This window comes from Colius striatus, chromosome 6 (assembly GCF_028858725.1).
Source record: "Colius striatus isolate bColStr4 chromosome 6, bColStr4.1.hap1, whole genome shotgun sequence".
Lineage (NCBI taxonomy): Eukaryota > Metazoa > Chordata > Aves > Coliiformes > Coliidae > Colius > Colius striatus.
In genome coordinates, this window is record NC_084764.1 from 30,553,840 (window position 1) to 30,697,266 (window position 143,427).

The window sequence follows — 143,427 nt, forward strand, 5'->3', positions numbered from 1 at the left end:
TCACACAGGTTTTGGAGCTCAGAGATAGAAAGTGGAAGCTTCATCATTTTGAGGGTAAATTGTACACAAAATGCTTCAGGCTTTGAAGAATGTGCCAAATAATAAGCAAAACCAGTAAAATTCCATGCCTTTTTTTCTAATTCGGCACTCCTCCAAAGTCCTTCCTGGTTTGTATCAGAATTAGTGTGATCAGCAGGATGAGGGAAAAAAAATACGTCTCTCTACTGGGCACTGGTGAGGCCACATTTCAAATACTGTGTTCGATCTTCGGCTCTTCACTACAAGAGGGACAATGAGGTGCTAGAGCATGTTCGAAGATAAGCAACAAAGCTGGTGAAAGGTCTGGAGAACAAGTCTTATGAGGAGCAGCAGAGGGAACTGAGGCTGTTTAGCCTGGAGAAAAAAAAAGTTGAGGGGAGACATGATCACTTTCTACAGCTACCTGAAAGGAGGTGGTGAGGTGGGTGTCTGTCTCATCTCCCAAGTAACAAGTGATAGGAGAAGAGAAAATTACCTCGAATTGCATGAGGGGAGGTTTAGCGTAGAAATTAGGAAGAAATTTTTCACCGAGAGGGTGGTTAGACACTGGCACAGGCTGCCCAGGGAGGTGGTAGAGTCACCATCCCTGGAGGTATTTAAAACAGGTGTAGATGAAGGGCTCAGGGACATGTTTTAGCAGTGGGCTTGGAGTGTTACATTAGTGGTTGGACTTTATCTTAAAAGGTCTTTTCCAACCAAAATGATTCTATGATTCAATTCACTGTTGAATGACAAGTAAAATGTTACTGAAGCTTATCTTCATGCCAAGTGAGACCCCATGCAAGCTTTACATTAGAAGCAACAACATACAACTATAAACCCACAGATCTAAACACCAGCACCTCATTGCATGCGTAAGAGCAGTCTCATGGCTTTTTATGTAGAACATTTGCAACAGTTTTAAAAGTCCTTGTCCCTCTGTTGTTTGTTAAATTTACCTCTTCAATTTGCAAAGCTGTTTCAAAATTAGTATAGAACTTGGCCCTTGGATTCATCTTAGGTCACAGTCATCACTACCTGCACAACATATCTAAGATAAACAAGGTAATGGAAATTGTAGCATGTAAATATATTTCAACAGCTAGACAAGTTTCCAGTGACTCTTTCCATCTTTAAGGAAGTCTAATTTAGTTATTTGCTCTGATTCAAAAGGTTTTAAAACATTAAGATCATTTGAGAATAAAAGTCACTCTTAAAAGTTTTTCTTTCTTCTTGAGAAGGAAGCACAAGCCAGAAGCCTGCTGCCCTACAAGCACTTCAGCTGACTAAGAAGTGATCTTTGAAACTATGAAGATATGAATGCTTGTTGATTATATAGAGCACTGTATGTTCCTCTCAGTCACACCCTATGAATACCACAAATTTTATACAGTACAGTAGTTTTTAACTAAACCTGCCTTTGCTCCTGGCCTACTGCCTTATTTCCAAGGAAACAAGTCATGTGCAAGAAGCTGGATGATAAATTTGTAAATCAGAATCTTCCCTCTCTCCTAAATCAGTCAGGATATATAAGATTAACATTTTGATGCTTTTAGTACAAGAACACAGAGAAATTTCTCAAGAAGAAACATTAGGAGAGAGAAGATAAAAGAAAAAGCAGCTATCTGCAACCTGGAAACTACTCTGGTTTTCCTCCTTCTGTGAAACAGAAGAAATTCTCTGCCAACAATACTGAGGTTATTGTTTTCATTTTGTCTTAAATCTGTTAAAGCCCAAATGTAAAATGTGAGCTGTGGCATATATCTTTTAAAAAAAGAAAAAAAGTTGAAAATAAAATGTGAATACACTGAGCTACTTCAGTCCTCTTTTCTGTGTAACTAAAACCTGTTTTCCCTAAGAGACATGTCAGGATACGCCTCAAATAGCTAAATCAGACAGGGGTTTCTATTAGCCCTGATCAGGCTCTATATGAGGCACCAGTCCTTTAAGACAGAATTATTTAACAAAGCAAGTAGCATCCCACTGAAAAAGTCAAAACCAAATAATGAACAACAGCCTCTTCCAGAGCAGTGGTTTTGTCTCAACCCCTTCAGGCAAAAGGCAAGCTTGGCTCAGCACAATTAATGATCCAAAACCTTCCAACTCTCTTAACCTTTCCGTATTGTCTTTCCACCTTTGCTTACAGAGACTAAGAGGTCAGGCATATCTTATAGCTAATGACCGGGTTTTTCTTACACAATCCTGTAATACAGATGTAGAAAAACCTTGTGTAAGAAGATCTGGTTTCTGTAGAAGGGACATGTAAACCAGATTAGACAGGGATTTATTGCTGAGGCTGCCAGCTCTGCTTTTTAATGTTCCCCTTCTTAGATGAAGGCACTAACAGGGTCTCGATGCAATTCACAGTGTGAGCTTGGGAGAGATTTTCTTTCATACTATTTTTCAGTTTCATGTTTCCACACTTGATTCTTTTCTACACATTTTGTTAGCATTAACAGACTCCTGGAAATATTTCTAGCCCACTTTTTAAAGAGAATCACAGAACTTGGAACATGAAAATAAGCCTCCATGGCATCAGATCCAAATAAAGGTACTGCATATATTTCAGGGCATTTAAACTGTATAAACATTTTCTTTCCAAAACAGATAAGCAATGGAGAATATTGACTGTATTTAAACATTTGCTGACAAAACTGAATTAGAGCTGGGAAACACACTACATAACCCATTAGGATGTCCTGGGCAACTCATTTTCTTAGGGAAACAACTGGTGGTTGAACTGATTTTAATTCTAATCAAAACTAGCAACACAGGAGTGTTTGTAACCTGCTTCCTTCTGCTCCCCACTAGAACCGGTTCAAGAGCAAAGAACCCTACCTTCTCATTGGTGAAGGTTTAAGATAGCAGAGCTATTGTTGAATACTAACAATCTCATTTTCTTAAATCAAGCTCACCTTGCTTTATATGTAAGAGATGAGAAGTGTTAGAAGATGCAAAGGATTAGTTTAATTTATCATCTGGTGAACAAGTTGGTCCACTCGGCCTTTTACCACAGCAGCAGCACCACGGGCATCCTCAGAATAAAATGTAATGAATGGTTTCCACTTTTGGAAACATTCATACTACAGTCCTATAACAATAGAATAATGATCATAAAGAATAGCTTACATGTATTGATAGCCCTCAGCAGCACAATACAGACTAAATCAGCCGAGAAGCATCTTATCAGAGCAGCAGGCAGCCAGAACGCCTGCTCAGTACAACACAGTAAAACAAACACTGGGAATAGGGCTAGGTAGTAATTTGGAGCCGGCAGCTCCATCCAACCAACCTGGATCTGCAGAAGCCCTGAAGGCAACAATGCTCACTTGCCTTATTCTAACCTAAAGTCAAGACCAGGCAGCTTTGCTTCTTTCTTCACCAAAGATGGTAAGGGCAGTTCCCCCACCCTTATTCTTGGCTGCCTTTCTCAGCAACTTCAGGCAGCCTTCCCAAGCCCTGTTATGAGCAGTATTACCTCTTCAGTCTCCATTTCTTTGCAGAGTAATAAAGGAAGAACAGGCAGCAATGTCCACAGTTTTTCCCCCATCATTCCCCTCGCCTCCAGTGACAAGCTGCTCCTCGTGGGAGGGGAAAAAGTCCCCCTTTCCCTAGAAGAACCCTTTGCATCCTCCCAACCAGGGACTCCTCATGGATATTCCCAGCTGCCACCAGTCCCCCAGCATTAGCTCAGCAGATCCACTGATTGTCACCTTAGATTCACACTATTATCAGCTGCTTTCTCTCATTACCAAAGAGCATGAGAAAGGCAGGTATAAACTGAAGCATGACTTTCACACACACAAAAAAATCAGCTCATTTGCAGCAACATCCCTTTTGGATTAGATGCACATGTTCCCTTTTGTCTTCAGTTTGTGTGACAGCAAAAGCTGATGAGCAGAGTGCAGAATACTGCCCACCTAAAATGATCAACCCAACCAAGAACTAGTTTCCCTGGGGAAAATACTCTCAGTCAATTCCCAAAACAAGCCTCTTCATGAGCAGCTGAAGTTTTCCAACTTGACAGGGATTTTATTTTTATTGCAGTTGGATTAACATGAGCATTTACATAGTTGTAATACAAAACACCTGCTTATATACAGAGCCTGAAAAGATATGGCCTTCATTCCCATGGAGGCACAAAGTCACATTTTACTTTCCTCCTCTTGTGGCTTTGTTACAGATATATTATGGTATTGTTGCTTTTATTTGCTCAATCACAACACATTCCACTCAGTCATAATGAACAATACTAAACATGTTCTGCACAATTTTAACCAAATCATTAAAAACTAAAAAGTCTAAAGGAAAGGAGTAGAAAAAGTAGAAAAACTTTCAGTTGGAGCAAAAGCAAGAACTCGTGGTGGGCGAAAAAAATTCCTGCTTAGAGGAGCAGATCTGACAACACTGAAGTTACCTTTATGTTTGTCTACTAGCAGATAGTACTGAAAAATATTCCTCTTTCACAGAAAAATAAGGAACAGCACTCTATGAAACAGCAGATCTAGGGGGTTGGTTTTTAATCATTTATTAGCCAGACTAAGAGTTAACTATTGAAGCAGAAAACAATTTAATTTGTTAACTTATTGTTTCCTGTGTAGATCCATTTCAATAGGTCTTTTGACATCAATAACCAAAGACTTTTGAAATTCACTTATTTTTCTAAACATCGTTATACAGTCAGAATGGCAACAATTACTCATGAGAGATTAGCCATAAGAAAGTTTATTTGACTTCAGAAAGAGGCAACGCTGAAACACTCAGAACTAACCTTCATCTATACCTAAAGCTTTGCATTTCATGAGTGTGACATGGTACACAAAAAAAGAGAAATCTTGACTCCTCTGTCCATGCCTAACAGTCAAAAGTGACTGCCTCTGGATGTAACTTATACTCAGTGTTCAGTCACCTCTACTGGTACCGGGCAGCTGTCACAAACAAGTCAATACACAGAGCACACACACACTGTATTTAATTCCAGTGACACTGCTGTACAACTACACAGTAAGCTTACTGTAACCAGTCTGGCAAATTGTGTCGAATGTACCAGTATAGTTTCTCTACTGGGCAGCTTGCTCAAGAGGACAGGAAAGATTTAGAACTGGAACTTGCATCAAATCTCTCATCTAGATGTTCCAGTCCTGACTTCCACTGACCACATTTTCAATCCTATGCAGTGGAAACCATTTTAGGTTTCAAAACAAGTGTCATCAGACATTTAAAAGAAAGACAAACTATCGTAGACAATCAAGATAAAATACAGTTTATTTCCAATCATTTGCCTAATTCACCTGCACACTGGTTTATATTAAGAAAAGTAAACTACACGTAGAAACAGCTTGGTTAGCTCTTAGCACATTGGTTAAGCTCTGGCAGGGGGGTTGGACTAGATGATCTTTCAAGGTCCCTTCCAACCCTTGAGATTCCGTGATCCTGTGATTTGCTTTCACTTAGGGAAACACGGTTAGATAAGTCTTAAAGACTTCAGAGACATTCCACAACAGAAGCATTTGTCTATTCAGTAGCTTTGCTGATGACCTCAGCTACATAAAACATTTCATCTGTTAACACCGTGTCTGAAGACCATACTCTTTGGAGCACAACAGTCAGAAGAAAATACTTGGAAATACAACAAACATAAAAAGATAACTTGGTAGCTAGTAAATAATACAGGATTATATAGGAACTGTATTCTCCCACACTACTTCAAGATAGAATACTTCAAGATAGAGCCTTAAACAGTTCCCATGTTTTAGCACTGACACAGAACTGCAATACACAAAGTATTTAAACAGGAGGAAAAGCTGCATTGCAAGAGGTAGAAAAGGTTTTATACAATCTTTAGGCACAATTCTTAGCAACCTTTTAAACACCATCAGAAAAAGTTACAAAGTAATAATGACCATTATACATGTATTTGTGCAAGTCTGTTCATTTTTACCCTTTGGAATAAATGTATTTTTCATGCACTCATATTATCTTTTCTCCTATATTGTCTGAAGACTGCTTTTCTCATTAAGTCTTATCACCAGGAGTTATTCGGCAAAACTGAGGTGCTATCACTTGACACTTTTTCAAGAGGAGCAAAGGAATGCAAACACTGTTTGGTAGGTTCACATAACAAAGAACAGAGAAATGCACACTCAAACTCCATAAAAATACAATTAGTTCATTTGGTTTACTCCCACCTCAACCAAGAAAAGAATGCTTTTAAAGTGAAATTTTTCTTTTTTTAAACGTAATTTTGACAAATGTATGCTTTACAGTGCAGTTGTACAGTGCAATGCAGAGTTATACTCAAAGTTTTACAAATCCATAGATCAAAACATCAAGAATACTCCATTTCCCATGGGCTAACAGATATTCACAGATAAATCTTAGCATCAGTTCAAAAAGAGGTCTTCTTTGAGCTAAACATAAGGCTTTACTGGTAACAAGTTTTAATCGAAGATTTGCTTTACTCCTGTCACAGCACCTTTTGCTCATTTTGGTTTTGTCTTGCTCTTTTTCTGCATCCAGAAGTTCTGAGCAGAATCCCAGCTTCTTCAGTTCTTCTACCAGATCTTCATTCTAATGCATCTGGAGGAGTATATCACAGCCACCAACGAATTCACCATCGAGGTATACCTGTGGGATGGTAGGCCAGTTGGAGCAATATTTTATTCCTGCATAAGGGAAAAAAAAAAAGTATTAAGGTTTTCCCTCTTCTTCAAATAGGATGGTATTTTAATAAGAATATATTGCTTCCACCTGAAAGTATTGCTGAATTTCTTTCTCATTGAGGCAAAAAATGATCTATATAACATGAGCGCTATCAGAAAAACAAGGTTAAAGTTAAGTTTGGCTCTTATTTCAATGCAAAGATGTTGTTTAAAGATATGGATTTAACTCCTACACTGGCCTCAAACAGGAGCTAGGAAAATGTAGTGTCTCTTTTCCATCTCAGAAAACAAGCAAATACAATTTTTCAATCAATTAAAGAAATGAGAAGTACAGAAAAATATTGAGAACTGTGTACATTCAGTTATCCTTTATGTTTCCCAATGAGACTTTAAAACATTTTATGTTCTTACAGAATTCATACAGTTACATTGACTACTGCAACTTCAACTGCAACATTCACTCCTCTAGGAGCCTTATGGATTTCAAACTGCTTTATCTTTCACTGCCAGACCTTACAGCTCATGGGAGGGGCAAAAAGGCTTAAGTCTCTTTAAAATTACTCATCAAACAAAACTCAGCTCAAGTCACAATAATGAAGTACAGAATTCAAGTTTAAAACTATACTTCACAGAAGATAAATATAAGACCATTCATGTTAACTGATCAGATGGTATAAATTGAATCCCAACTTGCACTTGAAGACATCACACAAAAAATGATACAGAAGAATCACTCTAATTTGCTACTTTTTAAATGACTTCACATAAAACCATTATTTCTGTGGCAGAGGAAGTATTTACATTCTACATGCTCAGTCTGACAGCACTTGCTTAGTTTTGAACTCAACATTTTTGTACATTTTCAGTGCACAGTGCTGGGAATTTTTCTACTTTAGGCATGAGAGCCCATGCAGCACATTTAAGCCTACAGACAGAGGTGCCTTTTAGATCATCAGAGCCCATTCACCTCAGAAGTCAACCTTCTAAACCAGCATGTGCCAGCTTTAGCATAGGCTGCCAAAGTACTAACAACAAATATTAGACTTGTACAGAGGAAAACCCAAGGGAATTTGCTTTCCCCTTAGAAAACATTTTAACCTCTAAAAACTGTAAATGTAAACCAAGATATTTGAGGTAAAAAACATTTTGAGGTAAAAAAGTAAGCAAATCATGCTTACTTTATTAGGAATTAAAGGCTTTCTTTTTAAATAAATATGCATAAGTGCATAATCCCATTGCATATTTATTATTTTAATGCATAAAAGAGGAAATAGAGCTAATTATTCCCCTTGGCCAAATACCAGAGTGCTTTTAAAAATCCACTGAAATAATACTAATCTAGAAAAACATTTTGTTGTGACAAAGTGTGACGTGATCAGGAAGTATTACATCAGCTAGGATATTTTTACTTCAGAATTTGTGCATGGATAACCAATGCTTCCAAAATTTAAAAAAGTTCAGTATATAAATCAAGGCCAGTGGGAACCCATAAGAATCTCACTTCATCTCCTGCATCACCATCTGTATCATCTTCCACAGCTTTTCATTAAGCCTCTCAATCATTTGGACAGTTTGCAGAAATCAGTAGTTTTGATGTAACCTTGTGTTTGACAGTACTTTTCTTAAACACCCCTTGGCCTTTGAGCACTCAAGAGTGGTCTGTCTTAAAATATTTAGCTCACAATAATTGCAATAAAAAAACTGAGTCTCAACACTAAGGCACACTCCAGAATAAGCCTACTTAAAGGATCCACTGAAGGTATGAAATATGGTTTGGTTTTCTTATGATATTGTAATGCTAAACTAAACATGAACTGAGAACCAAGGGCTCTGCATAATAAACCTACTGCCAATAAGCATTCACAGAATCACACAATCTCAAGGGCTGGAAAGGACCTCGAAAGTCCAACCTCCCTGCCAGAGCAGGACTATCTAGAGTAGGTCAAACAGGAACTTGTCCAGGTGGGCTTTGAATGTCTCCAGAGAACATTTACACCAATTGTTCTCTTATTGAAATATTTTCTTCAAGGACCCAATTACACCACTCTACAAGCACTGACAGTAGTTTCAAGGATCTAACCAACTTCAGATAAAAATATGAATACAATCAAACTCAGCTGCTCTCCATGCTGCACTTCATGTCTTGAGCAAACTGCTTTAACTGCCTGCATGCACAAGGCTCAAGCACATTATGAACTGGACATCTTCTGCAGCACCTAACTAACTCCTAGCTTGGTAGAGCAGTTACTGATAGTATTTCAGTAGTGTTAAGGTGAGTTAGCCTGGTCTGTGCTCACTGCACTCGGAATGCGCTTTTGTGCTGAATCTTTTGGCAGCACAGACACCTCAAGGGATCTCCTTCCCCTCCCTGCAAGTGAATGTCTCCCACTGCACCTCCAAAGCTGCAGGTTCTGCTCTGAATCACTGTTTGCTTTTTAAAAAAACACACTCCACAGATTAGGTTTAGCGTTTGACAGCTGAGCTGGCACATTTTAAGGCAACCGGGAAATCAGAATGGGTACGAAGTGCTATGGAAAGAGGTACCTATTGCACAGCCACCTCACTGCCCCAACTCCACTTCCCAATTCTCAGCCTCTCTCTTGTCAGCATTAGCACTAACCAATGATGGGCCATATCAAAGAACTGACTTGAGCAACCACTCTCACTCCTACCACACATTGTCCAGAAGAGCAACATGTTTTCACGGAGATCCTTAGTACTGATGCAAGCATGAATTGGGGAATACTAGCCCAAGGGCAGGAGAAAAGATCAAGACTATATCCTCTTAGCTGCACCCCACATAAAGCAACGCTGCAAATAATCTGAGGGTGAACTACCACAATAGTTCAAAACAGTTTAAACCAGCTACCAATACCTATTCAGTTTCACAGATCTGAGTGTGCTTTTAGGCAAAGAGGTACATAGGGGAGTTTGGTTTTCTTTTACATATTGCAGTATTTTAGCACAGGGCAAGTTTCAGCAATGTGAAAATAAGGTACTTCAATAGATACTGGAAAGAAACCAATCAGCACTTCAAACATGCCTCAGCCAGCATCTCTGCAAAGAGCCAACTCTTACTGCAAATGGTCTAAATGTACATATTTGCAAACATTGAAGTTACATTCAGCTGAAAACAAAGCTAGTGACCAGCTCACATAATCTCCTTGCAGATCAATCTTTAGTTGAACAGATGTATTTTAGATATTGTCACAGCTAAAGGCTCAGCATCCCCTCGCTAACCCCACATGCATGCAGTGCAGATTGTGTTCACAGAGAGGGCTTAGGGAAATGTCACATGCTGCGTATCTAGCTTTTCAGCACCTGAGGCCAGATCCCAGAGGAGACTATGAGGGCTTTCAGGCAGACACTGCTGAATCACACTTGGCAGCTTACAGATCTACAGCTTCCAGCAGTCCTGCCCTGCCCTCCCCTCTGTCAAAGGTTGCTATTCACAGACACAGCCATATACTGGCTTTTTTGGGTGCAGTAGGTACTACAGTTGAAGCAATATGACAGCCAGATGGCCATGTCAGCTCTTCAAGGCTCCATCACTGGTGCTGGCTCTGGCATTCACCTCACAGTACAACAAGCCAGTTCACCTGGCATGCCCAGTGATCCAGTTAATAAATTGAGCTGCTCTCTGTGCAGCTGGACCAGTGCCAAAGCAGATGCATGGACAGTAACAGAACAACTTATTTAAGCACCTGAGAACCATCAGGCTATTGTGCAAGCATACGCTCTGTTACTGCATTCAGCACAGCTTAGCTGAACAGTCTGGATCAAACTGCTAATTTCAGTTTAAAGCTCAGGTAGCCAGGAGAGCAGTAACCTATTCAGACAACTACCACAAGCCAGAGTTCATGTGGAACAAACATTTCCTGTGCTCAAAAGGGAGATGGTCCTGTAACATAAAGGAAAATATACTATAAATTCATAGGGTAACATCCCCAGAGATTATAACAGACAAACACATCACTCAGTCAGGGGCTCACAAAAGCCCTGTCAACCAAAAGCGAAATACTCATGGCCTCATGTCAACATTTTATTCCCTCCTTTTAAGTTTTTAAGTGTAAGATTAATAAACTTAGATATTTAAATAGTTTAGAAAACTACCATGATTTGCTCAGCTACCAAAGGCGGTAGATTTATCTGCACAAAACCAACTCTCACTAATAAAAAACCTCATCACACACAAATTCCAGTATATAAAGTTTTTATACCATACCAACTCTTACACCTGTGAAATGAAAAGCAATTGAGGATTTGGAAAATCAACCTTTCAGCTAATAGCTAATGAAAAACTAAATTAGTCAGGTAACAACACAGAAGGATACATGAGCACGATCACATGATTCATGCCAGCACATGGCACATTTTAGTGTATTCTGGACAAGAACTATTAATGTCATACACCTGCAAGGCTAATTACTACATACTTTTGTCCTTTAAAAAAAAAACTTTCTCAGTCACATAAAACCTCGTCAGCTATGTACATCACAGAGAGAAAGCAGGATGCAAAGCATTATGAGAACAAGAGTACCAGCTTTCTACTATTGGCAAAATCCCTTATATAAAAGGGCTCCTACCACTTGAGCAATAATAGTGAAAGTATTACTAAATACTTCTCGTGCAAGTGATTAGCAGAGTTTCATACTTTATCAAAAGAACCAATGCAGTGGTATGTGTCCAAGCTATTCACGATGTCCCACCATTCTGTACACAAGGACTCAAAAAAATATGTCTAACTAATTATGTACTTCAGGGGTCTTTTAATGTAACTTTGTATCTATTAACAGATAGGCAAGGCAGTATGGGAGAAAAAACCCGATCTCCGAGAGTTAGCCCATATGCATAACTGTTTTCTTCAGATAACCAGGACACTCTTGTACACGGTAAGTTACAGAAACCAAACGGGGACATGCAGGTGAAGTGACCTCAACTGAGAATCTCAGTGACGCGCTCCAAATCCCACAGTACACCAAACCGCGCGACTTTGGCCTGTTTTATAAACAAGGAAAACTCGAACAAAACGAGTAAAGGCAAGTTACGCCTGCGAGAGGCGAGCCTGGGCTGTCACACGGCGCTCGGCGCGGTGCTCCGACAGCTCCTGGGCGGGCGGGGCCGGGACAGCCACACGCCCGAGCCTCCCGTGGACCGTCCCGTCAGGGACACCGGCACTCACAGCTCCCGGCGCTGCCTCGCAGCACCAGCGTTCCACAAAGGGAAGCCCGACACAGGCTCGGACTGTGAGCAAGCCCCGACGGCGGAGGCGCCCGAAGGTGACCCCCGGCCCCACTCCCGGTCTGGCCCGCCGCTGACCTTGGCGAAGGTACGGGTCCCGCAGGCCGTCGTGGGCGCGGTAGCCCTCCACGCTCTGCAGGCGCAGGATCTGCAGGACGGCGTTGCTGAAGCCGCAGAGGGGCTGCGCCGGGCTGCTCTTCATGAACATCGCCACCGGATGCGCTCGTACCAGCCGCTCCACCACCTCCTGTGAGCCCGACCCGCCGCCCTCAGCGCCCCCGGCGACCGCATGGCTCGGCACCCACCCGGCCCGGCTGCGCACGCGACGCCACTCTGATGCTGCCCCTCATACTGTCGCTCCGCAGCCGCTGCCGCCCTGCTGCCGGCCGGCCAACGGCAGGAAAGGTGGCGGGGAGCCTCTCCCTCCTATAGGCGAGGCAGCCCGCCAATCAGCGCCTACAGCCAGTAGATGAAGAGACAGCCAAGCACGCGCTCAGCAACGCTGAGGCCTCCTCGCGTTCCTATTGGCGAAAGGCGCTGCGCTGCTGCAGCCTCATTGGGAGGCGCATCTGTCAATCAACGCAACTGGGTTGATCGCCACCAATTCTGCGGACGCGATTGGTCAGGCTTTCTTCTAGCGTTGCTTGGCTTGGGAACGCCCGGGGGCGCATGTGACTAGTGTACACTTCTTTCCGCTTCCGTCGGCGGCCGGGCGTGTGGCGAGGCTTGGCGTGTCTCGGGCGTTTGGTGTCTGGCCGGCCGCGGGGGGAGGACTCTGCCTCTCGTGCTCGCCGTCCCAACCGCCGGCTCTGTGAGGTGGCTGGGGCGCAGGCCAAGCGGCGTGGTGCAGAGGGGAGGCTCAGCGGGTGACCGCCGCCGTGCTGAGCCGCTCCCTTCGGGCCTGGCGTGCGGGCAGGGCCCGGCAGCCGCGCGGAGCACGGGAGGGCGGTGCGCTACGGGTCTGCCATGGAGGCGAGGAAAATGCGGACGCTGCCTGCCCCTGGGTGGGGATTGGGATGGATCCCGCCGGGCCCTCTGTGGTGCGGGCTGCGGCAGAGCTCCGTGGGGCTGGAGGGTGAGCCAGGGGTTTCTTTTCATGTTTAAAGACGAAATGAAGCGGAGCTGAGGAGGAGTGGACGGCTCTGGTGCATCGGCTGCCGGTGCTGAGTGAAACTGTGATGGGGAAACGTGTTGGGATGTGCGAGCTGCAGCAGTGCAAGCTGTACTCCACACCGTGCCCCTGTCGTCCCACTGGACCGGCGGAGGCGGTGTGTGGGCAGCGGACAAAGTGCTGTGTGGATCTCTCTCCTCCGTAGCTTTGGCTGTGACTAGTGACCTGTTTGATTGCATTGACTTGCTCGGTTTGGGTTGATTTTTAATGGGATGAAGCAGACGGTTTGTGTCACAAAGGAGCTAGCAGTTCTTTTCATGCTTGCTTAGTGCTAGGAGAAGAGAGCCACATAGTCTGTAGCTTTGCACAGCTTGTTAGTGGATTAGCTGGTGGGGGTGGCAACAAGATAGAGAATGGGAGGCAAGATTGGACTCGCTAGCCGAGTATGCCAAAGGGTTGTTTCACTTGGTGCTGGAAGATGGCAGAACTGCCCAGCATCAGGCAGTGAAGCAGTGTTTGGAACTTGTCTTGCATATGGCTGTGTGTGCAGCCAACTTTGTGTGAACTCCTGGGCAGATGCTGGATTCTTTCTGAGAACTTGGAGCAGAGCATGGAGGTCTACAGCAGCCAGGTCCATCCTGTAAGTAGAAGAAATTGTTGGAAAGTTTTCCTCTGTACTAAACCACAGTCTCCCACAAATAAGGAATCACGGTATATTAATTTACGTTGCCCCTCTAGCATCAGGACTATGGATATGTTAGTGGCCATTTTTGTATTACTTACATTTTTTTCCCTGTCAAGCCCTGCTGATGTGAGACCTTTATAAACAAGACCAACCAGTCTTCAGCATTCAGAAGACTGTTAGCTAGTTCTTGACTTATGTAGAATCCAGCTGATGCATGTGTGACAATTCATTACTTCATTTTCTATGAAGCCACCTTCAGGCATCACTTCTTTTACCTAAATGTAATTAGAACACTTTCCAAAGTGAATGTGGCAAACTGCATGCAGCTTGTCATCCCACATGAATAGCTTATGAATAAAGTGTTGCTTCAATATTTAAAGGTACATATATTTATGAAAAAATACTTTCTATTATGGAATCTAAAGGCAAAGTTCACATACTGTGTTGTTGATGAACATTGTGCATTTTGTGTGTCAGTATGTTTTGTTTTCAGCAGAACATCGAAACCCTGGCACAGTCACGTTGATCAGGACACAGAAAAGTTAAGGATTTCTGTGGTTTCTGTGTTCTGAACAAGGTGAAAGGTTGTGGAATATGGAAAAAAAATAGCATTCGGTTCATGCTAGATAAAATTTCAGTAAATTCTGCAAGACAAAAATAGCTTTTCCTATTTGTTGAACTGATATGATTGTAGAGAGAGAGACAACAAGTGTGTGTAATAGCTCAAGTGGTCTAGTTTGTCCTTTTAATCTATCAGAAACAGTCCTGCCACTTTAAGATTCAGACGGCAACTAAATGAAAACTGAGTAAAAAGAAAGATCTTTCTTTTCTTCAGAGCATCTACTTTTAAGGAAATGTTGGGCTGTTAACAGATCTTTCTTAGTATTTTCCTTCCTGATTTGCAGTCTGGCTATTTCCACAAGGAGGTGGTTCCTTAGAAATTAGAAGTGAAATGAGGACATCCAACTGAAATGTGATAAGCCCTTGTGAGGATGTGCTGCTTTTAGAATAAGATAACCACCGTTGTAGTTTAGCCTCTGTAGTCGAAGAGTTGCCCTTGGTTATTAGTACTGTGGGCATGCCAGGCTTGCAGAGAGAGCAGCTGTGGGAGGAAGCTGAGGCGTGCCTGTAAGAGTCAGCAGCAACATGCACAATATTCCTCTAACAGTTATCGTCTGTTGCCATGGAGATAATGATTTATCCTATGTCATGATTAATCTATCAGCAGTAAGAGCAATTTTGCAGTCTGATATTGTTTAGCAAGTACAGTAACACCTGCTGAGCACTGAAAAACGGCTGTAAATGTTTGAAAGCTTCTTTAAAGTCGGTATACTGGGTTAAATAAAAGTACATGAATTTGTAGCCACTCTCTGTAGTTTTGTGGGATTAACCCATGAGATAACATTCATCTTAACAGAGTGCTTTTAAATAAACTATTTAGCATGGTCAGGCAATTTTGAATTATGCAGCATTCTATTAGTGGGTAAAGACTTTTCCTTACTTAGAAAAATTAGCCCATGTATGTTCTAGAAACAAAGACATAATTATTTGTTACCTAGTCCAGTCTTGTATCAGTCTAAGTTAAACTTCTTTTATTTTCCAGAGGATGATTTAAATCATCTGTTCAGAAGAAATATTAATGGAATTCCCATAAAACTCCTGACATTTTGCTGATGTTCCTGTTGGAAGACCTATCACCTTATTTTAAAAACAGTAATAAAAGCACCATTATTCAAACTGCAGGGCTTAAATGCTCACAGGCACAAATTAGGTTACTTTAAGGTATTCTGCTGTTGATCAGAATTAGTGGTTTGGAGATCTTACACAGTGCACAAGAAGGTAGACAAATAAGAATGATGTGGTCAGAAAAAAAGCTTTTAGCAGAGGGTTAAGTTAGCTGGTGAGAAAGATCAGAAGAAAAGTCTTATTTCAGCTTAACAGAACAGGACACCTCTTTGTGTCCAAGTCAGATATTTCTATGTCTTTCTGACTTGTGATAGCACCTGTAAATGAAGTCCCTTATTGTGCCTTAACAGTTGCACTCTATTTACTGGTTTTATTGTCTCTTGAAGCTTTTCAGTGGGATGGCTTAAGCTTTAGCAGGTCTTCATGCCAGGTAAATAGTTTCAGCATACCATCAAAGACAACATCTGGCAGCACTAACATATTCTCAGTTTTGAGAGCATTAAGGATGCTTGAAATGTACCTGTAGTTCTGGACTGCAATGTTTAAATTTGTGTGGGATGCCTATGGCAAATTGACATTTTGGAGTCTGAACTGTATCTAACTTCCCGGTTTGGATCTAGCTTGGAGACCTATAAGCAAGTTTTTTCTCATCTAGGTGGGTAATTAAATATTATTTATGGATTCATAGTGTATTCCCAATACAGTGTTGGCATTATCTTTAAAATAGAGCAGTCCATTTCATAAATGACAGAGATAAGAACACGTGCTAAGTGACCTAAGTCAGTTTAACTGATGGATAGTCTACATGATCTAAGGCGGCTTTTTGACTTAGGTCATGTAAAGATGCCTTTGACAGAAGAGAGGTCATGCTGATAATCAAAGGAAAAATGTCTGAGCCCCACATTGAACAAGTATAATTGAAGATCGTGTTCAAGTTGGAATGTGGACCTCTAAACAAGACACTTTAGACTTCAAGCTTGGTTGTGAATGACACTGATCTCTTTGTAGTAACATTCTACTTTGTGAATTGGGAAGCTGTCTTGGAGCAAGGGCATGTAATATGATCTTTGTTATAGAAAAGTAGAATTATTCATTGGGATGAGCAAATTTCTTGCAACTATTCTGCCTGTTAGACGCTTGCTCCTTATATGCAGGTGGTAGTGGTGCTTGAGTCTTTCAGTATTACAGAGGAAGCATGTTTTTATATACATCTAACGAGCAGAGCTGAGAAATGTTACCTCTAATGGAAACACCTCTTGCTTCTTCTCGTCTAGGAGTTACAAATGCCAAAATCTTCCATAGGCCTGAAAAAAGACAAGGCAAACTCAAAACAGATCTGCTAAATACCAAAATGGTGTTACTGGGCCAAGTTTTGAGCCATAAAAGTCTAGGGACTGGGGTTATAACAATATACTCGGCTTGTTCTTTGCTTCCTGGGCATTCACTTTTGACCAGTGTTGCAGAAACAGGGCCTGGGCACTTGAGTTTCTGATTGAACTGGGTATGGTAATTTGTACAAACTGTAATTTACTTGAAATTCTGGAAATGTCTTATGGCCTTTCACAACTGCATGAAAACCCCAGGGCAGTTCCTGCCCATCCAAGATTCTCATGCCGTGGTTCAGTTCTGCTGACATACTCTAGGTATAGTGACAGTGACAGGAGTCCTTTTGTTGGCTTAGCTTTTTTTTAAGAATGTGTATGGCAGTGAGGCAGGAATAGCTCTAGCTAGCCTGGATTTCATATCCAGGAGGGCCTCTGGCAGCTCTGGTCTGGTGGCTGGTAATCCCAGGGTTACCCACCTCACTAAAATGGCAGGCTATAGTACCTGAATGCTAGTTGCCTCTGAGAGCAATTACATCTGTCCTTGTTCAGCACTTTTGCATCCCCTTATCTTTTCTATACAAAGTTTAAAAAAAAAAAAAAAAAAGGACAGGTATTTTTCTGTGTCATTTTGACAAATATCTCACATTACAAAAACTTGCTTCACCTTTAACAAACAGCACTGTCCAATTGATCTCCTCTGTGGCAGAAGATAGAGGGTACCAAGCATGTGTCATCACGTGTAAGTTTCAACTGTATATTTCTCTTAAGTACAAACTCAACAGTTTTGTATACATCAGTGTATTTGTAAAGTAGGTGGAATTGTTACAGAGACCCTTAATCATATTTTTTAAAAAACAGTGTTTTTGAAGTTGGCACTATTTCAATAAATATTTTCTTTTGTTCACCACTCAACCTTTAGTCTTTCACTTTTTTCTAGGAATGTGTGTATGTGTTTTTTGGCTGGACTAGAGTTCCTTTTCAATGCTGTGACCCTAAATCACATAAATTGTTGTTGCTTAATCTCTGCTTGACAAATCTCTAAGTGATTGTGTGGAGCCTGAAAGCTTTTTGTTAAAATGTTAGCCTTCAGTTTCTAGTGTTAACAATGTAGTTTTACATTAAATGTAATATAAAATGCCTATCATGACTAAAAATGTTGAGGATAATTCTTGGCTATATACTGCATGCTTGCAGAACTGGTATTTTAAAACATGGATGAAGAAAAGCTTAATTGAGTAGCTAAACTAAAGTTAGTCATTGCAATCAATTATATTTATTGTAAAAAGATGTTCCTAGTCCCACTATTATATAAAGTGTTGTGCAAAATAAACTTGCCCTCATCTCACTTGCTTACATCTTTTTGTGTGGTTTGAAGCTTTAAACTTTTTATGCTAATTGGAGTTGTTTTGACAAAAATGTCCCACGGGAGTTGCGCAATGGTGTGCTCTGCTAAAGAGAACTTGAATTTGGCTGAGGCAGATGTAAAGTGATGCCTCTCAGAAGACTGGTGTGGAGGGCTTGAAACTTTACTGAGAACTTTGACAAGAATGAGTATGGAAATTTGCCCATGTTTGGTTGTGGGTGTGAGGTTCTACAAAGGCTTATTTGTATATAGGCAGACTAAATTGAGCTAAAACTCTGTTGCATTTTTTTCCCCCCCACTGTGTTTGATACTGTCCCTGTGTTTCTGATTTTTTTGTGGGCTGAGATAGAGTCTTGTTTCCAGTAACGAAATTAAGGAATATAAGTATTATACTTTGAGTCGGGCAAAGGGAAAACTGTAGTTCTCACCTGATGCGGATAAGTAGACTGGTTGCTCCTAGAGATGAATGGGATGATATCTTCTTTCTAAGCCTATTCCAGTCACTGTCTCAGTCCCTTCAGAGCAGGGAGATTCTCAGACCAGATGTGTAACCTGACAGGGGACATTGAGACAGGGAGTATGAACGGGAAAGGGAATCAGACTGACTAGGAATGTAGGTAGGGCTGTAGCAACTAGGTCTGGTAGCACAGAGAGCAGAAACTGCTCGAGCAGCTCTGCATAAAATTAGGAATAGAAGAGTTTGGGGTTTAAAAAAAAAAGTTCTTTGCCACAAAAGAAGGTGGCTCCTACAGTTGCAAAGTAGGACCCTCAAGAAAAAGATAGATTTAGGCTGAACAACTTTCAAAAACTCGCATAGGAGATCAAACCAAAGTTTTCATTATAACATGACATCTTTTTCCCCAAAAGCCCTACATGTTTGATATATAGGCACTGATTTTCTTGATGTGTCCTGAGGTTCAGACAAAGGAAGGCTGCTTGCAGGAGGACAGTATTGAAGCCTTTGATATGCTCTCCTTAGATGGACGTTGTTTCATCCTCTACTACGGAAGGAAACCTGGAAAAGGTTTCCTCAGGAGTGCTCACTGCTGGTGTTTCTGTTTGCATGTTCATGCTGATGAAGTTTGAAGGGTGGCTTGGAAAAGTTCTCAGCTCTTTTAATTAGAATCAAAGAAGCCAAGAGTATGTGAAGCTGGAAAACTAAGGACTGCAAAAACTTATGGAAGTTAGGTGTCTTAAACTTGGTTTCTGAAATCAATGGGTGCTTTGAACTCATGGTGTTTTAAATCCCTGCCTGCTAACCGCAGATACTTACATTGAAGGTAAATTGTGAGTTCCTATATGTTAAGCTGTCTGAAAAAAGGAAAATTTTAGATCTATCTAATGTGAAGAAAATTAGACCCAAAGCACCAACAAAAACTAAGTCAGAGAGGGGATTATGTGTTGGCATATTTGTAATATATGGACTAAAAGCTCAAGAACAGACTCAAAAGTATCTTATGGGAGGTAAACAAAAATTTGTAAAGGGGAAGATGGAAAGGTCTCTAAGTTTTGCTTATTAAAAAAAACCCAAAACCAAAACAAAAGAAACAAACAAAAAAAAACCTACAAAGGAAAACTCAACACACTCCACTCCCCCCAAACAAACAACACCCAAAACATACCCAGAAATACAAATATAAAGTTGAGGGAAATTTGTGAGGTTTAAATTTCAAGTCTGCCTATTAGTTAGAACTCAGGTAAATGCTGAACTATGGGGGCATATTCAGGCTAGGGGTTTTAGAACTGATATTGTAGCACAAAGTTCTACTTCCTGTGGAGAGAGTCAGTCTGCAACCAGGATGTGGAGCTGAATTAGACAAAAGTTGAATTCTGAAATGTGCAGCAGGGAGAAGGTGAAATGTCAGGTTAAGTCCAGATGATCTCTGTGTGAACACAGGGCAGGAAGTTAGCCTGGTTTACTGGTGTGATCCTTGGCCTAGTGCTCCTGCTGATAAGCTGTTCTGACATTAGTATTTAGGGTTTATAGCTCTTCATTCCTCACCAACTGAGGAGAGATGTCCTCTGTAGCAACTTTTAGCACTGCCCACAGAAGCCTTCTGTCAAGCAATGTGCTACTTCTTGTACCTATAAAACAAAACAACCTCCCCCCTGAGAAGCCTGTTGTTGAAGCCAGTGTTGAAACCTGTCATGCCAAAGACATATGTCACTGGTATGCTGCACACAAATGTTACTCTGCCAACAAATGCTGTTCCTCCCACCCAAAGACTGCTGTGTGACTCATTGTTTAAATAACAATTTTACATTGCTATACCCAAGCAAACATAAAGGGAAACATCTTAATATCTTGTAATACTTGTTTATCATCAGTTATGAGTGTGAATAAATGGGTGTGTTATGCTAATAAGAGAGAGCAGCTGCCCTGCAACATTATCAGTGCTTCCCAGTGTCCCTGAAGATGTGCGGATCCTGTTGTGGATTAAACCGTGCCAAAAACATTGTTACTTTTGTGGTATTTGATGTTTTCCACTCAGTCTCTTGGGTGTTCTGCTCATCACAGGAAATGTCTGAAAATATTGTATATTCACTGACAGATACTTGTGGTTTCGTTTAGAGGCTGGCCAACTGCTTCTAAAAATATGTTCCTTTCTTCCAAGGAAAGAGAGCCAGAGCTGCTGCTTTTTCCTCTTCAGAAGCTCCTCCACCCTTCCACACTGCTTGCAGTCATTCTAACCTCTCCTTTGTTGTTTAGGTGTGGTGTGTGGGCAGCTTTATATTGTTTGGGTAATGCACTGAATGCTCATTTACTTAATACCTGCTATTTGCTTGTGTATATTGGTTTTTCTAACTCAGCATGTACAAAGCTGGTTGAGGTAGTAAAATCAGAGCCACGAAAGCCTCTTCATAAGGAAATGCAGAAGAGGAACTTAATGTAAGCAATTTTTTAGATACAGTAATGCACTGACCAACCCTTGCAAGCTTTCTGGATACAAGGGGCTGTTTCTTTCAGACTTAAAAGGTCTAGGTCTACAAAGTAATTTCCTAGGGGGTGGTTTCATAAGGAATTAATCGCTGCCAGTGAGAGTTGCTCATATGCTTACATTGATGTCTGAGACAGTTTTCACAAAGCAAATTCATAGATAAGATTTTTCTATTCTCTATCATCTACCTATTCTAGACAAATTATTTTGGAGTCCTTTTGGTTTTTATGCAGTCCCTCACAGTATCCCAAAGGTCATTAAGAGATAATAATCAGCTCTGAATTACTATGGGGCAAGAGCAGATGCATAGGCATAGACTCAGGTTTTACATACTGGTGTACTCCAAGTAAATAATCTGTCAAATACATGCTAGTGCATATATTCAGTTTTCCAAGTTAGATGATAGGGTTGTTCACAAACAGAGGGAGATTGCAGCATTTGGTTTCCCGCTCAGGGAGAACTTAAAAGGTCATAGTCACTCCAAACTGTGCCATTGCAGGGCCTGCTGTGGGCATCAGTTTCAAGGTCAGAACCAGCTATAAGAACTAAGTCCTCACAAAATTTCCATTTGCCTTTTCCATTGCTGGTGATGGATGGTGGGTGATTCCTGATGGTTTGGAGCAGTTAAATATGGAGCTACCCCAATTAAGGTTGTGTTGGCACAGGGAGGGCAGATCACCTTGAATACCAGGTGGTGGGCACAAGTGGGCCAGATAACACCACTGATGTGGGCCAGACTACCCCATCCAGCATAAGACAGCACAGAGCTGTCATCCCTTGCCTCTCTCAGACTTCTCGAGCTCACGCTTTCTTTATCACTGAATTGTGTATCTCGAGGCTCTTGGCTGCAGAACTGTTCCGTGTGCCCAGAGTTTCATCACAAATAGCCTGCTTTTCTGCTCGGGAGGCGGCTGAACCGCAGGTGCTCCCAGCAGCAGAGGGCAGCAATATAACCTCTGCCAAAGAGGATGGGATTGTGCCGTATGAAATACAAACTACTTCAGTGCTCATTCAGTTTGTTTATGTTACTGTTCAAATATGAAGAAGCTGTTCATTCTTTCCTCCTTCCCTCCCAGTGCTCAACGCGCTGCCTTTCATGTGATTATAACTTTCTGATGCTGTAGATGGAGCACAGAATCTTGACAACTCGGGCTTCTCTTGCTGGGCTATAGAATCACGCTGTGGCTGGCAACACACCACCACTGTTGCTCCTTTTGTTTCTAACTGATTTTTCAATATTAATCCAAGCATATACTGTAGACTTTTTGCTTGGAGAGGTTACAGAAGAAAGAATTGCCTGCATCAGACCACAGTTCTTGGTTGTTCAGTACTTTTTTTCCCAAAGCAAAGTATCGGGTACAATACTCCATGCATCCATGTGAATTCCTATTCATACGAACTACCATGAGCAGTGTGTGGTTGTTTCATTTATATATAACTGCTGAACTACAGGCCATCTTCCTGCTTTCTAAACATTCAAAAGAAGTGTTAAGAAACGTGCCCACAAGTTGGCGTGGATCGCTGAGGCAACCAGCAGGTGTAAACATGGGCCGTGGTTTGTTCCCCCATCTCCGGGTGTTTGGTGCCTCTCACAGCTCCAATCCCCCAGAATAAAAAAAAAAAATCCGCTTTTTCCTCTTCTAGCGCGTTTTACGCTGCTGGAAATAGCAGCGTGCCAGCGTTCGCCTGGTGTCAGCGGCCACGGCCAGCCGCCTGCAGCGCACCGGGCCGAGCCGCCCCGCCGGCCAGGACAGTCCCTGGGCAGGGCCGGGCCGGGCCGTCTCCCGCCGGCCATACGCGGCTTCCCTCAACGGTGGCTCCTGGCGGGGCGGGACAGAGGCGCCGGCTGCGGCCCGCGTTACATAACGCCAAGCGCCGGGCCTCCGCGCTGCACCCGAGTGCCGGGGCCGGGCGGCCCCGCTGCGGACGAGTGAGCGGCGGCAGCGCGGGGAAGGAAGAAGCAGCGCGGCCCCTCAGGCTGCCTGCGGGAGAACCGGCAGCGGTGAGTGAGGCGCGGGTCAGCGGCACAGCTCGGGGCCTGCTGCCGGTGCTCCAAGAGCCGCGGCTGAGGCAGAGGGTGGGGGGAGGAGAATAACGGAGAGGCGGCGGCGCAGTCGGACTGCGCCCTCGGTCCCGTCGAGTTCCGTCCCGTCCCGCCGGCCGAGGCAGCGAGGGCGGCGCAGCTCGGGGGCGGCGCGGCTTGGCTCGGCTCGCTGACAGCCCGCTCGGCGCACAGACCCGCCTCCTCTTGCTCGGCGCGGCCCCCCAGCCTCGGCCCGCCGCCCCTACGACTCCGCGATCGGCGCCGCGGGTGAAAGGCCGCCAAGGCAGCGGGCGCCCGGTCCCCGCTCGGCCCCGGCGCCGCCCGCCCGGCAGCCGCCGCGCCTCGCCTCGCCTCGGCTCGCCGCGGCTCGGCTCGGCGCGTCCCCCGCTGCCGTCCCCCGCCGCTCAGGTTTGTGGTGCCGCCGCACGCTATAACGGTTGCAACGGGTCCAGCCGGAGCCGCGGAGCAGGAGCAGAGGCAGGGCTTACCCTGGCCAAGGTAGCTTCCTGGGTAGTACGAGAGCTCCCTTCGTGCTGCTAATAACCTAGCTGCGCTAACTGCAGCTTACTTTCCTAAATACATTATTTAGCTAAACGGGTAAAACCTTTTGTGTAACTTATTTTTTTAAGAATCGCATCTGTGAATGAGTACCAGGCTGGTGGAAGCATTCGGCTGCATTCTGCAGCTTTTCTTTCCCAGATGTCAGGCTCTTGCCAAAGCTGGTTGCTCAGAGTTGCTGTCAAATTGTTTAATCTCTTGGTCCTTGCTGACAGGACTTTACTGCAGTTTGGAAGCTCCTTGTTTCTGTTCTCCTTCCCCAGCCTCTCTCCTCTTCAAATGTATTAAGTATATCCCAGCTTGGCTGTGATTCTCCGTAAGCATGTCTGACCTTGTCTCTCTTTTTCTTTCTAAACAGTTAGAAGGTTTCCCAGTTTTTCTGTGATAAGAGCCGCTACTCATTAGATTCTGTACAACTTCCATATGTAAACACTCCCACCCCAATGTGTAGTAAGGCTTGGGTTTGACATGTGCCGGTTTCTGCCATCTCTTCTGTTCCCAAACCCTTATTGGTCTGACCTGAGTGAATTTCAGTCTTTGCCCAGGAAAACTTTATTCATAAAAATAGCCCTACTAAAATCGGTTAACATCCTGAAATCCATGGGAATGACAGATGTAGATGATGATTAATTGCGAAAAATTATGTTTGCAAGACACTGCTTTCTTCTGCAAGTTCATCAGAGCAGGATACCTGGCTTATCCATTGCCTCAAACCTAAGCCTAGCTATCTTAAAGACTATCCCTATGCTACTCTAACCAGCTCCTTGCTGCTACTTTTGGATGCTGCACTTAAGTCTTTGTCATGCCACGTGCCATTTGAAAGTCTTTGTGCACAGTGGTTGTTTTCTGGGGAAAGAATTTTAAAAATCAAAACCTTTTGAAAGCCGACTGGTTGCCTTGAAGCGTTTTCCTTCTTTTTCTGAGTGTCCCAAATCTGTGGGTTGCTGAAATGCACATCAGCTTTGCACAGCCTCCATTGTTGCCAAGTTTGTGAACCAGTCACATCTCGAAGAAATGTAACTCATTGCAGACAGTATCATGGCGATTTTTATTTCAACCAGAAGCAGACATCTTTTGGTGAGTCACGGAGCATTGTTTCTTACAAACTAGCTGTCAGGAAGTGGAGTCTGACAAAACTGATGGACTTTCTATAAGAACAGCTTTCCCCTACACCCAGTGCAGTTTTCATGTTCTTTGTGAATCATCAGATCCGGAATCCTCTCAATTACCAAGGCAGGTAGAATGAGCTACTATTCAGAGTGCGGTACTGTGGTGCTTGCCTCTGTCCTTGTGTTCCACTGATAGTTTTAGTTCTTTCCTTCAGCCATGTATTTCACTGCTCCTCCTTTCCCTTCCATTATGACCACGACATTTCTCGTGCTTCCAAGTCTGTCCTGCTTCATATGTCCTTTGTGCACAGAGCTAACTGAAAAGACTGTCTAGTTTTTCCTCATGTGCAAGCAATTTTTCTGTGCCCCTTTAGTTAGCTGTGGCTCCCAAATCATGCCAAAAACCTCTGCAAACACTTGCAAATGCCCAGCCTCAGGATGAGGTAGAACCTGCATCCACGTGACTTTGAAATGCAATGCCGCTGACTGAGGGGGATGCTCCAAATGTAGTACCTGCAGCACAGCTTCAAAAAGATAACTAGCCGTCATTTTTTAACAAAGCTTCTATTGGAAACAAGGTTTATGGCATCTCTTACTATGTGTATCTTGGTATTTATCCCTTAAATAACATGTTATTGCCATTTCCCAGTTTCAAGCAGTGTGACAAGGAGAACAGCTCCAAGGTAATTAAGTTGCAGATTTTGCAGAAACAGGCCCACAGGGACAAGCAAGTCTAGAGTCAGACACTTGTCAATTTTCTCAGTTTCCAGCTTAGTGACTGAGTAATACATTCATATGTGACTGCTTCCATTTGGCAATAAAATACTGGGTGTAAATGAAGCTGTAAAGAGAAAAGAAGGATTTTCTGGGTGAATGCCTAGGTACTGGCAACTCCCTCAAAACTTCAAAGAAGGTAAGTAACTTTGGTTTGATGCATTGCATTTGGAACACAGGAACAGAAAATCTTAGTACAGTTCAGTGTAAACAAGTAATCAACCAAGGAACACAGTTCTGTAGGAGATCTGATTTCCTGGGTTGTGCTCCTCACAAAGCACTTTGTTTCTACATCTCCAGGACACAGCTCCTGCCTTTGTTCTGCCAGGCATGCATGCGTTCGTGCAAGTACATCCAGTACAGAAGGACTATGATCTCAGCTAGTGTCTTTAGATATATTTTGACAAAATCGGCCAACAGTTTCAAGACTTACTGAATGTCATCATATAAGAATAATTCCCTTGAATCTAAGCAAACTAGCTGTGGCTGGTAAGGGCAAATCCCATTTGTAGCAATGAGAAGGTACTGGATTTTTGTTTTGTTTTTAACTGCTAGTTCTTTTCAATGGTAGTTGGAGTTTTGTGGCACAGTTGTGATCTATCTTGGCAAACCTGTTCTATATAGAGGTGCAATAATGTCCTAAGAAAGGGTCCCTTTACAACTGCATTGTATGCGTCCACTCAAGGGTTGTGTGCTAAGTGTGAATCCTGGCAGTTCAGGCATGTGAAAGGGAAAAGCCACGTGGTAACAGGAAAAAAATATTGAGTACAGGGATGTTAACAGAGGATGTAACTAGCAAGGGATTGTTTTTTTACTTGTCACTGTTATATGAAGAGTGTAGGCAGTGGAATACTTTGGTTCTTCAAGGGAAGTCTCTCTTAAGGTAATGCTTTGGTCAGTAATCTCTCAGCTTTCCCAGGTTTCATTTGACTGCAATTAAGAAATGCAAAGCAGATGTTTGTGATCTTTTTTGATCATGCGGGTGTGTGCTGCCAGCAACTGAATGGTAGGATTTGTGCCTTTAGTTAATATTGATGAAAGAAAGAAATAATAGTTAATATTGGTTTAATAAATACTTTGAAATTACATGAGAAAAAAATGAGATCTGTTTAAAAGTTGGTGTTAAACTTCAAAATCCAGCCTGTCATTGACTATTGATATGTCCCAAACTACACATTCTTGAATTTTGCTGATGTTTTGGTCTGAAATGTAATTCCATTCTTGTACCTGACATTGGCATATACATTTAGGAAGGCAGAATTTTCTTACAACAATTCTTCCGTGGCTGTCTGCAGTACTGTCAGCATCAGCTTAAATGCAATTTTGTTTTTCTGTTTGAAAATGTACTTTTCTTGTTTGTTCTCTAGTATTTGACTGTTTAGGGTATAACAGTCGGAGTTTTAAAGAAAGAGGGTATTTTTAATAGAAAGTGGAGATCTTTACATAAGGATCTCTCCTTGCATGAGCTGGAGCTTTAAGTCAGACCTTGCCTTTGACAAGAACTGATGACTGCAACATCCTGACTTGTGACTGGGTGAAGGCAGGGCAAGCATTAAACCTGCTGTCTGTTAGTGGTTGCTGTTGGAGTCAGTGCTTTATAGGCTCAAAGTAGTGTGAATTGTTGCTTATCGTGGTGTGTCTCTGTATTGCTAATAAATTGAATCATAGGATGATATTGCTTGTATTACATAAAAAAAAAAAAGAAGAGCCACAGAGTTGTGAGCCCTGGCATATTTAATTGCAGCTATCTGAAGTGGCCCCACCTCAATGTTGAGATAACGATGGTAGATCTGACAAGGAAAGGCATTCTCATTGTCATCACATAGCAGATTAATAAGTGATCTTTGATGTCTCTGCACAGAGCTTAATTGTAATCCAAGGAAAAAAATGCACTGATTTTAAAGACATTGTTGGCTCAGGTTTTTTTCCTTTTGGCAGAACTGACTTTTCATGTCTCTGTTGGTACAAACATTTTATTTTTTATGTTACATGTAACAGAAGACATGGGCTTCATAGGAAGTCCTTCATATCACACAGAATCACAAAGGCTGGAAGGGACCTTGAAATATCATCTAGTCCAATCCCCCTGCCAGAGCAGGGCCACCTAGATAGACAGGAACTCTTCATATCAAGAGATTTCATGGGAATTTCTGCTTTGACTGTAATATGCTCAGGATTAAGTAGCAATCTCAGCTATAGGATCTCACTGAACAGAGGCATGAAATAATGTACTGGAAGAAAATGAAAGAGATAGCAAGAAACAAGGAGAACCATGGGATTGTAATTTGCTTGGAATTTGTATATCAAGCTGTGGCTTGCTTGTTTTGTTCTTGATTAGTATTTGTTTAATGGGATTAAAAGGTGAAATAACTGTTGTTACAGTTGTGCTATGCAGAAAACCGTTTCAGAAATGTGACAGTAGTACTTGGAAGCGTAAAATGAATGAGAGGCCCATGAGGATAACTTGTGCTGAGGGCCTTACTGTTATATTTAGTAGATACAGTGCCTGTCACCAGGGAGTCCTAGAAACACTTTATGTAAGGCTACATGCTGCTCCCCTTGCAGTTGATGATGATCATAATAATAGAATAGAATATTGCAATTGGAAGGGGCCTATAATGATCATCTTGTTCAACTGCCTGACCACTTCAGGGCTGACCAGAATGTAAGGCATGTTATTAAGGTCACTGTCCAAACACGTCTTTAATAGATAGGCTTGGGGCATTGACGACCTCTCTAGGAAGCCTGTGCCAGTGTTTGACCACTCTCTCATTAAAGAAATGCTTCCTAATGTCCAGTCTAAACCTGCCCTGCTTTCAACAGCATTGAACTGTTCCCACATATTCTGTCACTGGATACTGAGGAGAAGAACTCAGCAACTCCCTCTCCACTTCTCAGCGAACTATAGAGAGCAATGAGATCACCCCTCATCTACATTTTCTCCAAACTAGACAAACCCGGAGTCCTCAGCTGCTCTTTGTAGGACATTGCTTCTAGCTCTGTCACCAGTTTTGTTACCCTCCTCTGGACACATCTGAGTACCTTAACACCTTAAATGGAGGAGCTCAGAACTGCCCACAGTACTCAAGGCAAAGCTATGCCAACACTAAATACAACAGGATCATTTAAAAAATGCTAAATACATCGAGACAGTAGAAAAACCTTATTGGCTTTAGTAGAAGAGCAGCCAGACCCACAAAAACCTTTGGGTTCTTTTGAGGTAGGTGGACGTTGCTGTATCTGTGGGACAGCTGAGCAAAATAAAGCTTGTGATACTGTGGTGTTTGCCCAGGTGATGCAAGAATTCATTGGCAAAGTCAGGAGCAGCAAAAGAATTCTGTCTGGGAGCCCAGTTTGCAGGCTTCCTCTCCCGTCTTGTTACTCCCACTGTTGGAGAGTAACACCACCTTGTAACCTCTTTCAGCATTGAGCCTGTGGGACTAAATAATGAAATATTCAGGAAGTGGTTATCTTTGAGGAGAGATGTTCTTCAAAGCTCCTTGAAAATACTTGATTTTCAAGAACGAGTGTACCCATAAGTATTGTTTTGATCCAGGCCGGCACAGACATCAGAGTTCTCATGAATTCTGAAACTGTTTGCATAGGTGTGCTGAGTAAACAGCATAGTCATCAAGGCCTTAATCCATGACTTCCAAACATACATGTTGAGCATGATTTGTTGAGCACATGGTCATCCTTCTCTTCATGTGTTGGACTGATTCAGAAGAGCTGTGTTCTCCGACATGTGTTTGCTCTATAGTGCTGAAGAAGCATGTACAATGGGAGGTTTAGAACAGGACCAGCATAGTCAGGTGGCCTGGAGTGTTGTTGACTGTAACACCATTTGTCAGAGGCTACACTGGAAAGATAGGTGTTGCTGAGAGCATCAGTGTCTCCATCTGTGAAACAGGGTTTCTAACATCTCATAGAGTACACTTGATGTGTGCTGTTGGAATGCATCACTGTAAACCAGTCGTAGTGGATCTGAACACTTGGGTCTATTTAAAAACAACAAGATTAGAGATATCACCCTACAAGATTATCTCACACACTAAGTCACCTGTTCACTCAGCTGGACTGACAAAACAGCAATAAAAAAATTAAGCTGTGAAAAAAGAAGGGATTACTGTTGGCTGTATTTTCTCTTCACCTTACCTGTGTGATATATGATCTAAAGAATTGCATACTTGTCTTTTGTCTTCCTGCCATTATAATGAGGCAATCCAAGCAGAAAAACACATGTTGCCTTTGACTGAAAAGTAGTTTAAGAGATGTAACAGCTGGTCTTTATCCAAGCTTTGTACCTTGTTGTCAGTACAGCCTGAAGAAGTCCAGGGAGGCTGAAAGCAGAAATGACAGCCAATGATGTACCTGCTGCATTTTCAAGTCAGTTAGATGGAAAGGCAGGGTCATATGAGGAAATAGGCCTATGCCTAAAAGATTGCATGGGTAAATAAAAGAAACTAACCTTTGGAGCTGTCAGCTCTTCCCAAGGCTATGCATTTCCTTTAACTTAGATGATTGATTTTTCTTACTGCAGAAGTCTTTTTGCATAAATGCTCTTGAGCCTCCGTGGGAACGTGGTAATGGTTATATGAATGGCAGATGACAGTGGTTGACAAGTGTAGGTGATGTTTCTGATGACAGTCAGCAGAAATGGTCTATAGCTGCAGCAGGCTAAGCATAGGTTTTGTGTCAAGTTCATGGCTAATAAAGCTCAGTAAACACCAGAGAAGTGCTTGGGTTAATTTAGATCTCCAGATAAAGAGAGCACCCAAGGAAAAAAAATTCTTGTTACTATATATTTTAAGCCCACAGAGGTCAGGGTAGAAAGCTTGGCTCTATGACAGTATTGCCCTTGGCTTCACTGGAGCCTGGGATTTTCTCTTGTATTCTCAGATTATAGGCCTGCTGACTCCATTAGTTGTTCTGTCAGTGGATGTATGCATCCTGTAGATACTCATATACAGAGAGTGTTTAAAAGAAAGGAAAAAAAAATCCTGTCTCCTTGTTCCCTAGTTGCTACTTAGTTTTTTAAGACATTTGCAGTGTAGAATTAATTTCTTTACCTGGATTTTGTCAAATCCAACCCCAGATATGACTGCTTCTCCTCTGAGGCACTACAGTTGGAAGGCAGTGCCATTGGCACTGAGCTTCTGGTCCATAACTAAAGATCCTTGTCAGAAAAATAAAGGTCCCTGTATGGAGGTCTCCAAAATTATTCTTCCTTGTCCTGAGAGACACTCGTGGTTAAGTGTACAATCAATAAATTAATAATTAGGCAGACAAGACGGAAGAAAGAGAATGATGGTGAAGCACTGAGATGAATTTACTGCAAGGAGATTGGGGAGCAGGAGCTTGTCTGTGGCATTGCCTGGAAGCTGCCTGCACTATAGATTGTGTGAGGCAGTCACAGCTGTGCCACCTCCAGCTTTCCACAGTGACTGGCTTTCATCACTACCACCAGCCTAGATCTTGCTGCACACATCCATGTTTTGCCTGCAACACCATGTACCTTCTCCAGAGCTGTAGAAGGCAGATAGGAACATCTTCTGTCCATTTGCAAAATATCCCATCTGCAGAGACTCCCTTAGAGGCATCTCTTGTCCCCTATAGCTACCTGATGGCAGTTACCTGAGGAGGGCCTGGGATGAGGCTACCAGCAACCCTAAAGGTACTCTTGCCTCGCGCATTGCTTTATTTCTTCCCTCAGCTGTTGTGTACTGTGACAATATGCAATGATGGAGGAGGGCTGGCACTATCATTATTATCTGTATTATTATTATTACTATTGAATAGTTGTAGTTCATCAGTGCTGAGGAATTTACCTGCATGTTAACTGGCTGCTTCAGTGTCATTGTTTTATATAGTGCACTCTCCTCATTTTGTCTATCTGGTATTTGTGAAGTGCTTTTAGGTTATTGCTACTAGCAGGTTACACCTTAGTTTGAGCATTTGCAAATAGATGGGTTTTCAGTTAAGCAGTTGTACCAGCAGCAAACCTACATCTTGGTTCTTTCAGTCTTGCTCAAATCGGGTCTGGCCTTTATTAGAGTTTGGGGTTTTGTGTAGGTTGAAGTTTTTTGTTTGGTTGATTTTTTTAATGGTAACTGGTAAAGTGAAAATACTTTTTTTTTTAATTGAATGGGACAAGAACATAATGACTACCTGAGCCCGATATTTCAGGTGCTCAGCTCACGTGTGGGACACCTGAATCATTAGGCAGTACCTAATGATTAGGTTCTGCATACTGATTCATTATTTACATAGCATGAAATTGTACCAGAAAGAGAGATCAAGAACTTGACACCTGTCTGTGCCATCCCTACGAGTACCTCCAAGCCCAGTACTTAGGACAACCTGAATGCTTGGCATGGGTGTTCCTTTTCTGAAAAGTCCTTTCACAGCAATTCCAAAGCCAATTCTTTGAGGAGTAGCAATTGCAGAGACGGTCCCTTTATACCAATGTTATCCTAATTCAGAATTAAAATACAGTTAGAAATACGATCTTTCCCATAAGATGGAAATTTTGATTCCCATACCCCCTCAAGCTGCGTTTCATTTGTTACTGAGAGCAGATTCTGCCTCTGACCGACCTATGATACTAACTCCATGAATGCTTGGTGGACTTTCATCTGCGGACTTTCGTGTTTTTTCTCCCAGTCTTGTCCTCACATGTAATCCTTCCCAAATCCACATCATGAACATGTCTCAGATTCTTCCTTAAAACTCTCTTGCTGCATTATCTATGGAAATTGGACTGTGGTTAGGCAGCTGCTGCGCTGCCTTATGGTTTTCAGGCTGACTAATACTGCCTCGTTGCTCCTATTTATGTCCCCTCTGTCTGTATTCATATTATGCCTCTTCCTGTATGCCTCAGCAGTAACCTCAGCAAATTGGGAATGCCACCATTGCTCTACACATACTACCTGCAGCGTGGTGAAGTGCAGATTCACAGTGAGGACCTGAGCTTCTGCAGAGTAGTAAGAATGTATAATACAGTTGTAATAGTCTTCTTGGAAGAAAATTGTTTGTATTGCTGCTGTGTTTTCTACTTGAGAGGTTTCATAGCGCTTTGTCAGAGCTCAGACAATGCTTCATACTTTATAACTCTTGAAACCCTACTCGGGTGTCAACTTCTGTCTCCTAAGTGGTTAGTGGTCTGTTATATCCCTGGCTGTTCAAAGATGCAGACGATTAGTGGACAATGAGGCAAGTCTGTCCTGAGTACTGCTTAAGTACAGTAGGTTAATCAGTGGGGCAATGTAGTCTTTTAACTCCAAGGGCTGCACTGCATGTGCAAAAGTATGTTTCCATTGCAATGCTTACAGACTGTCAGGTAATGTAAGATCATCCAACTGCTTTTCTTACAGTTGTATGTGAATCCATATGTGAACACAGAGCTGTCAGGCTAAAGAAGGGGCCAGCCAAATGCTTTTCGCTACAACAGAAATGATAGTTGGCCTGAAGAGTGGGAAAACCACGTTCCATCTCTTTCTGAAACTTACAATCATAGAATCATAGAATGGTAGGGTTGGAAGGGACCTTTAGAGATCTAGTCCAACCCCCCTGCTAAAGCAGGTCAACCTAGATCAAGTCACGCAGGAACGTGTCCAGGTGGGTTTTGAAGACCTCCAGAGAAGGAGCCTCCACACCCTCCCTGGGCAGCCTGTGACAGGGCTTCGCACCTCAACACTGACATAGTTTTTCGTTATGTTTAAATGGAACTTATTGTGTTCCAGCTTCTTCCCATTATCCCTTGTCCTGTCACTAGATACAACAGGAAAAAGTGATGCCCCAACCTCCTGACACCCACTATTTAGATATTTGTAAATATTAATGAGATTTCCCCTCGGTCTCCTCCAGACTCAACAGCCCCAGTTCCCACAGCCTTTCCTTATAAGGAAGATGTTCCAGTCCCCTGATCAACTTGGTGACTCTGTACTGGACTCTCTCCAGAAGTTCCCTGTCCCTCTTGAGCTAGGGAAATGTTGAAGAAGACAGGCCCCAGAATTGATCCCTGTGGAACTCCACTGGCCACAGGCCTCCAACTCGACTCTGTGCCATTTATCACCACCCTCTGGGCTCTGTCATTCAGCCAGCTCTCGATCCACCTCACTGTCCACTCCTCCAAGCCACACTGCCTGAGCTTTCTGATGAGGATATTGTGGGAGACAGTGTCAAAAGCCTTGCTGAAGTCAAGGTAGATGACATCTACTGCTCTCCCCTCATCTAGCCAACCGGTTATGCCCTCATAGAAGGCTATCAGGTTAGTCAAACAGGATTTTCCCTTGGTGAATTCACGTTGACTCTGCCTGATAACCTTCTTTTCCTTCGTATGTTTAGTGACTACATTCAGGATGAGTTGTTCCGTCACCTTTCCAGGGATGGAGGTGAGGCTGACCGGCCTGTATTTTCCTGGGTCGTCCTTCCTGCCCTTTTTGAAGACTGGTGTGACATTGGCCTTTCTCCAGTCCTCAGGCACCTCAGCTGTCCTCCATGAGAGTTCAAAAATGATGGAGAGAGGCTTAGCAATTACATCAGCCAGCTCCCCCAGCACTCTAGGATGCATCCCATAACAGTATTCTTTGTATGGGAAAGAAGGGAATGGCAGGTCAGATGTTGTGGGAGCATTTTGAATATTTTGCTGAAACTGCAATTTCCTTTTTGAAAATGGGAAAACGTAAAACAAATTTGGTCTAAAGGGAATGATGCTCAAGTGATAGTCTAGGATTTATTTAATTATTTAAAATATGTTGTGATCCTAACTTACTGAAAGTTTTATAGAGCATGTTGTATTTCCAACTGCCAGTTTGATTCTGTCATTGCTGCCTGTAGGTCAGGACTGGCTGTACTCGTCAGGGTAGCTGCTGGGCTCTGTTGCTTTCTAGGTTAGTAATACAAAGAGACATCTTCTTGCCCTGTTTTAGAATATGCTGTTTATAGTTGTTGTTAGCTGTATATTGTCTGCTTCCTCTCTACTGGCAGTTTCAGTCCTTTTTTAAATTATTTTTTTACCAGAACTATGGCAAACTTATAGTGACTATGGGATTTACCACAGGAGAGAGAGAAAAGGGGAAAAGAGTGTGAAGGGGTTAATTTATAGGCTTTTTGTCTTCACCATTCAAACACAGTCCTAAACCAACCCTAATCTGACTTTCAGATAAATGGACTGCTGTCCAGTTTGCATCCCCCCCAGGCATCATATATTTTAGCCTGCAGGCTGATATGGTTTCAGATGTTCTTACCATTTCTAAGGATTAGTCATATTAGCAAAAGGTATATCAGTTCCCTCTCTAGAGGTACCAACAGCATTACTAACTTCTAAGATGTTCCCCCGCTTCTGTCTCTTGTGTTTTTTCACCCCTGGTGGCAAAATTCTGTGTTGAGTTGGCTGCATTGGGGTCACTGTTGCGCATGGGCTCAAGCTTTGCCAGGAGAGGCTTAGATTAGGCATTAGGAAGAACTTTTTCACTGAGAGGGTTATTAAGCATTGGAACGGGCTGCCCAGGGAGGTGGTGGAGTCACCATCCCTGGAGATATTAAAAAGACTCAGCGATGAAGTACTGAGGGACATGGTTTAGTTTAGTGATCGGCCTGACAGCCTGAGGTTAGTGGTTGGATTTGATGATCTTAAAGGTCTTTCCAACTATAAAGATTCTGTGGTGGGGGTCAAAGCCTAGCTAAAGCTGCTGGTCTTGCTGGACACGTCTGCTGTTAGACATTCAATGAAACCCAGTGGTTGGTGTACCCACCCACTGGCTAATCTATTTATACTCCAGGACCAAACTGGATCCCACTTACACTCAAGCTAGTGTAAATCTAAAGCAAGTCCATATGACCAACAATCTTGCTAGTTTTACAGTTGCTATGTATCGTAATTTGTACTACACTGAACAGCATTGCTAAGATTACAATAAAAAATGGGAGGAAATGTGGAAAAATCACTGAAAACAAAACATGGGGAAGAAAGTTGCTTCAAAGTCTGCTTTCAAAATAGAAGTTACAGATACAAATAGGGATAAAGCTATGAACCACTCCACTCATTTCAGAATCAGACAGCACAAGTGAACAGCATGGGGAAAAATTGAAGAGGTAATGCCTACAAAGTGTATTCCATTCAGCCAAACTGTGCAGCAGCAATATTGACCAAAAATATTAGCTGACCTTTTTTTGCACATTGCATGGATGTAACTAAAAGCAGAACCTCGATTAATGTGTCAGAATCTCCTGCTAATGAACTAAGAGGAAAAAAGAAGCAGAAAAGAAAATGAGTAGAAAGAAAAATTATATTAGAAACTGAGCTATGACACCTAAAAAAGTTTTGTCATGTACCTGTCTGCACTTCTTGCTGGTTTTCATGCTGCGTATTATGGACTAATTCCTGTTTGGCAAACATCTGTCAGGCATAATAATTTCAAGCATTAATCCTTAAAGGAATTAACTAGCTTGTAAGTTGATGACCTGAACTAGATAGTTTCTGGGGATTATTGCTATTTAAATCTTACCCACCTTTCAAACAGTGGCAGCATGCCATGCTAGTTTTCTTTTCTTTTTTGTTTGCTTCTTTATTTGTTTTTTCTGGGCTGATATGGCTTTAGACTGTCACTCTTTCACTTCTACCACACGGTAGGAGGCAGAGAGGAAATCCTGTGCTGCCTCCGACATGAGTAAGGAGGAAGCCACCAGTTTCTTTTCGCGCCAGACTTGCTGGTGCTGTCAGCCATGCCCAGCTGCTGTCAGAACACCCAGCGGAGGCCAAGCTGGAAAAGCATCAGGGAAATTCAGTGAAATCACCACAGGCTTTTACCTGGCCTTTTTTCCAGAACTTCCAGGAGTTTGGTAAGATTTTTGCACGATTTGTTCTTATCATTTCACAATGAAGCGAGATGGACATGACCATACAGCACCTCTGTATCTTTTGGTTCCTAATAACTTTTGAACTCATTTGCTGCTTTCCATTAAATTTGCCAGAGAGGTAGAGGCATCAGATACTAAGTTCCTTTAAATCTGGATTGTAATGAGAAGGATAGAGTAAGTGGTGTCCTGTTGGGGGAGGGCAACGACTGAGGACACAAGCAGCACCCGGCTGCTGACATGCATGAAGACCAGCCCATTCACTGGCCTGTCTACAGGGAAAGCCCACACCTCACCTCTTGCTTGGCGCCAATGCCACAGGGCCCTGAGGGAGAGGACGGGGAGAGCTGAGGGCAAGAGCCCCATGTGATGAAACAAGACCTGATAAACTGTTTTGTGAGCAGCAGTCCAGGATGAGGAACTCGTTCGTGTAAGGCTGGAAAAAAACCCCAAATGGTGCTCACCACAAGGGCTGGGAATAAGGGGCAGCCAGTGAAGTTAACAGAGTGTCTGTTGGGAGCTGGGAGTGTTGCTGGCACTCGGGACATGCTTTTACAGCCCCTAAATGTTCACCCAACTAGGACTGCTGGGATCCCTTCCCTGAAGTTTGTTAAATAGTGCGGCTTTAAGGTCTCAGATAGGACCGTTGAAACATGACCAGGCTGTATGCAATAAGTTAGAAAGATATTCAAGAAATTCAATTTTATTTTCTGAAGTAGGGAATATAGTTTGGGCAAGGATTGTGGCTTGTGTTGTACTCATTAAGCCTAAATGTGGTCATTGGAGGCTCCGTTGCTGTGGTTTATCAGTGGTCCCTGATCACACAGTCAGATGTCTTTTCCTCCAGGAAGGTGATAACCCGCTTCTCCTGTTCTCTGATAAAACCTTTAGCAAGGTGCCTGCTGAGCCCTGATCTGTGACTTCGAATGAAAAATAGCAGGGGTAAATTCCAGTCACACACCTTTAAAATATAACAAGTGTCTGTGGTATCTTTTCAAGATGACTTTGAAGACTACTGAGGAAATAACTGTTATTTCTATTGCACTATGATGTATATTACTCCATGTAGAAGAATTATGTATCACCTGGCTTATAAGAACCTGTCATTACACTTTTTACTTCTTCATGTGCTTGAGAATCATCAGTGCTATGACACCTCTGTCAGGAGATGTTTTTAAATATATCAGTGTGTGTACAAATCCTCAGCTGATATAAACCCCCGTTGCTCTAAATATATCTGTGGGTTAGCTCTCTGCAGCCAGCAGCCCCAGAGATAGGTCCCATAAATATTTAGGGTGGGATTTTCAAAGTGTCAGAGAAGTAGGCCCATTGGGGTCTAAATAGAGCTCAACTGACTGATCTCTTCAGATGGTTGCAGAAAAAAAGCAAGCTTTAATTTCTTATAGTATTCCATTTCTTAAAGGTAATTAAAAATGGATGATGCAAGAGTGAGAAGAATAAGCATCGGCTTTACTCTTGTTGCTCAGCACAGTAATTATCTGTGATCACAGCTTTAAATAACTCTGGTCCTCCTCCCTGGAGGTGGACTGCTGACAAATGCAGCTTACTACTGGATCGTGCTGTCACTTTATTCTTCATTTTGGTTAATCTCAGTAGGAGGAGATTCAAATCCTCTTCACTTTATAAACTATAGGACTTCATTCCTCAGACTAAAAAGATTGCTAAAAAGTCAGTGCTGGTTCATCTCGGAGGCATTCTTCATCTCTGTTGTGAAATCCTGGGAGCTGTGGCAATGCTGGTCTCTTTACAGAACTGAAAGCCAGCTCTGCTCCTCTGGCTGCTAGGAGGGGTCTTTGCAATTGAAAGCAGAGAAGCGATCTTGCTCTTTAACCCACAATGCCTGGTTAGCACACAGTGGGAGGGTGACTAAGATGTGGAAACTGCAGTAGTTCAGGCAAAAATGAGTCACAAGAAAGCAGCCTGTTTCACTGAATTACAGAAATGTCCTCAGCCACTCAACATTAATTTATACCCACCATTTTGCAGCGGTCTACTTTGTTTCTGAGTTTGGGAAGGAGGTTGCTGGCTATGCCAATAGAGTATTTTATTTGTGACACAGGCAGGCCTTGTGCATCCATGGGTTTGTCTGAACACAAAGCAGCATAACTTTGCAATATAAAGACTGGCATGATTAGCTTAATGGAAACATGACTTTAAATTTTGTCCAGAGTGCTGGCTGTTTAGGTTTAGTTTTATTTACCTTGCTGTATGGTTTTTGACAGCATTTCAAGTGTTTATCTCTTGCAGTGGTCACTTTTTCTTTATATAAACAGATGTTCTTGTTCCATACAAATGAAATTCTGCTATTCTTTTTCCATTTCGATGCCATTAAAATAACTCGTATTTTAATCAACAACTTCAATATTTAAAATTAGTTTTATCCTATGTGCTAATTTCACTTTCACCATACAAATATGTCACTACCGTCATCCCAGTGACAATGTTTTGAAAGATGTATCTGAGAAGTCTGTTTTGGAGAGTTAGTCCTTCATCTGTTCTTCTAAAGGGGACAAAATATATTATGCCCTTAGACTACACTTGTTAAGTACTTGCAAGTGACTTGTTTTCTAACAAATTGTTCTAGTAAACAGTTGACTTTAAAGGTTTCTTAGTAAAAACTGTATTTTTACAGCTCCCAGGTTGCACACAATTGCTCACTCAAAGGCATTTGATTGATGGTCAAATAAGATTTTAACACTGGTTTTGTAAGAGGAAAAAAAGTTGTATGCACAACCCCTGCCTTCCCAGATGAAACATGGATGTGGAAGAGGAAGGGATGCAGACTTGGAGGCAGATTGATGCTCTGTAGCTCAGAGCACCCCAATTACAATTGCAGGCCTCATTAGGACAGGGGATTCCTGCAAAAGGCAACTTGTCCCACCTCTGGCATGGATCCTTGCTTGCAAGTGCCCCTCTCTCTCACTAACTCCCTAGGGAATTGCAGAGCTCCTAGCTCAAGGTGTGTGTCCCACTGCTCTTGATGTGACACACACTTCTGTGCCCCAGCATGTCTGCAGACCCTGTGGTGAGGCCACGTGCTGTAGCAGGGCTTGAGGATCTCTTTATGAGTATCTCTCGCTTCACAGGGTGGGTGGAGGACATGGGTGGTGGAACCACCACAGCTTGCACAGAGCACTGGAAATGCAGTCTCTAATGGCCCTTTCTTCCATCAACCACTCTGTGTCCCGAAGTACACACTGACATCTTGCTTTCATTTCTGAACCCCTTCCAACATATAATCTCTCATCACTTTGAGACAGAAGTGTTATCCTTTTAACTGCAAAGCACTTTTTGCTCACCATGGGTTGAAAGCACAGTCTTTGTGTGTGGTTTAACACATTAGGGTCCTGATTATGAAAATGGCCCCTGGGAGTGACAAACTGCACACAAATGATAGCTGCTGCCAGCCAGCCAGGAGAGATGGGCAAGGTCTTACTGGTGTTGTGATGCCAAACCAGAATTAAACAGCACAGCTAGGGTATTAAGAATTACTTGGGAGTAGTCTTACAGAAGAAGACCAACTTGCAGAATGTATTTGGCAAAAAGTTAGGAATAACAACACCTTTGAGAAAATGAGGTGGTCCATATGCAATATATGACCAGCAAAAAGGGAACGATTTATCAGTGATATTATTCACTCTGAATTGTTTGCTGATCTCTGGCCAAGAGGCAGATACCACAGAGGTTTATTAGTCGATATATCAGTGCTGTGACTGGCACCCAGTACTGTGAAATTCTACAGTCTATGGAGGACAAGTAGGAGATAATTAAATACATAAATTCAAGCCCCCAGAGACTATGAGAGTAATACTGTTGGCTTGCAGTGCCTTTTGATTGTCTGACTGATGGTAGAACTCTTAGGGAGCTGAGCAAAGCTGAAACCTAGCCTGCTTTGGCCCCTTTCAGGGGCCATTTCTGAAGCAGATTCCCTGGATCTGAAGAATCTCTGCCAAAGCTGCAGAGCAGAGGTGTTTAAGCTGTGATTTCCCAGCTTAAAGAGTCTGTGAATGGTAACTTGAAAGCGGAAGCCTCTTGCCTTAAAGTCACTAAACAGGCATCTCTGTAGAGACACCTGAAGGGATGTTGGAAAATGTTGAAAATCCTTGTCTGCAGTATACAACTGAATTACCAGTTTTCATCTTGTCCTTTCAAGTAGTTCATTATCCTAGGGGCAAGGAAGAAAGTACCTTTGAACCAGAGCAGACGGAGAAAGTCTTAATCCACAGGAGGATTAAGAAATTCTCTAAATATTGTTTAATACCTCAACAGTGTGGGGAGACAGAAGACCAATATCTAATCCAGACAGAAATCTAATACAGATGCTCTGCTTTTTTGGTGATAAAAAGGAATTTGAGACCAGTACTACAACCTGCATTTTCTTTATCTAATTGAATCATGATAGACTAGCCTGTCTCCTAGAGTGACCATGGAAATACAGAAGTGTGTGTGCAGAGTGGAGAGACATTTGTAATTAAGAGTCCTCAACAATACCTTTTACTTCCAAATTACTTGAAGTTTAAAACAGAAAAAAAACCTCCAAAACAGCTGTGGTCAGACATACTGGTAGCCATTTCTAAAACAAGAAGGGAAGAATAGCCCCAGGACCTAACTGTGCCTTACTTTCACATGGTGATTGCATTTGGATAGAGGAATTTTACAATTTCAATTTCTGTTTCTTAGGAAATTACTTTTTAGACCTGGGGATTATATGTTTTCTGCAGCAGTCTTAGAAAACAGAAAAAGATCCCATTTGCACTGTCTTTCGCTAAAATCTAAAATTAATCATTATACAAGTGGTTAGATAAAATTAGACTTTTTTTGAGAGTCACTCTGTGCAGAAAATATCTCTGCTTATTAGGGTTTTGTATCAAATAGAAAATTGTCATGTATGATAACCTTGTGGCAGAAGCCTTGCATCAGCCATAGGCTTCCTATGGATTGTTTTGGAAAGGAAGTGGTTATGATGTGCCTGAGTGTTGTATGTACTCATGATGTTAGTATTCTTTGGTTGAAGAGGATGCTTGTAGCTAGGATATGGACGTGCTTATTCCACAAAAACTATTTATTCTGTAGCTCATTAATTAAGGCAAACAATCACGGACTGTTGTAAACATTAAGGCAATAACACAGGAAAAGGCTGGGTTGGAAGATGGCCAAGGTGATAAGATTAATGTTTTGAGTCTCTAAAAGACTATGCTGGAAATAACTACACCTTTTATTTGAAACCTTGAGGGCTTCTGCAGCTACTCGGGCACTTCAACTCATCTGGACGTGGGTGTGGCTACCCTGGAGACATTCAATGCCTCAGCTGGTGAAGCATCAGCTAATAGTAGTGTGAGTCAAAGTAGCTCCTCCTGGAGTAGGCCAAGAGTATTTAGCTTGGAAAAGAAAAAAGTTAGTGCTTCGCCTTTCTGTGATCTGTGCCAACAGCCAGCCCTCCACTCCAGCCCAAAGGAGACGGGGCAGAGCTCCCAGCTCTCCTCCTTCTCAGAGGTCTCTTACAGTGTCCAGGCAAGCTGAAAAGTTAATAAGTTATCCCAGATACAATTCCCAGAACCAAAATTGCTTCTACACTTGTGCATGGGTATAAGGTTTGACCACTCCAGTGAGTTTTTTAAAAATCTTTTTCACATTCAATCCCAGAAACAAATGGAAAGGGTTATGAAAAGTTTGAAGTATTTTAGTAACTGGAAAACTGTTTCCCTTATGGCAAATGATTTTAATTTCCTGGAACATTTTTGTACTTTTATTTTTGTAAGAACTGGTTTCTGGAAACTAGTCAAGTGGTACATAAATATAGGAATCCAAGACATATTGAAACCATTTAAAAGCCTGTGTTCTGTAAATGTAGGGTTTAAAAGAATGTGTAAAATGGGAGTGGTTGTAGGAAACATTTCAAGAAGTTGTTGTTGTTATTAAAAAAAAAAATAATCAACCAACAAACCAACCACAGCATGACTTGGCAGAGAGAAAATAGTACATTAGAAAATGCTGCAAACTGATAGGGTGATTCTAACAAAAAGACACTGCACTTGCAAAATAAAAGCTCTCAGGAGTGCATTACAAATAGTAAACAAGTAAATCTCATTATACCCTGGTGAGACTTACTACATGCACTATAAAGATTGCTGAAATAGCTTCCTTAAGTAAGAAGTGCTCAGAGGAATTTGGCCCTCTGAGTGTTGGTGGCTCACATGGAGAATGAGATGTGCCTTTCACTGTCGGAGTCTGCTGTGGAAACTCAGGTATTTTCATGACCCCCAATGGCACTGCTGCCATGTAGTGGCTCCAAGAGCTATAATGCAAAGCAGTCATGTGGTTCATTTATCTGCTCTGTCAGCAACATGGCTCCAAGACCACCATTGATAAAGGCTGCCTCTCTATATCTTCTCTTCTGCTCAGCCCAGCACTGCTCTTGCTTTGGATCTCATTAATTTATTTGAGGTATTCAGTGTGTGTCCTGTGGGCAAGTAAGAGGGGCAGAGCGTGTGCCTCTAGCTCCCTTCCAGCTGCCCCTTATCCTCAGGGAGTTCAAGAGCAGGTGGTGGGTTACAGTCCTTTGACTTCTCACTAAATGATTTTGTACTTGAATGAGGGAGAAGGAAGGGACTCATACTGATTTAAGTGTGTTGCCACAGGAGTTCATCTTTCCCTCTTCCAAAGGTACAGATATCCTATGTGTGGTAACCAAGCCAAGCCACAGGTGGCCCAGTACAAGCCCTGCTTGTGCTGTGGTTGTGCAAGTGAGTCTGGTAGAAAACTGGGTAAGGGCTGTGGCATTGTGCCCTCTATGGCACTGAAACATATGTGCTGACCCAGACACTGCCGACCAGTGTTTGGACACCATGGAGGGTGATTCAGGAAGGTAGAAGGGCTAGGTGGGGGAGGCTCAGCTAAAGGATTCTGTGTCTTATATTTTCCTATTCCTGAAACATGCTTTTTAGAACCTCTGAACATGCTGCAGGAACTGTCCTTGTTCAGTTACATCTAGCACCCTGAAATATGCTTCTTCCTTACCCTTTCTAAGTTAAGTAACTGTGTTAATGCATATGGACATAAAAACCTTGGTTTTGCTTAGCATCTCATCACCTGTATATGTATACATAATATGTATACATATGTATAAAGATGCTAAGTGCTTTCTGCGATGTAAATACACTTCCACAGTATGAATTTAATACTCTGATTCAAGTGACATTAAAATGAAAAGCTGTTTTGAACAGCTACATGCATTTGAAAATTACTATGATAAAAATAATTTTGTACAAAATGCTCAGAGGATTGCACCTGTGATTAAGGAGAGGCTTTCTGTGCCACAGTGGGTCCTAGCAACTGAGCCTGCAGCCTGGGACAAGAGCTGTCGTGCCATGATACAGGTGGCTCTAATGGTCTGCTGCTGTTGCAGGTTGGTCTGTGAATGCTGGCTTTTCACAGGTGAACAGCTCAGGTCTGTTCCATGAGCAGCTACGTCACCTTTGTACTTCTTGTACAGATCAGAGCTCTATATTTTACATCCAGAAGTATTGCTCCATCATTTAGTCCCAATGATGCAGCAGAAATGGGTTAAATACTCTTGATTCATTAGCACTTTTCCAGTAATCATTTATCTCAGCTTTAGCAACGTTTGCAAAAAAATTACAAATATTGCCAAATTTCAGATAATCAGCAGCTATTCTTCCTCCCAAGCAAACAGCAGGTCAGAGAGCATACTTTTTTTTGCAAATATCAATCCATGTCTTTTATTTGGAGCCCTTTGAAGAGGGCTTTAAACTAAAGTTGCTTGCATCCCACTCCTACCAGTTAGATGTCACTGCCAGCAAGAGATGGTCAGAGCCTGGAGAGGGATTGGAGGTCAGCAGGAGAATGCCTGAGGAGCAGCACAAAGGAATTGCAGCCCCTGCAGCCAGTAAATCAACTTCATCAGGGGCCCAACTTAAACGCCTCTATGCAACTGCACATAGCTTGGAGAATAATGAAGAGTAAGAGGTGTGCACACACCTGCAGGACTGTGATCTCATTGGCATCCTGGAGATGTGGTGGGATCGCTCCTGTGACCAGAGTTTTGAAATGGAAGGGTACAGGCTCTTTAGGAAGGACACAGGCAGAGGAGACAAGGATGGAGTGTTGCCTGCTATGTCAATGACCATCTGGAGTACATAGAGCTCTTTGGAGCAGTTTCCAAAACCAAAAACTCTAGGATGCTGTAGCTGATTGCTTCAGCTAGAGTTGAGCTGCCTGGCATGTAAGAAAGAGGTAGCACAGGACACTGTGCTTGGAAACAGCCCAAATCCATATTAGGTATGGCAGATCATAACTATCATGAAATCCACCTGGGCACTGTGTCAGAGTCTGTGCTAAATTCAGTCATCTGAGTGGTGCTAGGTGTAGATATTACTTGGTCAGAAACAATTAATGATGTTATGCAGGCAGTTGGAGTAGCAAAGCATTTGTCTTCCTTTGTGAACTGTGATCTTAATATTGAAATAACACTTCTCATGGCTGCCTTCATTGGCTAGTTTTGTGGAATGTCTGTGTGTGGTATGAGAGTCTGTGTATCTGTGAGTTTTGGGCATTAAATCCTTGTGCTCGGAGGAAAGCAGCATGAGGTCAGAGTGTGAGTGGGATTTACTTCATGTTAGGTTACAGTAGATTTTTTTATTGCTTCTTAACCATGTTTGATTGCCCTCTACCTTTTTGTAAGAAATAGGACTGGGATAACATAATGTTCCATATTGACTACTCCATGACTGGAGTCCTGAAGCCAATTTTAAATATGATATGGACATTGCCAGGAATAGAAACCTCTCCTAGGAAATGAATGCCATTCCTCCTCAGGATCTATCCAGCACACGTACCATGAGTTTTTGTTTCACAATAGTGTACCTGGAATTGCCACAACTTACACTCATGCATTCGTAAACTATTTACCTAGAAATGTATGTAACAAGGAAAATTTTAACGGAGAGTTCCTCTACAGCTGCCAGATATAGTGAAAAATGTTAAGGTGAAAATGAGTTGATCAGTCAGTTACAAAGTGATGAGTGCTCTTCGTGAGTGTTGGATTATTATAGTTCAGAAATGTCAGTTTTGGACCAGTCATAGTTGAGGAAGGATACAGCTATCTAGTGATCCATTGAGAATAATATTCTCCTTTAGTTGGCTTCATCATTAGGACTCTTGTGATGCAAGTCAATGGTTTTTCAGCTTTAATTATATATCCTGTCATAGTCTTTTAATATTTCAGAGAGGGTGTATTTGCCCCGTGCCACACTCCCCTCACTAAATCCAGTACATCCTGTTCTATTCTTTAATCTTTTCAAGGTGAGGTCACACTTTTTTAAAAACTGCCCTCTAACTTTGAGAATTATAGGTTTGGATTCTGCTTCATGTACATCTCAAGGAGGAATTCCCTCTTCTGTGCAAATGCAGCTTGTCTCTTGTCTACATGTTAGATGTCTGACCTGTCCTCTGCTCCAGTAGCTGCTGTGTAGGTGCAATTCTCTCACTCTGTTCTGGGACCTGATGAGCATAATGCCTGATGAAGGCTGGGAAGCAGCAATTTAGTCTGTTTCTGTTGCTAGACCTCAGTGTTGCAAACATTTATGTATTTTTGCCTCTGGTCTAATGTGGAAGAAATTGCACTGGGTGCTACAGGGGATGACATCTAATTGTGCATTAATCCTTTTACCTCAGGAACTGGAACATCGGCAGGATGGTGGGAAGCTTTCTCCCAGTGGGTAGAAGTATGGCCCTCCCTTGTAAAGACTAAGCTGCTGAGAGTTGAAGTGGTTGCAAAACACCACTGGTCCAGCTTTGCCAATAGCTGTGCTTTGCCTCTCACATAGAGCACTTTCTTCCATGTGAATTGTTTCATGGAAACTGAGGGCACTGCTGTGGAACTGAATTATGTGCAACAAACTTGGGTTCAGTAATTAAGCCTCAGACTTTGTGCTGCAAAAATATTTCAGTGATGAATAACAAAGAAGTATATTTTAATTTGCAAGGGACACTGCTTGGCTGACAGTAGTTGTAGGAAGTGATCCAAAACCATTTAATGTCAATGGCTGTCTTTCTGTTCAGTTCAGCAGAGCTGACCTACTGGGAGCTTTGTTATGATTTGTCCTTATTAGTCAAGTTTAGTATGGCTGTGCTGAAGGGTGAGCATTCATCTATTATACAGGCACAAAGAAGGCCATCTGAGCAGCAGAAAGGCACAAGAGCACATCAGCAGAGCAACCAACCATCATACTCACCTGATGGTTGGGAAGGGACAGCAAGAGGGAGGGAGAGGAAAATTAAAAGCTTGGAGCCTGGTATAGGATAAGAGAGATGCCAAAGGAAAAAAATTCCATCAGTGTTGATATTCCCATGTGTTGGCTTGTGAGTGGCTTGTCTTGGCAGTTGCTGGCTAGTTGTCATTGTTGCGTATCCCTGACTCACCACATGTGCATTGGGATAACCTCTCTGTGGTCTCAGCAGGACAAGTTAACTGAGAGCCTAAGCATCAGGTCCTCATCTCACCAGCTTTAAAGGGTTCATATACTTCTAAGTTAAGCATGTGCTAAAGTGCTCTGCTAGTCTGGGTGTCAGAAGTGGCATAGGGAGAGTTTTGCACTGACTCAGCTCTGGGAAGAAACAGGAGGTGTTTGTGATTGGTGTAGACAATCTGGAACATACCACAAACACCAGATTAATCTAATTTGAAAGCTTTGAATTAAATCTGTTTACTGTAATGGAGCCTCCCACAGTTTCCCACCTTCTTTTTGTTTCCTAGTATATTTTCATTTGGGAAAGCTGCAGTGTGAATGTGTTCTCAATGCACAACTGAATCACAATACTGCTACATTTTTTGGTATTGTCATTCATAAAAAAAAAAAAAAGGAAAGCCATAGCATCATTAGATTTTCTCCTTTGTTTCTTCAGATTGCCTTGGATGTACTCCTGTTTAGGTCTTAACTAAAATATACTTACTTTCCTATCTTTTCAGCTTCTTTGAATGCAATGACTCAGCAGCTACAGGATGAATTTGACAGTAGTGTGGAGAATGCAGAAGCATGGATGAAGGCCATCCAAGAGAGGCTGAGGATCAATGACAACACCAAGGGACCTCGATCTGCCCTAGAAGCCAGACTGAGAGAAACTGAGGTAAGGGAAGAGTGATGTAGTGCTGCCACTGCTGCCTTTGTTACAGTAGTTATTGCTGTGAGCTCTGGAGTTTTTCCATTAGGAAACTGTTGGCTGCCCCTGCTTCTGGAATATTGGTCTTTTGTGGATGAGTTTACATCAATATTCTGACATAATTCTAATGTTTACAGACATTGTAGGAAAAGAGGATGACAATTTGATATCACAGGCTTCCAAGTTTTTTCAGAATGGTTTGGAAGACTTGCAGCAGGTTTGGCAGGTAAAAATGTTTACTCTCCTATGAGGAGGCTCAAACCTGAAACAATTGAGTTCCTGCTTGTAATTACCAGGTATTGAGTTGCAGAAGTCCAGCATATAGTACAAAAGAATCAGATGTTAGTGTTCCATCTCCTCCAGGACTCTGGTGCCAATTGCAGTGTCCTAGGAATGGGCTGTTCTGCAGTAATCCCCTTGTCCATAAACCCTGATAATAAAAGGGTTCACTGCAGTAATCCCCTTGTCCATAAACCCTGATAATAAAAGGGTTCACAGCTTCCCTTTATAAACTATCTAATGAAAGTAAATGTTTTTTTTTTTTTTCTGATCTTAGTTAATCTCTTATATAATTCTTCTCACAGAGATCCCATTGCAGATTATGCCTGCTCTGTTACTGTGATTTCACTTTCATTAAGTTCAGTTTCATTAGATGTTATCTTGTTCTTGTCATCTTACAGAATGAAACACTCCTGTTTGTCCCATCTCTACCATTCATGATTAGAGGGAGTGGTGATATTTCAATGATTAACATTGAAACTATTTTTATACTTTTGTATTGCCCTTAATTCCAACCAGTGTGTTCTTTAAATTAAATTGGCAAATCTTTCCCATCGTTATTTACCTAAGAGTCTTACTTTTTGTGTGCCTACTGATGTTTGGACAGCCTCTTCTGAAGTTTAGCAACTTCCAAAACACACAGGATGAGGTAGTGCCTATGATGGTACATCAATGTCTTCAGCCTTTTCTTTAACCGTGGCTCATTGGAGGCTGGATCTTGCCTGTGGCATAATACAGAGACTGTTCATGGAGTGATGGATGATAGCTAGACTTGTATGACAGTCATGAAATACTGAGTATTATTTTCACCCTTTCCTTTTCTCTGGGAAACTATGACATGTAAAGTCTTAAAAAAACATGCAAGAAATTCTCTAAAGGTCCCTTCCAACCCTACCATTCTATGATTCTATGAAATACAGGAACTTGGCTAGAGAGAGGGGCAGTTTGGCAAAGGGGATGCATTAGTGGCAGAGATAACAAGATATAAGGTTTTAAAGTTTGTGGTCATTTAATATGGCCTGAACTGAAGTCTGATGACTTCTGTAGGCCTTGGAGGTATACAACATGCAAAAAATCATGTTAGAAGATTTTTTTCTGTTCAGACTTTAGAAATGCATCATTCTAAAGAATAACAAGTGTTTGTTCTCTTTTTCTCTATGTACTTTATCCACCTCCTGTTCCTTCATCCTGCCTCCTTTCTGGGCCTGGCCTCCCAGTCCAGCTCACGTGTCCTTGTGACGTGCTTGCTGCTTTGCTTATTAGCTGTTTTCAAATCCAGTGATCATTTTTCAGTTCCTTTTTTGCATCTGGCTTGCATTTTTGGTTTGATTTTTTTTTTATGTTTCCTTCCTGTGGTTTATATTCTGTTCATTTATTAATGAAAATGCCAGCCAAAGATAGCAACCGTTTAAAAAAAAAGATTTGAAAAAGAATAATGCCTGTACAGCCCCTCTTTTCTCTCCATCTGTTGTTTGCTTTCACTTGCTGGAAAAATGTCAAGTTTAGAATAGAGCTTTACTCTTAAATGTTTCCTCACTGATGATAGCTGTGGCTTTTTTCTTTCTCTGCCCTACCCTTTGCCCTGCTTTCCTGTATTCTTTTAATGACACTTTTAGTAGTAGGTAGTTCATCCAGACACCTGTTTGTATGTCTCATGTGATTGTGCTGTGTACATGCCAGAACAGTCTTTTCCCAGGATGTGAGACTGGAAATTCAAAGGCCTGTGATTTGGTCTCACCTTTGCAATAACTTCTGTGATTTTTTTGACCAATGTACAGGCGTAGTCTTTCCAAAAGTACTTGCTGATTTCATTATAGAAGGCTTTCATTATAGAAGTGTTTTCATTATAGAAGGCTTTTCCTTCAAACTTGAAAGCCTGCAGTTTGCCAGGAGTCTGTGGAAGAGCAGCAGGAAAACCCAATCTGATGGTTGGATGCTGAAAGCTGACATCCAGATTGGGCCACAATTAATCTGTTACATTGTGCAGAACTTGTACTGATTTTCTGTCTCTGGGTAGTGGAAGAGAGTCTACTTAAAATTAGATGGCTTAACTTTCAGTTCCTGGCATTCTGATTTGTGTAAGAGACATGTTTTTGCCAATTCATAACTTAACAATTTAGGGTCAAAGCAAAATTTGATAGCAGTGAGAAAATTCCACTGGTTAATTTATCTTGGCTTATTTTCTGAGCCGGCTTTTTGCAGTAGGAAGCCTTTTTTTAACGTGCTTCATGTTTTCTTATAGTAGAGCTTAAAATTGAGACTCTGCAGTGTATCCTGTGGAGATTGCCTCTAGGCTCTTTGGCAGATGGGTAGGAAAAACTGGCATGTGACAACATAGTGCTATAACTTTATAACGCCAGTGGAAGCAGAGCCATAGATACTTGATAGAAGATGATCTGGTTTTTGTTTTTCATCTGCTATGTGGTTTTCAATGAAATTCAGTGCTTTAGGATGTTTAAGAATAATCAAGTCGGAAGGAAAGTTTGTTTCCTGAAAGTTTCCTTTCAGGAGAAGCTTTGCAGCAGAGACTTCAAGATTCCTGGGTAAAAACAAAGTTTAAATTTCATCATTTATACTTGCCTTCTTTTCATGCTTTCAGTCTCATTTGTTTTTCTCACAGAAAATACGTGCACTGGAACCAGAAGGCAGCTTGAAAATGGACTTGATTCTCGTGAAGGCAGATGCTGCTCTTCACAGCATTGGTGAGGATAAGAAGCATGAGGTACTATCTAAACTGAAAGACATTAAAGCCTTGTGGGAAGAGACAGCCATATACATTACTCACTGTCACAGGTAAGACAAGCATTTTTGCACAAACAGCCTTTGCACAAGGCTACTATTTGATCTGTTGAAGCAATTGTCTCATCCAGTGCTTTCATTAAGTGCTTCCTGCCTCTCTACTTCCTGGACTGTAGATAGCAGTGACTGCTATTCCCAGTCCCATGAGCATGGTGGGGTCTGTGTGGGGAGAGAGGGTCAGTGGGACCTCAGTGCTCACTGCCTTCACAGCCCAACCCACCTCATGGTCTGTAATGATGAGTTTGGTCTTATACAGAATGTTTGCTTCCCATACCATGGAGGACCCAGGAAGTGAGTCCAGACTCTCTGAAGCCAGAGCATTTTAAAATTGCTAAGAACCTTGTCCTTTGCTTTGAAGGCCTTTCGAGTTTTCCAATCTCCACTGCTCACATTATCATTACCTGTAACTCATCTTTGTTGCTTTCCCCAACAGCCGTATTGAGTGGGTCTGGCTGCAGTGGAGTGAGTACCTGAAAGTCCAAGATGAGTTTTACACATGGATTCACAACATGAGGGTGACCTTGGAGCCTGACATCGAGTTGCAGCTTGGCTTAAAAGAGAAGCAATGGCAACTGCACCATGCTCAGGTTCTGCTGAATGATGTCTTAAATCACTCAGGCCTTCTGGAAAGACTGCTAGAGGAAGCTGATTCCTTGTGCAGCAGGATAGGTGACCCCAGCGTTGATGAGGATGTTCAGAAGAAAATGAGGATGGAATATGAAGGAATCAGGGACGAAGCTAAGGTACACCTATAAGGAGTGGGGGTGTTCAAATTGAACCAATGGACAGTATTGTTTGCTGTCTGCTCCTTGAATAATGAGGCTTACCTGGGAGGCCTGCAAAAAGAAACAAAACTGAAGAGCCTTGTTCTTTTAGTCAGTTGACTGCTTGCAAGTGTCATCACATCCCCAGATAAGCTGTTAATTGGAATGTTCTTACACTGTGCTTTATAGTATGTTGTTGTGAGGCAACTGAAAGCTGCTTGCTGTGACCTAATGAATACTGGTTTAGGTCATCTCTGTGTAACGTTTGAATTGTCCCTCATCTCTCAGCACATTAGTGATTGTTGTATAACCAGATGCAAGGTGCATCCCACAGCCAGGGAACATTGTATGCACACACCCTTGTTGGAAGGAGTAGCCTTAGTCCAGATTGAGGGCTGCACTCCCTGCTTGCAGAACTGGGAAACACAGAGATGAGACTCAGCTGGGGCCCAACACTGAGCTCCATTAGTTTCAGAGTTTTAGTTCCAGCATCTGAAAGATTTTTACTGCAAACAAATGCTAATTCTTGCCTGATGCTTATCTTCCTCTTTGCTATAATTTATCTTCCAGCTTGAACAGATGTTAGATAGCCTGGTTTATGACACCTTAGTTCATCTTTTAGTGCCAATGAGTTCCTTTGCCCTATTCTCAGGTAAAGATTTCAGATGAGGCTCATACTTTTTCGCTTCTAAAACTCAGGTAAAGACAGGGTTGGACCATGAGGAATGGCTACGGGTAGACATCTGCAGGTGGGCAGAATTCAGTTTCTTACTAGCTTGTATCAGTAGAAGTACACAAAGGGATATTTGAAATACATATAGACACATCTATTCCAAGCATACAGAGATTAAAACCTAGTCTTTGTCTCACAGTGCCTTTCAGGAGTTCCATAGGCTGGAATTACCTGGGGCAAATACAAATCATTTTCATTACACTGATTCTGCTATCTGCCTCTGTCATAATATTGCTTTCTCTTTGTTGCTACATCTACACCCTAGTTCACCACTGGAGCCTGACAGTGATGTATGCTGTCTCTCCCTGGGTACTGTTGTACAAAGTTAACTTCAGATCACACTAGAAGCACAACGATGGGATGCTCATGTCGTTGTTCTGCTTGCTCTACAGATACTTTTTCTGTTTTTTTTTTTTAAAAAAAACCCAAAACAACAGAAAAGCCCTGAGCTGACACTTTTTATGAGCATGAAATCCAGGTATTTTTTAGCCATAAATATAAAACCATTGCTAATAAATCTCTCCAAAACCCAGAGTGCATTTGGAAGTTCTGCAGCTGCCACAGAGAGACTGTAAAGCCACCAATGGATTTAAACCTCAATACTGATTATTTTTAAATATACATCTGTTCATTACAAGGCAACTAGATTTATGAATAAGAAGGTTCCTCGGAATTCAAGTTTTGTCTGTCTATATCACCATTTAAAATTCTCATTCCCTCCCTTCTGATCAAGATTTGTATTTGATTTTCAAGCAGGAGACAGTCATTAGCTATTTTAATAAAGCAGTTCTTTCAAACAAGTCATTTGAATACTGAGCCAGAATATGACCTCTCTCAGACTGGTTTTACATAGCATATTTCCTCTGACTTGGTTACATGCTGGTGTAAATTAGATCAGGAAGTAACTTGTAGTACTTAGACAAAATATGTCTTTATGTCTCAAGCCAACTGAGATGCTAGAAAAAGCTTTTCTTTGGCATTGGTTACAAATCCTGCATTTTATAGAAGGAGTAAGTGACAGAATCCAGCACAGAAATTCCTCTTACAGGAGGTATGAAACAAAGAAAGGAGTTGGGAAACCTTGAATTTTTCAACTGAAGTAAATGCAGAGTTCCTTAGCTAATGCCAAGGTTACAGGCACCTTGGGAATCCTATTGGAAAATATAGTAGAGAAAACCTATCACCTCTTCCAAAAGGAAGGGGGAATGAATGAAAGAGACACAGGAGTTGTAAGGGGATTCCTCCAGCCTCTCACATGATGAGGCCAGGCTAAATGTGACTTGGGAGATGCCAGCTGAATGCCTGAGCTGGTGTTTTGTAGATTACACTTGTGTTTGAAGAGCATTTTTAGATCCTGTGCAGTTGTCGAGTTCTATCAGAAGGCAAGCTGTTGGATAATGTTTCTTAAATGATTTGCCTGTGACATTGGTTCTCTGGTATGAGCAAATGGTGGGCATTTTTTTTCTTCCTTAGTGCTAACATCCTTTCAAATTTTTAGAAGAACATAATTTTCTTTTAATTGCATTGAGAGGAATATTTTTAGATGTGGCAGCTATTTCCTATGTGCTTTCCCTTGCCTAGTAAAATAACAGTATGCAGAGGCAGATGGTTGGGCATTTTAGCATAAATGATGACTGAACATGATAAGAAAAGTTACGATATACAGTATGTTGATATTTGGTCAAGTATATCAAATATGTCTGAGCACATCCAATGAATTTCAGTCCACGTTGTCTCCATTAAGTGAAACCTAGATATTTATAATGACAACCCTCATATACACTAGAGCTAAAACTAAAAGCATCAGGAAGGGCCACAGAAGCTTTCTGTACTCTACTTCAGATGCCACGGAGGGATTTAAAGCGGGAACTTCCTTCATATGCTCTAGATTGCCTTTCAGAGGAGGCTCATTTGCCTTTAATGACACTTAAGTGGAGCTTAGGGGAAAGGATTTCCCATGCCTCTGCCCACCCTCCTTGAGTACCCAGGGCTGAACATATCACACATCTTGCCCGGGCACATCTTCCTGAACAGCCCACGGCAAACCCATTCTTTTCCTATCAGTGCTCTCACCCTTTCTAGGGACATGTGCTTACTTAACATCTCCCCACATTAAGTAAGTGCATGTGGAGACTGAGTTTAACACTGTCCTGCTCTCCAACAGCTAACCAAACAGAAGGAAGTGATACCATATTTCCCATCATTAGAAAGGTTCTCTGCCTAACCTCCCAGGGGAGGAAGGAGGCTCAGCCTCTCATTTCACAGCTAGCACAGTGTGTTTAGATCTATGGCATCTTTTCTTTGACCTCACTGAGCCACCAAAGTATCCAAACTGTGTGCTCCTCTGTTTTGGTGAATAGCCTGCCCAGGAGTGGGTAATTTTGCGTTCTTTTTTAACCCTCTGTATATTAGCATACAACTTTTGAGTTTAATAATAGCTCCACTTTGTTATTCTGACCTGATCCCTTTGAAGATTCTGTCAGTGAAACAAATTATCCTAATTCCCTTGAATCAATAAGCTCGGGCTGACTTCTTTCACATCTGTTTGGCCCATTTACACCTCTGTAAGCTTATGTTCTTCAAGTCCCTGACTTGAAGTCAAGGTGTAAATTGTTTAACCTGTATGCACCCCTGCATATTTGAGAATCAAGGGAAGAGGTTCTAGCAAGAAAGTGAGTTGTTCTGTTAGATAAATCTTGGAAACAGAGTCTGCAGTTGTAATTCTACTTAAGTTCAGGGATTGTTGGTTATAGGGTGCACACAGAGTAAGACAGAAAATGAAGATGACTTCCCATAGGCTTAAGTTTGCTTTCAGGGTCTGTGATACCACCACAGGATAGTTTGTGATCTGATAATTGAATAAGTATGAAGGTTCTTGGGCTATGTGATTAAGGTAGTGGCCACTTTCCATACACTCTGTGTAAATAATGAACACTTACCATTCTATGAACACCTAAAGCTATTTGCATGGCTCTAGCAGAGTCTCTCTTGTTTTCATTTTGAGAGATGAGCACACAACAGATTGATTTTGTCTATCTGTATTTTTAACCAGCATGAGGAACATAACTGCTTGTCTTCCAAAGTAAAAACCAGAAAGAAGTCTGTATCTTTTCTTTTTCTAATGAAAGAATAGGAAGTTTTGGAAAGGAGAGGACAGAAATTCACCCAAGACTTCACACTTTTGAGACTAGCCATTAAGAACCTGCAGCAATGGCCCAAGTGGGGACAAGCCTTTATGTACTTTGGGGTTGTGTTTCTTGGAGTGAACTGTGAATTCCTGTGGAGCCCAAGTGCTGTCAGGGCTTGTGGAAAAGGACTCTTGTTTATAAATTCTGAGTTACAGATAAGCACTGTCCTCATGGCTTCTGATGTCTCTTGTTACAGAGGAGAGTGGAACTGCTTGAAAAGATAACCAAGGAACATGAGCGTTACAGCACAAATGTCAACCGTTTTCAATCGTGGCTGAGCGATGTGATAGAAAGATTCAACTGCTGCTGCACTGGAGAAACAACCAAGTCTTCAGCAGAGGACAAGTTAAAAGCACTGAAGGTCTTTAAGCAATAGAATTCTAAGGAGTTAGAACTGTGTGTTATTCATGCCTGTATATGTTTCTCAAACCACACAAGGATGTACTTGAGAAAAGAATAACACAAGCAAAATAAGGTGGTGATTGTAACATGGGCTAGGGGAGAAGAGTTGTGTCAGAGCCTAAAACTGTTAGTACTTGTGTACTGTATCAGAGCATGAGTCATAGGTTGGTCTCTTTGTTTTTCTTAAATACTAATCTTCAAGAGTTACATGATTCTTTGACATTCTTGCCCTTTAAGCTTGTTTAAGGGAATGATATTCGGTAGACAGGATCCAAATAGAACCTGAAGGCTCACAAGTTTTGAAAATTTGTAGCTGGTGAGAATACTAGTTTTGAGAACAGTATTTTCGTGCCACTGACTGGATTTCAATCTCTCAGAAATCAGACTGTTATTATTTCTTAGTGCCTGCAGCTCCTGTTTTCTTTGTCAGGGACTTCAAGTGACAAGCATTTATGAAAATCAAGACAACATTTTTCAGAATCATGGCAGTTAGTATTACTCAGAAGGCAGTGAAATGACCAACCCTGGCTTCTGGTCACTTGAACAAAGACAGAAATAGAAAGCGAAGAGCAAAACATATACAACCAGGAGAGGTGGTCTTTTTTTCCTACTGCTTTCAGCTTTTTCCTCAACTTCCCATTCCTGCAGCTAACCTTTATTTAACTTCTTTCTGCAGGAAATTGCCAAAAACGTTAGAAGTGGTGGAAAGAAATGGAAGCACCTTGAAAATCAGTGTGCAGAGGTGATTCAGAATACGTCTCCACTTGGAGCAGAAAGAATGAAAGATGAACTGGAAGAGCTAAGAAAAGCCTTGGAGAAGTTGAGTCTTCTGACTAGTGAGGAGGAGGAGAGATTGCTCAAGATCCAACAGCTGCAAAGTGCCTATGAGTCCCAAGCCAGACAATTAGAAGCAAACATCCAGGAGTTGAGAAAAAATCTGCAGAGACTAGAAAATGACCTGGATCCTGGTGAGGAGGAAAAGACTGAAGATGAGTTTGTAACTCTGTGGAGAAAATGCAATGTAAGTTGTTAGCCTTTGTATGCCTAAAAGCAGCAGGACCAAGCACGGTCATAGAACCCGCATAGTCACATGCAACAGGTGCCTCTGCCATTCGTTAAGGTTCGTAAGGGAAAAGTATGAGTCTGTATGAAACAGAATAAGGAGAATGTGAATAGCAACAATGGAATCAACTATTCTGTCCTTTTTCTCACTCTGCACAGAGGGAGTGGGGTTGGAGGATGTGTTGGAGTTTGTGTCTTGAATTCAAAGGGACCGTATCCATAAAGATCACAATACAGAGCAAACAACACAATTTGCTCTACTTAAAAAGAAGCATGAAAATAATGCCTCACTGTATATATAAATACATACAGATATACATACACACATACTCACAGATACATATATTTCTATGTTGTCCTTTATCTGTGTAAGGTGGCTGCCTGTATTTCTTTACCAGCAGAGACATCTTCAATCCTAGGAAGTTCCAGGTTTGTAGCCACCCAGTATTTACACCAAAATCAATCTGTTGCAAAAAAAGAGTGCAAAAAGCTTGTTACACATAAAGTAGATAAGAATCTTTGCCACTCATTTCCTCTTGAGGGCTATTTTTGCATTTATTTATCTCTTCTGAAAATGCCTTTCATTTCTATTTGTATGTCTAGAACTCAGCAAGACTACCTGGGAAAAGTATATGCAAAGAGGATCCACTAAATACAGACTGGTTCAGTCCAGCTACATTTGCATATGTTTGTTGGTTTTGTTTCCCTGTGTCACCCTAGAATTAATATTTTATATCTGTGAGTCTTTGAGAAAGATCTGTTCATGCAAGCAGAGGCAGTTAAGACTGCTCCAAAAATGCATCTCATGTTATCTGCTGCAATCAGTGAACTGAAACTGGGCCTGTTTGTGATTCACTCTGTTCAAACAGTGAACCCTGCAGATGAGATGCTGAGGCTAGACAGTGTGTGGAGAAGGGAGAGAGACTGGAGGAACAAAGCTATTCCTGAGAATGTTTTCTGCATTAGCAAAGTCCATATTCCTTCCAACCAGGAAAAAAGGCAGCAGAAAGGGGGCTTGTGAATACCCTGAGAGACAGGCTTGTCTCTTCATTTCATGTGCCAGACACTACATAAGGTGTGATCTGTTAATTATTTTTATGATTAAGGCAACAAGAACAGCTCTGGCTGCAGAAGAGCCCAAGGTTGAGAGGCTGAAGACTCAGCTTAAGGAACTGCTACGGTTTCCCCAAGACATGCATCTACACACTGAGAGTGTTGTTTCTGCAATACAGCAGTATCAAAGGTAGTGGGAAGTCTGCTTATGCCACGGGGGAGGGAGGAATCTTCTCTCATTCATTAAAGGGGTTTCCAAGGACCTAAGAAAAAAGTGATATGCCATCCGATTGTAAGTGACGGGTAGAAAAGAACAGCTTTTGCTAGTTACGTCATTTCAGCAAACCTATAATTTTAGCCATTTGCTTGGAGCAGTAGGCTGCTGGCTATTTTCAAGTGATGATCATGAATCATTAATGTTGTGTGTGGTTTGAAGAAAATGAGATTGTTGGCAGCTAATTTGATCTTCTTAGCATTTTATAATAATGTATGTATTTTGCTTGCTTTTCATGGCAGCAACTAGAAAATCAGGACAGGAGTTGTAGTAGTAAACGGTTCAGAAGCATTACAGCCCTTCCTTGTTGAGCTTGTGGTGACTCATCAGCCTTAGCAATTATTTGGCAGAGTTTATTCCCCTTCTCCTGGCAGCATATATGCATCATTCCTGTTTTCAACTTGCCTTGGGTTGGAAACTCTGAAAGTTTAGCCTCTCCCCAGTCTTCAGTGTTTCCGTTTCCAGGCTGCCTGGAATCAGGAAGTAAAGAAGCTGCAGCAAATTTTGCAAACTAGAAGAAAGGATCTTGGGTTTTTTAAGGAAAAAGAAAGGTCAGTTTTTTACTGTATCCAAGCTTATTTTCCTCAGTCCAGTGCACAGCATGCTTTCCTCCTGGAGGGGTTTATAGGTCATTGTGGGAAAATAATTCAGTTTAAAAACTAACAAGTAAACGATGTTGAAAGAAAAGCAGAGGAGGCAGAGTTCTTGCCTCTGAGTAGAAAATGGCAGCTGCTTTTTTACCAGCTTCTCTCCAAAGCTGCTTTGCAATGTCTGGCAGCTTCCCGCTGAGCCTGGCAGGGCAATCAGAGCAAATGGCAAAGGACAAGTAATGTCAGAACTTTCTGTTTGTGGAGCTTTTGGCCTCTGCAAGTTTGCCTTTGCTCAGCTCCTTAACGTCCCAGTGCACGGGTAAGATTATTGTTTCTGTTTTTACAGAAAGGCAGTATTAATCTTGATTAGTATTGCTCTTGCCTGCTTGTCCAGTGAATTTGGAGGATACTGTTCCCACATGAACAAATAATTTGGGCTGCATTCTGCCATATCAAATAAAATCCTGCAAACTGGGAGGTCAGGGAAGCTGAGAAAAACAGGAGGCAGCTGCATGGGGTGTGTTCTAGGCCTTGTTCGCAGCTGTATTTTGGATAAGCCTTTATAAGAGAAACCTGGATATTTAATGAATGTGTGCTTGGTTTACCTTTTCAATATATGTATATACACACATAGATAGCTGTGCATGTCTGTGGATACATATATTAAAAACACAAACCTTTTATCAGATAAATATAAATATAAATATAAATATAAATATAAATATAAATATAAATGGTTCTGCAAAATGTTAAGAACTTATATCTGAACAAAAATGTATTTTCCTGTTCTTATAGGTAACACAGGGTGATCAAAGATTTCTTGATGTAATTTTTGAACTAGATGATCTCTAAAGGTCCCTTCCAACCCTGCCATTCTATGATTCTATGAAAAGAAAAAAAGACTCAGTAATATGTAAAACAATACAGGCAGCCACAGTTAAATTCTAGACACTCTTGGCTTTTTTCTCCCATCAGTCTGCAAGACTGTTTGAATAATATGATTTGTTAAATCATGCTGGTGATAGCAGCCAAGAGAGATCACATACAGGGGGGACTGCTGGCTGCTAGAAAGCCCAAGTAATTCCTGATACACAGCTGTACAAGAGACAAATGTGTCTTATGGCATATAAATAAAGTTTTGTTGGATGTCTCTGACTGGCAAAGCAGCTGTCATTGTGCAGCACCAGGCTCAGACCGTAAAAAAGATGGAGGCTTCTGTGTCGGATACAGTTTACACACGAGTATTGTGTGAATTCATGCCTTGATGAATAGAATGTTTAGACTTGGATTTCTTCATAATCCTTCTCTCGGCTGTCACTTTATCCCTGCAGTGTTAGAGGCAAGATATCTAAAATGAGCACTGATACAGAAAGCCAGCTGAGAAGACTCTTCCAAAATCCCCTGCAACATTTTGAACAGTGGAAACCGACAGTCCAGATGCTCCTGGCGACTCCGGAGCCAGACCTTGCTCACATTGAGGTAGCAAACCTGTTACTAAGTTCAGAAACTGATACTTGGTTTGTGTTTGTCCAAGTGATGCCAGCAGCTGCCTGCATACAGCTGCCAGAAAGCAGCAGCTGGAAGGACCTTTCCAGTACGGCAGGAAACCCCGCAGCATGGAAATCAATGCTGAGCTCCAGCTGTAGCAGAGTGCCTTTCTGCTCTCCATTTAGTTAACTGGAGTTGTCAACCAAATAGGCTGAAGTTCCAGATAACTTTGATAAAATTATTAACATTGGTCCAAATGAATGGGAAGTCTGTGGGCTCTGCTAAGAATTGTGTAGTAATACAGGCATGGGATTATAATGCACAATTTCTGCATGTGGCCAGCAAGGTGTTTGTTTCTTTGTCAGCCCTGTGATTTCCAGAATAAATGTGTCTGTGAACAGGATGGAGTTTATCCTTGAGATGAGCATTCAAGCTGTCCTTTCTGTTGGTTGTTTAGGCCTCTCCTCTGCACAGACAACTCTTTCCATATTAGAGCTTTCCTCTATTTCTGTTCACAAAATGGATGCAGCTCTGGTGCTTCTAACATTATCAGGAAGACTTTTCCTTTAACTGGGCACTGTCCAGGTACCTTCTGTTACTCCTTGTCGGCCCAGCATGCTGTTTTTATCTGATTTTGGTTGTGTGACTTGTGTGAGAATAATATGGTTATATGATTATTGAGGGTTTCTGTATGATTTCACTAGAAGAGTTTTTCTCCTTTAGGCTGCTCTAGCTGAAAGCTCCCAGTTCAAAGAGAAGTTGATGACATTACAGCTGAAGAAAGATTTACTAAATGATGTCTTTGGTGAGGAAAAAGCCAAGTCTTTTTTGCAAGAAGTAGCTGAAGCTTCAAAGGAGAGAGAAATTCTACACAAAAGCCTGCTGCAAAGCAAGAGCAAACTTCAGGTGAGCTTCAGAAATCCCATAGGTAATCTTTGCCTGTGTCAAAGACAGTGATCAATGTTTTACCAAACCAGTTTTGTAGCTAAAAATTTAGTACTAGCTGGCTGTGCCCAGTGTCTTTTTCTAGGTTGAACAAATGTTCAATAAATTTATGGTCTGTTGCATAGTGTAGCTGGGTGTTTAAGTATGAAGTGGACACTGACAAAAGATAATGCCAAGGGTTATATGTTAAATGCTGTTTTGAAAGTGTATGTTGAATCTTTTTTCTTGTTCCTTTTCTGTCTAGAATTTGATATCACAACATAAGGACTTTGATGCTGGTTTTGCACCTTTGCAGAAGAAATTATCTGCCATCAAAGCCAAATTAGACCTAGAGAAGGAACCAAGGCCTGACCTCTTGGGTAAAAAGACACAGCTCCAGAGACTCCAGGTACCATAATGATTGACCCTGATATCCTCAGTTAATTGTGGTCCTGTTTGTTAATGTTTTATTAGCACTAGCAAATCAGCACCATGTCTCCTCAATTCATTGTGTTTTAAAATATTTTCATTTGGTCCAATTTATTGCATGGAGTAGAAGAAGTAATGCAGCTAAAGAACTTGCAAACTGGGCTTGAGAGAAGGAACAAGCAGCTGTAAAACTCTCGGTGTCACATCTTCTTGGACTGCTTTTATTGCTAAAGAAAATGTATCCTGATACTTCCCACTGGAAATGAAACTGCACAAGATAACTCGAACCAATCAAACTCACTCCAAAAGAGGGGAGTTTCGATCATCCCACATCTTTCTGCATCTCTGGCTTCTTGCTTTTTACCTTGTCACGGCTTTGCCACCTGCTGAATTATTTCACGGGCTAATTCAGCTGACCAAGAAAAAAAAATGAGAAAAGGTTCTCATTCTCCACTTCCAGTGTTTTGAACTGGTTCAGCAAAGGGTTCAACATGCAGTAGAGCCTGCCCAAGACATGCAGTGGGACTGTAGCTGGGAGAAGGGACAGAAGAGCAGGAAGGAAAGAGAGAGGAGATGTGATATACACATCACATCAGCTATATGGTGCCATTTCATGTGTGGTGACCAGAGATGTATTATCATCATAGTTCTTTGTCATACTTAGCTAATTATGCTGTGTGTCCTCTGGAAACTTCTCTCCAACTTGTTGTCTTTGTTATCAACTGATAGCATGTAAGAATATCCAAGCATTTATTTCAGAAACATTTACTTTTGGACATAAAAAAAATTAAATTCTTAATAACCGTTATTATTTCTTTTTCCCTCATGCTGTCAAATTAAGCTACTTTTAATGTGTTCTCTGTGGAGGTCCATGCCACATCTAGCACATGACCCATCTGGAATCTGTCTTTTCCTCTGCAGATGATCCAAGATGAGTTGACAGAGCTTGTGATTCAAATGGAGGAGGTAGAGAAGCTTGTTCAGTCAAATACTGCACACAGGCATGAAATGAACCAATTTTCATCTGACTTGCAAGCCCTGAGGAGATCACTGGAGGTAACATAAGGAAGAGTTTTTAGTTGCCTGAGGACTTGTCACTTGCCTCTATTTTAAAATATTAAAAAATCTTTGAGAATGTGAGATGATACGCTTTGAGTGACAGGTATTTTCACTTCAGGGGAAGAAGGCACTGAATTATTATGACTTTGATAACTCTTCCAGGATTCTGTGGTTATCTGTAATGTGATTTCCATTTGGAATAGGATACCATCCACAAGATTTTATGTCTGTATAAATTATTTTGGGCGGAAGCCTGAAGTTTCTGACCAAAAGGTCTCAAAATTATTTCATCATGTGGGTGCTTGGAATTCTTCACAGGTTCCTGAATAGTGTTTTGTGTCAAAGTGTTTGAGGCTTCCTAGCCTTGTGACCTAAATGTTGAGGAGAGAAAAGCATTGCAATTTCATAATTACTTGTTTTGACCTGAGGCATTTTGTATCTTGTAAACATAGCTATAAAAGGGCCTTCCGAAGATGTCTGAGAAGAACTTAGAAAACTACCTTAGTTTTGCAGATCATCATAAAAATACACATGATAACGTGTTACCCTGATACACATTATGGAATTGTCATTTTAATCTCAGTAATCCCATGTATCACTGAACTGGACTTTTGCCAAGATGTCTGTAGAGTCACTTCTGATTTAGGGACTATAAAGGTGTATTTAATACGGATTGGGGTATAAAAAACCCAAACGGTGCTCTTTAGTCTGTTTCAATTGAAGAGAGCTAATCTAGTGCTTAATGCCCCACCGTGTGGTTGAATTCAGGCCTGCAGGAGCTCGTAGGTGTTCTCTGCACCCCTGACACTAAAAGATCAAGTTTTCAGTGCTATTAACAGCTGGGTTTTTTTTCCTTTTTGCCCAGGAGATCCCATGCCAGTAGTCACAGTGTTAGATCCAGCAATAAAACTACTTTTTTTTCTGTGTTTAGTTGCTGACATATTTTTATTGTTTGTAGATAATGATACAGCAGAGTGAAGACCAGGTTCAGAAGCATTGGGTATATAATGACAAACTGTCTGACCTCCAGCAATGGATCACAGTAACCATGGAGAAGATTGAGTCCTGCCAGAGTGCAGAGGGAGAGCAGAACACAGAGGGCAGGGCAGCAGATCTTGAGGTGAGAAAGGCATCTTAATGCAAGTGTTAGTTATTCCCTTTGCAGTATCCAGACATTAAGGGCAAGGGTTTTCCAGCAAGTTACCTGACTCGGGGGGAGTAATGATGGACTGTTTCTCCTCCAATAACTTTTGGCAGCTGCTGCCTCCTTGCCTTGCCCTGTGCTGTGGGATATGGAGCCAGGTAGAAGACAAGAACAGTAAGAAATGGCTAAGAACTGTTGAGATGGATAAAGCATATGTCAGATAAAGCATTGTACTTCCTGCCAGTGTAATGTCTCTGGGCAAGTACATACCTTTGCCTGTATGCACTCATTGATACACTGAGCATTGTTACTGTGATGACTAAACTGTTCCACAGCTGATAGCTTTTCCCTGTGTAGGACTATTTTGCATTCCAGATTCACTCTGGCAGGTTACTTCATTGGGCAGCTTTTGCCTTCATACAGGAAACCAAGATATCTCATGGGAAGGCTAATGAAGGGGAGAATTGACAGCTTGCACCCTTTATGTGTTTTGCCATCAGCTCTTTGACCTCTGTTGGCTCTGCAAAAATCCACAGCTTATTTTTTTCTTGTTAGGTATGTTCTAGCTAGTACCAACAGAACCAGCATAGTCCTGGACTGAACATGGCCTTCAGTCTGACATAGCCTCTGCTTTACCCAGGATACCTAGAAGTAACTGTAAGGGCTGTACGTTTCAGAGATGGCTAGCTGACTTTCCAGATAAGGAGATCCATCTGCACCTTGTGGAAGCTCATGGCCAGCTGGTCATGGAGAACTCTTCCCCAGAGGAGACTGCTCATGTCCAGAAAGAGCTGGATCAGCTGAGGGAGTCATGGAGAACACTGAAGGGGATGGCAACTGGGTAAGTGTTCATATGCATCTTTCTCCTGTCCCTTGAAGATGCTCTTCACTGCTCTATGACCAAACACATTTGATGCATTATTGCATTTGGTGCTGTGAAAGTGAACAACTATGTTACAATGCTAGGAGCAAGATGAGATTTTATTCCATCATTTGTAAACTGGAAATTATTGTTTTCAAGAAAAACATTTTAAAGAATCTAGAGGCCAAAGTAGTTTATGAAGCTGCTTTTACCACATGCTTGGAGTAGGCAGTGTCTCCTTAGGACCTGGCTCACCCTTATATATACCCAGTCTATATCACAGCAAATAGAACATAGACTGGGTGACTTATGCTGTTCTGCCTTTTGATTCTACTTGCTGTCTGATCTGGAGATAACCTCCAAGTAGGCTATATCTTCACTGAGATTTGTGCCTTTGTAAACCTGAAATTCTTCTTTTAGATGGAAGATGTGAACTTAGTTTATTATGATGCTGTTGTGCAGTGTCAAACTGCTGCTTGTATTTGCTAGTCTGTAATAAAATGTAATACTGTGCTACACCTGAGTATATTCATACATAGTATCAGAATAGGCATAAAAATGGATTGACTAGATTGAGGAAGGCTTCATTGTGCTGCCTGCTGTTACCAGACTGGAAGGTGTATTGTCAAAGTAATATTTCTTTTGCTCCCTCAGTCCCCTGAATAAAAGAAAACACAACACTTGAAAGTGCTAAAACTAGAGGACTGGTGCTGCTTTAAGACACCCCAGTCATGATCTTATTCTGTTAAAAAGATGTTGGAAACAACTTTAATGGTGTTCTTAATAGTATTGTAATAATAATAATATTGTTTGCTAGAGGTGCCCCCATAGCCCTGGTTAAAATGTGAATGTCTCATCATTAGATATTTCACTGATGTCTCTGGGTTTGTGTTTTCAAGTCTTCTCAAAAAGTGGCAGTTTAATAGACCAGTGGCTGATAAGAAGTTAGCACTTGTGGACAACAGATGGATGTCTGGACCTGCCTTCCATCATTTGGATGTAGATCCCAACCACAAGCAGGTAAGAGCAGGATGCTGTGTCTGATATTGTGTCAGCTTCATAAGAACAGTTTCATTGGCTGCATCTGATATTATAAAGTTGGAGATCAAGATTTTGCAATCAAGCCTTCAGAAGAAACATCTGACATAACAGAGCTTTTTGTTCTTGTTCTGTAATGTAGGAGAAGACAGGAGAGGGGCAAAATGCGAGGAGCCGCTCAAAGCTCATACGTGACTTTGAGGAGTGGTTACAAGGAGAAAACAGCAAACTGACTGAAATTCTTGCTATGACTTCATCTTCCACAGAGGAAATTAAGGCACACCAGAATGAACTGGAGGTTAGTTTTCAGAGGATGAAGATGGATTGTCACAGGTGCAAATTCTTTCAGAATTAAAAAACACCCCACCAGAACACCCCACCCACACCCCCAACCAACCAACAGAGAAACCCCACACATGAAAAAAAACCCAAACCAAAACAGAAAAAAACTGAAATGCTACACTCTCTGCTTTAGGACACTCTAGAGTAGATGAAGCTCAGGAATTCCGGACAAGTATTTCACTCCTACTAAGAAAGGTCTGCCAGAGCCAGAGTGGTAGAAGGAAGGGAGCAGCCTGGCATCTAGCTATTGGACTGGACATTTGCAGTGTGGTATGGCAAAGGTGTTCATTAATTAAAATCATTGTCTGGTATTTGGCTTCATTCTTTCTCTTTGTGTTGAATTTAGCCAGATGCAGTAAGAATGGACGTTGTAAGAAATGAAACAAACAGAAATAACCAAGGCTACAGGAGTCCTGCAAATGAGTGGACCCTTTAATATCATTTCAGGCCAAAAAAGAACAAAAATAAATGTGGTATTTCAGAGTAGTTTGGTTTAGTACCACTGTTGTCTTGAATGCTAGGATTGAAAAATGGGGCATTCTAGAATTCTGAGTTGCTGCTGACTTTGTCTTTGCATGCAGAAACTGCAGTCTCGTGTGCCTGGTGGTCAGCATCTCTTTGAGGACCTTCTTCATCTTCATCCTGTTATTGGAAACTCTGAAGAACTAGAAGACCTGCGTTACCGATGGATGCTCTACAAATCCAAACTGAAAGAGTCCATGAGTTCACTGGTAGGTAGCAGCACTCAGTTCACAGCTGCTTATCTCTGCTGTTGCTCTTTTAGGTTACTTCACAGCACTAGCCATAACAGTATGTGTTAACTAAAACCTCCTTTAGTAACTGCCGCGAAAGAGAGAACAAACATAGCCATGTATTTATAAATATAAGCACAAATATTCTTACTTTAAAATGAGAGTTGTGCACTATCTTACTCCCTTTGTGAGCAATGCTCCGAATACCTCTTAAAAATGGAAAGTTCAAGACAGAACAATTGGCTGCTGTGAAAGGTGCACACTGCTTGGGACTGAGAGATGTCTATATGTGTGAATATTTTGGATATACATCTAGTCCTGGGCACATGGATTTCTATTTTCTTTGCCTTTTCCCCTCACAAAGTTCTCTCTTGAATTATTTTTTGAACAGTTCCTCCTGTAAGAATATATTTATTGTTCATTAGTTGTGTCTCCTGCTGTGAGACAGTGATCAGAATAGGAAAGTGATCAGAACAGGAAATGACAGAACTGACTCAGAAAGTAACTGTGTACAGAAGAACCTAGTCCTTTTTCGACATTGTCTTTATGGGCTAAGGGTTTGGAATGGAATAAACAGGAGATATTTTAGTGCAAGAACCAAATGATTAAAGAAGTTCCTGAGTTGTTAGGTATAAGACATGCTGAGAATGGCAGAATTCATCCCAAGGGAAACCTTGTCTTCAAATCCAAAGCTTTCTTACAATACAAATCCTTTAAAGGACATGGAAGGTAAGCATGACTTCTACCAATATAGAGCATATATCTAAGAACTGTAGTGAGGTATGTTTTGTTGACCAAAACCTTGTGTAAGCATAAGTACAGTCAATAGAATCATAGAATGGTAGGGGTTGGAAGGGACTTTAGAGATAATCAAGTCCAATCCCCCTGAAGAAGCAGGTCCACCTAGATCAGGTCACACAGGAGCATGTCCAGGTAGGTTTGGAAGACCTCCCGAGAAGGAGACTTCACACCCTCCCTGGGCAGCCTGTGCCAGGGCTCCCTCACCTGAACAGTAAGATAGATTTTTTTCTATGTTTAAATGGAACCTTTTGTGTTCCAGTTTCATCTCATTACCCCTTGTCCTGTTGCTAGATATCATCGAAAAAAGGGATGCTCCAACCTCCTGACACCCACCATTTAGATATTTGTAAATATTAATGAGATCCCCCCTCAGTCTCCTCTTTTCTAGACTAAACAGCCCCAGTTCCTGCAGCCTTTCCTCATAAGGAAGATGCTCCAGTCCCCTGATAATCTTGGTGGCCCTGTGCTGGACTCTCTCCAGCACTTCCCTGTCCCTCTTGAGCTGGGGAGCCCAGAACTGGACACAGGACTCCAGATGAGGCCTCACCAGGGCAGAGTAGAGGGGGAGAAGAACCTCCCTTGACCTGCTGGCCACACTCTTCTTGCTGCATCCCAGGATGCCATTGGCCTTCTTGGCCACGAGGGCACATTGCTGGCTCATACTCAGTTTATTATCAATCAGGACTCCCAGGTCTCTCTCTGCAGAGCTGCTCTCCAGCAGGTTAATCCTCAGCCTGTACTGGTGCATTGAGTTGTTCTTCCCCAGGTGCAGGACTCTGCACTTGTCCTTGTTGAACCTCATGAGGTTCCTCTCTGCCCAACTCTCAAGCCGGTCGAGATCCCGCTGAATGGCAGCACAGCCTTCTGGGGAATCAGCCAGTCCTCCCAGTTTGGTGCCATCAGGGAACTTACTGAGGGTACACTCTGTCCCCTCATCCAGGTCATTGATGAAGATGTTGAACAAGACTGGCCCCAGAACTGATCCCTGTGGAATTGCACTGGCCACAGGCCTCCAACTCGACTCTGTGCCATTGATCACCACCCTCTGGGGCTCTGTCATTCGGCCAGCTCTCAATCCACCTCACTGTCCACCCATCCAAGCCACACTGCTTGAGCTTTCTGATGAGGATGTTATGGGAGACAGTGTCAAAAGCCTTGCTGAAGTCAAGGTAGATGACATCTGGTGCTCTCCCCTCATCTAGCCAGCTGATTATGCACTCATAGAAGGATATCAGGGTGGTCAAACAGGATTTCTCCTTGGTGAATTCATGTTGACTCCCCCCGATAACAATCTTTTCCTTCATATGTTTAGTAACAACATTCAGGATGAGTTGTTCCAGGGGTAGAGGTGAGGCTAACTGACCTGTAGTTTCCCAGGTTGTCCTTCCTGCCCTTTTTGAAGACTGGAGTGCCATTAGCCTTTCTCCAGTCCTCAGGCACCTTGCCTGTCCTCAGGAGAGGTGTCAGTAATGTCAAAGCTATTGCTGAGAGAACTGCTTATCTGAGTCAAATGGTCAAGATTTTGCAAACACTTCAGCTTTCTGCCTAATGTATGTTAAAAACCTCATTAAGAAAAATCTCACTCTGTCTAGGTAACAATGAATTGAAACATCCCTCATGAGGTGAATACTCATTTACAGGCTGCACTCCCCGCTGAGATCTTAAATTCACATTGTGCTTTTTTGTTTGTTTGTTTTTCTTTTTTAAATTCTTTTAAACAGAGTCCTGGATCTTTGGAAAAACCAGACAGATTCAAAAAGGTATGACAGTTTCCTATCACTAAGCTAAAAAATATTTGATCTGACATTTTGCAGATAATTCTTTACTTTTAAACTGTTCTAAAGTTTCTTGAGATTAATTTGCTTATTAAGAGCCTTTCTTAAGGAAATTTATTTTCTCCAGATTTTAAAAGGAAAAATACTGCAATGATTTTACTCTTGATCTATGCTTACTCTATCTGTGGAAGCTAAATATCCATCTCCTAGGAGAGCAGGGGAGCTAGGTTTTTGTACATTCTACATGCTATACACACTTAATTATTTTTTTTAAAAGAGACTAAGGAAAAACTCAAATATCTCTTTGAAGGATTTAGTGGCCAAGTGCCTAAAATTACACTTTCTTTAGACACTTCTGAAAAAAATGCTTTGGATCATTCAGCCCATCTTCTTTCTAATGCAGAAAAACAGAGAAAGTCAAGACATTTGTCTAATGTTATTAGACTAATCTTTATTCTAAGCAGTAGAATTCCTCCTGTGAAAGATTTTCTTTTAGAAGTGTTGACATAAGAAACAGAAACAGTACAGGAGATATGGAGAAGCTTAAAGAAATAAAAATGCTGCCAGTTTCATATTAAACCCAAGTAATGTTGCTGATCCCATTTTCATACAGTCAGTGAGTTTTTCTCCTGATCTTAGTAGTATTGAACTGAGACTTGTCTGTCACAATTTGCTTTCTTTGATACTGTTAGTTTCTACTTTGTACCATCATCTCACTTTCCATTTGTTCTTAGAAGGTATAAATAAGGCTTTAACACAAAGTAGATTGGGTGAATGAAGTGTTGCAGGAGTATAATCATCTTAAGCTAAATCAAACCCTTGATTTCTCCTCTTGCAACATCTGTTTAGAAGAGACCAATATTTAAAAGGTACTTTTCTAGTACGGCCAGGAATCTAGACTTCGTTAATTCTGACAAGATATTCCTCTGGTACTTAAATGTGGAGTAGCATCTCCAATATTTTTTCCCCAGTGAAACACCAATTTAAGGTAGTTTTCACATATTCCCTGAATAGTTTTGGCTGCAATTCAGCCTTCCTGAAAACCCCCAAAGAGTTTCTATTTCAGCCTGGCTGGCTCAGCATTAATCGTTCAACACTGTTGGTCATTCAGTAAAGTCACCAGAATTTTTCAGGCATTATAATACTTGACGTAGGTGCAGACAAACATTTAGTAATGTGGAGGCCTAAAGGGGTATTCTAGAAGACCAACCAAAGAATTCTCTGCTTTTGAGTGAAGTTACTTGTAAGGGAAAACAAACCAAAACAAAAGCTTTAGCACATCTCCACTGGGCAATTACATATAATTTTTCATTCATCTATCCCATCTGCCATGGAATAGGTGATATTCTTCTCTGAAGGAGACTGAAGTCTTCAGTTGATTTCCAAGGATACTGGAATAACATAATGGCAGGCAGCAAGACTTTTTCAATTAGGCCTACAGCAAGAGCATTAAAAAAAGCATTCCGTGAGTTTTTAACAGCTACTGAACACAAAGAGAAACAGCTCAGGGTGGGAAAGAACAAAGGAGCTCATAAGCATGAAGGACATGGCTCCTGTTGCACCAACAAGTGATTTCCAGTTTCCCTTCAGCCAGTCAAACGTAGTAGTAACTTATACCTTGCTTCAGTGTGACTTTGCTGATTTCATATTATTTGTTCTGTATTTAAACAGTGTCACTGAAATGAGAATTTGTTCTGGTTTAGCAAGGAGCAGCTTTTGGCTTAGTAACAGGGGGAGCGGGTTGCAGTGAAGACCCGGTAAAGAGTTTGCGGACCCTCCCCCGGCTCCTGGGTTCACACCCACCTCCGGCCCGGCTGGGCCAATCTGGCGCCTCTGCGATCACTATTTAGGGGACGGGAATTTGAAATGCGAGTCGGGAGGTGGAGAGTGATACAAGATGGAGGCCACCACGCGGACCCTTCAGCCAGAGAGGGAGGAAGGAACGAGAAGCAGTAGACCGGAGACCCTTCTGCAAGCCGTGGCGAGAATACAAGCTGTGCCCCTGAAACCTATGGAGATTCGTGGCAAGACTGAGAGCCACCAACAGCTCCGTGTGGGTGAGCCCGGACGGGCGGGGGACTGTGTGGGGAGATGGCCATGGCCCAGGCCGTGTTGGAGAGCCTGCGCGCCGCAGAGCAGCCCCACACGAGAGGCAGAGAGGAGCTGCAGCCTTTGGAATAAGTGGGCATCGGAGCAGCCCGTGCAAGTCTGCCATGCTTGTGAGTTACCCCACGGACTTGCAGGGAGGACTGGTGTGGAGTTCACCCGTCCTGAGGAGGGACAAACGGCAGAAGCTCTCGGAAACCGACTGACTGAACCCCCCACTGCCTGCCCCCCCGAACCGTTCAGGGGGGGGCAAGGTAAAAACACCGGGATCAGGGCTCTGACCCCGGGAAGAGGGGAGGGGTGGCAAGAAGGTGTTCTTAAAAAGGCTGGTTGGACTCTCCATTGATGTATTACTCTGGGTTGTTTCATTTTGGTTATGTTTTGGTTGATTTTGCATTAAATTATTTTCTGTTTTCTTCCCCAAAACCGAGTAGCCTGGTCTGCTTTGTCCTGAACCTTAAGCGGCAATTAAGCCCTCCCTGCCCTCGAGCAATCCTCAGCCTCTTCGGTACTCGAGGCTAATCGTGGCCTTTGTTCCCTGATGGGCCTAAACCACGACATTTTTGGCGCCCAACGTGGGGCCTTGAGCTGCTGGAGATTGGAATTTGTGATAAGGATGGTGAATTGGGAGTGGTAAAGGACAAAACAGACGTCTGGGTGAGGCTACCTTGTGTCTAGGGGTGGATTTTTATTTATGTGTATTTATTGTGTTATGTGTATATCATTTATTTTCACGGGGAAGTGTTTGGTTCTGTTTGATCTTAGTTACTATATGTTGATTTGTGAAGGTGGTTCAGATTCCCTTATGTTTTCTTGAATAAGTGATTCGCAGAGGCGAGGGGTGGAATGTTCTGGTTTAGCAAGGAGCAGCTTTTGGCTTAGTAACAGGGGGAGCGGGTTGCAGTGAAGACCCGGTAAAGAGTTTGCGGACCCTCCCCCGGCTCCTGGGTTCACACCCACCTCCGGCCCGGCTGGGCCAATCTGGCGCCTCTGCGATCACTATTTAGGGGACGGGAATTTGAAATGCGAGTCGGGAGGTGGAGAGTGATACAAGATGGAGGCCACCACGCGGACCCTTCAGCCAGAGAGGGAGGAAGGAACGAGAAGCAGTAGACCGGAGACCCTTCTGCAAGCCGTGGCGAGAATACAAGCTGTGCCCCTGAAACCTATGGAGATTCGTGGCAAGACTGAGAGCCACCAACAGCTCCGTGTGGGTGAGCCCGGACGGGCGGGGGACTGTGTGGGGAGATGGCCATGGCCCAGGCCGTGTTGGAGAGCCTGCGCGCCGCAGAGCAGCCCCACACGAGAGGCAGAGAGGAGCTGCAGCCTTTGGAATAAGTGGGCATCGGAGCAGCCCGTGCAAGTCTGCCATGCTTGTGAGTTACCCCACGGACTTGCAGGGAGGACTGGTGTGGAGTTCACCCGTCCTGAGGAGGGACAAACGGCAGAAGCTCTCGGAAACCGACTGACTGAACCCCCCACTGCCTGCCCCCCCGAACCGTTCAGGGGGGGGCAAGGTAAAAACACCGGGATCAGGGCTCTGACCCCGGGAAGAGGGGAGGGGTGGCAAGAAGGTGTTCTTAAAAAGGCTGGTTGGACTCTCCATTGATGTATTACTCTGGGTTGTTTCATTTTGGTTATGTTTTGGTTGATTTTGCATTAAATTATTTTCTGTTTTCTTCCCCAAAACCGAGTAGCCTGGTCTGCTTTGTCCTGAACCTTAAGCGGCAATTAAGCCCTCCCTGCCCTCGAGCAATCCTCAGCCTCTTCGGTACTCGAGGCTAATCGTGGCCTTTGTTCCCTGATGGGCCTAAACCACGACAGAATTCAAGTGCTATAAGCTTAGGTGTCTTTTTTAGTGATTCAGGCTAAAGCTTTTATAAGGCTGTGAGCCTGTGTTGCCGTAAGATTGTTAAGCATCACTGTAGAGAACCAGAGAATGATGTTGATCTCTTTTGGATGCCTCACCGTGCAGGCTGAGAGAAGAGGAAAAGCAAGCCAACAGCAGTATTTGTGGCTTTGCAGTTTATTTTAAATTTGGATTTAACACTTGAAGTGTGGCTAGAAATTAAAGAAAGATTAGGCAAAATATTTTTGCATGTTTTCAATACCCTGTCAAAACCATGATGAAGGAAATGATCTTCCTTGAGAGAATGGCTGATCTTGGGAGTTAATATATGCAGAAAGTACAAATGGTTGGGGGCTGCATCCCTATACTTGCAACATCCAATGAGTCTGCATGCCATGGGATCAGGTTATCTCTAATTTGTCAGCTCCTTCATGCTTTTGGGTCACATAAAATCAGTAGAGATGGCAGACTTTCAGTTCTTTTTGGACTGATCTATGCTTTCTGCAACACAGAAGTCCTCAGTGACTCTGCTTGTTGGAGCTGTGAGTATTTTGTAGCAGCAGATCAACCTGGGGCAGGCAAAGAAGACCCAGCTGCAGTGAGTCTCATTCCATTGTCTTCTGGTTTATTCCATTTCTAGCTTGCCTGGCCTAATGTTGGGCAGAATAGAGCCTGCTCCAGGTATGTTGATATGGGTTTTTTTTCTGATCATTCATCCTTTACAGAGGACATGCCCTCAGCCACTGGTGCCCCTAGGAACAATATGGGCTAATGACTGTGGTGTGAGCAACCTCTTGTTGATTAACCGAAAACAGTTGCAGGAAATTGCACAGGCTGCAGTGAATTTTTAGCAGGTGCTGATGACAGGGCAATGTAGATGGATATTTCTACAGGGCACCTAGTATACCCAAGGACATAATCAAGCAAATGCTCAATAATAGCTGTGATGTTACTTTCAAAGGTTGGCTCCCAGCTACCTGAATATATTCCATGAGCATCCTCAGCATAAATAGGAAGTCAAAGGCTTATTATTTACCAGTCTAGGAAGCACTGTTTGATTTCTTTTCTCAAGTGCTCAGAGTAATTACACTTCCTTGCTAAACAAATGATTCTGGCTTTATTGTTTGTACAAATAAAATAATTAGGATTCATTACATCAGTGGTCAGCTAATTGCTTCCTTTGAGATTCTGCTAAGAGTAATCTTCTGTAACACGAAGACAGAAGGAACGTGTAGTTTAATCCTATTTAGGGACACCGTTGATCTGGAGTAAATCAAATTAATACAGTCGTTCAGGAAACTCTGCAAAGCAAGAGCTGCCACAGGCTGCCAGGAAGAAAACAGTGATCTACTCTGCCCAAGAGCAGATATGACTGGAATTCTTCATGGCAGAAAGTCACATTACAGAAATGCACAGCATTGTGAGTACATGCCTGTGTTAGTCAGGTGCCTCTCTTGAAATTCGTGGCCTGTTTGTTTTCCTGAAGTCCTGCTGTGAGTTAGCCACTTGAAATCTTCTGTTACATTCTCAGTAAAATGGAAAAAGCTCATTAAAAGGCATATTTCCCTCAGTTTTCAGTATCTTTTTAATAGATATAGAGAATATCTCTCCTTACATTTTTTCACCACTGTGCCTATAAGCCTGTGCCTACCTGCTTTAGGAATTATACCATGGCCCAAACACAGGAAGAAAGGCATTTTACCATTCAAAATTAGCAGATAGATTTATTTTCCCTCAGCAGTGAAGAAAGGACACTTGGGGGAAAAAAAAAAAAGCTGAAAAATCCTGGCTGCCTCTTTCTTTCCCCTTCATGTTACTGTACCTGTGAGACTGCCTGCCTGTCTGCTGTAATTTCTGTAGGTTTGGTTTTGTTTTGTTTCTCAATCTACATTACAGCTTTTTCAAATGGTAAAAGACAGTCACTCTTTGTTTGTCTTTTATCTTGTTCTGCCACTTCTATGCCTTGCCAGTGCTGTGTCTCTAGAGGAGTGCTGCTGCAAGGAGCACATGCCTTCCTTCCCAGGACACCCAGTTCTTATTTTCTATTAATGTTAAGGAAGTATTAGCTAGGTATGTGGTTGGTAGTCCCTGCTTTCTTTGTTGAAAAGATGCATCCTTTAGTAGCCTACCACATTGTCAAGTATTTGCAGTTTTTCACCAAGGAAATACCTTAGAATGATGTTCTCAGTAGATACAATTTTACCTCCTAACTGAAGGGTAATAAGAGGAAGATCTGTTGACAAATGGCAGAATGAGACCAATTTCCAATACATACTTGAAAAATGTTTTATCACTACTGTAAAAAGCATGGTAGGAAAAAATCTTGTTATCAATACCTCAAGTTGTATATGCACTATTTTTTAAAAAGTAATCCAAAAAGTTTGTTTTACTTCTCTGCCTTCTGAATAAATGAGGAATACTGAAGCCTGCTACGAAATTTCAGGTACACTGACTGAAAGGTCATCCAGCTACTACCTGCCAATAACTCTCCTTCTAAAATAGTACAACGTTGCTTTTAAGTACAAAACCTTATTTATTGTGATAAATTGTGTTGCTTGTGAGTGTATTTAAAACTGGTGGAATATTTACATGATTTTAATTGAATTCAGTTCAAGTCAATGAGCAGTTCCCTCCCAGCTGCTCACTCACTCCCCCTGCAGTGGGATGTGGGGGAAGATTGTAGAGGTAAAAGTGAGAAAACTTGTGGGCTGAGGTAAAGGTGGTTCAATAAGTAAAAGAAGGAAACAGAGAAAAACAAACTGTCTTTTGCAAAGGTGGAACTGCATCGGACTCTTTTTTTTTTTTAACCCAGAATTATGTTCTAAAGGGTTGGGAGTGTGGTCCTGACTCCGGGAAGACTCACACAGCCTTTATCACTCTGAGCCTAGAAGAGCAAAGGTTTGAACTTTGGCATCCTGAATTCCATGTTCCATGCCATAGTCTTAGGTCACCACAGTCTGAAAACATTTCTGTCTCTCAGCACAAACCTAAAAAATACCTTGACATCATCTTAGTAAAATAGAAGGGCTGCTTTTTTTCACACTTGGAAGAGGGAGTCAGTGCCAAAAAACTTCCCTGCTTTTTCCAGCTGTATCATTTCTCCTGTTAAAAGTTACCATGTCTCCTTGAAAATTTTCTATCCCTAAACTGTAAGACCTTTAGTAGTACTACCACAAAAACAAACAAACAGACAAACAAAAACTCACACCCCAGTTGTTCCAGCAAGCACAAAGCAACAGAACTAATGTAGGATTCATGTGCACAAGAACTTGGTCATGTAAGTGATGAATCCATTTGTAATAGTATCTGCTGAACTCTGTGAATAAGTAGTTCCCTATCCTGACTTTATTTAGTGTCTCTGTGCATAATCTTGCTGCAGACACTGAAGTTAATGGTAAATCTCCCATGGATTTCAGTGTGTGCAGGTTAGGGCCCTCATATATTAAGGGCTTATCATTGCAAATTTGCCATAAGCACCAAACCATCACAGTTCTCCTGTGCCTCATTTTCAGTCTGGCACAGACATCATACCATGTTTGTGATATCAGAGTCATTCCCATGGCAACAAATGGAGCCAGAAATACTTGCTGTGTGATCAAACCAATCAGAGAAGCTGGACAGCAAAGGCCAAAGTTTATCAAACACAAATGCCTATAAACCCAGCAAGCAGGTGGGAGAGAAGCAGCAGATAAAGACAAAATATTTATTCTCTGAACTTCTTCCCCCAGGCATATGTCCTTCTGCAGGTTTTTCTAATGCTAGGATCTGCTGTGGTTAGCCTGGGTATCTTGCCCTGCAGAAAGCTCTAAAGAGAGCAAACAGCTGATTAATAAGGCCATTTCACTTTAATTCCATCTGGAGGATGAGCTTTGACAAGCAATACTATTTTACAGCTCCTGCCAGTAGATCTGAAACAAGGAAGAAGTAAAATTTCAATCTTAGCCTATTTCTTGCATTGATAGCCTTCACTTTGGAGATCAGGTCAGAGAGTGACCTGCTCTGAAACAAAGGCTGGATTGGTAAAAGAACTGGGGTAGGAACAACACAAGTGACTAATTGACAGTGTGGTCATCTTAGGAAGGCAAAGACAAACCTGAGCAACTGTAAGGCATCTCGTCCGTGGGCTGTGGCAGGAACAGAGATGAGGAACAGCTGGAAAAGCCCAGTATTTCCCGCCAGTTGACAGACACGGGGTAACTGGAAGACAGATGCTGGTCTGACAATAAAATAATAATTTCAAAATGAAGTTGCTTTCAAAACCAATGCTAAAGGATTGACAGCTGTAAAGCATAAGTTTTAGGTGCTGCTGGAAATACTAGCAGACCTTCACACAATTGTGTCAATGAGAAGTGGGCTTCTAATTCCCAATTTGTGAGGACATTTTCGAGACTTGCAGCCAAGATGAACTATTGGGCAGTTAGTCACAAAATCCTACCCTTTAACAACATCAGCATTAAAGCTTATTGCATCTTACTGGTGGAAGAAAGAACATGATTTGCATTCTCCCAAGGCAGAGGTAACTTATCTTCCACCAACAAAACTACAGCTGTAAATAAACTTGACTACGGCTTCTGGAGCATGGAAAAGGCTTTTTTTTCTTATAGATGGAACACTGTAATAAATTTGTTATATTACTGCATATGATGGATATAATGGAGAATTAAGAGTGAGAAATGGTTTATGGAAACAGAAGGCGATGGTGACAGTCTCTTGGTTTGTACCAAGACCAAGGACTGTCTGTGTCATAGCATTACAGAGCCAAACCCAGAAAGCTCCAACCAACAGTTGTGGCTGCTGCTCTGATGCATATATTTTTAGCATTGACTACGAACACAGAAGCCATGGAGGTTTTGTTCAGCCCATAGGCTGATGAAACCCAGGGGCCATGAAGGATTTCAGGTTTAGGCTCTGGGAAGGTCCCTCTAGTGCAGCTACTCACGCCTGGAACTTTTCCAGGTATTTGAGAGGAGGTCAGTAGGAGCAGATGACTCCTGTGATGGCAGCCAGGTTGGTGAAGTTTTGATTTGGAATGGAAATACAAGCTGTACCCAGGGAAGTTGCCTAATGGTGCTGAAAGTGAGAGTCCACACACTGGCATTTACTTATTGCCCACTAACTACTGGCATTCCTAATGTCCAAGGATGTGGGTTTTCATTGGCCTCAGGGAGTAAGTTGCAACTCAGATAGGGCAGGCCAGAAATGATAGAGCAAGCAACCATTGCTCTGCTGCCTCTAAATCTGCCTGACATGATAATTAAAACTCATCAGCTATGTAATATAATGGAAGCAAATCCACTAAAACAGAAGGAGGATTTCACAGCACAACTGTCTCATGATCTGTGACTACAGCTATATATTTGCCTTCATAATTAAATCTGTAAGCGTTGATAGAGAAATTCAGAAAGCAGTGGAAGAGAGAGACCCCTAAAAAAGAGAAGAGAGCAATTATTTTCTTTTACCATCATTCTGTTCTTTATTTTCTCTGCTGATGTTTCCCATGGACTGTTCATGGTGGTGCCAGAGTGGGACAAAGTGGGACCTGTTAAGTCCAGCATCTAGCTGAGGCTGTAAGCCCTAAATTTGCTGCAGCATTTACATAGCCTGTGGCTTGAACACAATAAATTAACTTCCTCTTGTGGAAAACGTGGGTCCTACTTCACTGAATGTTTTGCACTGATGTTTGTGATGTAGATTGGTACCTAATGCTGTAGCAGCATTAAGCATTATTCTTATAATCTGACTGTAAATCCATATTTGATTAAACTAATGGATTGTTGAGCCCTCTCTTTCAGGACTCCTTTACAGATAGTTGACTTAGCCTCTTTGTGTTTTTGTGAACACACAGTGAATCTCCTCACTGGCAGGAGATATCCAGGAATCTTGCTAGTGGAAATCTCACTTCCTAATTAGTCTTTCCTGAAGTCTGTAGACCCAAATATGTTTTCTCCTGGTTGTGTTAACTGAGATTAAATTAACTGAGCTACTCTACATTTTCACCATCATAAAGAAAAGTGTAATGGTCCTTCCTGTGGCTGCTCAGCAATAAATGTGACTTTAATGTCATCTTCACTGCCAGAGTTGTGCTTTCTCTCATTCTTTTGCATCACATAAAAGTTTAAGATGGGCCTAGTAAGAGGTATTGAGGCAGGCTGTACTGCAGAGCCTTTTTTCCATTCTCCAGCCTCCCATACCCCAAAGACAGGATCCAAAGAGCATGTTGCAGCTGCAGAGATAACGGAGATGGATGGGTTGCAAAGGAAGCTCCTTTCTGCTGATGGAGAGCAGAACACTGGCTTCTCTTTTCCAGGCATCAGCACTCTCATTTTACTGACAAAAGAGTTACTAACACAGACCTTCCGTGCTGTGTTCTGACTGTGAGGAGACCAGTCAGCAGCTTTGGTGTGAGCATTTGTATTTGGAAAATGGACTTTGAGGCAATTGGTTTCTTCTGCTAGAAAGTCAGAAGTATGTTCCTGTTAGAAGAAAAGAGTTTGCAGCACTGAAGTATTTTAAGAGAGTGAAATATTCTCCTAAAAGAAATCATTTAAGCACCAGCTTCAGTCAACTGCAGCATACGCAGCAGCCAGGCTGGGCCTCAGGGCAAGGACAACATGGGTTCTTCTGCCCCTTTACTGGTAGTTTGATGTGATTGAAATGCTCCTCCCCAGACCTTTTATTTTTCTAAGTTGCTCTTTGGTTTGTGTCTTTCAGAAGCGCTCCGGAGGTGTGTGCTCGTTCCTGCAGCGAGTGTTCTGGGCAGCACTACCATTGCAACTACTCCTCTTGCTCCTCCTGCTCCTGGCCTTCCTCCTTCCCCTGGCAGAGGAGACCCATAGCTGCACGCTGGCCAACAACTTTGCTCGGTCCTTCAAACTGATGCTGAGATACGAGGGCCCACCTCCAACGTAACTTCTTGGCGTGGCATGAGGTGACTCTCAGAAATGAAGACTGTTTTTAACAATTGCAAGCATTGTAGGTTTTATGGTTTCTAACAAGGCCATTGTATCAAACACATAGATCACACAAATGCAACCTAAGTTTAGTCCACTTTCATCATGTATCTGAGCAAAATTCATATTTTTACAATATTTTATCATGTTCATAATGTGTATATAGAGATTGTTTAATGTGTATGTATGTACATATATATATAAAAAAAAGCATATCTGTGGTCAAACCATCCACTATCCACTCATCTACTGTTCAAGGACAATCCTCCAAGGCTTCTGTTCCTACTATCTTTCAGCAAAGAATGCTTTCAGCAAGGAATGATGGCTTTGTTGTGGGGTTTTTTGGGATGATCTTTAAAATCATATTTTTGTTTACAATTGAAATCAGAGCAAGTATGAGAAGTTGTGAGTGTGTACCAAAGTGCAAATTGGAGAACAAGTAGAATGTTTGAATACAGTGGTTGACATTCAGCCCAAAGAAAATTGGTATACTATTACTATTGGAATTACTATTTGAAATCTTGAGCTTTTTTTTTCAGTATCTGGATGAAGAGATTGCAGAAGGTAATGGAAATATTTCTACTGACTTCAGTAAGAGTGAGAGTGCGCCTCTTTCTCTCAGTTTTTACCAGATTTCGTTTCCAATTGCTGTGTTCTCCAGCCCACCTGAGTCAAGAGAAGTAGAATCCAGTAGAAAAAAGCTGAGAAGAAAATAAATTTAAAATCAGTTCATAATTTTTTGAACAAATTTGTGAGCATAGAACAAAACTTTGCATCGGTGATCTTGTCTATAAAAAACAGTGGAGTTCAGGGGAGTTGTTTGTGAGGTTTTGTGGTATGGTTTGATTTTTGGTTGTTTTTATTATTATTATTTTATAAAGAGGCATTTGGTAATGGATCATAAAGCCTGGACAGTGAAATGCAGCCTGGCTCAGAGCCAGCGAAGAAAAAGTGAGAAGTTCTTTCATAATACCACCCTGGAAACAAGATTCTTTCCTAGGATGCTTTTATATTAATGGTTGTTAAACTGGTGTAAACTGATTGTATCAAAGACAGTCAAGCATAGATTTCTGTTTAGTCTAAACTCTTCAGATGATGAAAACTTGTGATTTATTTACCTAAACTTACGCCTGATTTATCAAATTTTTGAATGTACATTTTAACATTGCCATTTCATGTAAAAGCAGTTCTCACTTTACTGTGATGAAACCACTCTTTGTGGTGTTTTACCTAATTGACTCCTGAGAAAAAAGATAATTTCTAAAATTTTTTGCCATTTCTCAGTGGTATCTTTTGTTGTATAAGGTTTTTAGCAACAGTTGTCACCATGAAAAAAAAAAGTTAACAGAAGAGACAGTGACTTTTCCCACCCTGGCTATGTTGCAGGAGAAACTTGTCTTCTGGGTATCTGTATCACAGAATCACAGAATCTTAAGGGTTGGAAGGGACCTTGAAAGATCATCCAGTCCAACGCCCCTGCCAGAGCAGGCCACCTACAGTAGGTCACACAGAAACTCATCCAGGTGGGTTTTGAATGTCCCCAGAGAAGGAGACTCCACAACCCCCCCCGGGCAGCCTGTTCCAGTGCTCCCTCACCCTCACAGCAAAGAAATTCTTCCTTGTATTTCTTTGGAACCTCTTATGTTCCAGCTTGCCCCTTGTTCTATCCCTTCATCATCTTTGTGGCCCTGTACTGAACTCTCTCCAGCAGCTCCCTGTCCTTCTTGGACTGAGGGGTCCAGAACTGGACACAATATTCCAGATGTGGTCTTATGAGGCAAGTGTCATCCTAGGGTGTATTAGGAGGGGTATGGGCCTTCTTGGCCAGGAGGGCACATTGCTGGCTCATGCTCATCCTGCTGCCCACCAGCACCCCCAGGTCCCTTTCCCCTACACTATTCTCTAAGAGTTCATTCTCCAACCTGTACTGGTACATGGGGTTTTTCTTTCCGAGATGCAAGACTCTACACTTGCCCTTGTTGAATTTCATTAGATTTCTCTCCACCCAACTCTCCAGCCTGTCCAGGTCTCATTGAATGGCAGCACAGCCTTCAGGTGTGTCAGCCACTCCCCCCAGTTTAGTATCATCAGCAAACTTGCTGACAGTGCCTCTGTTCCCTCATCAAGGTCATTAATGAATATATTGAACAGTACCAGTCCCAGCAGTGACCCCTGAGGGACTTCACTAGAAATGTGTAGTGTGGTGTATTCAGTGTTCTTGTCCAAAAACATTCTAAAATTATATTAAGTCTGTTGTGCAGGTAAATTATTTAGTAGCTGAGAGACTAAAGGAGGAAGTCATCCTTCTTTAACAAAACCATGAAAGTTTTGCTAAAGAAGCAAACTTGAGTAGAACAGGGAAGCATAGCAGCAAGGAGCTGGTTACAGACACAGAATGAGGGACAACAGGCAGATGTGAAAGAGGACTAGCTAAAGATAGAGAAGAGAGGTGTCCAACAATTTATAAAGCCTAAGAAAAGTCGTGATGAACAGAGAGGACAAGAATACAGGCTCTGAGGAAGAAAAATCTCTTTATTGTTTTACCTCCCTCTCCCTGCTACAGAATTGGTACTATTGCATCTTAACCAGCTGCTCTTCACTGTGGTTTAAAACAGGGCAAGTAACAGGGGCTCTACCAGTCTAAGGAGACTCTTCCACCACCAGAACTCTGTCACTGTGTTTGTAATAATGCTTCCAACTCCATTTGGTTTGCTACAGTTGAATAAAGTTGACAAATTTCAGCTAAAAAATGAAAAAAAAGGGTGGTGAAGGTATTCAAGTAGAACACAAGGGGAGTGTGAGGAGCTGAGCTGATATGGATTAAAACCTGACTGTCAGGAGGCAACAGAAGAGCTCTAGAGAGGAGGCAGAGGGAGGCTGAAAGCAGGAAGGTGGAGGAGGGAGGATGTATGCTGGGCAATAAGACATTCACATCTAAATGGGAAGTGGAGGCAGGTAAGGCCTGTAATTGCTTTAATGAAGGAGCCAGATGGAGAGGAGCTGTAATTCATCAGAGAATGAGATTAATGAATTCCTTCCTTGCAATGGCTCTTTCTGGCAGCAGAGGACGTACCTCTTTCTCTCTGCTGTGAAGCAAGGAGCTAATTATCACACACATCTCCATTTCAAATTAAATACTGCAGTAGAAAAGAAGTGTGGGGAAACGGGGCAGTAACAAAACCTGCTGTATGTGGTTGTGGGTAAGTGTCTTTGTGCACACATTTTCTGTGGCGTAACTACATTGCACTTCTCCGAGTTTTACTGAGCCACTCCAGGTGATGAAAATACAGTGCTAGTGAGAAGGTAAAAATAATGAGGAATAATATAGCCTCCAGAGAAAGTCAGTAGGGACATAGACAAGTTTTCTTTTTATGAAAGCACAAAATCTCACATCAGGTTTCGTTCTGCCCAGTCTTTCAGGACTTGTATGGGTTCACAAATGCATTTGACACCACAGCAGTATGCAACAGGGGGAACTGCCCTGAGCCATTACAAATTTATTGCATTAATCTATCTGTCAGTGGTTGATAACTCTCAGTTACCAGTTTATTAAAACTCTAATATTGTTGGTATAGACATCACCGGTCATTCAGAAACCAATCTTATTTTTGCCATATTTAATTTATCGATTGGTTATACTGGATTATAAGCAGATTAGTCATAGGTGTTGGGTGGCTGTAAAATGGAAATATTTTAGGCAAAAGGCTTTTTGACTTGCAAATGTATGTTTCAGGATTGTGGGTTCATTCCACACTTGCTCAATGGTAAAACAAAACAAACCAAAGATTCTTGAATGTAGCATTTGAAAAAAAATATGCAAAGCAGGATGGAATAATCTGTCATACAGATGGATTTTTTATTATCTCTTTTCTATCCAATTTAAAATATGAATATGTGTCTACCAGAAGAGAGTTATCAGTAGATATGGAAAGAAAATGAAGATCTATCGGGAATATACCAATTCAAGCCGTAGCCTAAACAGCACCTCAGTTACCTAACCTACTTCAGAAACTGCTGGATTTTAGCTCACTGTACTTGTGAGCTAACCACCCCCCTCCTAGTAAGGCGTGAGTGAGATGAAACTGCACAGGTTAAGGTACAACATCCTAGGTGAAGCAGCAAGGAGACATTAAGTCTTTGAAAGGCATCTTGATGTATCAATGCAAGAGATGAACATGTAGTTCTGACATAATGAGAGCAACCCAGGACTAAAAACATGGGAGCAAGGGTTTGTTGCTATGCCAGGAAAAATTTTGACAGCGGCTGTCCGCACTGTCCAGTTTAACACTGACTGGAAGGAGGCTGCCCTTAGGGTGATTCACTCCAGCTCAGATTTGAGCCTTGGGAGTTTTTTTCTTGTTTTCATTAAATACAGAAGAAACTGCTAAATGAACCCCGTCAGTGACAGATTAATGGTAGGTGATAGGCGCTGATGCTCCAGGAAAAGATGCAGGAAATGCTATTGTAGATAGAAAGATTATCATGAAGGGTTCTGTTCAGTCCTGAGGAATTAGAGATTTGTTATGAACCTGAAGTAGGAGGTTTTCCATTACTTTGCAAGTAAATGCCAGGCAAGTAATTGCCTTCAGTCTTTCGGATTTTGGGGGTGATTCTGTTCAGTGCCTTACTGGATGCCAATGGCTTTCTGGATTCAGAGCCACTTAGGACATAGATCTGTTAATTGTGTGAAAAAGGTGTTCCTGAATTGTTTTTGAATCAGAAACCTTTTGTTTGAAGGCTAATGAGTGTTCAGTTTTTCTTTTTTGGTCCCTTTGTGTTGAATCCCAGGAAGCAGAAGACCATCACTACCCTATCTAGACCATGCTTTGTCTTTCCTTCTTTTACCAAAGCAGAGATTTGGCTTTGTCTACTTCCTAAAGTAAATGATCCCAGTCTTTTCTGCTGCTTTTCATGTTACAGTTCTTCCACATCTTTGATCATTCCTTTCACCTTTCTTTTAACTGTTTCTAGCTCTGGTTCTTCCTCCATACATAGAGAAGAAAATGTAGTCCCATTTCAATAAACTGAAATACAATACATTTTTTCCCCCGTTGCAGTTCCTCCTGCAGATGCTCTGCCTGTTTCTACTTCCCTCTGTGTCAAAACAGCCTTTGTCACTATCTGAGGGGACTCTGGTCCTTCCCAGTCAACTTTTCAAGTCTCCTAGCCATATCCTGCCCTCAGTTGCCTTCCATGTTGGCTCAAAGACTGCCCCTAATATTCACATCTGCAGAAGGGAATGTGAGGGTGTAGCTTAACAAACATTCACAATGAAAGCCTTGCCATTAGCATTATTCATAGCTTGCCCTGACACTTTTCTCTGCTTCTCTCTGAGCAGATTTGGCGTGTAATCCAATTATTGCACACAGAAAATTTCCCCTTGATCAGTGAGGGGGCTGGTGTTTGAGTTTCAGCTCTGTTACCCTGGCTTTGTCACTGTCCATGTAAACACTCCTGTGTGCTGCTGGGGCCGGGGCTGAGCGCTCCAGGGTGTGTGCCCTTGTGCTGCCAGGACTCTTTGAATGTCACTCTTACCCAGCCTAATAAGCCAGGACCCTTTTTTGTGAGATTGGGAGAAAAATATGAAAAAGAAAATGAACACTTTTCACAAACTGATTTCACAACTCATTTATCAAATTGTATAGCAAAACATTTATTTTCACTCCTTTTTGCTCCATTAAAAGCTGTATGTTAGAAGGAAGAGGTGAATTTCAAGATGCTGGGAACTGAAGGCAGGCTGCAGTGCTGCCCACTCTCACCAGCACCCTGCCAGGAGGCCTCTACCTTGAATTCAGCAATAGGAGCTGTTATTTTTCCTGAAATGACTCCTGCCTCCAAAATCAAATAATTTCTTTTGTCAAGTCCAATAAGTGTTGAACACCACAGACTTGGTTTCACTACAGATATGAATGAACACCTCTGTATGGTACTTTCCATTGCCATGACATACATACGTGTGTGTGTATCTATGTAATGGGGAGGGTAATTATTGTTGTACTTAAAGATGACATTCCACTTCAACATAATTTTCAAGTGCATAATTTTCTGTTAAAAACAGAAACCATGTCTTAAAGGGAAGCTGAAAGAGCTTAGAGGTATATGTGTTAAAAAGCTTTTAATGAGCTTTAATAAGCTTTGAGTTAGGGATTCAATCTCTAAAGCAAAAAGCACCCAAGATGATTTTCCCATCACCTTCCCAGATGAGACTCTTAAAGAGTTTAACCTGGGAGTCAGTGCTGGAGCACTGGCTATTCCTGATGGTGTTTGTATGTACTCTGTGTCTGTCCTCAAATGCCACCTTCCATTTTGTGCCTGTGCGTGACCGGAAAGCAGAAGCCACACGTTTGTCTTGCTCCAGGATGACCTAATGATCATTTTTGTCTCGGCAGATGTATTCCTTTTGATCCATGGCAATCTTTCTATTTTTTTTTCCTTTTATTTTGTGCTATTTGGATTTATCAGGTGATTCCAGGAGGGCACACTCCACTTGCCTAGCCTCAGAGCTTCCCTTCCAGCAAGATACCTTCTCCTTACTTGTTTACATGGGTGTACTAGACCACTGTGAAGCAATTATACCAGCAGTAATGCAGGTGTTGCATATTTCTGTCATTGCCTTTTGTAAGACATTGACACTGAAAAGTGGTAGGAGACCCAGAAGGTGCATTGTTGACCACCAGCCATATAACCAATGTACATACAGTGCTTCTACAGGGGACCTGCCCTTACTCCTCCCAGCAGCTGGCTGTCTTGGGCAGTTTCATTCACAAGGCTGGATTATAAACCATCTTGGATCCCTTCACCAACACTCCATCAATCATACTTCCATCAGTTTTTATGCTTTTGTTCAGTTTCAAGCTAGAAGAAAGTTTAAAGGAATGTGCAAAGACTCCCAAATAGCGTGAGTAAATATCCCACATTTTTCACAAAAATTGCAGCAAAGTGATGGGATTTACTCTCACATTGAACAGAATTAATAAGAAGTTCTGATTGGTGTATTAAAAAGTTATGAATAACAGCCTGGGGTGAAATTTCTGCAATAAAACAGTTCTCTGCTTTTAATTTAAAAATCAGAAATGTTGAGGTACATTTTTACCTTCTTTTTGAAGTGACCTGGAACTAAAATGTGACTCTTCCCCAATGGGAGAGTTATTGATACAGATCTAATTTTCACCAGCATGTCCCAGGTTAGATCACCCTGAAACTGATGTTGAGAATGGGTTTACAGTTCTTTAGAACTCCTATCCACCTCCAAATGTAGGTAATGGGGGGGATATGAAACCTTCCTGTGAACCCTGTGCACTTTGCATGTTGAAATCCTGGCTTGAATTCGGGTCTACACCTCAGCTTCTTGCAAATGTTAATGTTCGAGTGGAACCAAAACGTTAGAGGCAATTACAGCATGAACATCTCTTCTTGTTTATGTATAGCAGTCTGTAATAATAACCTGTGTTTATACATGTGCTGTTCAATGTAACAGTTGAGTACAAGATACCTTTTAACTGTCACAAGAAAATAACTGGATCGATGTCACATTTTGCTTGTATGAATATAATTATTTGCCTTGCAGGGACCAGTTCCACTTTTGTCATGTTATTTATGATTTATAAATACATTTGTGATAAATTAGGCTTGTTTCTAAGGTGAACAATACTGGAGCCAAGCAGCTGTCTCTGTACATGTGCATGTTATCATAGCTGATATCAAGCTCCATTCAGACTCCTTGTCTTGCTTGGACTTTTCCTTAACCTTTCCGGCTTATTCAGGGAAACGTGGACCACTCTATTTTCTTATTAAAAATGTGGCTTTTTGAAAAGCTGAACTTATTTTTAAAATCCTTTCTTTTTACAGTTACTGATTCAGAAAGACTGTAACAGTCATATTTTTCTAAACTGCCAATTGCTTTTGTTGGGAAATGATATACAGATTTTATTCTACAGATTTCCATGTAGTTTTGAAACTCTTTGTTTTCATACATAGCCTTCTATTTGCTAGAATTATCTGAAAAGCTGTAAGCTTCTGTATACTGACTATGACATTGTATAAAAATGCAGATGCATAAAAAGACTGACTTTATTTTTGTTTAGATTGCTAGAGCTAAGTCATCCTTGGTGTTATGCCACACATAAAGAAATCAGGTCATTGTTTCAACAAGCTGGACAGTATTAGGGGACACTTCCTAAAAAGCCTCAACTGAAAGTCAGGAAAATTCGTCCTGGAAATGATGCCATTTCAGGGCCTGATTCCATAGTTTATTCACACTGTTTAGGCCTTTATTTCACAAGTATTTCCATGAAATTTCATGGGAAGTATTTAAGAGCCTATGATGAGTGAACAGTAGTGATAGAATAAGGCCCTCTTCTAATGAAGAATGGGGCCTTTGAACTAGCTAAGAGGCTATATTTTTAGTCTTGAGACAACTTTTTGTCTTCTTTTCTGTGCTGTGGACTCTTCCTACGTATCCTGGATTTATTCCACGGCTGAAACACTAGATTAAGTTCATTGAAGCCCCATTTATGCAGCTGAACATCATAGAAAGTGGTCATGTAATATTGCAGAAAATGACCTGATTTATTCTTTAGAACAATAATTGAAGTCATTCACAACTTTGACTTCTGTGCACCTGTGAAGCAGAGGCCCCAAAGTGTTGCTTTTTGTCTTGGCTGTGGTGTAACACAGAAGGGTTTCTGCTCTCTGCCTGGAAAATACTGTCTATTTCTCAACCTCATCAGAAGCATAATATTTTCTCAAGTAAAAAAAAAAATCTGATTCTGCAAGACTCATTGGAGGGTTAAGGGGCAGCTGGGACCTTCTGTGATCAGACCACATTATTCCAAAAGCTCATCTCTCAATGACAAATAAAATATGACATGGCTTTGCTGTTTGCAAGTAGAATGAAGAGACTGGAAATTCATCAGCACAAGGCCTGTTGTGTGACTGTTCTTTGCTGCTCCACTGTTGCCAATGAGCCATGCTGAATCGGATTATAAAATCAGTATTTTATTGCATGTGTCCTTTTTTTTGTACTGAAAATATAGTTGTATTTGAAGTTGCCATTATAATATAGTAAATAAACATACATATATTTCTTTTTAAAGACTTTCCAATTATTCTGGGGGGTGGTTTCACATTTTTACTGTTCTTATTTCTTGTCATCAGAGTATTTGGGCTGTCCTAGAAACACCCAGATCCAGGACTAGGGACTAGCAGACTATGATGGTGAGGCAGTTGCATTCACAGAAGGGCTACAGCAGTAGCCCTTTGCATTCCCCTTTGCAATGCATATTTTCATTTTGCAGAGCCAGAAAGTAGGCTTCTTAGTGGATATCAGGCCTCTTCTTCTGGAACCAGCAGGGACTTAATTTTTTCTCAAACCAGAAAAGACTGTCATGCAGCAGGGAGGAGAAAAAAGGTGCCTAAGATTAGATAAAACAGCTCGGATTTGTATGGTGAATGTATATTTTGTTGACCAGGTTCAGGCTGCAACCAACTCTACAGCTGATTGGTAGGAGTTGAGACAATCAACAAGAATTACTAAAAACACTTTTAGAGGACAATAAAATACTCTAGACAGTTATAAATCTCTGAAGTAATATATTAGTAGAGAAACACCTGTTTTAGATAGCAACCCTGCTGCTAGAGAATGGAAGTGTCTGTTTAGGTTACAGCAGCAGAAGGTGCCAAGTCCAATGAATAAAAAGAAAAGGGTAAGATCCTCAAGTGGAGTAAATCAATGTTGGAACTAAGTCAATTTACAGCAGTAAGAATCTGAGTTGTGGTCAACAGGGATTTACAGAATACTTAAAACCTCTCCATTTAGAGTGTTCCCCTCTGCCTTACGCCTGTGCACTAAATCGTATCAGCACAAAGTCCTCACTGCTATAATGAGGTCACTTGAGATGTGAGCATTCATTATGTGCTTAGGTAACTTGTGGGGGAAAAAAAAGACATCATTAGCATAGTTCTAAACAAAAAAGCAAAGTTACCAAGTTAGAACTAATTAAATAAAATCTATCTTAGCCCTGGAGAGATAATTTGCTGGAGCAAATGAAACTGAAGGCATCCAGTTTTACTGTAGCACTTGTGATATTAAGAGGGATTGTAATATAATCCTCTTCAATGAATAACCCTAACAGATGTTATCAGGGTGCTCTCTAATAGCTGTGGACCTCATGCTAGAGCTCCCTCTGTGGAAGTCCAGAAACTGTCCTCATCCCGCTGCTGCAGCAGCATGAAAGGGAGGTGGTTAGGGGCAGCCTTGAAAGCCATCATTATTCCCATCTGCTTTCCAATGCTGCTAAATATTTCATGCTTTTAGTTTTACAAACAAACGAGCAGAACTAATCTTTTTGTTTCATGTTCCTTGATTAACATTTGAGTGAGGAAAAAAGTTTGGTGTTTGATTTTTCCTTTTTTTCTTTACTTCAGATCTTAACATGGCTCTGCAAAAGCTTTTAATGGAAGATTGAGCAGATCATCATTGGGCTTTTTATGGCACCATTGATACAGGAAAAGATACAAGGGAAATCCAGTTGATGAATGTGCTGGTCAATCAGCTGGGATTTATTAGCCTGTGAGGAGATAACTCAATGAAGTACAAACTGACAGGGAGCAGACGTTAACTTCTTGTCAGCCATATGCAAAACTACCTCCATCTAGGGCTGCTGGAAAACACAGCAGATATTAGTACCCCTGTGCCCTTTCACAGCATTTTGTCACAGGGTCCCCAAGCTCTGTAGTAAGAGCCACGTATTAAACTGCAGAGCAAGGAGGCTGTTTCATTCCCCCCACTTTACAGGGAGGGGAATGGCAACCCTGAGACGATTCAGCCATCCTTTTAACCTCCCAGTTCCCTGAACTCCTGCTGAGGTGGCTGAGCGAAGGCACTCCCACGGGCAAGCAGTGTCTCCGGCAGTAGGTGCCCATCTCCACCCAGGGACCTGCATCCCCGGGACAGAAGTTGGGAGAGGTCAGCTGCCCCCTGGGATGTGCCATCTTCCCTGAGGTGCCCGCCTGTGGAAATGCCGAGGGTTTTGGGTGGTTTGCTTCCAATCCAAAGCAAGTCCTGGCACAGAACCTCTCGGCTAGTGCTTCTCCATTCAGACTGCCACATTGGCTGCTTTGTCTGGTATTTGGACAAAGGTTGTCCTTGGGTTGCCCATTGGGTTGTGTTAGCTGTGAGGCCTAATCTCAGGGTGGAATGAAAGGAAAGGGATAAATATTGAGAAAAGGTAAATATTCACTCTCTTAGCCAGTTGCAGCTTGACCCTGCAATGAGGTGACTGTGTGTCTGTGCATACAGTTAAATCACTATAATACATTTGACGATACAGTCAAATTGTTCAGATGGTTGCACAAACAGAAATGGGTTTGTCGGATTCACTCTTGAGATTAATTCTCTACAGTTACTGCAGGATGATTTTTTTCCCTCATACCTTCCTCCCATAACCACAGGCCTGAATTCAGCGGCAAAGGCAGGGCTCAGGGACTGGGCCCAAGGCTTGCCTGCAACTGAATAACACCCAAGCAGTAAAAGATACTGCTTTCTTATTAAGTTTCTATTTTTTCTATCATTTTCCTCCTAAGGACCTCAAGGCTCACTGCAAAGTGTAACTAATTCTCAACAGTCTGAATTAAGTTCTTTTTGCTAATTGCAGCTGACAGGCTAGTGCCAGAGTGGGCGATTGCTGTTTCTGAGCACCTCTCCACAATAACACGCAATGGTTTCACTCAGAATTGTAAAAATAAAGTGTTGCTAGTAACTGCTGCAATTCCCCACATTCAAACATTTTCTTTGTAGATTTTGATGTTCCGCTTGAAAAATTTCAAATCCAGGAATATTAAATGCTGAGTTATAAAAGCATAGGAAATTGATCTAATCAAGAGTGCAAGAAGATAGCATTACAGTGTCTGATCTGCTGTCTCTGATAATACCCTCACAAGACAAGGGTCCCTTTTTGTTTCATTCCTGAACAAATGAATTGCAGCATGTATGAAATCTCCAGAGGCCATCTGTGACTGTAATATTTACCCACCATATTATGGAACAGATTTTCCAGTGAGTTCAAAACTCAGGAAAAGGGGGAAGTGAATAGTATGATGAGAAGGACCTCTACAAATAAAAACATTATTCAGTTGTCATATTTGATGGATAAAGTGTCTGATACACCAGGTGAAGCCATAGCAACTAGAGAAATATGTTTGCAACATTTAATTTTGATACATTAAGAAAGAGTTGGAGCAGTGGCTAATCAACACTGAAATTAAGCAGACATTTCTAAGTTCCTAAAAGCCTCTGATTTTGTTTAGCTTGGAAGAAAATTCGTTGTAGATAACTTGGAAGTGCAAGGGGAAGTTGGTGCACAAAGGAGTGGCTCTGACAGGTCATTACTAGCAATTAACCTTTCCTCTTCATCTGTTATTTTCCAAATGCCAGCAGTCCCTACCTGCTTTGTGTTAGGCCACATGAAAAACCTGCAGACTTAACTTCTGCTTTTAAACTGAAATTAGTACCACCATTTATGACTTTAGCTGCTACAAAATATTTTTTATACCGAGTGCTCTCAATATTTCTGTACTGCTGTTAACATTCAGTAATTGTAATCAGTAACACATCTTCATGAACAGCCAATTGGTTATGAGGCTGTAAGCACCAGATTTCCTTCCTGAGTAATTCCAAGGATCTCAAAGACATTAAAGCAGGAATGAGTTCAGTGTTTACACTGCGTGTCACATTGGTATCCACCAAAGGGTTTCAGGTTCTGCACTGGATCCTGTGTTTCTTCATAAACAGACATGGTGCAGAGGAGGGGAACAGTGCAAACTTCTACAGTTCTTTTTTTCTGTAGACATCTGACCAAGAGTTATGGTTGAGTGAGGAAAAAGTTTACTTCCACACAGTAATTAGGTGGTTGTATCTGAGCAGAAAGGGATGGAAAGGAAGGCAAGAGAAGGAGCAATTTAGCTTGCTGTCAGTCTGAAGTCAGTGAAAAGTGCTGCAGTGAGCCCACAGCCCCTGGCAATTGTAAACATCAGTGTCAACTTTCTCCTCTTAATGTATCATGCCCTGAAATACCTTTCTTCTGAGCCAGTGCAGAAGTGAAGAACACACATAGAACTTATTTTCCCTCCTCCTCAAAGGGTTGCAAATGCATTCATCTCAACTAACTCACACAGGTTCTGTGGGGCAGGAGCTGAGAAGGGGCTGGGAGCAGCAGTAGTGCTGAGCACTAACAGCCCAACTTCCAGCCTTGAGAGAGGTATTCACAGCAGAGCAAGCCAAGTGTACTTGCTTGGAGGCTCAATATAGCCTTATATGGATAATACTGCTACATTACCCCTTTCAACGTGACTATCACAGACCATTAAGGATTGTGTTTCTTTTTTGCTTATGCCTTCACATCTACAGCACATAAAATACTTCTCAGAGTACCCATAACACTGTGTAGCTTTTTGACTGCAACTACACAACACTGGCAAAATGTTCAGTAATGGGACCCAATTTATACCAGCAAAACTGCACCTTTTTAACCACATTATTTATTTTTCCAGTGGAGAACTAAGGCATATTGGGAGAAATATGCTTTTACTGTTACAACTATACCTATGCAACAGGGTTTGTTTTAGATAGCTGTGTATATATTTGAGCCCCAGCTATATGCCCTGAAGCAGTGCTGGATTTCCCAAGGGGAGAGGTGGCAGCAGGGCAGCATTCGAGGCAGTCCCATCCTCCCCTCTTCCCCCAGCAATTCGCTTCTCCAGTCTCCTTCGGTGACAACGATAGAAGGCACAAAATACGCGGAAGTGCCGAAAAAGTAACAGCCGCAGCTGAGCCTCTCTGCCGCCAACAGCCACTAGCCCCATTCTGGGAGGGCGGGCGGACTACACCTCCCAGAGTGCTCGGCGCCATGCCGTGCCGCCATGTTGCGCCCCAGCGGCGGTTGGGGCGGATAGCAGCGGCAGTAAGCTGAGACATGGCGTTGTTCCCGGCCTTCGCCGGGGCCCCCGAGCCCGGGGAGCCCCTAGCCGGCAGCAGCCGGGGCCTCAGGAAAGGTAAAGTCCCTGCGAACAGCCTCCGCGGCCTGGCGCTTGGGAAGCCCTTCCGCTTCCACTCGCCTCCCCACGGAGCTTTCCGCGCACCCCGTCGGGCCCGCTCCGGCCCGCCCGCCCGTCCGTGCGTGCTCGTACCGCCGACGCCATTAGAGTTGCGGCGTGGGCGGTGCTGCCGCCGGGGCCCGGGCTTGCGGTCGGCCGCGTCCCATCTGACGAGTGTGGTGGGTCGGGAGCGCGCCAGGGTCTCTGCCCACCGCGGAGCGCAGCACGGCCGGGGCGCGCCATCGCCGAGCCTGGCGTGCCCTCAGCCCGTGCTCCTCCCTCGTGGGCTGGGTACGAGCGTGCCTTCAGCTGAGCGTACCTGTGCGTGCTGAAGCCACAGCGCTGCCACCTTAAAGCTACCCTACTTACACGTGAAGTTGCTTAGTACGAGTAAAGTTACTTATCGTGAAATGGTTTTGGAGAGAACCAGAAATAGGGACATCCCCATAGAAATGGTGCTGGGTCCTCATTGGCGGGTTCTAGAGTGCGTTCAGATTTGCTTCTAGCTCTCTTATGGTAGTAGTAATACTCATCTTTGACAAGTACGTGTATCTTAACTTTATATGTGGTGGAGGAGGTTTGCTTTCATGTAGAAAACAAAGTTTTGGTTTGTTGTGTTTGGTTTTGTTGTTTTCTTGTTTGTTTGGGGTTTTTTTTGTACCACTATCATTGGATAGTTTTAAATATGTTTTCTCATTTCCTTGCTTATTAAGCCAAATTTTAGTTGTAAAGGATTTTTTTTGGAAGGTCGTGAGTGCAATGATGATTCAGTTTATAATTTTGACTGCTGTAGTTGCTCTGTAGCAAGTTATAGTAAACAAGTAAAGATCCCTATCTGGTATATTGCCAAACACATAAATGTTGTGTGTGCAACATTTATTAATTCTACTAGGAGATGTTTTGATCTATGCTTTTTACTTGCCATCATCCACCACCTTTGAGTCTGCTAATCCTCTAAAGACCACATCAAGGGGACACACTAAGAGAATTGTTCACCAAGGCTAATTTTCTTGTGTATTTTGTCCAGTTAGTAAGTATGGTGAGGTATTAAAAAATGCATTATTTGCATTAATCTTTGAAGGGTCTAATACTGTGATCGTGAAATTAATGAAAAGGCTGTTTTGATGCATACAGCGTTTTAAAAGACAGGTCAAGATCTTGATCCCTTTACATCTTGTCTTCATTAACAAAATGGGCAGAAATAATTAAATATAAGGAAGACAACACTTCTTAAAATCAGTATCCTCTTTAGTAAGTAAACCTCAGAAATCTTGGGTATAAAGCTGCACTCAGTATACCGTGTGGCATATATTGAATTATTAACTCCAACTTGGTTATGCAGTTAGGAGTTGTATGAATTTATTTAACTCCTGTGTGTTAGAAATATGTGATGGTTACAGAATTAGCCTTGAGAAACATTCTGATATTTCCTGGAAAATACTAAATACAGTTCTTTTAAGAAGTGATCCTGATTTCAAGTTGATTCTTAATACATCACTTACAGGATTGAAATAATAAATTAACTTGCATAATACTTTATACCCCAGCAGGGGGAATAATTGTTTTGAAAGGCAAGTCAAGTGTTGCTTGGATATTATCGATCATAAATCTTTCTCCTTTAATCTCACCAAAGGTTTTCGAAGAATGCTTTGTGGTAGATTTACAGGTTTGGAATCACAGACATCTACTTGAACATATTTTTGCCAGATTTTTATCACGTTTTATTCTAATTTTGCATTAATATATCTTAAGTATTTTCTTGGAAGGGAAAAAAAGTGTATCTTATGTTGATTTGCAACAAAGTAGGGGAGTGTATTTGCCTTAAGTTTGACAGTTCTGATTGCCAGGCAGGTTACCATAACATACATAAATTATACTGCTGAATTTTAGATTTTTAGTCCCCATGCCATGTTTTGGTGGACTGCGAGGTGGCAGTGTCCTATAGCCTATTGCTTGGGGTCCTCATGGCAAGTGTGTTTTGGTCTTGACAGGGCCATGAGCTGTGGGTTCTCTTCTGCACAGAGGAGGTTCAGGATAAACCAGGGTAGGTGGCCCTCCCTATACAGCCTTTTGGCTTTGGTGTCAGGGGGAGTCTTGTGGGAAATGTGAACCGGAACTTTGCTTGTTCATATGTGTGGTGTTTTAGCCCTGGCTGGGTGTCAAGTGCCCACCAACTCATTCTATCACTCCCCCTCCTAAACTGGACAGGGGAAGGAGAAATAAAGCACAAGGTTTGTGAGTCGAAATAAGGACAGAGAGATTGCTCAGCAATTAGCATCACGGGCAAAACAGACTCAACTTAGGGAGAAACGGTTTGATTTATTAATGAACGATGAAAACAGAGCAGGGAAGATGAGAAATAAAATTAAATCTTAAAACACCTCCCCCTACCCGTTCTCCTTCCCAGGACTCTCCCTCCTTCTCTGCACAGCAGAGCTGGGAGGAGAGATGGGAGTTATGGTCAGTTCATTACAGATGGACTTTGCCACTGCTTCTTCTCAGGGGGAGGCCTCCTCACACTTTCCATTGCTACAGTGTGGGGTCCCTCCCCACAGGAGACAGTCCTTCACAAACTTCTCCAGTGTGGGTCCTTCCCATGGGCTGCAGCTCCTCACAAACTGCTCCAGTGTGAGGCCTCCCATGGGGGCAGCTCCTCTTACCCTGCCCCAGCGTGGGTCACGCACCAGCAGAACAGTCCTTCAGGTACTGACTGCTTCAACGTGAGTCCCTCACAGGATCACAAGTCCTGACAGCAAACCTGCTCTGACGTGGGCTCCTCTCTCTCCATGAGCCCGCAGTTCCTGCCAGGAATGTGTTCCAACAACGGGCTTCTCATGGAGTCACAGCCTCCTTCAGGCATCCACCTGCTCTGGCGTGGGATCCTCCACAGGGCTGTGAGTGGATCCCTGCTCCCTGGTGGCCTCCATAGTGGCAGGGGCACAACCTGCCTCACCATGGTCTTCACCACAGGTCACAAGGGAGTCTTTCTGCCGTGGCCCGGGCACCTCCTCCACCTCCTTCTCCACTGACCTTGGTGTCTGCAGAGATGATGTTCTAACTTTGTTACTCTCTGTTGCTTCTGCAGTTCAGCAACTACACAGCAACTTCTTCTCTTTCTCAAATACGTTATTCACAGAGGTGTTACCTCAGTCGCTGATTGGCCAGGCCTGGGTCAGCTGCAGGTCCACGTTAGAGTTAACTGGTGTTGGCCCTGTCAGATACCAGTGAAGCTTCTAGCAGCAGTTTGTTTAAAGAAGCCACCCCTGTAGCCCTCACACTACCAAAACGTGTCTCAAGACAAAACCACTACAGTACGTACTTCTTGGTGAATTTAAATTAGGTTAACAAACTGTTGTGTGGACTGCTCCATTTTAAATCCTTGTGTGGACAACAGTTGAGAGGCATGAGATAGAAGAAAGAATTTTGGTACGAAGAGCTGTTTCTGAAAGAAATACTATAGGAGAGATGTATGGCTCGGTTGATGAGTTCATGCTGTTTAAGGATTAGAGGTCAGGGTAGTCAAAAGCACAAAGACAAGAGTGTGACACGAGGAACACCGGTGCAAAAATGGTTGCAAAGAGCATGGAGAACAGGCAGAGACACCAAATTTATTCCTTTTGTTGTTAGCTCCTGTGGTCTGGTGCCAGAGAGGCTGCTGTTAAATTCTGTGCTTCTAAGTAGTACCATTTCTTGTTTAACATGATAGAAGTTTTTACATATTTAAAAGAATTGTAGAAATTAAATATCTATGAAAATTGTTACAGAAGCTTTAATATGAGTGAAATTGTGGCAAAAAAATCCAGTCTGCATCCTGTTAGTATCTGGTCTTGTCCACTGACTGAAATAGCTGAGTTCTAGATGCAAAATGCTTAATGCTGACTAATATATAAAAGTTAGCATCACTTAGCCTTTTTATAGCTCACTATTTAATGATATTTTGGTGGTTAGAGAACTGAGAATCCAGTGACACATTTTAACCTTGTATAAAACACTGGAGTATTCTTACCAGTAACAGTTGTCCCTACCAATAAAACCATGTTAAAGATGTTTCCATACAGCTAGGAAAGTACATTTTTGTATGTTTGCGTGAGTTACGTTGCATTCATTAACTGTACCTGTCATTTAATTATGCCCTTCTGTAATTTTTTCAATTTCACTCTTTAAATATATAAATATCTTATATAGAGAGTCATTATAATTAATATGTGATATGCTATAAAATAAAGCATATTAAGATACGTTAGATCTTACATAATTATGCATATATAATATATTTATAAAATACATTAAGGGAGAATTTTCACATGTTAAAAATATTGGATGGATCTAGATTTAAAAAAATATATATCAGCATATGAAACATCTGCTTTCAGTATGAACTTTGAAGTATAATTATGTAGTGGGGGGGGTTTAAAGATTAAATTGATGGGATCTCATTAATATTTACAAATATCTAAATAGTGGATGTCAGGAGGTTGGGGCATCCCTTTTTTCTGTTGGATCTAGGGACAGGTATTGGGATGAAGCTGGAACAAGTTCTATTTAAAGATAAGAAAAAACTGTTTCACTGTTGAGGTGAGGGAACCTGGCACAGGCTGCCCAGGGAGGATGTGGAGTCTCCTTCTCTGGAGGTCTTAAAAACCCGCCTGGATGCATTCCTGTGTGACCTGATCTAGGTGGACCTGCTTCTGCAGGGGCTTGGACTCAATGATCTTGGAAGGTCCCTTCTAACCCTACCATTCTATGATTCTATATCAGGGGAAGATTCCAGCTCCTAAATACTTTACCTCATTACAATCTAGTCTTATGCTAAATGAAAATCTCATGGATGGCTTTCACATATGCTCAATTATGATATGTAATGATTGTTGCAATTGTAGCTGTTTGCTAACTAGCTCAACGCCCAACTTTAGAGAGCACAGCAAACTAATTTGTGTTGATCTTGCACTTCTCTTTACCTGCAGAATTGGACTGGCTTAGTAACCCAAGCTTCTGTACAGGAGATGTACTATTACTGAATCAAGGCACTACAGAAGATACAGATCTCAACCCTGAAAAATCACCATTAATAAGGTAGAATATACTTCAGTAGCTTTTAAGATAGCATCTTTCTTTTGTTCTGCTTATCTTTTATGTGAGACCAAAATCAGGAGCTTTTAGGGCAGCTTTTCGTTCCACTGTGCAATATCTAAAAAGGCCTGAACTGAGTTATATATAATAAGTATGAATAATGTCCTTAAACTTAAAAGAATGAGAAATTATACTTATGCAGTTACATTCCCATTTTCTTTTTTTCTCAGCTACATTTAAACCATTGTTATTTTAGAATGAAAAGGGGAATAATTGATCCCGATTCTTCATTAGCTTTTAAATGTCCTGAGTGACCTTTGAAATAATATAAAGACTAAGCATCATCTTTATGATTCTCTGTGAAAACCAGTTCAATCAGTCATTTCACAGTCAAGATTTCTACTGTTTAAAAACTGGTTGAAGATGTGAATTAATGAAATATTACATTAATCAATTTGTGCAGCTTCAGAGAACATAATGATCACAGAAGTGGGTGATTATCTTCTAGAAAAATGAGTTTTAAGCAGCCATAGTTGCTGAAGAACTAGTTTTAATGCTTTCACTAGAATAGTTGTTGTGCTTGGCATATCTACCCTTTAACTAGCACTTAATTAAGAGCATCAAGTTGTAATTGCCAAGTACAAAAATTTAGTCACTTTTAATTTGATGGAAACTACTGTTTTTATGATGACTATTGGAAATCCTGATAGAAAATGTCTCTGTAACAAATCACAGCTGAATACTTTTTTTGTATACTTATTCTTACATTTATATGTATTTTGTGATTGAAATGCACTGTTCTGTCAGTCCTATATTCTCCTTATATTTCTTAAAATCCTTTTAGGACTTTAATGTTGCAAAAAGAATTTACAGATTACCATTCAGATAGCATGACTTAGTAAGCCTGCCATATTTAATTAATGTTTGGAAAATAATCTGTGAAAAAGTGTACAGAGAAATGTTTCATCTAGTTGCCAATTACCAGGGTACACTCACAGAATCACAGAAAGATTGGGCTTGGAAGGGACCTCTAGAGTCCGTCTGGTCCAAGCCCCTGGGGAAGCAGATTCACCTTGATGACGTCACACAGGAATGCCTCCAGGGGGGTTTTGAATACCTGCAGAGAAAGAGACTCCACAGCTCCCCTGGGCAGCCTGTGCCAGGGCTTCTTCACCCTTACAAGAAAGAAGTTCTCATATTCAAGTGGAACTTACTATGTTCCAGCTTGTGCCCCTTAGCCCTTGTCCCGACTCGGGCACTACAGAAAAAGACTGCCCCCATTCTCTCAATACCCACCTTTTAGGTATTTAGAAGTATTGATAAAGTCCTGTCTCAGTCTTTTCCAGGCTAAATGGCCTCAGGCCTCACAGCCTTTCCTTGTGAGAGAGATATTCCAGCCCTCTGTAGCCCTCTACTGGACTCTCTCCAGTTCTCTGTCACTCTTGAACCAAAAAGCGCAGAACTGAACACAGGACTCCAGATGTGGCCTTACCAGGCAGAGCAGAGTGGAAAAGTAAAAGTTAATTATTCCAACATAGTTGGTAGTTTTGGGGGAGTGTTGATTTGGCTTTTTTTGTTGTTGTTTGGCGTGAGCATGTGTGTGTTTGTTAAAAGCCTGCTAATTTTTCTCCCATCTCTTTTCTTAGTGGCCTTAAATAAATTGTGTAAGGGTTTTTGGTTGGTTTTTGAGGTGCCTTGCTCCTGAAATGCTGCATTTTCTTGTATTTTATCATTATTACAGGAGCACTGTAACTTGTCACTCTTTTTTTGTTGAAAAAGTTTAAAAAGAGCTTCTGCTTTAATAAAGGTTTGGAGATGACCTCCATTCTTTCAGTTATTAACTATAAAAGTGTACACAGTTTTGCCAAAACTGTCTATCCTTTTTGTGATCTCAGTAAGTAGCTGAGTTACATGTAGCATTTGTTACTGCATTGTATTCTATGATAACATTGAGTAGTCATCAAAAATTGTTCCTTGATTGGTGAGATTTTAATTTCTAATCTGGAAGTGCTTTTTAAAAGTATGTTTTTGATATTTCTTATGTAAATCATAAGGAAATGAGGAAAAAAGGGCACTTTTTTTCTTTTGCAGATCACTCTAAAAGATTTCTCATCCTTTTAGCTGGACCTAAATTCCTAAATTTTATCAAAGCTCATCTTCTTTAATATGACAATGATTACAAATGAATATTTATACAGATCATACATCAAAATGCCTGTGACAATCCAGCAGCTGAAAAAATATAGTTGTTATTGAATGCAGATTTATATCACTTTCACTGTATGTGTTGCTGACAAGTCCCTTGTCCAAAAATATAGAGAACGAAAGTAAGGGGTAAAAGGATTCTGAGCTTTCTTACATTGCTATTTTAGAGTTTCACAACTTTTTTTTTAATGTATGTATAGGTATATATACATTTATATGTGTGCATGTATATATATATACACATACACTCCCACACCCACCTCCCTCTATATGTCTGTAATTGTTTCCAAGCAGGACTACTTCCAAATCAGAGTTGTCAAAGGAAAGCGACTCAGATGAGAGTCTGAAACAGTCAAGTAAGAAAAGGAAAAAGAAAAAACATCACCACTATAAGAAGACAAAAAAGAAAAGCAGAGGGGACTCCAGTAGCAGTGAATCAGACTTGGATGCTAAGCACATCAAGGACAAAGGTGCAGGAAGTGGAAGAGATCATAAAAAGGAAGTAGCAGCAAAGTATGTATGTATTAATACTGTGCAAGATGTAAATTCATTGTCTATTTGTACTTTTCAATTTTAAGAATGAAATTCTTACCACTGATGGGTTGTTATTTTTTTAGCTATGTATGACTAAACCTGCATTCAAATCATTGAAAATAGAACTAGAACCACTTTTTTGATAGTATCTGAAAAACCTATGACTACAATACTCTGTGAAGCACTGTTCTGCAGAACAAAGTGTGGTAGCTGTAATGAGATATATTTTTAAAGACACATAGATGATGATGTTGCGTTTTTGTAAGCATCTTGTTTCTTTTCATGGATCTTCTTTTTACAGAGTCTAGAGAGGATTGTATTAAACACTTAATTAGTTCAAAAGTCTTAATATAGAGCTGTGTTTGCTTCCTCCTTGCAGAGTTACTGTTTCATTTTCTTCATGTTAAGACAAAGTTGGTTGTACAATTTAACATTTCTTTTATGTCCAGGCATTTATTGTTCTGTGCTGTTTTCTTTAGACTTCTTGTTCATGGTACATGGAGGTGGGTATTTGAACAATTTTGTTTTGATAGACCTGTTTTTGTTAATTCCAGGAATTCTGAAGTACTCTGTAATTAGCAGAGGGGTCTTTTTTTTTTGTGGAAAAAGAAAATAGGTATGTAGGGATTAGCATGATCTTAGAGCAGCATAAGAACTCTGTGAACACACTGAGTATTCAAGTTTGGCATACTTGCCGTGCTTTTCTTAAGGTTTTGATAATTTAATGCAAAGCTGCCCAGTCTAACTGGCTGTGTAAGTCACATTTCCCTTTTCTCCGTTGTGTTTGCCAGTTTGAGCAGACAGTTTGCCTCTCTGATTCCCCAACTTGTTTTGTTTTGTTTTGTTTTTTTAATTAATATCAGCAGTCCTGGCTCTAATGCACAAGATTTTAGCTTCTGGGGACAGAGTGTGGATCAAGGGGTTGCTGATACAGCTGGGTTTAGTCCAAGCAGTCCTTGACTTCCCCCAGTTGATATATTTTCCCAAGGCAGATTAACTGAGAGCTAAGAGCACAGGCTTGTGGCCATGGGTCTATGTGAAGACATTTTAGCATTGTTTCCCTGTTGGAAAATGACAGTGGTATTGCCTGATAGAATCAGAACTGTTTTGGCTGGAAGAGAACGGTAAGATCAAGTCCAGCCTTTGTCCCAGCCCTGTCAACCACCAGACCATTTCCTTAAGTGCAACATCCACCCGTCTCTTAAACACCTCCAGGGATGGTGACTCCAGCACCTCCCTGGGCAGCCCGTTCCAATGCCTGACAACCCTTTCAGTAAAGAAATTCCTCATATCCATCCTGAACTTCCTCTGGCGCAACTTGAGGCCGCTTCCTCTTGTTCTATTGCTTGTTACTAGGGAGAACAGACAGACCCCCACCTCACTACAACTTCCTTTCAGGTAGTTGTTAGACAGCAATAAGGTGTCCCCTGAGCCTTCTTTTCTCCAGGCTTAACAGCCCCAGATCCCTCAGCCATTCCTCATGAGACGTACTAGCTTGGTGATGCCTCTAGCCACACTCATCTCCTGTCTTACAAAGACTATATTGTGGGCTAAGGTGGCTTTTCAGAGGGATGCTAAGACCATTCTGATCTGCCTTGACACTTTTGTCTGTGCTGGAAGGGTATCTGGGCTGGACGATTATGGACTTTTGTGCTACTTGCTAGGCTAGATCAACCAGACAGTGCTTTGCCCAAATGAAAGGGTGTCTATTTTTATCTGCCCATAAATTGTTGATACTGAGAGAATACTGAGTTTTCAGGAGAATGATTTTGAAACCTGAACCACAAAATTGCTCTAAATGCAGTCTCATGAAGTTTTAGAAAGCTTCTCAAGTCTATGAAACTCACTAAGTCATGTGCTTGTAACATCAGTTTGGCTTGGAGATTCATAGTTGTCTATAGTTTGAATGCAGGCGACAATTGCCACTTAAGTTCATTTGTATAACTGTAATCCATAAACTGTCTTGATGCACACTTTAATCAAATATATGGGTATAATGACAGTTAATTAACATACTCATGATACATTATCCTCCTTTTCTTAGTTGTAGCATTTTACTAAAACAAAAGTAAGTTTTAGAAATAGTAATACGGGGCTTTTAGATTATAGTTTTCTGAGCAATGGACTAGTTAAATTGGGTTATTATGTTTTGTAATCATAAGTGGAATTTCTGGAAGTGCAAGGAGTGCTTGTGTTTTGATAATCCTATTGGTGTATTTCTAGTTGTTTTAGTTTGGAGCATGTGACTGACTTTGCAATAACAGGTCATGTACCACAATTTGAGTAAATTATGAACTACAGAAATGCAATGTTTCCTGGGTTTTATGAATGTTGAAAATGTGCACAAATGCTTACAATATGCTTATTATCCTTTTCTGCAGTCTAGATAAGAAAGCATCAAACCTTACCAACAATCGCTTTGTTTGGCTTGATGATATCCAGGCTTCCACAGCAGAAACCTTCAGAATAGACAAGAAACCAGACCCTGCAAACTGGGCTTACAAATCCCTGTATCGAGGGGACATAGCAAGGTACAACATATTGGTTTCTGTTATTCAAACTATCTCAGAGTCACTATTAACTTGAGTTTGACAGTGGAAGTTTATGTAGAAGATGAGACAATAAGGTAGTTGAGTAGCGCATTTCAAAATTTGACTTGGAATTGGACATCAATATTTTAAAAGGCAAAAGGTGCTGTGAAGAAATGGGCATAAAGTACATGATTTTAAATTATTTTCTAAAACCATTCTCTGTGTAGTAGACTGCAAGCATATGAACTTGTCGAATGGCCATCTAGAGGTGGCAGCATGAGACAGATCCAGAAGCCTGACTTTGAGGTCACAACTCCCAGGTTCTGTTACAGATTGCCTTTGGGCGAGTGCCCTTTGTTTCTGTGTGTGAAAGGGAAATGAAGATACTGATTAAATAATCTAGTTGTGTCAAGAAGTTTACTTGAGTAGGTTTATATCCTTGCAAAAAAAGTACAGATACTTTCTTAGCAAACAGATTTTGTGTTAGATCACCCAGACATTGTACCAAAGGGTATCTGTTACAAATTGCTACATTTCAAATGTGTGTAGGTGAAATTGCATGTTCCGTAGTGAGCTGCTGGTGATGACCTTTCAGAACATTTCCTGGCATTAATAGTGAAGGCAATCTAAAGGAGCTTATATTAGGCTCATGCAATATGGAGATACACCTACTTAGTGATGTTCTCAAAGAAAATTGTTTACTATATATAAAAAATAATTCCTTGTGGAGGAGGGAGGATTTTTGAGTTTTGAGTAGTGTGTATATATACCTTTGCAGTAAAATTGTCTGGCTACAATCTATGCCAGTTTTCTACCGCCTTTGGATTGTCAGCTATTGTTTGAGATGAAAAGTGTTATTTTAGTATTGTACATTACCATCTGCCACTGAAATGACATTTGGTAATGTTTTAAGAGGATATTTTCCTTTCTTAATCCATAAGATTATTGTGGCCTTTATAAATCTGGTTTCTCTTTTCTCTTCCCATCCGCCTCACCTATTTCTTGGCATATAAAATGAATAGAGGCTTAGGGATACAGAAAGATATTACAGGACTGAACTACTGGTATCTGATTTTTCAGTTTAAAATAATCTATTCTAAATGGCCTTAAATAATGCTGTCTGTTATTATTTCTCCAAGTTTGTCTATGTGGCTTAAAATAAGAGGAGGAAAATTATTTTTTTCTTCTGCTGGATATGACTGATATTGTTGAACTCAGAGGAGGTTTAGTGTGGTAGTAAAAGTTGTAATGGCAGTGAAAAAATAGAATTGAATTCTTAAATAAGGAGAAAGTTACCAAGTTCTTACACTTCTGAAGGTCTGTGCATACACTATGTGGCTCAATTTGAATTAAAATATTTCTTCATGCTTTCTTTCAAAAAAAGAGATGTCTTTTTCTAGCATGTATTTTAGAAGATGTTTATTTGTATTTTTCCTTCTAAGATACAAAAGGAGAGGAGAGTCATGTCTTGGCATAGATGCAAAGAAACAATGTGTAACTTGGGACAGTTCTACGTCCAAAAAAAAGCAATTACAGACACGACCTGAGCGCTATTTCACAAAGAACAATGTGAAGATGCTGAACACAGATGGGATTCCTGTTAGCAATAAAAGCTCTCCATCCGACTCAACTGCTTTTATACCAGTTTTAGAAATGGAAACTGATGATTCTTCCAACACAACAGGAGTAAATCCTCTTGGGATTTATGATCCATCAACAACAGTGTGGCTACAAGGAAAAGGCAAGAATGCAGAAAATGAGCCTGCAGATACACAGCAACCGATTGAAGAGCCCAGGATAAACATTAACTCTAGTCTAATGACAAAAGTGGAAGAACATAACAAGAAAGTCAGAGAAAACCCAAGAGATATCAATGCTTGGATGGAATTTGTTTCTTTTCAGGTATGTGTTCTGGCAGATGTGTTTGCTTCTTGTAAGAAATACATGAACGTTATGTTATAGTTTCATTTGTTCAGGACTGTATGTCTTTTGTTGGTTAAGAATGAGGTCTTACTTCATCTTCTGAAATGTCAACGTTTTTCTTGTCATTCTAGTGGTGATTCTTCATAATGTAGTGATTTTTCTTTTTGTTTTAAGGATGAACTAATGAGAGGACCCAGCCCTTATGCCAGTAAGGGAGAGCAGGACATAAGAAGAAAATCACTGAAGTTAATCTTAGAAAAGAAACTGGCTATTTTAGAGAGGGCAATTGAAAGCAATCCAAGTAATGTTGACCTGAAACTCGCCAGGCTGAAACTTTGCACAGAATTCTGGGAACCACCAGCTTTAGTAAAAGAATGGCAGAAGCTAATTTTCTTACATCCAAATAATCCAGAACTGTGGAAGAAATATCTCCTGTTCTGTCAAAGTCAGTTCACTACCTTTTCAGTGTCAAAAATCAATAGTCTCTATGGAAAATGTTTGACTACATTGGCAGCTGTACAAGATGGCAGCATGGTGTCTCATCCTCTGCTCCCTGGCACAGAAGAAGCTATGCTAGGTAAGGTTCTTTGTTTCATGTTATGGTCAGAATGACTACATTCTCTGCATGAGTAGACATTCCTATGTTTTAGAGGAAGTTTTTATTCTCTTCAAAGTGTCTGCTGTCCTAGTTTCTTCACTGGGAATTCAAGCAGGTATTGCAACCAAATATGGATATAGAAGATGGTTTTCTTCCCCAGGAGAGTTTGTGATACAGCATTCAGCAAAGTCTAATGTGCTGAGCAGTATACAGTACAAATGTTAAGGGTGGAAAACTGCAGCCAACAGTGAAGAGATGAGCCTTTGTCTTTTGAAAAATGTTGATAAAAAAACCAAAACGATTGGGTTGTGAAAGAAACAGTCACCTCTTGTTGAAAGGTTTTACAGTCAGTTACTTCAATCCAGAAAAAAGAAGGGACACGGGAAGTCTGATGCGAAATTTTATTGAGCATCCCAGTTTTTAGGTGATTAATTCTAAACTCTAATGTTGTGTGGTCATGTCTTTTGGATTTATTGTATGCATATACCTACCATTTATAATTTATTATCTAGTTATCCCTGGAAGGAAAAATTAGTCAGATGGTTAGGATGCTGGACCTGAGCTAGGGAAGAGACAAGTTCATGCTCAGTTCTGGCATGAGCTTTAAATTTACTTGGAGTTAAATGACTCCCATTTCAATTTTCCTTCTCTACCTTGGAGGGTCATTGTGATTGTTAATCTATGAATACTGTGAGGAAAGGGAAATAGGAGTGTCACTGTGAATATGTTTAGAGTTTATTTTTTCCTTTTAAAATTTGTTTGAAATCTAGAGGATACTATTATGAAGCAGTCCACATTTCTTCATGTGCAGAACAGTCCAAGGAACCTCTGTTTTATCAAAGTCCTGTAACTGCTGTTTGAGCAACGATGCTTTCTGTTATACAATATCCAATCTAGACTTACAGGTTGAGATTCTGGGTTACAAATTATTTTGAGGTGTTTAGATATAGAATGGTCTTCAGTTGATTCATTTTGGATGAAGCACTGGAAAAAGTGTTTTAAAGGAAAATCCTGTGCTGGCAGGTAGATATTGTACTGCCTGATCACTTCTAATAGCTTCTGCTGTCTCTGATTTCCAACACTTCTGTCACTTTGTACACTAACCACAAGAAATGATTCTTAGGACAAATATTTTATTCAACATCTGTGTTTTCATACGGGAAAGTTGTTATTTTATTTTGTTTCCTTTCATAGAACACATTTGACTTGTTATATACTGTTTGTCAACTGCTATGAGAAACTGGGAGGATTTTTGAAGGAGTTCTTTTAACTAGTAAAATATATATTAGCTTGGTTGACATTTTAAAAAATATCTGTTTTCTGGCAATGTCTATAAATAAGTCAAATGAACTCCCTCTTAATGTCTCCTTGTTCTGTATGAAGAGTATAGTAATTTTTTTATGAACAATATTGATGTATTTAGGTTGGGTTTTCTCGTGTTTGGAATTCAAATGATAGGAGTGGAGAAACTTCCTTTGGGGAAGCTTCTGGAGCTGAGCTTTTCTTTAGTGACTCCACAGTCTAATTCCTGGGCTGAATTTGAACTGCCAGTGTACTTACTAATAAGACTGACAAAGTGTTCAATAAGATAAATATACAAAGCGTTCCACAAATTAATTGTGAGGTGAGTAGCAGTGTAGATGTACAGTAGGGCTGTATCTTCAACCTTTGACATTTGTCAGTGACAAAGTAAGCACTCATTTTCAGTAGCAGTAGACTCTGCCATGTAGTGTTACTTCAGACGCAGAGCTGTCTGCTTAGAAATAGGTGAGTGAGTCTGAAAACATGACATCTAAGAAAGGAGGTAAAAATGAAAAATTACAGATCAGTTTTTAGTAATAACAATTACTCTTAAATTTACTACAAATTGTTACTATAAAGGCAAGTTTTCTCAAATCTTGCTGTGGAAAGGGAGTCCTGTTTTTCAACTTGTTACTTATTGGGAAGAAAGATCCTTGTCTTATGATACTTTGTCTGGTTCCAGTTGTGTGGTAGGGATGTGGCACTGATTATGGAAACAGTTTGTTGAAGAGTAAGAGATAGGACTCTTCTCTGCTTTCAAGCAGTAATAATTTACCAAAAGACTGGAATCCTCTTAACTGAGCCTTATGTGAAGGAAAAGACAATGGGAATGATATTTGGAATTAAAATGGTATATTACTAACATATCACCAATATAATTACCTCATCCAAAAGTGAGACAAAAAGGATTTTTGCTGTAATTATATACTCTATGAATTGTAATAATGCCCAGCATCTTCAATGAGGGCTGTGACCCACTCTGACAGATGTTAGTTAAACGCAAGTTGGGACCATTATGTATAACTTCTGTATATCAAGGCCAGTGCACAACTGGTATGAATAAAATGTCATCTCTTCAGTACATTTAAAGTGAGAGGTCTCGAAGTTAATCAGACTACAACAACTTTTACATGTGTTTATGTTAGTTAATTCGTGTGGTTTGGATTTTGCTACTGTTCCAGAACAACTATGCTCTAGAGCACTTCATGTATATCTTCTGTATATTTGTGGGCTGTAACAAAATACTTTGCAATAAAATTTAATTGAACTATTGAAATGTTACCTTTTTTACTTTTACAGGTATATTTATTCAGCAGTGCCACTTTCTGAGACAAGCTGGCCACTCTGAGAAAGCAGTGTCATTGTTTCAGGCTCTGATTGACTTCACCTTCTTCAAACCTGACAGCGTAAAAGATTTGCCAACGAGGGGGCAGGTAGCAATTTCCATTTAAATGCATGTATGTCTTTGGGAATTATGGAGAATGCTGTAAAATACTGATGAATTTTCAAGAACATAGGGGAAATGCTTGTGAACCACAACTTACTTTGCAGTTCTTCAAGGTGACAATGCTTGCACTGCAAAATGCTTGTGGATCCTCTGGAACTACATGTCAAAATGGCTCCTTCTATTGTATATCATAGAAGTGTGATAGCCAGTCATTTCCTGTCATCTTTTTTACTGATTAAACATGGAAAAAAATGAACTGACTGACCAATGTATGTGTCTAGTCAGCATTTCCTCTGCTTCTTTCCCCAAAACTGCTATATTTTGTTACTGTTGATGGAGAAAGGTGATAGGGCCTTTCTCTGTTACCTATTGTTTTAGTAACTCTTTGGCCACATTAGGAACACCCTCATATTTTAACATATCTTTCATTTGTCCCGTGAAGTTCCATTTAGCTTATTTTGTTCAAGTACTAAATCACTCTTTCTCTGAATTTGCTAAGGAGAATGTTGGATGTGCAACCCAAGAGTGATCAGTAAGGTCACTAGAGGGGGCTGATGCCAGTGTAGCGTTATCCTACTGAATTGCTGGGAGCTGCTTCCTTTATAAGGAGTAGTAGGGAGGGTCAGCAGTTAGGTACCTGGGCTACTGCAGAAGACAGAAATTGAATTTCTTTCCATTACCTCACCTTTCCCAGCAACCACTACTAAGACTCCAGTTTTTGTTAGTAGATTAATGCTGTTACCCACCAATGGAACAGTCTTGTATTTCAAATAATAGTGGTGTCCTCTTAAAGAGCCAAAAGTTCAGAGTGCGTTATCATGCAGGATGGGAGATTTGGAATAGTTACACAGATAAATTTACTTCCAATCATTTGAAAAACTGCAAGACTACCTGTAGAAGATTCCTTAAGAAAGCAGGATGGAAAGGTACCTCAATTTAAGAGGGCAGTGGTTAGGTTGGAAAGTGCAATTCTTGAAAACAGAAAAATGCTAGATTTACAGCTGATTGCATATTCTGTCCTCTTACAGAAGCATTATGACTCAATCTTGAATTACTTATTTCCATACCATTTTCACAGTTCACTTTTTTGAAGCAAAGAATAGATCCATAAGGAGCAGAATTAGATTTTGTAGTTGCTGTAAGCTTTGCATTTTTGGGTATGATGATGCTTGATTTTTCTTACAGTAAATTTTATTGCAAAAATGCAATTAAGTTTTTGCTACAAGGTGCTCTGAAGTTGTTGGCCACCCTACAAACTGAGAAATAAATAGTTTTACTGCTCTTTTCCCCTTGTCCTCTGTCCGGTCATATTTACATCCAACTGTAATGTTTTGATTGAACCATAGGTGTGTGATTGAATTCTTTCCTTGGTCCCATGAAAGTTAGAGAGAAGGGGAGACTTTGTTTCTGAAAGCCAAATAGCGGGGACCTTGGATCCTTCTCCTTGAAGGATCTGTTTAGGTCACTTGTCACAAAAGTATTTTGCTTTCTTTCAAGACTAATGCCTGTTTAAAAACTATGTTAATGAGATGAGCTGATGACAGAGTTCTGGTGTGCCACAGGCATAACTGAAGTACTTGGTTGTTCCTACTGATTCTTAAGCAGCATCTAACAAAGTCTTCAGATATTTCAGCTTCTGAAGTTGAACTTACATAATTGATTGTAGTTTCTGGAAAACCTAAGTTGACTAAAAGTGTCAATACAGCAGCAAAAATGATTATTCTGTGTTCTGTTTTGGTTCCCTCTGGACAAAACAACAGGTGGAATTCTTTGAACCCTTTTGGGATAGTGGAGAGCCACGAATTGGAGAAAAAGGAGCAAGAGGCTGGAAAGCATGGATGCACCAACAAGAAAAGGGTGGCTGGATTGTTCTTAAGCCTGGTATGCCAGTGTAAATATGTGTAGTTCTATGTCCATATGTTTTTCTAAACATTTTGATTAAAATGCTGCAAGCTATCTCTTCTCATGTTTTTGCATACAAGTTTTAAAAGATATTTACCAAGATAAAGAGTGTCTCACTTCACAGGAAAAAGCATGTGTTGAGTGATGTATGATGTGATTTATGGACTATTATTGTCCTTCCTGGGATGAAAATTAAGGGAGAAGATAACATATCCTCCCCTGTGCCGAAGAGGCTGAAGGTATTGAAACTTAGGCCAATCTAAAGTGGAAGGAGGCTACTTTCCTTAAGACCCTTTCACTATATTGGTAGACCAGGTGGGATCATAGTATTAGATGATCGTTGTCTCAAGAATTCATAGCTCAGTGATACTATTTCTAGAATCAGATTTCACTTTCCTATACCAAATAGATAGTAAAAACAGGAGAAAACCCTTTCCTTTCTCTTTGTCATGTAGAAAATGAAGGAATTGCATCTTCACTTGGCTAGAGTGCTTCTGGGTAAGCAGGGATGCAGAAAACACTTCCCCACTGCTTGGTCCCACCTTGTCTTCTGGTCTGCAGTGCTTCCCGTAATGTCAAGGACTATTCCTGAAAGAGATACATCTTGAAGTGAAGCAAGGGGCTGGGACATGGCTGACTGAAGATGAGCTGTCTCTGCTTTTGCTGCTTCTGCTGCTCTAGCAATTCTAATGTAGCAAGTTTGGCTCTGCTTTTAGTAAACAAACTGAAAAATGATGCAACTCTTCCCTTGTCCCTGCATTAAGATGGAATTTCCTTGCCCCTTCACTGAGGTCAGCAGTTTCATGGCTGATGGCTATAGGCATTTTGCCCATAAATTGAGAAGACTCAGTATAGAGAAGAGGCCTGCTTCCAGTCATAGGCAAGTCTGGGATGTGTCAGTGCTCTTCCCTCTGTGTGTCAAGCCCAAAGTTCAGGTGCAATCTGTAATAGAGCACGAGCTATGGAGCTGTCATTTTTATTTGAACTTTGGTTCAGTGCTGGAAATGCTGTCATTTTTCGTAGTGTTGCTCAGACTAAGGGAGAGGCTATAGATGACAAAAAATGGAGAGTAAAAATCTTTTCACCACCTGTTTGTTACACCTGAAATGTAATAACTGGGAGGGAGAATGTTTCCACCTAGTCAATGCAAATGTCAGGGTCAAGAATTTGGAGATGGTGTAGAAATGGCCTGACTTTAGTACTAAAAAAATAGTGCAGGTAATCGTAAATTTTGAAGTCACTTTTTCCTTAATAACAAAAAGGGAAAAAAGTATTTGAAAAATCTCTACAAGCTGCCCCTTAACCTACAAATGCTCATCAGTTTCAGCACAGAATTAATACAATCCTGTCACAGGAAAATTGTGTTTATTGTATCTAATAGTCCAGCAAGAGCATCATAAAAGTGGGATGTTGTTAAGCACTTCCCTTTATGTGTGTTTAACTACATTGATTGTTCTGGCTTCATTTTAATTAAAGTGTTGCAAGTACCAGATATTTTAAAGCACCATTGCCAAGCTTAGTTTGCACTGTTTGACAGTGCAGTATTACTTTTTGCTTACAGTGGTTTTCTCAGAATGTTTTATGCACATGAGTGTCCATAGAGCACAGCTGAGATTGTATGCCCAGGTATGAGGAAGCTGAGTTGCATGAAAAGATAGCTGACTCTTGGCTGTTGCTTGCAGACTGCTGATGATAAAAGTGGTCCATGTCCTGTCAGTGTGTTCTTTTCTCCTCAATGAGAAAGTCTGAGTGTTGACACTGACTCACTGGTTCAAACAGTTTGGAAGTCTCCTACTATTACAGACTTGGCAGCAAAACCCAGAATGGTGATGCAAAAATTTTTAGCTCTCGTGTCTTATTAACACTGTATTTGTTTACATTTTTAAAGTTGTATGTCAAGCCTGGCTTTTGGATTTGGTGGATTAGTTTTGTTTTAATAATTTTATGTGTCTTGATTTGGTTTTAGATGATGATGATGAAGAAGACATAGATGAGGATGAAGAAATAAAGGATAAGACTCTCCCCAAGTGGCATATTTGGTTGGATATTGAATATTCTCGTGAAGCAAGGCATTGGTTACCTTGGAGGCCAGACAAAACCAAAAAGGAAACTGAAGAAGATTGTGAAGATCCAGAAAGACAGGTCACTGTGATATAATAAAACAAGGAGAGATAATAAGACAAACTATTCTTTCATTTGAATTCGTTGACAGTGCATATTTTAGAGGAATAACCCTTTTCTTCATTTGGGAAAAACCCTTTTATTTGTTTGGCATTCAGAATTTCCCTGAAGTTTCATGCTGAGACTTCTGAAATCCATGGGAAACCCATGGATTTCACTTTACAAGATGCTATAGGCAAATAGTCTGTCTTTGCTGTTCTGTGATTTCTCTCATCTCTATATGGAGTTGTCATATAAATCTGTGTTTAAGAAGATCTATACATTAGATAAACAAAGGGTTTGTTGCCTTCAAGTCAGACAGTTATATTTATTTATTTTCTTCTTGGGAGATAAATCAAGTTGGACACTGATTTTCAAATAAATCATGTTAAATGGCCTAAGCAATAGTAACAAAGTATTTCAGACCTTCATTTTGTAAGTTTTCTGTGAAGGTCTAGAGCAAAGAAATCTCTTAATAGGAAATTTACAGTCTGACTGGAAGAACACGTTACTTGATTGACTTGTCTGGTTTTAGTTTGAATGACATTCTCTTGCCATTTAATAATGATTATAAAGCTATATTGACTTGAAGAGGTTCTTTAATTACATAAATTACAGGTTTGCTATTTTTGATTGCATAAATTAATGGAGTTTGTTTTAATGTGGCTTTTTTTAGGTATTATTTGATGATCTTGGACCGTCTTTAATCCGGCTTTCTAATCCAGATCTCCAGTGTCAACTTGTGTACTCATTTTTGCAATTCCTGGGAATTCCATGTACAAGTAAACTCTTTCCTTCCAACCTGTATGTTGCCATGGATGAAAATAACATCTTTGACAGTGTGCTTTCTGATGAAAAGCCACTGACTTCTGTTGATTTTCCACTTTCTGGATTCAACAGTCTTGGTCATATGGACACAGTGCTACGACGGAGACATCACATAGGCCACTATAAAGAAGGAGAAGAGTTCATACAGAATGTTTTTCATGTTCTGTTCCAGCTGTTTTCAGGAAAGGAAAAATCTAACCTGTCCGTCTGTTGGTTACAGTATGAAATATCTAAGGTAATGAAGAATCTGTATATAATCACTTTCCTGATGAGTGTATTTCTTATTAATGTTTATATTGAATTAAAATAGTGATGAAAATTAAGTCCTGCAGGACTAAATATTCAAATGGAGAAATGCTGGTTAAGATTGCACTGGAGGTGTTGTGTTTTAAACCCAGCCGGCAGCTAAGCACCATGCAGCCACTCACCCCTTGCAAGTGAAATGGATAGGAGAAACAAGGGGCAGGGGGGCGTAAAGCTCAGGGGCTGAGATAAGAACATATTGCAAACTGAAATGAAATAATAATAGTAATGAAAATAAATATAACAGAGAGAGTACTCAGTAGGAACAGATCTAGCTGGTGATAAGACATGAAACAGTGTGAAAACAAACACAGTAATGACATTTTAAAATGCTGTGTGCTTTTTTCCCTCCTTTCTTCTTTCACTCTCCTCAAAATTTGTTCTATTTATTCTCCCCTGCAGGTAGTTCAGTGTCTCCAAGTAAAAAACAAGAAGAAGCTGAAAGCACAAGGGAGGAAGAGTAAAAAGTTGGCCAAGAATCTCCTTAAAGCACCTGACAACCGAAACTACCTCTGTCTCTGGAAACTCTATGCCTACCTAGAATGGTTGCTTGGTAACATTGATGATGCTAGGAAGGTATTTGACACAGCTCTTTGCACAGCAGGGACAGGAGGATTGAAGAGTCCCCAGCTCTGCAGCCTCAGTTTGCTTTATGCTCAGCTGGAAGTGGAACTCCTAGAAAGTATAGAAGGAGCTGTTATGTCACGTGCTGTTCATATATTGACCAAATTGGCTGAAAGTGGACTATATGTGCCCTATAGTGGACAAGTGTTATCTGTGAGTGTCTTGAAAGCTCGTAAAACTTACGAGCATGCACTACAAGATTATTTAAGTAGAGCACCGGTTTCTGATCAAGATCAGATCAGTGATGCCAATCAGCTGGTTAACGTGGTTGGTTGTTATGCGCTGTTCCAGTATTTGACTGTTGGCATTGATGCTGCGTTATTAATATATGCACAGACTTTGGAAAAACTTGAAGCTCCTGGTCCACAAAAATGTGAAAATACTGGAGAGAATTTTGGCATTCAGAATTTTCCCACTGCCCTTGAAGCTGTCACACTGCTGCATACAAATTTACTCAGATTCCACATGAAAATTAGTTTTTATCCTTTGAATCCTCTTTGCAAGGCACTAACGGAGGCTCTGAAACGGTTTCCTAGCAACCAGTCCCTGTGGAGGTCGTATATCCACATCCAGAGGAAGTCTCACAGTGCTAGCAAAGCACGAAGATTTTTTGATGATGTCACAAGATGTACTAACTCTTTAGAGCCATGGCTGTTTGCCATCCAAGCAGAGCAGATGAGAAAAAAACTCATTGAGACTGTCCAGAGGTAATACCTTTCAGCTCTTTGTGATTATGCTGCTTTTGATCTGAGAAGAGAGAAAATACTATTATAGTTCTAATTTTGCCAGTGAAGAAGCTGTAGCTAGGGAAGGTTGTTTGTTCAAGACTGCAGAGCCAGTGACAGAATTCTGAATGGAATCAAAGACCTAGGCGACAGTCTCATATCCTTTCTGCTCAATCAGATGATACGTTCCTTTGTGTTTGATTACTTGATACTGACATGAAGGTGGTATGCATTTCTTCAAGTAATTTTTCAATATCTAAGAGCCTGCTCAGTTGGCCAGGATAGACACTGAGCCTAGAAACTGCTACATTTCAGTATGAGCAACAAAAAAGGAGCATAACTACAGCTACATAGCTATAGTTATGCTGCAGTTTTGGACTGAGCTCACTGCCCTACTTTATTCCTGGATCACAGAATAGAGTTGTGGCAAATCTGGTTCCATAGCAAGTACTTGAGAATTTAGTTTTCATATGGACTTGTTGCTAGGTAGAAGAAGCTGGAATATTCCTGAGTTTGCAGTGTGGTCTGAGCTTTGATTTTTTGATCCTGGGAAAGGAGAAGAGGTTAGGAAATGTGGGGGACAGAGGTATGTATTCATTCTTAAAGCTTGGTTTTTAACTGTTGTCCACATGTTGCTTGGAGCTACATTGCTACCTAGGTATATTTAACAACATTGACAGCTTGGTACTTTACCTGCACAGAACAGGGGAGATTTCTAGGAAAATACTACCTGGAAGCTTTACAGATCTGTATCCTTACAATATTCACACTTGGTGAAATGACAGAATTATCAGTAGGGCACCCACTGCTCTGCTTGCCCCAGTCCGGCAGGAGACCTGCAGGCGTGGTAGTGACATTCCTGAGCTGTCACTGGAGGTCATCTGAAACCATAATACGAAGTCTACAGCCACCAAATAAAAAGGAGGATTCTAATTTGGTTTACTGTTAATTAGAGAATGACATGTTTTCGTTGTTACTAGAAACTGATGTTAAGATTCCAGAGTGATTATTTTCTCTGGGACATTTAGTTCCTTTCTGGATTGTTTTTGTGAACGTAGCTTTTCCTGTAGGTTATATTTGTACAGGGGCAAGTTGGATGTTGCAAGAGCAGAGCTTAACTACTGAACAGAGCAGTAAATGGCCTGTCAGTCCTGTGTTGAACTAACATTTTATCATGTGACAAAGTAAAAAATATACTGTGTGTATTTCCTATTCTGTTTTATATTCCTACTTGTTTCAGTATATGGAATTCGTATCAAGAAGTGAACTTGAGGGGTAAAACAGTAGTGAATCGAAGTCAGTGTGAAGTACAGTGCTTCAGATGTGTAGATTACATCATTATCCTTCATGGCAAAGGTTAAGATGAAACATCAACTCAAAGACCCTTGAAAAAAGAGGCAAGTTAGGAGCAAGTGTTGAGGGTGAGTGGAATAAGCTGGCAAGCTAAGAGAGTGCACGCAGACAGAAGTGTTGCTGGGAGTGCTCAAGTTTGTTTCTTCAAGAGCAAGCATCAAAAATAGCCAGTCTGTATCAGCTTCAGATAGAAATCAATGCTTTAGTGAAAAAATACATACCTGCTTTTGTGTTATGCCTAGAAATTAGGAGATTTGAATCTCTGGGTGAAAAAGTTACTATTCCAATCGTGGCTGAGATCCAGAGCTGTAAAAAGGTGATAGGGGTATAAATGTGAACAGGCTTGCCTAGGCACCACAGGAAGGCTTGCTGGCCTAGACTTGAATTTGGTTTGAACTACTGTGTCAAGCTTGTAATGAGAAATTGTATTAAGATCACATGATAGTGGATTATTGTACTCAAAGAGAAATTACCTCTTCTAGTAGGACAGGGTTAACTTTACGACATGCTGAAAGAATTTTCAGATTTTTTTTCTATCAGATTTTCCTATTCAGAAATGTGTTGATTAGCTCAGCAGCTGCTTAAAATTGCTTTATGACGTTCAGAATTTGTAGCGTGAAATGCAAAAGTCTGCCTGTATAGAGGGCTCTGTGAACAGAGACAGTACGGGGATCTTTATCCTCTCTTACCTGGATGTGATCCTTCCCTTTGGTCTTAAGGGACTGAGGTTTCTATTTTTTCCTCTATGTTGCAGGGCAGATGTTGGTGAAATACATTCTACTATTCCTGAAACTGGGTTAACAAATCGGATTGTAGCTCTATTTGAACATGCAGTTCAGAGTGAAAATGGTGCCCATTGCCCGCTGCTGTGGAGAATGTATTTGAGCTTTCTGGTAAGGAAAAGAGTATCAGTTTTGTTGTTGGTTGAGATCTTTTTTACCATGTTTGGAATTTCTCATGAATACAGCTACATTACTCCATAAAAAAAGAGGAATAGTGTATCAATTAGAAACATTAATATTTTCAGATATAGAAACATTAATATTTTCAAGTCATAAAAGTTGTGGTTGTCCCGTATTCCCCTAAGTTCTGTAGCTCTCTGTTACCTCCTTGGGTGTGTCTCTATATTCAGTCTTCTGTATTTTGGGCAAAAGCTTCTCACTGTTTAAAAACACAAAGCTTTTGTATAGATTTTGAAACAAATGGTTTCTCTTAAATTCCTGTTTATTTTTTACGAAATCATGCTTGACCAGTGTGGTAGCCTTCTCTACAACAAGGTGACTAGCTCAGTGGATGAAGGGCCAGCAGTGGATGTTTATCTCACCTTTAGCAAGCCTTTTCCAGTGTCTCCCTAACACCATTGTAGACAAGCTGATGAGGCATGGATTGGGTAAGTGGACAGTGAGGTAGATTTAAATCTGGCTGAACTACCGGGTTCAAGGGGTTGTATGTAATGGGCAGTGTGAGCTCCTGCTGCAGGCTGGCCACTGAAGCTGTGCCCGAGGAACTGGTTCTGGGACCAGTGTCCTTTAACAGTGTACTGTCAGCACATGGTCATGTGGTAGAAAATCAAGAGGAGTGGCTGATGCACCATATTCTGCTGTTGGTCTGGCCAGTCCCTTTGAATAGCCAAGAGCCATGAAGGTTGTTGTGGTTTTGCCCAGCCAGCGAGGAAGTACCATGACAGTCTCTTGCTCACTGCCCTGCATCCACCTGCACCCTCCTTAGGACAGTGGAGGCCCCAGCAAGGTGGGAGGAAAACAGATTGAGACAAGGGCAGGGAGGGCTCGCTGCCAATTACAGTTCTGGGCAAAACACACTCCAGTACTCGACTTAAGAGAGGAAAGCGGGAAAGTTTATTCTACTACCTACAAGAAACAGAACAAAAAGCAAAAAGAGATGATGAGAGAAATACAACCAGCACTTTAAGATTTCCCTCCCCCATCCCTCCTTTCTTCCCAGGCCCAGCTCACTGCTCCCGATATCTCTACCTCCTCCCCCCTCAATGGCTCAGGGGGGAAGGGAGTGGGGGATGTGGTCAGTCTCTCACAGATGGGCTCTGCTGCTTCTCTCTGCTCAGATGAGGGTGACTCCTCACAAAATCCTGCTCTGATACGGGGTCCCTCCCATGAGACACAGTCCTTAACACACTTCTCTGGATTATACTCCACTGGATGCAGAGGAGTCTCTGCTCCAGCACACCTCCTCCCCTCTTCCCTCACTGACCTTAGGGTCTGCATGGTCGCTTCTGTCTCTCTTCCAACTCCTTGCACTACCACCAGCCAGAAAAAAAGGACAAACAGAACAGGAAGAGCTCTTCTCTTCCAGCTGCTGCTTCTTAAAAAGTGATTGTGGAGGTGCCTAATTGGCTCAGCCCCAGAAGTGGGTCTGGCTCAGAGCTGGGGAGGAATTCAAGCAACTTCTTACAGGAGCCATCTTTACAGCCCCTTCCCCCTTACCAGAAATGGCTCCACATAAACCCACGACAAAGATGAAGAAGGGATTAGAGCATGTGTTGTATAGGGAGGGGCTGGGAGACCAGCGATTGTTCAGCCTGGAGTCATGAAGGCTCTTGAAAGATACTGTCAATATCTAGAAATACTTCACATGAGGGTGTGAAGACAGAGCAGACTCCTCTCAGTGCTGGGTAGCGTCAGGACAAGCAGTGGTCACAAATTGAAATACAGAAAACTCCATTTAAACATGAGGAGGTTTTTTTACTCTGCGGGTGATGAAACATTGGAATGGGTTGTGCAGAGGTTATGGAGTCTCCAGCTGTAGAGATACTCAAAACCCACTGGACGTGGTTCTGAGCAGCCTGCTTTTGCTGACCCTGCTTTGAGCAGAGGAGTTGGAGCAGCTGGTCTCCAGAGGCCATTTCCAGCCTCTGGGATTCTGTGAAAACCTTAGAGGCAGAATCTACTGCAAACTCTTAGCAGAGCTGCAAAAGATGTGGATGCAACTTAGTGCATTGCTCTGGCAGCAGGAAAACACAGGTTTCTACAACCATTGTAGCAGTAATATGAAAAAGAATTTCTAGACGTTAAGAATTGAAAAGGGAACCTGCTGATTGTTAGCAACGCTTCCAGTGTAGTCAGAGTAAGAGCAAATGTAAACTCTTGATTGAAGATTTTCAGTGTTTTGGAGTTACTGCTTTTTGTGGGGTTTGCCACAAAATCCCCCGTTTAAGTGTGTTTTAAAGTAACCCAACACAAAATATTTCTTCACAAACAAATGGTAATTATTTCTACCTGCAACTGGGATGACTGAAGCTGAAGAGACTGTTGGCAGTTGGAGCTCTGCTGCTCTTCTTTTTAAACTTCATTGTAGCTGTATGCTCTGTACTTGTACCACATAACTGAATGGGTATTTTGAGGAGAAGTTTTAACTGTTTTTGGAGAGATGCTAAGTTGATATACCCGTTTTTGTATGTAAGGGAATTCAACCTTAACCAGCTTCTGCTGAGTAAGAAAATGTATGTTTGTGATCTATTCACTGCACAAGAATGTGTTACCACATTCATTGTACCAAAGGTGCTGTTGTGCAGCGTGTGGCATGTCAGGTGGAAGCTTTGCTTAGTGATTTGCACTCTTGTCTGTTGCAGTATTACTGTCAAATACAGGCAAAGGCACTGACTTCAGCTGCAGTTCTCATCAGAGGCTTGCTGTGCTAGGCTTTACTCAAGTACTTCTCTGAAAAGTAAAAGCCTTGACACTCCTTAAAGACATCTCTTTGACTGCATTGAAGAGTGTAAGCAGTCGCCAGTGCAACCTGTCAAATTGCGTAGCTGCCATGATGTATAGCAGTAAGGATTCCTCAGCAGAACATTGAGATTTTCAGCAACAATTTCTTTGTCTCGGATAATTGTTTTAATATTTCAGCTGTTTCTGCATAGTATGAACATTTTTTTCTCTCATGTAGGCTTCACTAGGAAAGAAAGAAAAAAGTAAAGGATTGTTTTATAAAGCCCTTCAAAACTGTCCTTGGGCAAAGGTAAGCCAAAATATAAACCTGTCATCATACTCTAAGTTTTGAAGTTCTGTATTTGAAAAGAAAAAATACTTTAGTAGTTGTTGTAATGAGTTACAGGCAAATGACTGGAGAGGTTTTTGAAGGAGATGCTGTAAGATTTTCTGCAAATAAGAGATGCATCTGAAATGGAAACATACATAGTGGTCAGTACTGTTTGCATTTCAGAACAGAAAGGTGTTGTGTTGCATGAATCAAGGAGATAATGAATTCCTGTCTGTATGATCATGCCTTTCCAACCACGTTTTATCATGAGCATGGTAGCAGCAGAAACATATAGGCAAAGAAAAATGTATTTAGTCATGAAGAAGAAGAGACTGAGGGGTGACCTCATTAATGTTTACAAATACTTAATAGGCAGGTGTCAGGAGGATGGAGCCAGGCTGTTCTCAGTGATGGCCAATGATAGGACAACGGGCAATGGGTACAAGCTGGAACATAAGAGGTTCCAAAGAAATACAAGGAAGAAATTCTTCACTGTGAGGGTGAGGGAGCACTGAAATGGGCTGCACAGATGGGTTGTGGAGTCTCCTTCTCTGGGGACATTCAAAACCTACCTGGATGAGCTCCTGTGTTACCTGCTCTAGGTGGTCTGCTCTGGCAGGGGGGTTGGACTAGCTGATCTTTTGAAGTCCCTTCCAACCCTTAAGATTCTGTGTATAAGAAATTGTTCAGGAGCACCTGCAACTCCTCAGGTAATGTCTGTATGTGCTGCAAGTGCTCCAGCATCTCCTGATGTACATTTTACTTTTATCAAGAAGATTATTTAGTAAGAGTTGGAAAAGACTTGATTTCAACATGGACATTGTTGTCACTGTAGAAGCACTGTTAACACTGTGTTATTTTAAAGAAGAAGGTGTTATTTCTTGCTCCAGAGTTGTTTGCCTGACTGTGCACTTTATCCTTTGTTTCTTGCTGTGATGGAACGTGCCACAGAAAATGTTCTCCTTGTCTTTCTAGGTTCTCTACCTGGATGCAGTAGAGCACTTTCCTGATGATCTGCAAGAGACGCTTGATCTAATGACTGAAAAAGAACTGAGAGTGCGGGTACCTATGGAAGAGCTGGATCTGCTATTAGAGGTTTAAAAAAAGACTGTGGATGATTGAAGAATGTACAGAAGCTAGTTCCAAAAGGAACAGTTAGATCTGCCTCTCTTCAAACAGGAGCTCTGGGACTTGAGTACTATGTACTTTTTTTTTTTTCCTTAAAGGGTTTGGGTCTCTCAGTAAATTGCTGTAAAAATGGGAGTTCTACTAGCTGCAGGTGTTCTGCAATCAATACTGCATTTTGCCCAAAATCTGCCTCCATATTTCTGCAGTGTTGCTGGCTCCCACAGAAGGATACCCTCTTACACGTAGGCTCCTGTTGAATAATGCCCACATTTCTTACTTGGTTGTTTGAAATTCCATTCCCTGGAGTTCGGTGGAGATTCGGTACATACCAGCTGTGATTTGGTGAGCCGCACAGGAAATATTCAACACCTGCCAAATGGGTGCTTCACTCTCCTCCAGTTGGTAGATGTCAGTGCTTTCCTTCAGCCTGGTGTGTATGTATAACCTCCAAGTCACACAGCCCTTATGACTGTACACATACTGCTAATAAAAGCTAAATCTTTGCTTGAGCAGGCACCTCTTTTGGATTTGTATGTTTTGACAGGTGGCCATTTAATACAGATATTTATGAAAAATACACCTGACTGTTTGAAAAAACAAAAGTAATTTGAATTATTTTGTATTTCTTAATTTGATAGAACTGTGAGTGTATTAAAATGGAAAATGTATTCATAATGCATGTCTAAGCAGCTCATTTTTAAACAGGTTCTTGTGACTGATTACTCGCTTTTGACCCAAATGCAGGTAATCAGCAAAAGGGAAGTAGAGGTCTGGCTGTATTTAATCCTCAACAAAGAAGGCAAGAGTAGTCAAAACATCATTGTTAACTTAATTATCAGCATCTATTCCAAGAGTCTTTAGGCAAGCTCCCAGAGAACTGTTATGAAATATGGTAACAATCTAAAGATATGCTAAATATTTATTTTATAAGACAGAATGTGCTGAAATAGGTGAAAGACTGTTGTGCATCCCTACTCGTGAGACCTAAGTGCTCAGAAAGTGGAGTGGATCTTCAGCTGCCAGGAGGGTATCAGCAGCCACTAAATATCCAAAACTGTTTCAGAGCTTTTTAGGAGAAAACTGTCAGTAACAGCACTAAAACAATTGGGATCATCCAGCTGGGAGATAACAATTACATGAAAGGCTGTGGCTGGACAAAGCCATGCAACCCGCAGCCAGGTTGGGCCTGTGGCACCACAAGACAAGGTATAGTACATTTTAGTTTAGGCGGCACTTCATTTATTCCTTTCTAAAATGATTTAAAATATTACAGGGAATATGAAGAACTTTAAATATTACAGCACTTAAGAGCTTTACAGCATTGCTGAGGTTGCAAGTGATGCTGTTTTTGCTCCAAAACTAATTGATCAGTCTTTGTTAAAAAAGAGCTCACGTGTTTGAGTCCATGCTGCTTTCAGAAATGGCAGAGCTTCTGAATTGGAAGTAGGAGCTTCTCTGTGGACTGAACAGCAGCATCGCAGAGAGTGTGTGTGTGGGTGTGTGTGTGTTAGCTCTCCCTTCAAAGCAGAATGCTGTTTTCCTCTAAAGACCTAGATGGGACATGGAGAGAAGGGGAAGCTGCATTGTGCTTCTGCTTGTGTTTCTCCTCAGAGCCACAGATTCACAGAGCAGTCAGTCAGAGAGGGACCTTGGAAGATGATCTAGTCCGACCTTTTGTGAGACAGGGAGCCTAGGTGAGATGATCTAGTGCCTTGTCCAGTCACATCCTGAAACTCTCATGTGAATGGTGGTGGTGACTGTTGCTGCAGCTGCTTAGAAAAGCAGCTTCTTCAATGTCTCCCCTTTCCTGGACCCTTTCCCCCACACAGCTGCTCCCTGTGGCATTCTCCTGTTGCTGTTTGCCTCCCGTGGGCTGCTCAGGCTGCTGGAGCTCCTGCTGTTGCATTCAGACCCCAGGAATACGGACTTTGTTCACTTTCTCCTCATCCTTATTACTTTTGTCTTGATCTTTGTGACTTAGAGGAGTTCAGGAATGTTAGAGTAAGTGGAAGGAGCTAAATTCTGTGGTAAAAGGTAAGAATGTAATTTTTAAATGTTTCCTTTCCCATGACTGTTGTAGCACAGCACACCAGAACACACTTCTCAGCTTAATCTGTGGCAGCCCTCCAGCATCTGGCTGAACCCACCCCTTTGTGGTTGCTGCTTGTAGCAGCAAATAACTAACAAATAGAGAGAGTCTTGCTCGCTACATGGCTCATAATGGTCTTCAGCCCCTCAAACGATGATGATATCAACTGCCATGATTAGAAAGTGCTAAAAAAAAAACCTCACTGGGTTTGTGTGGCCTTTCCATGGAGACACTCAGAAGGTTTATAAGAATGGGCAATAAAACTTTCCTTGTTTTTTTGTCACCAGATGAAAAACAACTCTATTTCAGGGTTCCTGTCATCCAGATTAAATATAAGGCTCCATTCAGCCGTAGAGTTTGTTTTTAACAATGAACCACATAATTTTTACACAGAAAACCAAAATCTCTTGGCCTGGCTGCTGCCATTGTTACAGCAGGAGTTACCAAAGGGGTGGCTGGATGTCCAACCCTCCAATGGGCCCGTGTTTGCTCATACAGTTTCCAGAACAAACACTGCATGTTCCTGAACTGTGGGCTGGATGGGGAAGTTTATATAACCTTAAACATCACATGTACTACGTTTGGAAATTGTTTTCTTGGACCTTAGCAAGTGCTTCACAGAAGTACACTGCAGAGAATACTTCAACAGCACTACAGTGCAGCAATATATTTATCTCCTGCCAGGCTGGAGCTGCAGCTAGGCGGCTTGTTTCCAGATTCCACTGCAGGATACCACACATGTGACTGGTAGGTTGAGTTTCTCTCTGCACATCAGCAGCCTGCACCTTCTGGGGGTAGTGGGGCCACGGCCTTGGGGTGACATGCTGGAGCAAAGGAAGTGTTTCTTAATGAACTGTGGCCCTCTGGAGAAAAACACATCCAGACTTCAAGGGTACAAGTACCACTTTAGCTCTTTAAGAACATCAAGGCATGTGCTTTCTTGTAAGCACAGGTGCTGGATGGAGCTGGTATCTGCATATTACCTAAAAATGAATTAAAAGCATTCAGCCTTATGTATGACTTAGTAACCTCATTATCTTAAAAAATGACTTTTGTCCTAGTTACTTAGCCCCCTAAGATGAGAGAGAGTACTTGAAGAGCAGAGGCAGTTTATACAGTAAGTGTAGGAGGCTCCAGTGCCTTATGAAGACCCAGAGACTACCATCCCCGCTGCCGTGTGGTCACAGTGTGTGAAGGTGAAGGTCGCCAAGGTGAGTACTCTGGCACTAGCACTTTTTCTAGAAACCAAGTCTGACCAAAGCAGGAGCCAGCTCCATATAAATAGCAGGTCTCAGCAACTACCACAGGTCAATTCAGATAAATGTTTTATTCGGAAATGAATTGTAACACGGGCTGAATAACCACAAGCCCCCAGGATTTAACCTCCAGAATGAAAATCAGCTAGACTGACAATGCGGTTTTACACAAATATCACTGACTCAGGAGGAGTTCCTGATATTCCCAAGGAGACAGGCACCTCAGAGATACAGTCCCTCGGGGGTTCCCTCCTGCTTCTTGTAGAGAACGTTCTCTTTGGACTTTTTGAAGTCTTCATTTGTTACTTTCATCCGCCGCTCCCGCAACGCCATTAGTCCAGCTTCCGTACAAATGGCCTGCAACAGAGGTGACCCATCAGCGACTGTGCCCCCTGCACACCACTCCTCTGCCTCAGGAGCCCAGTGTGAACACAATGTACATCCTGACATTTGTCACTGCTGAGCAGCACTGAAGCACTTAATGCAATGCGGATAACTGCTGCGAGGAGCAGCCCCAGGGACACAGCGTTGTCCTGCAAGGAGGCCACAGAGCAGTGGTGGATCTGCTCCAGGGCATCACTGTGGTAACAGCAAGAGCTCCATCTACCTCCAAGGAGCAGACCAGGGAGGACTAAAGCTTCCTAATCTACAGCTGCATGTTTATCTGCTTGCAACCTGGTGTCTAAAAATGCTGCTTAGCCTGAGCTCTCAGCAGTAACGTTTACAATGCCTTGTGTGGCTGTGCAAGGTTTCACTGTCCCCTTCTGATTTCTGCTGCACTACTGTCAACGTTTCATATTGAGCTAACACAGGTACATGCTCTGAGCAACACAAGTGGCCTCACTTTTAACCTTCTGCTTTACCCATTTGTAAAGCACGCAGAAAAGGTATTTTAAAGCCATCCAACTGTCTCTCAGTGATGTACTCACAGGTATAAGAAAACAGCTTCAACAGACAATGGTTGTGGATGAAGTAAAAATGAGATTTGTGTTCTGAAGGACAAACAGTGGTAATGTACACTGACCTTAATATCTGCACCACTGAGGTCATCTTTTGCCATGATCAGCTCATCCAAAGTGACATCATCTGCCAACGTCATCCTGCTCGTGTGAATCTGAAAGATCCGTTTCTTGGTCTTTTCATCAGGCAGAGGGAACTCTATTTTCCTGTCAATTCGTCCTGTGCAAAAGATAAGTTCAGTCTTAGGTTTTTTTGCAGGCAGCTGTTAGAAATGCAGCAGGAAGGCCATGTCAAGGTTAGCCTGACAGTTCCTTCATCCCAGCATTGATCACACATCCTAGAGTAGAAAGTGAGATCAGACTATTTGCAATGAACAGGAAGTTCCTGGAGCGGGAAGGCACCACACTGGTGAATGAGGCTTTGTCACTGCAGGTAAGAGACATCTCACCTGGGAAATAAAACCTTGAGTTAGTTATATAAAAACCCTATGTGTCATAGACCAAAAAAGTATTCATCAAATACTTAAGGCCTTGTAATAAACTTTGAGATTACACTTAGTTCTCAAGTTTTCTGCCACATACATGCAGACAAAATCAGTCACACTGGCACTGTAAAGAATTCTTCCTCTAAAGACTGAACAAAACCCCCAAAACCTAACTGAAGGAGGAAGGTGTTGCATACACAGTTCCTAACAGATGTTTCTTTTATGTCAGTAGGGACTCTGGATGCTCTGGTGCTCATTGTTTCAACTTTAATGAACCCTCTTTTAAAAGACATTTTCAAGCTCCAGTTCTCTCCTACTTTCCTTTAGTTTTCCAGTACCTTTCCTGGGAGGGTTGATGGCACCACAGTGGATACTCCAGGCTATCAAACCCAATGCTCATTCAGCCTGCCCAGCTACTGGACATGCCCTGGTTGCCTAAGCCATAGTTGTCATTTAAATACCTAACAGGTGTAGGGAGTTTCCTTCCAACGAATTTTAGTCAGCTTATCTTTTAATACCAGTACAGTATAACCCCCTCTGTACTCTTAACAGCACTGGTTTGAATTTTGAGGGGGTAAGGCTAAGATGGTGACAAAAACAGACTTTGTGGAAAACACAAACATGCCTCAGCAGCTTCACACTGGGGAGGGTTTGTTCGTTTTTAACTCGGTTCCTTGAGTCCACGCAGCCTGGTGACTGCTCAGGGCTGTTCTTTAGCAATTTAATCTGAAATTATCTTTGCTCTACCCCTTACCTCAATTACTGCAGGAGAAATACCTTTACAACCTCTTCAATACTTAGGATTTACTTGAGGACACTAACATGAGGCTTAGTGTTTTCTTTTAATATATCTGTCTCTCTCTACCTTCTAACAGACCCCACACACTTACTGTGTTTCAGTACATCTTTAACAGCCATTTAAAAATAGCACTTGTGCCTGTTAAAGATCTCAGCTCAACACATAATGCATATGACAAAATAAGGTGCTACTTCTCCCTTCCCCTACCCCTCCCCTAAATGACAGCTGGAGGCCAGACAGGTATGCTGTGGCTGTGCTACAGCTTGCCTTAAAACTGGCTGCACCATCTTAAGGGACAATACACAAGTTGTTTATGTAAGAGGAATGCCATTTCTCCTCTTCCAGAGGTTTCTCTCCCTTTTGGAAGCTTCTGAACAGGTTCCAACGTTCCCAGGCACACCAATGTAGAAGGTATGTTGGATAAGGACACACCAGTCGCATTCTTTGTACCAGCCCAGTTTTGACAGTTTATGACAAATCCTTTCAAACCTGCATGGCACGAGATCTCTTACCTGGCCTAATTAAAGCTGGGTCCAGTGTTTCTATTCTGTTAGTAGCCATGATGACTTTAACATCCCCCCGAGAGTCAAACCCATCCAGCTGGTTCAGCAGCTCCAGCATGGTACGCTGGATCTCTCTCTCACCGCCGGAATTTGAGTCATACCTTCAAGGAAACAATGTAGTCAGAAAAAGCACTATGAAAATTTAAGAACAGTGTTAAGGTAGCTGCACCAAACATAAACAACATCATGTGTGGTGGTTTTTTTTTTTCCTGTTCACCCATGGAAAACAAAAAGTAGGTTTTCAGAATCATATTGTGACACCTGGTAAGTAACAAGACACTGAACTGTTTCTGTAGCTGGGGAAAGTAACAGCAATCACACGAGGGAAATATGTCCTTCCATGTTTGTTATGTACCTAGAATTCTTTTTTCCCTGCTAACAAAAGGAACAAATTCACATTAATAGGTTTTTTTTCCTTTTTTAAAGGATGTGCACCCACTTCATAGAAGATGCTTGTTGCTCCCATGTCCAGTTCAGAGCTTTCCCTGAAGGTGCAGGTGTAACCTAACGTGCCCACTCCCTGATGGGATCCTGCTGCAACTGCTCTGCCTGACACATGGACACCAGCACTGCGTTCCTCTTCTTTCCACCTTGGCTATTCTATTCTGTTTTGCCTATACCAAACTGGATAATCCACATCTCAAACAGCTTCCCCATGTTTGGTAACAGTTTGAACATATTGTTTCGTGAAGAGTTCTGTGTTATGCACTCCACCATCAGTCCAGTCCCTCCACCTATGCTGAAATACATGGAGCAGAGCATTTGGATTTGCACTTGATCTTACATACAGTGTCTACTTCTGTTCAAGACACTCAATCAGAGAGATGCTACCATGTAGCAAGAGGACAGAGGTTAAGTCTCCAGCCATATCTATGAAATATTAATAAGATGGAATGTATTTGAGTTTCAAAGAAGGTATTTGGAGTTTTACTGGTTAAAAGTGCCTACATCAAAAGGAGCATTATGAAAATGTCAGCAGAGCTAAGAGACTAAGCATCAATATGCCTGCAAAAGAAGTGTTTCTAATAAAGGTTTTGCTGTTGCTGGCAGTGCCCATGAGTGAGGCAGGAGCAGGGACACGTTACCTCTTGGTGCCGATGGCGTCTATCTCGTCAATGAAGACGATGGAGGGCGCGTGCTCCTCGGCCACGCGGAACAGCTCGCGCACCAGCTTCGGGCCGTCGCCCAGGTACTTCTGGATCAGCTCCGAACCAACTACCCGCAGGAAGGTTGCTGATGTCTGGTTGGCCACTGCTTTGGCTAGCAAAGTTTTACCTGTGTTTAGTTGGAAAGAAACACGGATCAATTTACAGGGAGCAAGTGGTTTAACAGAACAGTCCCATGAAACATGTGACAGACATGGCAATGCTGCAGTACTAGGCAGGCAGAACTTATTTGACCTGTGTTAGCTCAGCGTTGTTACAGTACTGAGAGATACCTGTGCCAGGTGGACCATAGAGAATGACTCCTTTGGGTGGCTTTATGCCCATCTCTTCATAATATTCAGGATGGGTGAGAGGAAGCTCCACAGACTCCTATGGCACAAGAAAAACAGCCCTGAATATTTATAAACAGTGAGAGCTCTCCACAGAAGTTCCATGGGGATTAAGAGAAGCACTGATAACAGCAACGAAGGCAAGAAGAACTAAAAGGGACTTAAAGCCAGACCTCAAGAAGTACATCTCTCTGTTGCCTCCCATTCTAAGGCAGATGACCATCTGAACAGGTCTTCCTATTTCCACTCAACACAGAGAAAAGAAACGGCAAGCATTCCCCTTCCTCCAACCTCAGTGCATCACACTGAATTTGGAACCCTGGTCTTCCCAACTCCTAAATGCTCATGGAGAACCTGGAGGTGGAGGCCCTTTATAAAAGGATGCCTTCCACCATGCACCACCACATACTACAGATCAATACTTTAATAGTCTAGAAAAGAAGAGACTGAGGGAGGATCTCATTAATATCTACAAATACCTAAATGGTGGGTGTCAGGAGGTTGGGGCATTGCTTTTTTCAATGGTATCTAGCAACAGGACACAGGGTAATGGGATGAAGCTGGAACACAAAAAGTTCAATTTAAACATAAGAAAAAACTATTTAACTGTGAGGCTGAGGGAGCCCTGGCACAGGCTGCCCAGGGAGGGTGTGGAGTCTCTTTCCTTGGAGGTCTTCGAGACCCACCTGGACACGCTCCTGTGCAACCTGATCTAGGTGGACCTGCTTTGGCAGGGGAGCTGGATCTCTAAAGGTCCCTTCCAGCCCTACCATTCTACGATTCCATGAATACTTCAAGAGCATTTGTGATTTTGGACACTTACCCATGAGTTGAGTTTTACCAGGTTAGAAAAAAAATCCAACAAGCCAACTGGACACAGCCAAACAACAAACAAATGCAAACACAAAACAAGCCAGAAAACCCCTACCCACCAAACCCTTCAGTTGCAGTGTCAGACACCAAAAACTATCTGAGCATCTACAATTTGGACTAGATGATCTCTCAAGGTCCCTTCCAACCTCTACCATTCTATGACTCTATGATTCTACGAATTTAACTTTCACCTTGCAACAATCAGTAACTTCACATATTGCCAAGAAAAAAAAGTGATTGCAAAGGTTTGAGTAGCTTAGGGCTCTACAGGCTCCACAGTAACCGTGAAAGGTTTCTGTGTGAACAGTCTGAGAATGGGAATGCCACCCATGCAAGAAGATTAGGTCCATAAGTCTGCCTAGCAAAATCAAAAGAACTTCACTGCAACAAGGTACAAAAGCAAACTACATGAAGAGCAGTTGGTACTGCTATCAGGCTTCTGGGCTCCCAGCACAACTTAACAGTACGTTAGTACTACGCAGTACCTTGATTTCTTGAATCTGGTTGTCAAGGCCACCAATGTCAGCATATGTTTCTTGAGGAGCTTTCTCCACCTTCATCACAGTAACCAAAGGGTCCGTGTCATCCATCAGGACTCCTATCACAGCATGAACCTAGTCCAAGCATTAAGAATTATCAAACACTGCAGTCAGCACGATTCATAAATGCTCAAGCCAAAATCCAACACCCATCCATTTTGGTGCATGAAACAGCTCTAATCCTGTGATCCTAGTTAAAAAACAGTACGAGAACTCACACTTCGCTTGACAAGAGCAACTCACCTTATGATTTAGCAAAACAGAGCAGCCTGGCTCTAGCAGATCCTTGTCCACAAAAGACAGAATACTGACATAGTGTTCCGATCCTACTGATGTGGACACAATAGCGTGGTTGTCGTCAATGATCTCCTCCAAGGTACCCACTGACATTGGTGTCCCCCTCAGATCATCCACCTTTGATCTTTCTTCCTGTGGTAAAGCAGAATCCAAGAAATGCCTCAAGAACACAGGCAAAAGAAGTAATTTTTGTGTAACACCGCCTCAATAGCTCATGCTGAACGTAACAGCACCAGTCGGTGCTACTGCTGTTTTGCTGCCCCAGAAGACATAAAACACACTCCAGTGACAAAATCCACTATTATTTTAGTCCTCTCCTACAAACACTGCTACGTGGATGTGCAGAGCTAGAACATTCTCTATGGATGGACATCTGGGAGCTGCACATTAACAGATCACCAAGAAACAAAAAAACATTGTGGCCTCCTCTGTAGTAACCTGTGCTTGGGCTAAAATCATTAAACCACTAGAAAAAAACCCACTTGCTTTCTGGACAATAATTGAAATTTAGTGAATTAGTTGTACTACCCCTGATATGTACACATTGCCTTACACAGCCACAGCCCATTGCTCACATAAACTTTTGAAGTTTACATTACAGTACTTTTTGCAATATTGTGATGTTAGAAATAACAGCTCAAACCTCACCTCTTGTTTTTCTTCCAAAGGTTTCATCTGTTCTTGATTTCTGATAAATTCTTCCTCCATTAAGAGGTAATCTTTAATTCTCTCCAATTTCAACAATTTGAGCCTGCACTGTGTGTGAGGAGTCACTGTAATGAAAGTAGAATCACAATATTTTAGACCAAGTTTGACACAGTACCAACTATTCACCGACTGATTACAAGAAAGCCTGCTTTATTTTCTGACTATAACCTCTATATGAGCAGTAGTCACTGTTTCACTTGTGCCATTGTAACTGTAAGTAAAAAACATTCCATTTGGCCTTCTATGTCATCCTTTGTGCCCTACATACAGGCAGCTCCAGAGCAGAGGCCGGCTCTGCACCTCTCCCAGAGTGCCAGGACTGCTGGGGCAGGCAGAACGCTTACCCAGGGGGAGTTTGCTGGCAGCATCTGGTCCTTTTGTTTTCTTCTTCTTTTTCCCCACTCTGGTTGGAACTGGAGGTTCGTATTTCTTCTTCTTATCCTTATTCATAACAAGAATTCCAGGGAAAAAAGAAAAATCACAATATTAAAAATGAAAAAATACACAGAGGTGTCAGGTGCCCAGACTGAGAGCGAGCCTAGCCTAGGCTGAATGGCTCCACAACAAAACTGTCTCCTTCATGATATATAGTGAGAAGCCCAAAAGAAACACTACTCTTATTCTTTAACAAAGTTCACAAATTTCTTCTCCTGTTTATTTTATATCTCTCTTCTTAATTTACGTTTCTGCCAATTTTAAGTGAATAGGAAACAGGGAAGGCTAAAGTCTGAAGTGAATCACAAAACTCAGACATGATAGGGTGAGAAAAACATGGAATCTGAGCATTTGTGTCATATTTTAATCAACAGGTAACACACATTCAGTTTGGCAGCTTAGAATCACAGAATCATTCTGGATGGAAAAGACCTTTAAGACTGAGTAACCTCACACTGCTAAGCCCACCACTAAACTAACCCATGTCCCTCAGCTCCTCATCTACACGTCTTTTAAATATCTCCAAGGATGGTGGCTCCACCACCTCCCTGGACAGTCTGTTCCAATGCTTAACAACCCTCTTGGTAAAAAAGTTCCCAATGTCCAATCTAAACCTCTCCTGGTGCAAACATTTCCTCATCTTATCATTCATTAGTGGAGAAATAAACCCCCACTTCACTATAACCCCTGTTCAGGGAGTTGCAGAGAGCAATCATGTCTCCTCTCAGCCTCCTCTTCTCCAGACTGAACACTCCCAGCTCTCTCAGAAACTTCTCATAGACTTGTTCTCCAGACCCTTCACCAGCTTCATTGCCCAACACAGCTTAGCCCCAGCTTGCCAGGTACACAACACTCCCATCTCCAGAGGAAACTGGAAAGGCCTCTAATGGTCCATACCATGAAGCACAGTCAGTAGAGGCAGATGACAGTATGATATCATTTTCAAACCAAACCCGGTAACTTCAGTGACAGCCTGAGGGCAAATAGTCTTTCCAGGCAAATGTATACTTCTATTGTTTTAAAAAATAAATCACTACTGTTAAATAATTTCAGTTTCCTTATCCAGTTAGGCCTCTTTTTCTATTTCTGAACAGCAACCTGCTTTCCCCAGTGTGCATCCAGAAGACAACACATGTCACCAAAGCTAGCAAAAGCATCATTTTATGCAGAATACAAGAACAGAAAGCTGTGAAATGCCATCAATTGCAGCCAGCTTCTGTAGCAGCACACCTGTAGCTCAGTCTCTGAGTAAAAGCACCTTTTGTTTTTAGTTACCTTGTCATCCTTCTTGCCACCACCAGGACCATGTCCACCACTCTGACTTTGACCCTGGGCAAAAAGAAAAATAACCAAAGTCAAAATAACAGGCAAATACAAGTACATAGCTGCAAATCTTTGCTCCTATAGACAGACACACATAAAGAACTGCCATAACTAGACTTCTCCTATACGAATATATTCCAACTAATTGCCACAAGTCAGGGAATAAGGAGAAGCGTGGGCTTATAGGCGCGGCAAGGCACGTTCACCGATACGTTTCAACTCATGCAGCACTGCATTGTCTTGCGCCGCTGTGCTTTCGGCTCACTCCTTGGCAGCGGCAATTCGCGGGCCCCACCGAGTGCCGTGTGTCCCAGGAGCTCTTCTTCCTCTCTCTGTTCCCGGCCGGTCGAGCCACCTCTCCCGCGAGCGGCACCGCTCCGTGCCGCCGCCGCTCCCCGCCGAGCCCGACGCACGGAGCTCCACCGACCCGCAGCCACAAAGCCGCTCTCCTCTCCCAGCAGCCCGCCCGGACAACCTCTCACACCCGCGGCCGGCCGCGGCGCAACCGGCCGCGCTCCTCCGCCGGCAGCGGCCCGCAGGCCCAGCGCCGGCGGTGACTCCGCAAAACGCCGGGCGCTGTCGACCGAGTGCCGGAGGCGGCCCGGGCTTCCTCCCGGCCCGCGCGGCGCCGCCGGCGCAGCATCCCCCGCCCGCCCCCCGCAGTGCCGCGCTCCCGGGCCGCGCCGTGCCGGGACAGCGGGACAGGCTCTCACCATCCCGCCTCAGCGCCGCACCGGAAGTGCCGCCCCGACAGCGCCCGGCGCGGGGCGCGGCGGCGTCACTACGGGGCGCGGGCAGGGCCAATCCCGGCCGGCGGCCCGGACGGGGCGGGCAGGGGCGTCATGTGGGCGGCCGCCGGCCCTCGGCCCGGCCGCCGCCCGCCTCCTGCCTCCTCCCGCCGTGCGGGGCCGCCGGGGGCGCCGGGACAGACGCCGCCCGCCCCGCGGGGCCGCCAGGGTGGCGCACGGGCCCTGGCGGAGGCCGCCCCTGAGCGGCAGGGGGCGCCATCCGCCGCGAGCGCCTGGGAGCGTCCCGAGGCCGCGGAGGCGGAGCGTGGCCGCCGCTGGGGGGCGCTGCCGCTGTGCCGCCGCCGTGCCCTGTGGCGGCCGCGCTGTGCCGCGCCTGTGCTGCGGCTGCTTTCGGGTTAACGGCGCTTAACGCGAGCACCACGTCGTAACGGGCGCCTGGAGGGGGCGTCCAACAGGCCGCCCACAGCAGCGGGTGCTGCGGGAGCGTGGGGCTGCCTGTCCCACCAGGGCAACCCGGCAAAAGCGCAGCTCCGTCCCTGTGAGGTGTTGCTCAGGTGTTCTTACCGCTCACATCAAAACAAGCTCGTGAGTTAACGCTCATAATGACCGTCTGCTGTGGTGGTAATGTCCAGTACAATGGTACTCAGTCCTGTGAATACGCTGGGAAGCTTTGCCTTAGTGCGGGTAATGTCGCCTCCCTCCAGCACTGCCACTCAGCCACGATGGATGGGTGTTCCTGGGAAGATCAGGCCACTCGTGTTGTGCTACAAGTGGAGGTGTTAAGGAGTCTGCAGGTGTTGCCTGCTCTCTTTGTCAGCCTGGGAAGCAGTCCTGCTCCTGTCAGATGCCACGAGAGGGTTCTTTACACTGTCATGAGGAATTCCCCAGTCACAGCTTTGCCTCGCACAATGCTGCACACTCTGCTTTAACCTGTGACCCTGCTAGGAAGAAAGTACGTGAACAGCCCAGAGTAGCCTGAGGTTTGGAAAGGAATAAAACCAAAGCTGGTGTTCCACAGCATTGATGGAAGGACTTTCCACTGCGAGTGTCTGGACCAGTCTGCTGAGTACTGCTGGCAGAAAATGTTTTCCGAGTGCTACTGGTGCTGGTGGTTCTCCACCTGTAGCCATGTGTTTTGGCTATTCAAACAGTATAAACAGACATTTTGAGGTCCCTTCCAACCCTGAAGATTCTGTGATTCTCTAATTCCTTCTATGTATAGAATGCCAGCAGGTCATCCAAAAGTTTGTTTTCCCCTAGTTTTCGCACCCGTGTTTTCAAAATAAATGAGGGGGTTTCTATATGTTGAGGAATGAAGTCTACACTTCAGGAGTTTTAACTGCGAAGAAGGAAGGGACATTGTGACCTCTCAGTGGGGACTTGCTGTGAGCTGACCTGGATGGGAGTGTAGAAGCAGAGAAGGAAGACTGGCAAACATTCTTTGTGACTTGTATTTAAAGTCATGTGTATTTTTTCCTAGAGCTGATGCTTCCTCCCATCCCTTGCATTAGCTAGTCAATTCAAAAGCACTCTTTTTTTATGTATAAGAATTGCTTTTCTTATGGATAGCACTGTAAGCACACTGGTAAAGATTTTGGGATATCTTTCCCTCCAGATAGAGAAAACATTTATACCTGCAATGGGCTCCACCAATCTGTAATGTTCCTGGGGAAATGCAGTAGGAAGTGGCGGTGCCCATGTTTGGGATCCCCAGACGTAGCACACAGGCAGAACACCAGTGAGTGCTCAGTCTGAAACCAAAGGCCTGGATGGGGTTGGAGTTCAGTGTAAGGATCAGAGCATTGAGGAAAAGGGCCTTCGCTTTAGAGCAGTCAGTAGGATAGGGAGGATGTTTTGTCTTTGCTTTGATGTTGTTTTTATCTTTCACACTTTCTCTAGAATTGGTGTCTGAGTAGGGAACTTATTTATTAAATATTAATGTCACTGGCTGGGCTGTGTGGAAAGGTGGGAGGTTTTGATCATTTGTCTTGATTTGGTTCCATTTGGTCCCAAGGATTCCTGTTTTATACCCTGGATTTAATTTTACTTTTCTATTATTTTTATTCTTTTGTGATTTATCTGCATTTTTGTTCTGGTATCAGCTGTTCTGTGATTTTTAAGGACACTCAGAATGAAATGAAAGCAGATGTTTGCTTTAATAATTTTTGCTTTATGGAATTTACTGTCTCACAGAACTGCATCTGTATTTCTTTTAACCTTACAGTGTACAGATGTTAGAACATCCTCTCCCTTAAAGATATGCTTTTATTTTGTCTTCAACCTCCCTTAGATTCAGACATACCCTTATTTATTTACAGTTGTACCTGGAATTGGTCATGCTGGTTACAATTCAGATTTCCAGACACTTTTTTTCTTCTAAAACCTTGATTTTAATGGTTGGCAGCTTTGCAGTCATTTGAAGTGGGAGAATTATTTCACGAGCTGACCAAGATGGTAGGGGTGTGAATGTAAAAACTCAACTTTGCTTTTATGAGCTCACAAGATGCATCTGTGACAGCGTATCTGATGGTGTAGCCTTTATCACGATATGATATATGGGAGCATCGGTAAAAAGATGTTGTCAGGATTGTCTCTCAGCTTAAATACAAGCTGTGGGACAGCCATGGCAGAAAAGGTGAATTGCAGAAGAGAAATACCATGGGTTTTGTACCATCTTCCTGGCTTGGGGTGATATGGTTAATAGCTTTCAGCTCTTGGGGTTAGTAGTGCTGGTGAACCATAAGGGCTCTAGAAGTGTGGGTCTGTAACTTGCCTGCTTGGCTTAGATGTCCAGATTTTAGTTTGGTTGCAGAGTATGGATAATGTAAAACTGGGAAGTTTAAACAATAAATATGTCCAGTGATCCAAGTGCTTCTGATTTTTTGTGTTACTCTCACTAGAAAAAATCCAAAAAGTGAGGGGGCAGGGGTAACAGGACAGAACACAGTCCATGCTTGCTCAAAATGAACATAGCCTGGGGAGTGTCAAAAAGCTTCTCTTCATATAAAAAGAAATATTAAGAGTTGTTCAGGGAGGGTGGGAGGTTCTTTATGTTTGTTTTTCTTAGTGTTTTCTACTCTCTCCTCTTTATTCTGAGGTAAGTTTAGTGCTGATTTTCTAGGAGTATCGTAGAGCTTCCATCTCTGTTCCCAGGCCTGTGAGGAGGAAGAGGGCAGCTGAGGGCTGGGGTAATATTTGAGTTGGATTAGTACAAAGCAAAGAGGTTTATTTTCCCTTTGCACATACAGGAAATTAATAGGATTGCTTCTGATGTTGATGTTAGTTTGTCTTTCTTAATATGTCTGGGTGCCTCGAGCATTTGATGTTTCCATTAATTTAAGTAAACAAACCTACAGATAAGAAAAATATTAGTCTTGCTACTGTAGCTGCATATAGTGGGTTACATTGTCAACTTGGCTACAATTTGTCTACAAACTTACATCTCATTCAATAAGTTAATAAAATACAGATTATTAAGTACCATTTGGAAAAGACTGGGGTTTTTTTAAAGTGTGCATGTCTAAGTACCAAATTAACTATTTAGTTTCTTACAAGTAAAACATTTTAGCAACGGAAGGTATTACCAGCAACCAGTGACTGGCATGTAACTGTGAAAGGTCCCTATCAGCAAGGTACTTACTTCTTTTAGGTTTCCAACAGAATCAACTAAGAGAAGTTTCTCTCCCAATTCAGAAAAAGGCTCATCACTTTCTGCAAGAATCTTTTACTTTACATTGCCCATCCAGGGAACATGGGACATGGCTTTTTAAACTCAAATAAGAGCCATATGTCAGGCAGTGTGATTACTTCCTCCTTCTCCCGTCACCAAGACTCAAATATGGTGACTGTAGAAACAGAAACACCACCTTCACCTATATTCTCTTCCTGAAGTTCTGTATTGTATATTTGCAACAGATGACCTTCAAAAAGGAGTGGAAGCTTCAGCCCTAACTACATCGATGGCTCAGCTAAAACCCATTTGATTTGAATTATTTGGTATATACAAAGGCAGCATCCCCTTAGAAAAGATTCACCTTTGTTTCACACCTTGAATCATTAGTCATAACTCCTACCACCTTCCTTGGCAGAGTCTTGTGTTTCTAAACTGTGAACGGGGGTGGTCCTTACGCCTTCTGGGTCTCGAGGATGCTCTGTGACTGCCTCACTCCCAGTCTGAGCAGCTTTTAGCCTTCTCTGGTCTGCAGAGACTCTGCTGCATCCCTGTCCTGGTTTCAACTGGGATAGAGTTAATTTTCTTCCTAGTAGTTGCTTAAGGGGTACATTTTGGGTTGACACTGAAGAGAACATTGATAACAAGGGGATGTTTTGGTTATAATATATATCTATATAAGCTAGAAAAGTAGAATGAAAATTTAGAAACATTCTTAAGCATTAATTTCATTTTGACATGTCTATTTTTCACTTTCAAAGTTAACTGAAATTTATAAACAGGAAGGCATTAATAAAAGCCTTTTTATTTAAATAAGCAAGTGGAATGGGTTGAAAATGTTGATCTTTTCCCCCAAGCTTTCCTTGAGTAAAGAAATTAATTGTAACAAATCTCTCCTATAGTCTTACTTTTGGGGGCAAAAAAACCCCCCACGAACCAAAAAACTTTTTCCAAAGAAAAATATTTAAGCAGATACTCCTCCTTAGCTTTGGGATGAGGTGACTAGTTTGATCATTTTCCAGATCAACAACAACTTTAAATAAAACTAAGCAAAGCTGGTTTTGGTCCTGTAGCCAAAAAGAGCTAATTTAATACATCAAAGATTTATTTGAAAGGCAAATGATGCCACGTTGAATGGAGTAGAAGAAACAATTTCTGTCTGCAATGGGCACGGTTCATTCCAACATATCATTACAGTTGGAGGAAGGTATTCCACTGAAATATGTGTATCTGAGCATGAGAGATCAGGAAATCAGGAAAAATTATCAACATAAGGAAATATAAATACATGTTTCCTTTTTTAGCTTAACATTTATTAAGGGAACAGGTAAGCATACAGGCAATGTTCACTCTCAGGAGGCAAATTAATTACACTGCATTTAACTACAGTGTAAACAAGATGCCATTATTTTTACTTCCCGTTTCTGTTGTAGAGTTGAAGAGCGCTGGCATGTTGTAAAATACTTGTCCCAGCCCATTTCCCTGCAGGCTGTGTTGGGGGTTCATTAGTGCCACAAATGACATGTTTAAACCTATTTTTTTTCAATAGTTCACCTGAGTCTCCAACTAGTGACTTGTCTGCATCAGTTTATCTTCACAAACTTATTCTGCTGCACAACATCTCCCACTAGTACATGTTGGTGTGGTGAAGCTGGAGTACCACTGAAAGGCAGACTTCCTGGAGCAGGAGTTATTTGGAATGGAAGAGGCAGAATTCAAAACCTCCAGAGTAGATGGACACTTTCAAAAATTTAGGTAATAAAATTCTTGGGAACATTTCAGTGCCATAGCAAAGGCTGATACCCTGAAGACTGACTCATACATGTTTTCAGAGTACTGCAGAAGTCATATGAAAAGTTATGCCTGTAATATACTGTGTCTTCATATGGTCCTACTTAGAAGTCTCAGAGCAACATGCAACTCCCTAAAGTTAAACCTTCTAGTCTTGCAGGCAAGCAGGTCAGTGAAGGAGACTATCTTAGTCTTGTCATCCAACAGCTGAAGTGAAATCACTTCCATAAGCAGCATCAGCATTGTCTCGGTCATCTAGTGGCAAATCTGTCCCCATGAGTGATGGCAAAGTTTGGCCCCAAGGGTTCCAACGAATGAAAGCAGCACAAGAGCAAAGTGACAATTTAAATCCAACTGAAAGAGAGCTTAAGAAGAAAATGCCTTTCTCCTGGTTTTTGTAACAGCGGTTGGCAAAATACTAGGTGGTGTGGCTTATTCTTGTATTTCTGTAAGAAAAGATCCTGTAGCACCTCACCAGTGAGTGAAGAATGATGTTGCTATGGTGACTTTTTGTTGCATGGCAGGCAAATGTAAGAATCAGTTGATTTGTTCATAAGATCTAATGTATTAGCCAGTCTGTATTTTGTAGGGCTTTATGAAAGCTGATACAGAAAGACTGCCTGATGAGAAAATCGCTACATTAGGTAAAAGAGAAAGGAGAAGTGATGAAATGTGGCGATATCTAAATGGAACACAGAATACCTGGCCAATTAATAGTTGCTGATGTTGAAAAGATGCCATCAGCAATGCTCCTCAGAGTTGGCCCATTGATACACTGGTAGTCTCGGATGGTTGTCAAAAAGATCTTCATTAATTACATCAACATTCACGTACAGAGAGTTTGTTCCAGAGCCGCTTTCGAGGACTCAGTCAGTTGATGAAGAGACGCTGAAATAATTTTCACAGAAAGAGGACAAAATGAAATAGGCTTTTCCCCTCCTGTTACAGAAAGAGGTATTTCTAAAGACACATAGGAATGCTTGGTAAATATTATAGTGACTGCTGCTTAGGCTGTGACTCCGAATTCTTAGACAGCAATAGATGTTTGCCAAGTGTGCTCTCTCCACTGAATTATCAACTGCTGATGATTTGTATGTTTTTCCTCACAAAAGGGGAGAGTTGTTAGAATTACTTATCTAATGCTGCAAGCACTCGTGCTTTGCAAAACCCATCAGAGGCATTATGCCTCCTTCCATGGGGCTTCTCCTCACAGTGCAGGGCAGGAAGGAGGCCAGCGGGCAAAGCACATCAGTGAAGATACACCAGGAAGAGGTTTGTGAAAGACAGAAGTTTTGAGGAGAGCCTTGAAGTCACAAAGCATTTAGGGAGAGTCTCAAAGCCCACTGAAGTGGGTGCAAGGAAAGACTGAACCTAACAATGAATAGTGTAAGCAGGCTGAATGCACCAAGGTATTAAAGGGAAGCAGGAAGCAGAGAGAAGGGAAAGAGCTGTCACCAGTGTAGGAGAATAGGAAGTCACTGAGATGTCAGAAAAACAAGTGGAAAAATCTTTATGTTCCTAGTAACCTAGGAGTCACCAGCTTCACCCTGTTGCTACTGGAACTGAGAAGAAGATATGCTGGTTTTAATGTCCCCTCACTGAAGTACTGGTCCTGCATGAATCTGTTGGCTCTAATGCAATCACTCCTCTGTCATTTCCTGCAGCACTGTAATCTAATATTGCACACGCGTCTCGCCATGTTCACATCCTCTATTGAATAATTGGGGCTTCGATTTCACAATTCAGTCAGTTCAATCAGCCTCTAATTGGGCACTATCTAGAGATATGGCTGATATACCTAGGCAATTATATTTACTGTTAATAATGCAAATTGAATCTATTTAGTCAAATTGATCATCCTCACTTGCAAGCAGCAGTTTCTACAGACGATTTCTTCAGCGGCTGAGGAACTGTTTTTTCTCTAGTTCTGTTTTGCTCATTCACACAAAAGATACTCTTATTGAAAGTTAACTTTGAAAATAAGAACCAAAAGACCATTGTGGGAGTGTCAGGACTCACCACAGAGGCTGTGTAGAAATCTTGTGTATCTAAAAGAGCTGGGGGAGGGCCTGAATTTGGTGGAATGAATGTGGCACGAGCACGTGGAGCGTGAAATGAGAAATGCACAAATTCCTGTTTGCTTTGGGCATTGCTTCATATGGACTTTTCTAATAACGGGCAGGGGGGTGAATTCAGGAGTATTTGGAGGTGCTGGTCTCCTCTAGAAAAGCACAGGAGCCATGCAGGTACTGTGACTCTGAAGCTGTATTTGGTGTTCCACAAAGATTTCTGTTGAAAAAACATCCGTTTTTTTCCGGAGCAGTGTGCATGCCTGTGCAAAGGATAAGGGAACTGTGCAGGGTGGAATTTGAGATGGAGCTTCTGGCAGGACAAGTCAGGGAGGAAAGATAGCAGTACCCAGAA

The 143,427-nt window shown here is 41.8% G+C and overlaps 3 protein-coding genes, 1 non-coding gene and 1 pseudogene across 17 annotated transcripts; 3 read left to right on the forward strand and 2 right to left on the reverse strand.

The window, feature by feature from the left end:
- Positions 1–5,265: 5,265 nt before the first annotated feature.
- LOC133625614 (glutaredoxin-related protein 5, mitochondrial-like) lies at positions 5,266–12,360 on the reverse strand (annotated as a pseudogene).
- Positions 12,361–14,751: 2,391 nt separating this feature from the next.
- Positions 14,752–15,021, forward strand: LOC133625685 (small Cajal body-specific RNA 13). The gene has a single exon (XR_009818991.1). It is a non-coding gene; the product is annotated as a small Cajal body-specific RNA 13 (non-coding RNA).
- A 7,886-nt stretch (positions 15,022–22,907) lies between these two features.
- Positions 22,908–89,328, forward strand: SYNE3 (spectrin repeat containing nuclear envelope family member 3). 10 transcript variants are annotated; one of them, XR_009818855.1, is made up of 19 exons: positions 23,483–23,572; positions 47,381–47,538; positions 50,471–50,643; positions 51,083–51,392; positions 55,531–55,695; positions 56,413–56,757; positions 57,905–58,041; positions 60,047–60,194; positions 60,927–61,109; positions 61,393–61,536; positions 62,478–62,612; positions 63,574–63,735; positions 64,437–64,600; positions 65,521–65,641; positions 65,802–65,957; positions 66,583–66,732; positions 69,276–69,314; positions 79,996–81,757; positions 86,697–89,328. XR_009818855.1 is itself a non-coding variant. In XM_061997532.1 (18 exons), exons 2-18 carry the CDS (start codon positions 47,395–47,397, stop codon positions 80,191–80,193), a joined length of 2,874 nt encoding a protein of 957 aa, XP_061853516.1. In that variant the 5' UTR covers positions 22,908–23,032; positions 47,381–47,394; the 3' UTR covers positions 80,194–89,328. The 10 variants fall into 10 exon arrangements, 9 of the variants coding, with proteins under 9 accessions (XP_061853516.1, XP_061853515.1, XP_061853517.1 ...); XM_061997532.1 differs by lacking the exon at positions 23,483–23,572 and adding an exon at positions 22,908–23,032 and having other exon boundaries at positions 79,996–89,328; XM_061997531.1 differs by having other exon boundaries at positions 79,996–89,328.
- Positions 89,329–94,155: 4,827 nt separating this feature from the next.
- On the forward strand, positions 94,156–123,488 carry NRDE2 (NRDE-2, necessary for RNA interference, domain containing). Of its 4 annotated transcripts, XR_009818916.1 has the most exons (16): positions 94,156–94,283; positions 99,290–99,398; positions 101,895–102,113; positions 102,584–102,637; positions 104,516–104,665; positions 106,108–106,567; positions 106,763–107,165; positions 109,788–109,921; positions 111,696–111,816; positions 113,804–113,979; positions 114,674–115,060; positions 115,531–116,459; positions 118,585–118,723; positions 119,084–119,220; positions 121,752–121,823; positions 122,820–122,835. XR_009818916.1 is itself a non-coding variant. In XM_061997945.1 (15 exons), exons 1-15 carry the CDS (start codon positions 94,205–94,207, stop codon positions 122,943–122,945), a joined length of 3,558 nt encoding a protein of 1,185 aa, XP_061853929.1. In that variant the 5' UTR covers positions 94,156–94,204; the 3' UTR covers positions 122,946–123,488. The 4 variants fall into 4 exon arrangements, 3 of the variants coding, with proteins under 3 accessions (XP_061853929.1, XP_061853931.1, XP_061853932.1); XM_061997945.1 differs by lacking the exon at positions 119,084–119,220 and having other exon boundaries at positions 122,820–123,488; XM_061997947.1 differs by lacking the exons at positions 102,584–102,637; positions 119,084–119,220 and having other exon boundaries at positions 122,820–123,488.
- A 2,881-nt stretch (positions 123,489–126,369) lies between these two features.
- On the reverse strand, positions 126,370–135,600 carry PSMC1 (proteasome 26S subunit, ATPase 1). Of its 2 annotated transcripts, none has more exons than XM_061997960.1 (11): positions 135,507–135,600; positions 134,746–134,799; positions 133,380–133,476; positions 132,976–133,100; positions 132,274–132,459; positions 131,977–132,105; positions 130,562–130,658; positions 130,209–130,398; positions 129,073–129,224; positions 127,342–127,496; positions 126,370–126,674 (listed from the first exon to the last, which is right to left on the reverse strand). In XM_061997960.1, the coding sequence occupies exons 1-11, from the start codon at positions 135,507–135,509 to the stop codon at positions 126,540–126,542; spliced, it is 1,323 nt and encodes a 440-aa protein (XP_061853944.1). In that variant the 5' UTR covers positions 135,510–135,600; the 3' UTR covers positions 126,370–126,539. The 2 variants fall into 2 exon arrangements, with proteins under 2 accessions (XP_061853944.1, XP_061853945.1); XM_061997961.1 differs by lacking the exon at positions 135,507–135,600 and adding an exon at positions 135,089–135,261.
- Between the last annotated feature and the right edge of the window lie 7,827 nt (positions 135,601–143,427).

Bases quoted from the DNA above. Each gene is read 5' to 3' on its own strand.
- NRDE2 (XM_061997945.1), top strand. From the start codon at position 94,205: ATGGCGTTGTTCCCGGCCTTCGCCGGGGCCCCCGAGCCCGGGGAGCCC. The intron at 99,399-101,894 runs GTAGAATATACT...GTTTCCAAGCAG, and splicing joins GAAAAATCACCATTAATAAG to GACTACTTCCAAATCAGAGT. The intron at 106,568-106,762 runs GTATGTGTTCTG...TTTTGTTTTAAG, and splicing joins TGGAATTTGTTTCTTTTCAG to GATGAACTAATGAGAGGACC.
- SYNE3 (XM_061997532.1), top strand. From the start codon at position 47,395: ATGACTCAGCAGCTACAGGATGAATTTGACAGTAGTGTGGAGAATGCA. The intron at 61,537-62,477 runs GTACCATAATGA...TTTCCTCTGCAG, and splicing joins CACAGCTCCAGAGACTCCAG to ATGATCCAAGATGAGTTGAC. The intron at 62,613-63,573 runs GTAACATAAGGA...TATTGTTTGTAG, and splicing joins CCCTGAGGAGATCACTGGAG to ATAATGATACAGCAGAGTGA.
- PSMC1 (XM_061997960.1), bottom strand. The intron at 130,399-130,561 runs GTATCTCTCAGT...AACTAAACACAG, and splicing joins CTATGGTCCACCTGGCACAG to GTAAAACTTTGCTAGCCAAA. The intron at 129,225-130,208 runs GTAACGTGTCCC...GTTTCCTTGAAG, and splicing joins GACGCCATCGGCACCAAGAG to GTATGACTCAAATTCCGGCG.